Source organism: Contarinia nasturtii, unplaced genomic scaffold, assembly GCF_009176525.2.
Source record: "Contarinia nasturtii isolate CC-2019 unplaced genomic scaffold, AAFC_CNas_1.1 Cnas_scaffold_350, whole genome shotgun sequence".
Taxonomy (NCBI): domain Eukaryota; kingdom Metazoa; phylum Arthropoda; class Insecta; order Diptera; family Cecidomyiidae; genus Contarinia; species Contarinia nasturtii.
In genome coordinates, this window is record NW_022197705.1 from 2679136 (window position 1) to 2823314 (window position 144179).

Sequence of the window (144179 nt, forward strand, 5' to 3'; positions counted from 1 at the left end):
TATTTTTTGCATCAGATTGTAGATTTGTCGTTAAATTACATCACATATGATCCAAACTACAATTATGAAGCCGACGATACGGCCGTCAATAGTTTTATGGACACGGAAGACGATGAATACATTGACAGTGAGGAGTACAGTGATGATGATGACATGAGTTGGAAAGTGCGTCGATCGGCCGCCAAGTGTTTGGAAGCGGTCATTTCGTCTCGACCAGATTTGGTTGAAGATTTCTACAAAGTGTTGTCACCAGCACTCATTGCACGCTTCAAAGAACGTGAAGAAAATGTGAAATCGGACATTTTCCATGCATACATTGCACTGTTACGAATCACCAAACCAAATGATGATATCGCCACACCGGATGCCATGGAGCAAGTATCGGGCCCAATTCAAATGTTACAAGAACAAGTTCCGGAAATTGTTCGACATGTACAGCCGTTGATGCGAGAAAAATCCATTAAAACACGTCAAGATTGTTATTTATTGCTGCGCGAACTATTGAACGCATTGCCTGGCGCATTCACACACAACTTCGATCTGTTGATGCTGGGCATTCAACATTCGCTAAGCGATAAAAATTCGACATCAAACATGAAAATCGACGCACTGGGTTTCCTTACGTGCATGTTAACAACACATAGTCCGGCCGTTTTTCATCCACATATTTCAACATTGGTACCGTTGGTCGTTTCATCGGTATTTGATCCATTCTACAAAATTGCCACAGAAGCTCTTCTTGTTTTGCAATACTTGGTCAAAGTCATACGGCCGGTTGAACAAAGTAAGTTTCAATATTTTTCAACTGAATTAACGCTTCCATAAATGAGTGAATAAAAAACGTATTTAATTTTAATTTATTTCACTTTAGACTCTCAATTGGTTCCTGAATTCACGCCATTCGTTGGTCAAATTTACGATTGTACATTGCAAAAATTGAAATCGCAAGAGGTCGATCAAGAGGTGAAAGAACGAGCCATCATTTGTATGGGACAAATCATTTCGAATTTGGGCGATGTTTTGAATGCTGAATTGGCTGTGTGTCTGCCAATATTTTTGGAACGTTTACGCAACGAAGTAACACGTTTGAATGCTGTCAAAGCATTGATTATGATTGCCGGTTCACCGCTACGTGTTAATCTTATACCAATTTTGGTAAGTGCAATCATATTTTGATCAATTTTAATTTTGATTTGTTCATTTATTTCATTAATTTACTAAATTCTGTTTTAGCCTGACACAATTCAATTATTGGGTTCATTTTTGCGTAAAAATCAACGTGCATTGAAACTCAATTCGATTTGCTTGCTCGACACATTGGTGAATAACTACAATACGTACATCAATCCGGAATTGTTGAATGGTGCCATTGCCGAAATGGGAAGTACTGTAAAAAGCGGCGGAAATTCGCTACTTAGCGAAGCTGATTTGCATGTTGCACAACAGTCATTGGTGTTTATTACATCTACGGCTCGATTCCAAAGTCAAGCATTGACCAATACATATCGAACCATTTTACCCGAAATACTGAATCTGGTTCGATCACCACTTCTGCAAGGCACTGCATTGAATTGTATGTTGGATCTATTCCAAGCTTTGGTACGAACTCAATTGCCTGGCCTAGGCTATCGTCAACTGTTGGACATGCTTCGTTCGCTCGTTGTTAATCAACAGCCCAACCAACAATTGCATAAACACGTAAGTTTCAATGTTACTGTTCTTCCACATTTTCACGCATCTTTCTAAAAAAAAACATATCAAATAATCATTGATTTAATTCACCCGTAGGCTTTCCATACAATTGCAAAATGTGTTGCAGCTTTAACACTTCAAGTTCAAAATGAAGCGATCCCATTGGCAAATGAATTGCTCGATGATATTTCGAAGAAACGCAGCGATGCACACACCGTTTTCTGTTTGCTCACAATCGGCGAAATTGGTCGTCATTTGTAAGTATATTGATCGCTTTTTTTTGATGCTCCTGACGTTGTTCTCATTCAAAAATTATCTTTTCATTATTCGCAATAGCAATTTGTCTGTAATTGAACAACTGCCACAGTTGGTAATCAATTGTTTTGCATCGACATCGGAAGATATAAAATCGGCCGCATCACATGCACTTGGCGCTGTTGCTGTTGGCAACGTTAACTATTATCTACCATATATTTTGAACGAAATCGAAACGCAACCAAAACGTCAATATCTCTTATTGCATTCGCTCAAAGAGCTGATAAGTTCATTATCACAATCGCCAAACGGTTTGCAGCAACTGTTGCCATCAGTACCATCAATTTGGACACAACTGTTTAAGCATTGTGAGTGCCCCGAAGAAGGTGCCCGTAATGTGGTTGCGGAATGCTTAGGAAAATTGGTGTTGGTGAAACCGGAAGAATTGTTGCCATTTTTGCAACAAGCACTGGTTGCTGGCAGCCCACTTATGAAGACAGCTGTTGTATCAGCCATTAAATTTACAATCTCAGATCAACCACAACCGATTGACATTTTGTTACGACAATGCATTGGACAATTTTTGTGCACATTGACCGACCCGGAACCGTCGGTGCGTCGCGTTGCATTGGTTGCATTCAATTCGGCTGTGCATAATAAACCAAGTTTGGTGCGAGACTTACTACCAACATTGTTGCCACATTTGTACGAAGAGACAAAAGTGAAACCGGAACTCATTCGTGAAGTCGAAATGGGCCCATTCAAACACACTGTCGACGATGGTTTAGACATTCGAAAAGCTGCCTTTGAATGCATGTACACATTGTTAGAACAAGGACTCGAACGTGTTGATATCAACCAATTTTTGGAGCATGTACAAGCCGGTCTAAAGGATCATTATGACATCAAAATGTTATCATACTTGATGACAGCTCGTCTTTCGACACTCTGTCCAAATTCAGTTTTGCAAAGTAAGTGCGCGCCGCTGTTCTTTTGAATATGATATTTGATTTTTATTTTAATTAATTTTTTATCTCTTCAGAATTGGACCTATTCGTTGAACCACTTCGAATAACATGTACAATGAAGGTGAAAACAAATGCTGTTAAACAGGAATTCGAAAAACAAGAAGAACTCAAACGATCAGCACTTCGAGCATTATATGCACTTGCTGCTATTCCTAAAGCGGGTAAGGTTAAAACACAAGCGGATTCCACGTATCTCAACTTTACCTATGTCGGTATTAATTTATTCTTTGTTTTCTACAGATAAAAACGCTCAGATGGCCGATTTCTTGAAGTACATCCAAAGTACAAACGATTTACAGCAAGTTTATCAAGCTGTACAAAAAGATTCGGTGAATGCCTTGACTGGCTCTCTTTTCCCCAATACATTGAGTGTTAACGACCATTTGATGGATGAAAGCTAGAGACATCTCACACCAATCAGTGATAAATTTAATGTTAAATCATTCGAACAAAATCATGTCGAATTAAACGTAAACAATCAAACAAACGGATTTTCACTAAAAAGACGCGCTATTCATTCATAAATCTTGCGCAATTAAAAATTATTTTTACGAAAACATCAACAACAAGATCCAAACTAGTTGATCTTCTTTTTTAAAAATGTTCAAGAAAAAAAATGACTTCTTTCTTCTAAACTCATCTGAAAGTCGCATATTTATTCTTCAGTTTTTCTCTTAAAAAAAACAACCGAATGCGATCGTTTATCCGAAAAATTTGTATCGACGCATACTCTAGATTAAGACAAAAAAAAAACTAGATTATACCAACCTTTGCATGTTCAAAGCAATCGATTAAATAAAGATAATTTGAAGAAAAAAAATATTTGTTGTTATTTTTGTTTTTCTAAAGAAATATGCCTTTTTAGTTCATAACAGAAAAATTCTTCTATTTCTTGCTTATCCTTTGGTTTTTCCACTGCGAAATAACCAAATGTGTTCATAACCTGAAGGACCATCGCCATCCATGATCAGTAAAAAACAAAGAAGAAAAATTTGTTCATTTCAACATTTTATTTACGAATTGTTATTAAATGTACATTATTTGCAGAAAATGCAATTATTTTAAATTTTTTTTGTCATTGACTCAAGAGAGAGATAAAAGAAAAAACAATATTTTGCATAACAAGAAGCTTTCGTATAGTATCAATTTTGTTCGTTTTTTAGTGTGTATGTAGTTTTTTTTTTGTTTAAAGTTCAATCATTTAATAGAGAAACAAAAATTGTAAATTTCCGTTGTTAATTTTGCAACACATTTCTATGGTAAGAGAAATAGTTACAAATCAGTATATCCAGGTCCTGAAAGTATAAAAGAAATAGAAACACATTAATAAATTCTTCAAAAATGGAGAGTCAATGTGTGAAATAATCTACGGTGAAAAAAATCCCACAAAATATTAAATCTTAAAAACAAAGTGTAACTTTTAAAGCACCCGATTCCACAACTTTAGATGATAAAAAGCAAAAGTAAGAGAATTTCATAAATACAGTTGAGTTTTTTTTAGGTTAGAAATAGTTGATTTTTTATCCACTTTTGCTTTCGTATCGATCAAGTTATGAACTTATTTAAAATGGTTTTATTTATAATGGAGCAAACGACATGCATGAAATGTTTAGAAAATCTAAATATATTGGTATTGTGAGTGCATATCTTTTAAGACGAAAACTTCACCTTTTTATTCTCAATACGGTCAAAAAGCAAAATTTGTTAGAATTTTGAAATGTTCATGTTTCTATTTATTTACAAAAATATTTAATTGATACGCGATACTTGTGTTGAATGATTTTATGCATTCGATTTTTCTTGTTCAAATCCAATGTCAAAGGAATTTTATTTCTCGACAAACTCGTCCAAAGTACAAAGGTGGAGTTTACTCCAAAGATTTTTTTATGAGTGCGCAGAACAACTCGGTTTACAGCAGCTACAAACAAAAACGGCTTTTATCCACTACAAAAATGCAGATGTGTGTGTGTGTGTAAAATATTTTGGTATATTTTTGAATTTATCAAGTGCATGCTTACGATGCATTAAAATTATGACAAAATCGATGTATATGTATGACTATGATGATATTGTTAAACTACAAAATACTCCTAATGTATGCAGACAATGTTGTGCTAAAAAAAATAATTTTGCTTAAAATAAATATGAAATGATCTGTAAATTTTAGGCACAAATAAACGGAGGAATTGTTCCCCAGGAATTGATGTTCAATTTCCACGTGTATGGATGAGTTGGCCATGAATGAAAATTCAAAAAACGTATGTGGTTAGTGAAACAAGCAAATATTTGCCAGATGAAAGAACAGACTCTATATAGTATAATTGCGAAGCTAGCCACTTTTTTTTCGTCGAAAACACACAAAAACAACTTGTTTGAAATAAATTCGACGTAAATGAGACACTAACAAAAATCAAAAAATGCTATTGCATTAATGTATATTGTACGAGAAATGGTTTTTTTTTATCTACGACAATCAACACAGAATTTCAAAATAAATAAAAACAAAATGGTTCATAATATGTGTAAAAATCCACAAAAAATATAAATTGAAAAAAAAGAACTGATAAAACGAATGGAAACGAAAAAAAACTCAAAAATTTCAAAAAAAAAAAAAAAAAAAAAATTGTTGGCCAGTGTGAAAAACAACAACAATAAATAACGTCAAATACAAAATGTGTGTGCGATTTCGCCAAATTCAAATACCTTTTTATTTATTCGTTTCATATTTGTATGTGTGACTGTGTCTGTATGTGTGTGTGTGTTGGTGATTTGCTTACTAGTTTAATTGGTACATTTTTCAAATATAAATTTCAATATGAAGAAAACCAGCCGATCAATAAAAATATCTATATGGCCATTCTTTCGAACTCTATTCGTTTCGATGAGAAAATCTTCGGTTTCGCAAACCATACCATAGCTTATTCATGCGAATGAGGATGGTGTTTACGTATTTCTAGCGTTTTCTGAGCGCGTATTTTTTTTATTTGTGTTTATGAATTGTTTTATTTTTAGTGTTGAGAGTTGATTTGATGGGCATTGCGAATGATTGTATGCGTGGCCAACAACATAACAGTATTTGCATGCCTTTGAACACTGAACGAAATCGGTTTTGAATTTGAACTCAGTTTGTTTGGAAGGAGAAATGGGATGGGGATATGTTGGGATTGGAAAGGAGTAAAAAGAAAATAAAGAAATTTATTTATTATAAACATATTGTTGATCACGTTCGGGTGTTTGTGATTCTCTTGTTTCCGTGACACGACTCAGATCGCTGTTAACCGTCTTTGAGCTTAGTACACGCGGACAACGTGCTGCCCATAATTTATTCTTTCTCCCATACACCGATTGTTCTTGCAAATGTTTAAATGCTTTTGATGGAAAAATATCAATATTCCCATCGGCATCACTATCATAATAATCATCGTGAAATTCTTGCGGTGTTAATGCTGGCGTTGAATCAAACGACGAGCTATATGTATCACAGGAATCATTTTCTTCTTGTTGTTGAAGCCATGCCTTTCGTGCGGCAGATTGAATTTTTTCAATCGGAATATTGCGAAGATTTCGACGTTTTGTCTGTTTCAAAACGCTTTGGACCAATTCATCGATTAGCTTTTCATTGACCGATGGTGTTGGTGATAGGCATGACGGTGATGCCGATGATGATGGATTATCCGTATCTATACTTGAACAATTGTGATTCAAATGCAAACGTTCACGGCGTTCGGCCATTGTTTCAGCTTGTTTTGCCAGTTCTGGATTTTGTTTGCGCGTTATTGATACATTGTGGACGATTTTCTTTGGCCGATACAATGGCATCACTTCCTCTTCATCGGCTTTGGATTTTTCCACATCGCTCATGTCACTTTCGTACTCTTGCAGGATTTTGAATAGACGTGAATGCGTTTGTGCACGCTCATAGCGAGTTAATTTTCGCAATTCGGAATAACATTCAGACTCAGTATCAATATCTTCGGATATTTGACGATGAATATCAACACCGGAATCGGTCTCTTCGAGTTCGGATTCATCGAGAGTTGAACGTTGTTCAGAATGCATTTTTTTCAATTTTGCATTTCGATTTGATTGAGGCATTTCAAGTGAATGTAGCATTTGTGGCTCATATGATTTTTGTGTCTTACATTCAAATGATTTTTGTGTTTCAATTTTCTGAGTTTGGATTTCGTTTACTTTGGATAGGAATCTATTAACAATGCTATCTGGTTTATTAGTTGTTTCAGGAGCGGTGGGCATTTCACGAGCAGTGGATATCTCATGTTGACCATCTATCTTCGTTGGTGGGCATGCCGCTGGCTGTTCAAACACCGCAATCTTTTGTGACACCGACAAATTGGCTTTGTAATCCTTTTCCGTATCTTCTGATTCTTCAGAGTTATTTTCACTGCGCTCAAGGTTATGTGTATGTTCAGTTTGTCCCATGTATGTTTGTTGTGGATGTTCATGTTGTGATTCAATGAATTCAGGCTTGACAAACTGGCATGGTGATTGTAAACTTGTGTATTCATTCGAAACGTACGATTCATAGTTCGGTGTGACTGTTCGTGTATCGTATTCCGTGTAATTTGAATAGGTATTCATCGATTTTTGTGGTTCGCTTTGCGGTGAATTTCCATAAATTGGCTGATTAAATGCATAATCTTCTTTGTAAAAAATGTTTTCGTTATATTCATTAAATCCATTATAAGTATTATTTTCTTCGTATTTCTTGTCTTCTTCGCCTTTATTTTCTTCATGTTCTTTTTTATATAAACTATTATTATATTTAATATGCGTTTGCTCCAACGGTTCGTCAAAAGATGTGCAAGCGTTTTGTCGTTGAAATTCATCTTTTCTACTTATCGGTATTGTTTCAAATGCCGCAATTTTATCACGTACCGAACGATTTTCAGGCTCAATGTCATTTGAATCATCTTTCTTTGAATTATCTTCAGTTGTATGTGAAGCAGTCTCTTCGACATTTGCATTGTCCACTTTGTGATTTGAATTATACTCGGTGACATTTGAAATGTTCTGCTTGATATTGTGTTTGTCAATGAAATCGTTTCTCTTAGTCCAATTTTGTTCTTTTGATTTTGGAATATTTGTGATGCGATCCACGCTGACACCGCGATCCCAACGTTTATACTCAAATTCATCGCGATTGTGTGGAATTGGACTTAGTGTTTGTTGTCGTCTGAATGCTGGTCGATGTGTCAAAGGAACTGGACTAAGTGTTTGGTGTTTTATTGGCACTGAAAACGAAACGGAAACTTCTGAGTCGTCGTCATCGTTCTCATTATCGAAACTTATATTTTTCGATGTATAAACTGAAGATTGTTGACTGTAAGATGGTCGACTTTTTGGTCGTAAACTAATTGACACACTAACATCGGGTGACGAATCTTCTCTTGCTGTTTTGTATGACGGTACATTCTCTTCGATTTCTATCTCACTTTTACCAACCATAACTGTGGTAATCTCTTCATCGTTCGATGATCGGCTGAATGACAAACGCAACGGCAAACGAACAGTGACCGATGTACTTTGATCGTCTTCGTCATCACTATCCGATTCATTGTCTGTGTTATTTTCAGTGTCGCTTTCAACTGTACTGCTATCGTCATCCTCTTCTTCTGCATCACTATCGAAATGTTTACTGCCATTATCATCATTGGCCAATGTTGCTGATGAATTACTTGAGCATATACTATCTAATCGTATGCGATGGTTTTGTGTTTGTTCGTCATCTTCAAAAATCACACTCAAATGATCATTGAATTCGACTGTGTCACAATTTGACATTGCATCCCCACTGTTATCAATTATAAACTCGATAATGTCGGCACTTTCATCATCCGAATGGATTTCGGACTCTCGAATATCTTCAATTTCATACAAACTATCATTGCGTTTTCGTTCATAAATTTCACACATTTCTTTATCATTATTTTCTGTACGTGAATCGTTTTGTTCGGTTTGCGAATCACTTTCTGAGCTATCCAATTCTTGACTATGTTGAAGAATTTTACTACTTGTAAAGTTTGATTTATTTACGATCGACTGGTTATTGTTTGAATTCTGGGTTTCATCACCAAATGGCTTAAATTCAACATTTTTGCTTTCCACACCAGTACTGGCGATTTTTGCGTCAACTATTTCTGTTTTAACATCTTCTATTTCAACATTTTCATTCGAATAGATTTGATTGAGTTTTTTTGTTAGCTTTTCAAATGTTTCATTTTGTTTGGCCATTTTATCGGCTTGTTCATAGGTTGTCCAACTTGCACGACGTTTTTCATTGTCTTCTGGTGTTGGAGTGATTACAATGCGTGGTACAACGGTTGCCGAATCCGAGTATGTCGATATTGGTCGACTTTTTGGCGGATTTTTGTCATAATACGAATCATAAACACATGATTCATAAATATCATTGTTCCGCAGTGGGATTGCTTCGGCAATCGAATCATCACAAACACTTTGCAACGACGGTGTATCTGGTGGCATTGACACCGTATAAGGAATATCAGAAAAGGAATTGGTTAAATTGGGAAAAGAGTTCAAATGATTGTTCTGAACAGTGTTTAAGACTTGGACATCAGCTGTACAAAAAAATACACAAATGCGAGAGAGATAAATGTTATTATGATATGTTCAAATGTGCTCTAATGATAGATTTTTTTCTGTTTTTTTTTAGCTGTATCCAAAAGAGATTCTAAGTAAAATAAGACAATAAATGCCAACAATAGGTATTGAAAGTGTGAGGTATTTGAGGCTGCTGGATGAATGGATGTGAGTTTGTTGTCTGTTTATCCCTATTGATTCTGCGACGAAAATATATCGGTGAATTTTGCGTTATGGTCACATATGATTTTGTTGATTTTGTTTAAAATACTTTGAAAAGAGATGTCCAAGAGAAATTACTATGCACAAATTCTTCAACACAAGTTTTCCCAAAGCCGAAATATGTCATTCTTTTATAAAAGTCGGTTCCCTATGCACTAATTCATTTCGATGTTGCACCGAAATACCATTTCATTTTGCGCAACGACATTTTCGTATAAATTCTGATAAAATTTAGAACGAGAAGATTTTTGTACTGTGCATAAAATGTACAGAGTAAAAGAGATTTAGGTTAATCAAGTTTAAGTAGGAGACAATCTATAAATTAACTTAAAATTTAAGCAATTCAGTGTTTTTTTGGGTTTGAGCAAGGAACATTAAAATATGGCATTAAAGTGAATAATTTGCTTTTAATTTTGAGATTTTTTTTTTTTTGATATATACACATCCAATTCATTTGTTTTCAAAAATGGAAATTTAGTAGTTGCGTCTTGGCTTTGGAAATAATTTTTTCGATACTAACAGCTAAGTTTTTTTAAAATGTAAAATCTGTTTATGTACATGTGTGGAAAAGAGAAAAAAACTAGCGTTGACCTACCGTCATTGTCTGGTCTCATCACCGTTTGAAGAACACTGTATGGTTTACATGGCACCCAATCAGGGAATTGTTGTTTGAAACGAGCTAATTAAAAAATAATAATAATAAATATCAATATTTATTACGTTTTGTTTTGAAGAATGAAACTATTTCCATGGCAGTTGACAAGCCATTCTCACCTTCGTATGGTTGATTTTTCGGAGTATCTGTAAAATAAATGTGTTTTTTTAGATCAGAAATAAGTCAAGGATTACACTCTTATGCAGCTTATTTTTGTTTTAATTAAAGTCAGACATTGTACTAGGATATCTTCAGCGTACTCATTTATTTCATTTGGGCTGAGCTCTCATACAGCTGAAAATATCCTACAATGTCATTGTGATTGAAATGTTATAATTACCATCGTTCAATTTCATTTTGCGCAATTGATGTTCATTCATGTCATTTGGTCCGAGTGGACGTGAATAGTGTGGTTGATGTAATTCTGCCGGTTTGTTTAAAGCAGCCGATTCATTTGGATCCATTTTCATTGTGTCAGTGATTTGTTGCAATACTCTGAACGATTTCGATTGATTTGGTGCTGTCGATCGAATATCGCTGTTCCGTAATTCATTGCGAGCAAAAAATTGAATTGGATGAATGTTCAATAAATCATGCGCCGATTTATGGTTTTTTTGTGTGTGGCAGTAAAAATGAGAAAAGATATATTGTATGAAATAAACATGACTAAAAAATGAGCTGGTCTGTAAATCAATACGGTTAAATAAAAAAAAAATTGATATGTTGAATTAAGCACACATGATCAAACGATTGAATGAAATGATCTGCGTGAGTGCTGCGCTTTTTTATGAGTTGTATGAATCAGTGATTTTATAATTTCCATATGACTTATATGCTAAAATATGTACAGGGCTCGAGAAAATATTTATTCACGATAAATAAATATTTCGTGGTTTTCCAGTTTTTCACAAATATTTTTACACAATTTTGGAAATAATTCCAATTTTCTAGGGTTTTTGGCTGAAGAACTATTTAATTTTGCTGACGTTTTTTCGAGACAGAGTTTTCTGGCAAAAAAATTATTCAATTTTGCCAGAACGGAATTTATTTCGAATTTCCATGGATATTTGGTTAGATGTTTTGTATTTAGGTCGAAATATATTGATTTTTATGACTATTTATGACCTTTTAGCAGTGTGTCCATAACATATAGAAATAGCACTAAATAGTGTCGATATCTATACTATATCGGTGCACTATATATGGAAGATATTTCCGCAAGACACCGTAACTCACAATCGAAGTGAGTGCGGACGGCAAAAATGTTGACGCATACACACAGTTCTTTCTACTGCCGCACGGCAACTTGTGATTTTTCCCGTCTACACTCACTTCGATCGTGCGATACGGTGCCGTGCAGCAATATCTTCCATATATAGTGGACCGATATAGTATAGATATCGACACTATTTAGTGATATTTCTATATATTATAGACACACTGCCTTTTAGTTTCACCAAATCTTCCAAAGTACTAAATATCGTAGATATTAAATTAATTTTTTTGACATATTTTATCGTACATATTTTCTCGAGCCCTGATTGAAAAAAAAAACATTTATGAAATTATAAATTTTTTTATTTATATCAATAACGAACGCTCGAAATTCTTCGACATTATATGCAATGTTGATGAACCATGAATATTGTGCATGAATACAAGTTAGAATGGTTCACAATGATTGAATATAAATTCAAAAGAAAAAAGTTTTAAAAAAATATTGGTTCACATAAAATTTTCATTATTTTGATCATTGTGATTTGGGATTATGTAATACAGTCTTCCCCTGGATTTCATTGAAGAGAGAAAGAAAAACAAAACATTTATAAATAAATCTGCCATAGCGCGAATATTTTTGTTCAAAATCATTCACAGAAATCAAGTCTGAACGCCAATTTTCGTTTCATCTCCAATTCACAGTATGACTAGACCAATTTCATACGTTTTTATCGACAATTCCTGAATTTTGCAACTTGATTTCCACAAGTATTTGATTTTTTTTTTATTTATGATGTGTTTGTGTGTTGAATTTTTTTTGGTGAAATAATGACGGAAAATGCTTCATTCAAAGCTGAACAAAATCGGAATAACAACAATAATAACAGCAACAACTATAAAAATGGCGTTAATCACAGTTCAGAAATAAAAAAAGACGTTGTTTTACAGAGAAAAAAAAGTGAATTCGAAGTACCTGAGCCTATTTTTTACATATTGTAGTTCGGCTGCAAGAGGACAGTCATGTATTATAAATCGATAATTGCCGCTAACGAAACAACAATAAACAAAAAAATGTTTTTTTTGGGCGACATATTTGTGTGTGCGTTTTTGTTTTGTTCAAAAATCAAAAAAAGAAATGACAACAAAAATCTGAGAGATTCTTTCAAAAGTATGGAAAACAAATAATAAAGAATGTTCTATAAATAAATTCGTATGGATTTTGGTTTTATTGAGTGTTTTTGTTGTGTAAGTGGCGATAAGTTGCACACAATGCAGTGCATTTTGAATGTAACACTCAAAAATAAAATACTTCCTAAAATCAGACGTTTGAAATGATTCAAATTCGTCATCGCAATGAATTAGTGTGCGCAATAGAAAGTATCAAACGTGAGTGCGAGCGAGCGAGAATAAAATGAAATAAAATGAATTAAAGCTGATACCTTTGAATGACGTGTGGCGATTGTGACACTGGCCCATTTAAATATGGATGTCCGTCTTCTAATTTGATCGGAATAACGCGTGAGCCATCGCTTGCTTTTGGTGGTACATGTTGGTTGATGTCCCAATTCTGAACATTATTATAACCTTGGTCGACAAATTGGTGCGGATCTTTATAAGTTGATGCATAATTTGACGCTGGAATTGAACCGATGTTATTCTCCCTTTTTTTCTCGCTTAAATGAAAATCGAACTCGAAACTTACCGGTTGGAGCAAATGGTGGTGGTTGCACACGATTGTATTGTGGTGGTGTGTTTTGGTACGGTTGTGCTGTGAAACCAGGTGATGATGGTGTTTTCGTTGGCGTTTGCTCAAATTGAATCGGAACAACACGTTCCTAAACATTTTTTTAAAAATCAATTTAATTTCTAAATCTGAAATATTCAAATTTGAAATGGTACCTTTTGAGTGGGAGCGCTTGATCCATTGCTTCCGTACAGTGGAGTTGATCCATTTGTTGAGTAGTTCGAATTGTTATTTGAGAACGTGTTGGATGGTTGATTGTTTTGTGGTGGTGCAGTTGTTGGTCGACAGAAGTCATCGTTGTTACTTGCCCATTCTGGTAGCTCTTTGCTATTGGTTCGTCTCATCCATGGTGGCATTTGTTGTGAGTTGTTGGCTCGATTTGGTTGATAGTATTGTCGGCCTGGTTCGCTAACAAATGGTTGAGCTGTAGAAAGTGGTTGTTGTGGTGCCTGTTGTGCTTGCGGTGCAGGCGGTGCTTGTTGCTTTTGGAACGAGCGAACATAAATCGGATAATTTTCAGATTGTGAATCGTTTTGATTTGATTGATTAAATGTCGGCTGATTGAATTGTTTCACTGGTGAAGCACAAACATTGCTCGGTTGATTGTACGATGATTGATTTAATTGTTTCACTGGTGAAGCCGATACATTACGTGGTGATCGTGTGTAAATTGGTGTTTGTGTTTGTTCCAGAGATGGTTGTCTTTGGAAACTCGACACCGGCGACGATTGTGTTTGACCGTATTCTGGTTGTGGTGTTGGTGGTTTGGGTGAAGTAGCGCGCTGTGAAGATCGAACGTAAATTGGTACGTTTTCATCTTGATTCGTTTGATTGAGTTTAATTGGGCTCAATGGTTTTGGTAAATTTGGTTGTGGTGATGATGCAAATGGACTGTAAACTCTTTGCAGTGGCGATGATGATGATGGTGTATTTTGATTAAAATTGTTGCCATTGTTATTGTTCGAGAAATTGTTATTTTGATCTGTGTACGTGTTATCACTATCTTTTAGTGATGTTTGCCGTTGTATGAACGGTTGTTGCACTGTGTTAATTGGTGAATCAACTTTGTCAGGCGTTGGTTTGTTAAATTGATGCATCGAATCAGGTGACACCGTTTGTTGTGGCGTCGATGTGTCTGATGCGAATGCACCGGGCATTGGACTTTTTGACCGTTCTTTGCGAAATTCTTCGCTCCAATCAATTTCTTTAGGTTTTGGTGTTGCGACCTTGCGCAAATTACTCATTGGATTTGGCGGAATTTTAATTTCGGGTCGCAAGCCAAGCGGAGGAGGTTCAAATGATTGTGGCTGTGGTGATTTGCGTGACATTGATGGCGAACGATTTCCATTAGACGCATTTAATTGCGATTTATTTAGTGGCGGAGGTGGTGGTGGCCCACTTGGAAAAACTTGTACGGGCATTCCAAGCGTTGATGGTGGCGGGAGAGAAGGAGCAGCAGGCACAGGCGAATTTGTGTTTTGCTAATTTATTTTTAAAATTGAGGTTTTTTTTTTATTAGTTCATTTTTGTTACAAAGCTTTTTTTTTATTGCGATACAAACAACATCTATTTTTAATTAAAAAATTGAAAGAAAAAAAAAACAAACCTGTGCCAATGGTGAAGGTTTCGGTTGATTTGTGACCCCTTCCATTTGTGCATTTCGGCTTATCCGTTGTGCCATCCGTGGTGATTTGATTTGGCTCAAATCGATTCCACCAGGTGTGTAGGTAAACGGTTTTTTATCCTTTGTCATCATGGCATTTTGTACACATGATGGCATTTCATGCTGTGGTTGTGTTGTGATACGTCTTGTTGGTATCGATCCATTGAGCATTGGAGGTGGGGGTGGCGTCGAACTGAAAAAAAATTAATCACAAAAAATCTCATTCAATTTATTTCCACCATGAAAATACACGTCATTTGTTTTGACTTCAAAACAAATAATTCGATTTGAAATAGTATATGTACTGCATTTTAAAGCGCATTCCATTTTAAAATGTCACATAGTATGCCAACTTGTAAAAAAGCACAGTATGCAGTACACGATGCACACAAAAAAATACTAGCTCTATTTATAGTTCATTGAGTCACAGGTGAAATATGCCGTTAATTTTTTTTGCTAAATCTTTAAAACTTCTTGTTTTGCATGCTCTAAAAACTCGAGGTAAATATTTATTTGTTTATTTTGTAAATTTCAGTGTGCGTCGAGTGTGAGAAAACAAGATCACATTTTCGGTGCGAATCAATCAACTTGGCAAATTAATAAATTAGAATACACATTTTGTAAAAATTATCGCCGCGGTTAATCGTTAAGAAAACTAATTACTCGAATAATAATTAGCAACGAAAGAGTTCTGCGAACAAATTCATATTTTGATTGGCAAGTCAGCGCCGAGTACAAAGTCTCTTTCATTTTATGTGAAAGAATGTATTTTTCGCATAAGACGAGAATTTCTATCAATTCGACAGACAGTGTCACACAATGGAACGAGTGCGCAGATGCAACCAAAAACGAGATCGTTACGTGATTCAACCAAAGCATTTTTGCGGGACTTTTTTTCTCAACTGAATTTATTATTCTCGTCTAAATATAGCCGATTCGCAAAGTCTCATGTGGTCTTTTAATTTTTATTTAAAAAAAAAGAATGAAATTTTCTACGAAAATGTGAAATTTGCATTTTACTAAGGATACTCGGACAGAAATTGTCTTGATATCCCTGAAATACAATGCATTGGTTCATTGATCTCTAACAGAAACACAATCCAATTTCTGATTTTCTTTACTCGTTTCATTCGTACGCAAATTTTATGTCAGCACTTTGCTTGTTGTGAAAACCTATTGACATTTCCGCATTTTCATATTTTTCTCTCTAGCTTAGGTGGCTTAGAGTTAATTTTTTTCAATAAAAATCATCTAATATATTACGAAAACAACATCAAGGTTATGTGCTTAGTGGCTTGGAACTTAAAATAAATATAGTTTTGTATGAATTGAGTGAAATTTACGCGATTATTTGAGATTTTCATTGCTTTTGGTTTGCATAATTGCGATAATAACGATAATCATGAATATTGGCTAAAATTTATATCCGTGGTTCTGAGCTCCTGGGTAACGAGATCTTCTCGAATTGATCTGTACGTTTCCGGTTGAAACCACAATATCAAACAACTCACACTCAATTTTTGTTCAGAGATAGAATTTAAAATGTGTGCTATTTTCGTCATCAGGTGTCGAAAAGCTTCTTTGTTGCACAAGTAATTGATAAGAACTGACATTTGGATTTTCGCGAGTAAACAAGCGTTTGTAATATTTTTTTGCAAAAGAAAAATAAGTTGATAGAGAAATGTGCCCCGTTTGACAATAAATAAATGATTTCCGCAGACATGAGAGTAATTTTTCATGAAAAAGAAATGTTGATTTTTGACAAAAGTATTCTTGCAATTTCATGATAAAAATGTGGAAATTTTTCGAAAAAAAAAAAAAAACAACTGGATGATGCGTGTTTGGTCCATCAAATCACATGAAATTTATGATGTTTATCTTTGTCGGTGATTCGACAAAATATGGTGATGTGAAACCATGCACAAATTTTATTCACAATTCACGGCGCACCATACACATGTTACTGTTTTGGCTTTTGGTCAACCCACGATCATCATCTTATTTAATTTATACTTAATTCAAGACACTCTGTCGCTACTTGTCGCTCATTTTCCATTTCATCGCAAAATCTTCTTTCCATCCGATGTCATTCGATATTTTGATTTCAATGGCTTGTCGCATTAGTGCTAAGAGATTTATAATAATAAAGCAGTTGCTCGTGCTGCGATTTATGTGTGCAAAATACGTTCGACTTCATCTCTATCGAATCACTTGAATTTTAGCTGTCTGCTGAGAAAAAAACTATATCATCGTGTGTCGTTTGTAAAAAAAAAAGATATTTTTGGACACCGTGTGTTTTGTGTATGGATCAAACACGCCGCCAAAACACTTGGCATGCTCACAACGGCGGCTTATTTACGAATATATCGAAATGTGAATTTAAAATAAAGAAAATAATTCAGTTGCGATACGCTTGATTGCTTCACTAATAGTTTTTGAACTAGAACGATTCACAAGTACATTTTTGCAATAATTTTGACCTTGTTCCTTCGCAATATCAGTATATATTAATTAATGTGATCATCTGTAGTTCGATCTATCGATGTGTTTTCTTTCAATTTATTTTTTTTTCATTGAAAATTGTTAAAGCTCGTAGGAAGTGTTCAAATGATTGATAGCCCAGTTCTATTTCAATATTTATTTTTAAAAAAACATATTGAATTCCCTCTGTTTCTCAATCAAATTGCGATGACGTCAATTTAGATCAAAAATATCGAATATGGCATTGTCGCCAAATGTGTCGATTAAAATTTATAACATTAACTAATGGAATCGATGCACAAGTGATCAAATCAATTCAATTATCCATTTTTTCTCTTATTAAAACCATCGAGTTTTTCTGTTTCTCACGCGCCAACAACTTCTCTGGTGGTCATATTTACTTACGAAGTTTTCTTAATGCCGCCAATGCTGAAACGTCGATCCATTTGTTGTAAAATGGATTTTTTCGTGGGCAACGATTGAATGATTTCATTGGCTTTGTCATTGTATGAACCAAGCATTGCACGATATTTGGTATAAACAAAACGGTTTAATTTCATATTCAAATTTAAATTGATCGGTTTCGGTGGTTTTGATGATGGTGGCGGTTGTTTATCCGTCGATGATTTTGTCTTGACCGATGACATGTTTGCTTTTTTTCGCTCTTTTATACGTAATTTGACTTCTTTTAGGTGGATTATTTATCGATCATTCACCAGAAATTCAACACATCAATTGTGTCATTTGATTTATTATATGACATTTATTAAGTGCTTATTATGTCTTCACTACCACTCTTTTGGGCGCTTTTGAAAAAGTACAAAGTCTAGATAATTAAATATTTATTTGAAGTTTGTTCACCAAAACAACAACAATTTTTAATATATATATTTTTTCGCGATGTTTTTTCTATTTTATAGAATTGCGAGTTGAGAGAATTGAATTGCACTCGCGCCCAGTCAGTTGAAGACTGTTTGATAAAACCACAATACAAGCCAATATTATGTATATTGATAAAAAACCACAGCGTATGCAATTACACCTGAAATCAAATGGTAGCGGGAATTGATGTAAAGCACAGAGGAGACAAACAACATAAAGAAAAAAACTAAAACAGCCAGTCGCACGCAACATCGTATTTAGCGCGTTCAACGTATCTCACTCTCTTTTATAATGCTATGCGTTTTGTTAAGCACCTTTATGTTATATACTTGGGAAAAGTAACATAATAATGAGTCAAGTGTGCAGTCACAACTGGAAAACATCAAGGAAAACAAAAGCGAATTTGAATTCGAAATGCACCGCAGACACAAATCAATGTACAAGAATTTATATAAATTTATTGAAAGAAAATCGTTTCGATTCAGACTGAAGAGGTGCCATAAATTTCGAACTCATTAACGTGTGATTATAATTATTTGAGTGGTTTTCTTCTGTAATCGGAGCGTATCAAGTCATGCATAAATTTCAAAACAAAAATCCAAATATTTTATACAATTCAATTTCTAATCCAGATTACATCTTTCTTTTATTTATTTATTTCTTTCTTTCTTTTATTCAAACGAATTATCGAAAGTAGTCGAGGAGGAAAAAAAACACCATTATCGGTGCTTCTAATTCATAGTAAAAAAAACTTCAAACAAAAGGAATTTTGTTTGGCGATAATTTTTTTAAACAAAATCCGAAGAACAAAAAAATGTGGTGATTGGACTCGATTTTTTTCCATTACAGTGACACTAATAGATGTGAGGAGAGGAGTTTGAGCTTCAACCGACAATCCAATAATGGCCCATGATTTGATCATGCTTAAAATCCATATATGTATAGGAAATCCAGTTTTAAGGTTTAAGTAGAGTGTGAAATGCATCCGACGTTTACAATTCGTTAATTATAATCAATGTCAATCAACCGCAGACGGAGGATGAAGTATTCAAACTTGAGGGAGCGCCATCGCACCAATATAACCAATGCACAAAAAGTGCACACAACAATTTAGTAAATGTTTTAATCATTTCTCTCACCAGTCAATTACATTTCACCGATTTCATTTTCTTGCTATCGTGTATAGAAGACAAAATGAAAAAAAAAAAAACGATTCTAATTAGGCATTGAAACGAATGTGGAATCTCATGCAACGATTACAACAGATCGAAAATATTTCTGATTTTTTATTATTATGTATGCAGTAGTGGTTTTTTTCTTCTTTTTATACTTATGATTGATGCACTTTTGTTTTGTGGTTCGATTTTATTCCCATTTAAGCCAAGCGAATTGTAAGCATGAGTGGTGTTTGCACGCATTGATGAGTGAAAGCAAAACGCATCATTTATACGATGCTCTCATAGCAGAAGATAAAATATAAAAAAAAAAACGTTTTCAATTCCTTATTGCATGTTGATGAAGCTGTCGCGCATGACGTTTGGTTTCATCTTTCTGCACTACACCAACCAGAAATGCATTATAAATGAGAACGGGTGAAACAGTAAATTCAAGTTTTCCCGTTTTCAAGTTCAATGCACACTCTCCGAACATCATCATCATCTGCAGCAGCAGCAGTAGCATCATGCGAATGATTATGTACGAGTGATCTTTTAAATGATGTGACACACGCATTCGAAGAACACTCTCGATCTCTTTGCGCATGCTCATTCGATTTTTTTTTAAATATAAATTTTAAATGTAAATTATACGCTCTCTTCTTTCCCAATCGTTTCGAAATTATGATAAAATACTGAAATTATTTTCATTCGTCGTCGGGCTTTTTCACAGTTTCGTCTAAACGGTCTGTGTCCATGCATTTTCCTTGGTCGTTAAATTAAACCATTTTCCTGTTTCATTCGCTATTAAATCGCCAACACCAAATTCAATTGGTACGCAACTATGCGCTCACAACATATTTAGCTTGACGTTAAATTAGAAACGCGTCATTTGTTATTTATGTTTTTATTATGGGCTTGAATGTTGTTCAACCAAATCACGATGGAAATTGTCGTTGTCGTTTGCCACAATCAGTGAAAATTGTTATCTTATTTCTTTTGCGACAGAGAAATTGAAGCAAACACAACAGCGTCCAACGGAACCGGTTAATTAAATTTATTTATGGTTGGGTTCATTGAATCGCCAATTTCTTCTTGCGCCGCGGCGCGAAAAAGTAAAAGAGAGAGAACATTAGACCAACAAACCAGTGTGAATATAAATGGCATGTAATGTAAATCGTATTTGTAAACATCAACATTTAATTTGTCGTATGGCCGATGAACAGCTGGGATTTGTCAATAGTTTGTGTAAAATGATTTTTCATTATTTGCAAATGCATACAATAACGATGCATGATTGCGATAATAAATGTATGATAACTATTTAATCGTTTGCCGTTTTTCATTGAGATTTCACAAAACATTTTACATTTATCTGCCGTTCGTCCAAAGTCTCTTCACATCACATGCAAGTTTTAGTGTATGCTCTTGATGTGAATGATGGTCCTTTTGAAATCGAACTTAAAAACATAATTGCTTTCTTTTCGATAATCTCATTGGATTTGTTTTCGTTTTGCGATAGTTGATTTTCAATGACAATCTCAGTTTGAACTTTGTGCGGTTTTTTCAAAAACAAAGTTAACACAAAGAAGCAGAAAGATGAAGTTATCGATTGTTTTTAACACGTTTGCAAGTGAAAATGGGCAAGAGAAGCAATTGCAAAGGTCAATATTATTTCGGTATACATGCCAAAGGAAACCGAAGAGAACGAGAGTACTCTTATCATGTTGTCTACTCAAATGATACATTTCTATTGTCAAAATGTAGCAATGAGATAATAAATGCTGTGATGAATTGAAAAAACAACATTTTTGGCTATTTAAGTGGCTGGATTTTGGCTTAAAAATCGCAGTCACTCAAATTCATTCGAAGTGTTCGATACGAGAAAATTGCTTATATCGTTAAGTAGGCCATAGTAGGCACATTTATTATAGAATTGTGCCTTCGATGTCCCACTTTGCAATATTGAGCAAAATATCATCGGAAAATCGTATTTTTTTCACTCGAAATCTTGAAGAAAATTATCGACTTAAATCACATCAAGTGCCTTGAGGAATAGAACGCACAAATAAAAAAAAAACATTTCCTGGTGCTGTTAAGTAGATACTAGTAGGCGTTCGATTTATTAAACAAGACTCCTACTTTTGTCTACTTTGCAATAACAGAAAAACAAACAACTGTTTTCTACGCTGAGTTCAATCAAATAAACCGTAAATGTACGCCAATACAAATTATGAGAAATATTTTGAATTGAGAATGAAATAAATGTCGATGTACATCCGTTTTGTTTGAAGTTCGTTCGATTTATTGCTGAAAATAGATGAAAAGTTGTGCGCATTTTCCGTTCAGCTGTTTCCATTCCATTTCGATGTCTTAAAAGACCATTCAAAATACTTTTAACAGGCATTCAAATTAACTGCATTTTTTTTGCACAAATAGACATGATTTGAATGCGTGATGAATGAATTGAATGAAAAAATTCTTCTTTTGAAACGATGTATTTATTTCAGTCAATTTTGTCGCTTCAATCAATTCAAGGGAATGCATTTCGGCTGCATTTTATAAAGTGTGATACTAAATTTGAAAGGTAAAAAATGATCGTGCCTGTTTGATTGACTGCAAAGCGCAAAAACTTCATTTACAAAAGTCGCAATAAAAAGCCAAGTGAAATGCCATAAATTAATTTTTCATTTAGATTCTCAACGAGATTTTTTTTTCTCTGTCATATGTGGCGGTTGAAGTCCCCTTCACAAAAATCAAAACGGACCGAAAAGCAAAATCGTGTAGCGGATCACACATCATTGAACATGAATCACCCGCAAAAACGCACTGACCAAACGGATCACAAACGAAGGAAATACGAATTTTCCTCTCTATAAATATCGAATCTAATTTTAGCCAGAAGCTCTTTCGCTACACGGTGCGCGACTCAAAACGACGGCGACGGCAACAGCTACAGCCCAATGGCTCTACGACTTTTTGATACATAACAAAACGACGAGAAAAAAAAAGTAGGAAAAAGTGTTTTTTTTTTTGCAAACTATTCGATGATTTTCTTCAGCCTTCGTCCAACTCTGGGCGGCTCGTGTTTGTGTGTTTTTCTTGTTGATGCGCGAGAAAGAGAGCAAATGTTTCACAAGTCGTAATTCGAAATGAATGGCGCGGGTAACAACCAAATCCAAGGCAATTTAATAATAATTTTAAAAATATAGCTGATGAAATCGGCTTGCGAATCGCGTTTTCATTTAATCTTGAAAGAGTTTTCGCTCAATTTTTTTTTTCATTGCTTTCCATCAATTATTCATATCTTAATCGCAGTCGCTTAAAACCTTACCTTCCGTACATCTTTGCAGAATTTCGCTTTGAAAATTTCCACCAAATTCAATTAAATCTCAGCAAAAAAGAAATTATTGTCTTGGTCTAATTATTCGTATTCCGAAATCGACTTTTTTATTCGAGATCCAGAACCACACTAAATACTAAAATAGCACAATTATCATCACTTTTTTATGAAATCAATCACGATTCACAACATTCGAACTAAAAAGCAAGCAATAAAACTTAAAATTTAAAACTCTTTGGTTTGCGCGAGTTCGTTTATTTCGTTTCACTGTCACCCGTCAACTGCACCCTTGACTTCTTTCTTTTTCGAAGCAAATTTTTTTTTGTATTCGTCGTTAACAACTTCTTTTTTTTTAATTATTATTGTTAATTTCGGAAATTCAAGAATTTGTTTCGCTCTCGCGGAGAGTGATGTAACGCGTCTCACAAATCAACTCACACTGAATTTTTGCAAATCAAAAGACAACTCCCGAACTATTCACGAAAAATTGTGTGATGCTCATACGGCACGATTTTTTTGTGTGTGAATTTTTTGAATACAACATCGGTTACTTTCGGCATATGTATATTGTCTCTGAACGGTGTGTTTCAGCGCGCACGCGTCCATGATATTTCTCGATCGCAAACATATATATATACATACATGCGTTTACGTCAATTCAAACTTTTTGCATGTGAAAACAACTAATTATTGCAAATATTCATCGGTCACATATAAATAAAATGATTACCGTCGATGGCCGTCAACTGATTATATGCAACATGTAGCTAAAAACAGTTACGCTTATTCATCTGAGCACGCTTTTCGGGCTAATTTTTCGAATCCACATAAATATAGAATAAACATTTTTAAAATAAGAAAAATACAACCCACATAAGTTAATAATACTCCATAATTATTTTTAAATTTGATTACACATTGTCTATTGATCATTTAGAAATTTTTCAATCGAAATACACACAATCATTTTGAAACCATAACCACCTAGCAAACATTTTGCTGATGTAATGCTTTCACAAAGAGCATTGAAATAATTTGTATGGTTTCACTCAAAACACTTCACTGGCATTTTCACAGGTTTTACGATGAAACCTTACAAATTATTTTTTTTTTTTTTCGAAACATAGGAATGTGTGTGACTCAATTTTGAGCAAAGATATGAATGTACGACAAGAATAAATTAATTTATTTATTGCTAATTTTGGTTGGTCGAAAAAAAAATTGATGAGTTGACGTTCATTTCTATTCTATGTTAACTGTATTTCTTTTTTGTTCGATTTCTAAATGGAGGTGAATCTCGTTTGAAATTGGAACTATGACTTCTCGAAAGTGAATATTTGCTAAAATACAAAACTTCTCTATAAACACATTTTGATATCGAATATATTAAAGTGATATCAAGCGGAACCGATGCATCGATCCGCATGTCTTTACTGTCACCGATCATTTTTTTTTTTTCCGAATATTGATGACGCATATGTTTATTGCCAATTCAATGATTTTTGCTTATTGATGCTGTTTAATCGATGCTCACTTAAATTCAAGTTAAATTTGAATCGATGTTGATCGGTCCGTGAAAATGAAAAGATGTTTAAATATAATTGTAAATATTTAGTATATTTTTAATTTGCCTAATTAATACGAATATTGATAAGCAACAATAAGTGCAAAAAGGCAAAAGATTGAAATTGTTTACAATTGTTCATCTTTGTTGAATGATGAGCGTAGCTTCAGGCTTTAAGTTTACCAAATCAATTCAGGTATGCATATCAATTGAACGGCGTCAATAATCGATTGAGGTGATTCACCGTAAATTGATTCTTCACGTACATTTTCCGCAAAATAGATTCCACCGATCGATGTAAACATTTTCGAATAAATATTTTCTTTTATTTAAGTTTGCTGGTTTAGTCATAAATTATGACTCATAACTACGAATTGTGGCTGCAATATAATTTTTTTCTGTTCATCGAAGATATTAATATGAATTTATTGTCTGGCTTTTATTCAAAAATTCACACATTTAGTTGTAGTTTTTTTCAAATCCGGAATCAATTACAAACCACAGTGAGCACAATGAGCTGCTAACTTGATGCTATTGTTTCTAATTTCTATCGATAAGTCACATTATCTATCATTTCCTGGCTAGTTGTAATTGTTTTCAACCTTTATGCATAATGAGATACGAAATTGTTTGGTATTTATTGGGATTTATCGATTTGAATTCATTTGCATCTTCAAGATTTCATTACATAAGGTTAATAAAATTCAAATCGGTGCGAGTATTGTCATTGATGCGATATATAGAATGAGTTGAATTATGTACTGTATGTGGTGATCAAGACAAATCGACTTTCACTGGTGCGCGAATGACCATTGAACACTTGAGTGAATAAAACAATGGAAGCGTGAGATTGGTGTTTGTTGTGCCTGTTTTTGTTCCAAGCGTTGTATTTCAGTTACCGAATGCTTCTCGCATTGCATGGTATTGTTGTAGCATATATCTCCAATGTCCGCATCTGCTTCGTTTATGCTAGTTTCGTTTGATGAGTAATTATCTGAGTCATGATTAGATAACGCAATGTTGAACTATCAAAAAGAATTATGACATTTATTTCAAGAATACAAGTTGATGGACGGGTCTTTTTCAACTATGGTGTGATCCCATAATTTTTAATTGAATAACAATTATATTGGCTCATTGGTTATAACGAGCATATAAATCTTATTCCCATCATATGAACTAACGATTGCATGTAATTTTAGCCGTTGAAAGAAAAAGCACGAACCAAAATCGGACCCGTGATTTGTTTGACGTAAACAATTTTCGGTAAGTTCGTTCACGTTCCGGCTCATCGGAATGGCCTTTTTAAATTTCATCAATTACCATCGTGTAAGAAAGTAAATAGTCTCGTTACAAATAGTTCAAAAAGAAATAAAAAATCACGAAACTGCCAAGTGCTGCTAGCATTAATTTAAAAGAATCAATGAACGACGCAGTAATGAAGAAACAAAAGTGTTTGAATGAAAGAGAGGAAGAGAGAGAGAACAGAAAAAAGAGTCAACAAACGAATTTTAAAAATGCATCGGTTCGTTTGGTCAAATTGCTTCAAGTAAAATGCAATTTAAAAAAAACAAAGCGTGTTTTACCTTATTGAAACTGACAGTTGCCACACTCTTTTACCAATGTTCATGCCACTGCAGCATCGATTGTTGCAAGATCATGTTCACGTAGCATTTTCTCTGTATCCCTCTCTGTCTCTGTCTCTGTCCGTATTTTTGTCTACCTATTTCAGAATATTTAAAAATAATGAACCTTAACTAGAGGTGAAAAACAACAACAAATTGCTTCCTTTGTTTTAAAGCTGTTGTTTTGTTTTTACACAGTGTGTATTTTCGTCAACTGCAATTTTTTTTTTTCAAAGACGGAAGATAAAAGCGAAAATGTGAAGAAAAAGTGAAAAACTGAATGCAGAAAGAGATAGATAAGCGACAAAAATGCATTTGGTACTTTTTTTTCTCAATAAATTCGACTTGTTTAAATGCGTTTTACCATCGTATGATCTTTAAATGGATAAGTGCATATCATTGTGATCTTTTACACAGCACTTCTTCGTTTTGATTTTTCGTATTTGCCGAGAGAATACAATGGCCAAAATGTTAATCGCCCGATACCTGAATGCCTAAGTGCATAGCATCGAATCGTATTGTTGTGCATTTCATGTTGTCTCTCTGCTTACAAATGTGCAATCTCTCTAACAATGTACATTGTACGATGATGAATCTTTCGTCTATTGCAAGCAAGCAAACACGAGTCGAAGCACTGAGTGGAAATGAGCAGCGCATTGAGCTCTAAGCTAGCGCGCACATACGAACGAATGAACCAAAACGAACAAGATATAACAAGCATAAGAGACAAATTCGAGAGTAAAAATGGTAAAAAGGTAGAAGAGACGATTGGTGTACATGTAGCAGCAGCAGCACGACAGCGGCCGGAGCAACGAAGAAGAAATGGGTCAATAGGTATAAAGCAATATCGTCGAGAGTCGTCTTTTTATTATGGTCTTGTGCATCGTTCGCATCGGACGTGCGTAAACATTGTGTCAATAATAGAGTGGAAATTATCATTGTTTTTTTACTTTCCTGCACATTTTTGAATCACCGGACTGACTTGCAGTATGTGTATGTGTTTGTGTACACGTGAAGATTGAACAAAAACCTCTACGCACGGTTGATTATCGATTTGTTAGACGTAACCAAGTTGTAGTGACTCTAAAACAATAAAAAAAAGAATCCGTTTGCTTTCGTTTGGACAAATTTGCGAAACCTTTTCAATTAATCATCGCTTCTTCCAACGGAAATGATCAGCCAGTTTTTTTTAAGACAAAACATTTTCAAATTGTGAATAAGAAAAAAACCCCACACTGCCGACTGTCGGCACGAGCATATCAAATTACAAGCAGATCGTGTTAACCGAAACTAAGCTATTGCCAAAAAAAAAATTTGTTGGTGCGAATTGCTTATAGTTCATGTGACAGTTTTCAGAAAAGAGAGGAAAAAACAGCGAGGAAAATATTTCCTTGTGAAATCATCGCGTTTCATTGTTTTTATTCTGGAAAATTTGGATGTGAAGTATAGATTGAATATAATTGAATTTTTTTTTTTGGAAATTATTATCGAATTGCTACAATTCAAATTTATGTCAAAGGATGCAAAAACTGTTTTATTATGACAATTTCATTTTCCATAAAGCTCAAATTTAATTAGTTATATTTTTTATTCAGCTTCATTATTGTAAGAGAAGTGAATCTGATCGAGACGTAACAAGTGCTCTGCATTTCGAGTTGCAGGTGAATATTTTGTTCGATAATACGAAGAGACTCATTATTCAAAATCGATCAGTGATTTTGGTTCGTCATTTAGTTCAAGTCTATCTACCATCGATTCAGTCTGACTCTCATTGTTTAAGTGGCTTTTATCTCAGTGAATTATCGAATCTATAATATATGAATGAGATACGCGAGTGCAACTATGTAATTACCGAAGCTCATCGACCATTTTAAAAATTGTTTAACTAAGAGAACAAATACAACATCATCTCCGGATTTTGATTCGGCTTAACTAGTATTTTTTTTAACAACGGAAATCATGTTGGTAAGTGCTTATTTACAGGTTGCTCGTTTTATTTGATTCAATTAAAGTGCATCATTTTATTTTTTAATTTTTGTTACTTTTCAATTACGTTGCTGCTGCGGCTTTTTTAATTGCATCAATCTTCGTTGGTGTTCTGGGCGCCTGTCGCCCGTGTTATATGTGATCTTTGTATAATTTCTGCTTTCTAGCCAAGCCCACCGCATTTCGATTTAAAAAAATTTGTTTTCTTTTCTGATGAACACTTATTTTTGTATTGGATGCAACACAACCTGCTGCTTTGATTTTGGATGATTTATAAAAAACAACGAATCCAATAAATTGAAAAAGCACTAAATTGAAATTTTCTTAACGATCACATCGTATTTTTTATCGTCTATTCAAAACTTCGACTTCTACCGTTCCGACCACTTTCTTAAAATTCTCTCGCAATCGCAGAGGCTTAGAGAAAAATTGATTATGGCCTCACTGCAATGGATTAATAGACCCCCGCATCGAAATCCATTAAACGATTGTTTCGACTAGAGCACCTTGAGTTGCATGTTTAATTTGAAGCTCAAGCTGTTTTTCTTTCCTTGCTTCGATCCGAGATAATTATCGGTCGGACATCACTCAAATGGAATTCAAATATTGATTCTTTGTCTTCATTCATTTGTATTTGTCTATGAGGCAGAGGGTATAACATGATTTCAAGGTTCCATTTTTAAAACTTAATTGACTCATAAACGATAGAAATTATTAGTTGATGATGGTGAACCAAATTTATTGTTCCAAAAAATGTATTTTCTTCTCCGTTATTCATTTTATCTTTTTTGTTTTTCAATTGCTTCGCAATATTGTTTTGTATTGAAATCTTTCAAAATGAAGAGACAGAAAAATTTCGTGCAAGAAGGTCAATTTTCGGTGTAAAAAGTTTTCTCTTCTTTGAACAAGAGATAGAGAGAGTGCTAGAGAAAAAAAATAGAACTTTTAATCCATATTTGATCTACTTAAGAAGCAATAAATTCAAATTATATTTTAAATTCATTTTTCTCAATAAAATGCCGTATTAGAAAAAGTGGTATTGATGTAAGTGCGTCATATGTTTTCAATGTGTATGCCTTGGCAATGTTTAAAAAAAATTCACATCAAATTCACTCGTTTAAGAATGCATTATCGAGATTTGCAATATTGGACAACTACCGGCACGGGTGTGTATGTGCATATAAAAACGGTAATCATACCTCCATATGATGCAAATAACGAACGAACGAACGCAAAAAAAAAACACTTGATATCCATTTATCGAGCAATTTACACATTTCAAAGTCATGTGCACTCTCTTGCATTGTGTGTACAATGATGTAGCATACACTTTTCATATGCACATAATCCATAAATTGGAGAAAAGCGAAAAGAAATCACAAACCGCGTGCAATGGCAATAAAAGTGGCCGATACAAAAGCAACAACAACGACAAACAAACAAAAAAATAACCGTTAGTGTGCGGCCGTAAACAATATTTTGCAATGTTTGTTCACCGTCATAGGTGATTCTTGATGTAGCCAGCGTATAATTAATTTCCATTATTCACATCGTTGTTTATGCATCACCATCAGCAGTAGTAAGCAATATTAAGTGGCATTGGCGAGACATAAATAATATTTTTTTCTCGTTAATGTTTTTAAATACGATCTTCAATGTTTGCGTGTTTGATGTATTTTTCTTCTACAAAGAAATCGAAGTTTTGATTTTTCAGTTTGTATGCATTCATTGATGAAAATGATGTTGAAAAAGTCGCGTAGAAAATATCCGAAAAAACTATAACTAGTGCATCGACAACGAACGGTATGTTTCTTTTTCTCTGCGTTGCAAAAACTCTCCTTGAAACCACATAACCCATTCAAAACCGGCTTTGATACAAAATGTGAAAATCGCTCGGTCATTTGATTCATTCAATGAGATTGTGTGTATTAAATTATAATAAAATATTTTCACAATATTGGTATTTGCGGTGCAACAAGAATTCTTTGCCTTCGATGATTAAACAACGATATATGTTTTCGATTTCGATGGTAGCTTTGAATTCAAAGCCGATGGAAGTTAAACATTTAAATTCCAATGTTGTTAAATTATCCACTTGATGGACAGATAGTACCGTTTTTACATCGTGCCTTCAAAATCGGAATGTGAAATGTATTCCGTTGACTTTTGCAACGGATAATATATTTTTTTTGGTATTTAATTGTAGTTCGCTAAATGTGTTGTTAATCTTCGCTTCGCCGACCATCCATTGAAGTGTCATCTACCGTGCTTTTGTGCACGCGCATTGTGAAAATCGAAAATGCAAATGCATCAAACCAAAACAATGAAAGATGTCAAGCTTGGTTTAATTGTAAAAGAAGAGTATTTAAACAGCAACAAAAAACGGTGAATTTAAATACACGGAAATGAGTTCACAATCGCCAATTATAATTCGGAACTCAGCGCAATGTTGGACACTATATGTTATGGTTTCACTAAGTCGCCTCATTTTTATCGGTACTATTGCCAGCCACTTCATTTCACTTTTAATTGCAAACATCTCAACATTTTTTATTTACCCACGCTTCTCAAGTGTATTTACTTTGAAAATTAACGCAAAAACCATATACGAAAAATTGATTATACGACGATCAAGCAATGGATCTTCAGTCTATTGATCGCATCTCCATCATGACAGAATCAAAACAACTGCCAAACAATAACAAATAATAGGCGGAAAGAAAAGAAAGAAAATTAAATCGTTTTACAAGCTACTCGATGAGAGTACTCATCGAGACAGACGCCAGTTTTCTAAACGCATGTGCACAGACATCGATCTATGAGATCAAGAGAAACATTTCTTTATATCTTTATTTTCTTTTTCGTAGAATGAAATACTTAACCATTCAATATAAGGTTTGAGTTAAAAAGAAATATTTTGAGGTTTGTCGATCACTTCCTAGACGTCTATTGCTATTTTGTTGATTTGGCTTGAAAAATCAAAGCAAATTCACCGCAAAAGAAAAAAAAAGAAACGAAAAAGATGGCAAAAGTCATGATTTTCATTTTAAAAGCAGGTATTTTATGGTCGATTCGAATCGTCTACGATTCAAACTTGCGTGGTATGTGCGTGTTACGACGAGAGTTTTCATTCAAAATCCAAACAATTCCTATCTAATTGCCACACCATTTTTCGGTCATTTTCACCGACAGTAGTTTTCTCATTCAAACCAAACCGATTTTGTACCGACCACATTTTCGCACGTAATTTTCGAAATAGATACAAAACTGCGGTAAATTAAATAAGACTATATCATGCACCAGTGCCGATTATTACATCTTTTATCCGCTCGTTGATTTCGAAAATGAATTACCCCCGAATGCACAAGCAAGCATTTTTGATTCGATTACCTCATGTAATGGATCAACTATTTCTTGGATCTGCGTTTTCAATTTTATGTTTACATTTCATTTTGACACCATTGAAATTGGGTGATTATTTTAGGTCGCCCAAATTTCATTTTTCGCACATTTCTGTTTGTTTTTAATGCAATTATCGGTAACTTGAATGGCATTAATCAAACACTGACTGATTGATTGCATTTGGTGTTATATGTAAAATCTCTCCGAAACCGTTTTTAAATGAAAACAAAGTCCAATGAAGTTTTTGCATCAAGTAGAAAACTGAAGGCGCAAAAAAAATGTAAATTATTTTGAATAAAAATTAAATCAATCATAAAAGTCAAATAAAATCATATTTTAAGCAAACTGAAATGCCAAGCCCAACATTACAAACAACACAGAAAGAAGGTGATATGCGAACAATTAAAATACACCACGATAAAATCTCAATAAAAATATACGAAGATTTTAATGAGACTTTTACCATTTGAAACGTATAATTAAACGATATTAAGTTTTTAATTTGAAAAAAAAAACTGTCTATCGTTTGCTTCATTTTCGAAAGCATCATGTTCGTTGTTGTCGTAGACGTCATCGTCATCGTCTTCTTCATTTTTCATTCTCATCATTCGAAGGGTATTGGAATGTCGGTGTGAGTAGCGCGCGCTTTGTCCTTTTGTTTTTTTTTTCATTAGCAATTTTCCAATTCGGTTGAAAATGAAATTGGTGTTGAAGTTTATTCAACTACAACTCATCATTGAGCCCCGAAATGATGATGATGCTCTCTGTGTGCCGACAAAATTTTCATGTTTACATGTAAATTCGAATATAACAGACACATCAATTTGTAAATATCATCATTAAATGAAATGAAAACAAAAATTGTCTAACAACATATATGAACGTTTCTATTTTCGATTCCGATTGTAATCATTTGATTTGACATTTAAGAGAAGAAGCAACGCAAGAAAAAAAAAATCGAAATTTAATATAAACCTGCAAAAAAAATAAATAAATACATATTATAATATTCGGAATTGAAATATATTTCTTCGCTGTGATTTTGCTGTAGGCATATTTTAGGCGTTGCGTGAAATTCCACTGAAAAAAAAAACTAGAAATGTGTGTGTAATATTTACAATTTGGCACGATTTCAATTTCACTTATTTCGTGAGTGAGATTTACTATGGCACATCCGTTGTATTGCAGGGTTTGGCTTACACATTTACAAATATTGATCTTTGCTGATAAAAATCATCTCACCATACATTTAAACAAAAAAAAAACTGTGGCTAGAACAATTAGTGTCAAGACTTTTTTTTTTCGTAAAGGGTCAAGTGTTTTAAGCAGATATGTAAATAACGACGAGCTATCGATTTCTCTCCCGTTATTCTCTTTTTTCCCCGACCGAAATAGAAGATGAAACAAAAAATTGTTGTTCGCATTTCCATGTCGGATCAATTGAATAGACAAACGCATCTAAAGCGATACACTGTGCAAGTAGAGAAAAAAAAAGTGAAAAGGCAATCAGTCTTACAAACGGTGTGTGCAGCGGCAGCAAAGCTAAGAAATCTAATTTAATAATGTCAATAAGTGTAGCACTGGTATCACACAGAAAAGGAAAAGCTGAAGGTTGAATATTGCATGCGCAAGACCGGGTGATGAAAAAAAAACAACTGTAAATAAAGAGATAGATGAGAACGCGAGAGAAGAAAAATCAAATGCACAAATCTTGTTGTAGATGAGACGGCAAGCGCGGCATAGCTTGCTGAGTATGTGCATTAAGCTTATTGGCGTTTGTGTATTATTTTTTTTTCTTTCTGTTTAGATTCTTTCTTTCGTTCGTCGTATAGTTTGTCGTACAATTTAACAACTTTCATTCATAGACCTACTCTATAGATTGCAATGTAGCTGCTGCATCAACAGCAGTAAATGTTGCACTGCTGTGTACTCTGCATGTCTCTGATGAACTGCACTGAATGCATAATGAAGTGAGAAACAGAAAAAGCATATACACACATCCAACTTATTAATTTCATTTTATTAAATTTGTTTTGTTTTCTTTATGCTCTCATTGCATCTTCCCCCCACACAGACAAACACAAACACATCGAATCACAGCCACAATAATATCAACTTGAAAAATTTACTACATTTAATTTTCGTTCGTTTTTATATTTATTTTATCGGGAGAAACAATGAACGATTCCAAGAGAAAAACAAAAAACGCCACGCATTTCAACGAAAACGAAGAACTAAGCGGATAGAAACAATTAAAAAAAAATACTGAACCGCGCCGTATGCACAAGAAGAGAATAGCTCAAGAGTCTACAGTGTCTGAGAGAAAGAAAAGAAAAGGAACTGCATAACGGTAGCAAAAGCGTCAATATGCTCAACGTATACGCCGAACAAGAGCAACGCATAATTTGTAACAAAATCGCTTTATATATGGCAAAATTCACACGAGATTTTCACTTATTCGATATCATTTCTTTCTTTTTTTAAAACACTCTTTTCTCTCACTCTCGCTTGTTAGAGAGACAGAAAGAGAACGAGACTTTTCTTATTGCCACCAAAAAATATGATTATTTGCATTGTGTATTTTTTTCTCTTCTCTGCTGCAGCGGCGTTGATGATGAAGTGCATCGAATCTGAACCGTAGCGCGCAAAGTAATACCAAGCCAATCATCGTATATATCCAGAAATAGAAAACAATACGCAACGTTGAAAAACTGAGATCCATCCAATTTAAAATGAAGAACAACTCAAGACACATGTTAGGTGTGTGTGTGTTTTTAATGTTAGGTCGTTCCCATTCGTCTGAAATCACTCAACATCGAAGAAGCCACACACAAATCCACCCGAAAAACAAGCATCATATAATTATATGCTATTCGATTGTTGGCAACGATACAGTGAGAGTGATGAAAAGAAGAATTTAATTAATCAATTTTGGATTTACATCATTCGCATTTAATTATTGCCAACCACAATCATCACGTACATACGTATGTTTTCGTATGCCATTTGTGAATTTATTGTGTCTTCGATTAGAGCAACACCCTTCGTTATGTTTGAAAAATATCAAATTCGTACAAGACCGTGTGCATTCCGTGGTTATACGTTCAACCTCAATGACAAAGCGTCGCTTATGCAAAAATCCGAAAAAAAACACAACAAGCCAATTTTCTTCATCAATATTTCTTTTTCGTGCATGCACATCAATCAAAATCAAAAACAATGGCAACAATTAAAATTGTCTTAAATTAAAACAAAGTACACACACGAAAGTCAAGCGTTCAAATCGATTTTCGTTTGCATAATTTTATTGGTTTGGGTACGTCTGTTGGTGGATTGTAAGTGAAAAAAACGCAACATTTGTTGCGCATTTTCAATCCTGTTGCGAAATTCATGTTTTATTGTGATTCACAACTTGTTGACAGGAGAACATTTTTTTGGGTGTGTCATTTGATAACAATGCCACATTAAAAATAATAAATATCATCAAATGATATTTCGAATATTTTGCAAGATGATGATTTTTAGGTCATTTTTACAACCCGAATACCAAATGTGTTTTTCCTACAAATTTAACACGTTGTTATTATGATTACATAAATTTTTATGAGGATGTGCAATATCTTAAGTACACGGTTTGATCATCTTAAAATTTCGATCACGTTTTTGCTCATGATGATTTTTGATATGATCAACTCACCTGAATAACAAATGCCGATAATGAAAACGCCCAAAAGCACAGTGTGAGCCACTCGCGCCAAGTTGTTTTTTTTTCCTTCTCACTTCCCATTGTTTTTGTGAACTTTTCACGGCGGCGCATTTTCGCACACACCTTCTGCAAAAACAAAGAGAAAAACACCGCAATTCTTTCCGCACTCTCGCGCATGTGAAAGACACACAAACACACACATAATTTTCAAATGTGACTGTGAGTGAAATATACGCATCTCTTGGTACTAAAAAAACGACGATACTTTAAAATTACATGTTTTGAAGTTTTTTTCTCTTGCATATGTGTAGTTTGAATGATTTCATGAAAATTTGGCATTATTTTACGCGTTGAATTGACAAAATTGTACAGCAATTTCGCACTTGTACATTGAATAACACAGGCACACCTTCAAATCACAAAGGCACACGTCAATTTTTATTTATTCAATTTAAATGAAATGTTCGATTAATTGCTTCATATATCACCTTGATTGGATGGTGCGTTGCTTCAATGGAAAGTGATCGGTAGCATCGTGAATTCTTTTATTCAAACGAAAACGAAAAATCAAATGGATTGAAACCTGAGCTACCAATTAAATGTTTTTTTTCTCTTCGCAACAATCTGATTTATAGCATTTATCACTCTCAATCGCAATCACTTTCGCTGTCGAAATAATCTAACCGAAATTTCAAATAAATTTCCGACACAAATCCATGTACATATGGTGAAAAAAAGAGTCGTGTGTATAAAGACTTTCATAAAATTGATAAAATAAACGAATTTTGGAAAACGCCCACAGCTGCATATTGAGACGAAAGATGCCTAGCGCGAGATCACACAACCACAATTAATCGCTTAGAAAAGCGAAATAAACAAAAACAAAAAGAAAAACTTGTTCTCCTTTGTGTCGTGCGATACACGTCTACACTTAGCACTCTCCAAACTGTTTGGAAGCCTGTTAATCACACACTTCATACGTGGATTGCCTCTATCGCAATTGATTTAATTAATATGTAGAGCATTTTTGTTCGCAATATGTCGTGCGGCTTCTTTCACCACATCATATCAAACGATATTGTTGTTTCGATTGCAGCAAAACGGCATCAACAAGTACGGTGGCATTTATTATTTATGCATATCAATCATTGATTTGCCTCTGTCTTTTTTACTCTTAATGTTATAGTTCATGGCACTGCCGTAGAAAGTAAAATTGAAAATTTATTATATGAAAAATACGCAATCTGAATTCAGGTGAAATTTATTTAAAATAATCCAAACTGTGTTGTAATTTGTTTGCGCGTCAGTTTTTTTTAAACGGATAGAAAGATTTGGGCCCCGAAGAAAGAACATAATTTTCGTTCACATTTTCAAAATGCAAAAAAAGTGTATCAGCATCGAGGCATAGAAAAAACGACATGTAATCAATCATAGTTCCACCAGTTTTTCTCGGTGATTCGACTCGGTGTTTCACTACACACACGTTTTTCTTTGTTTTTTTTTTGCATCGTTTACATGAATGACTTCTTTTTATGCAAAAAAAGAGTTTGCTAATTGAATATTTAACCGTGATGCGACGACATTGAAACCATCAAAAACAAAACTTACGAGTTAAAGTAAGTGTGAGAGAAAGAATTGCCATTAAATTTATGTGCAACACGACAAATTCATTCTTGTCATTTTGTCATGTCATCAAATATAAGATGCGTGCGTCCAAAATCCCACAGCATCTTTTACGATTTGATTGTCATCACAGAGAAAGAAAACATATTCTTTCTTCGAATCCACTGAGAAATCGACGAATGTCAAAACTAGGCAAAGATACGAGCTCAAACACGTCTTCAAATGTCATCACTCGTTTTCTGCTTGAATTATTATGATTTTCTTTCTTTTCATTGTTTGGAAATTGAAATTTATCTATAACATATATCTAGACACTCCACACACAATGGAATGTTGTTACATTACATAGCCCAGAAAAAAAATGTGTGATAAACGTTTTTTTTTTTTCGTCGAGCATCAAGTCATTGGGTTCGAACGAGGATGACACAAATAAATTCAAAACGTACAATTCATCCTAAAATTATTTTATATACTTTTCTTTTTCAGTTGCTGCATAATTTAGTCAAAATAATGCGGTCGTTCGTTATTTTTTATGATTCGAGTTTAAATTGATCATATAAATCATGTCATTGGTCGTTGTTATGTAAATAGAACAAAAGCTGCGTTATGAGTAACACACATAGAATTGACGTAATTATTTATGTGACATGTTTATGAGCGTCAGTTGAATGAATTTCGTAATTCGGTGGTTTATTAAATGAGAAATATAAGAAGAATTAAATACCCCATTCTTGCTACTTTCATCATACATTTGTCGAAATATTCTCTAAAACAAGAAACGAAAGAGGAACAAGCATCATCACGTACTTGATTTCAAGTTTTTTGATAACAAATTTTGAGTCATACACAATTCGCGGTTACTTGGTTAATAGTTTCATTTTGAGATAAATGTGTCAGTGAGTGTGTGTGTGAGAGAGAAAGAGATTTTATTCGGCCAATTTTCAAGATGATTTCTTTCTCTACACCGATAAAATGAAGAAAAAGGAAAAAAAGTTCAAAAATGCAATAACATGCATGCAACATTTTCGAGATATAGATATATAGATACGTTTGTTTTGAAAGAGTTTTTGAAAAGCATCGAAACAACAAGCACTCTTGACTTGTGTAATAGCATTTCCGCCACGATCAAACATATTAAAAATAACATACTTCAAGCGTTTGTAAAACATACTCTTTCTCGTATGTACCAAAGATTTCTTTTTATTTATTTTTTTTTTTTTTTTAATTCAAAATCAATCATTTTGTTTTGAATTAAGCAGCAATCTATCCGACACTTGAACTTCTATGCGAAAAAAAAAAGAAATTTACATCAAAACAAATCAAAACATTTTGACTAATTTTTTTCTATTACAAAGATGATGAATAATAGCTCTCAATCGATCCAATCATGAAGATGCGCACACAATGGCCGATCACACAACATCGAAAAAGAAATGAAACAAAACACAGAAGACTATCCAAATTTGTGACGGCTGAATGAAATGCTAATTTATTACATGTATGAACGGTGAATGACCATGACCACGACACTCTTTGAATGAAAGAGAATCTTATTTCGTGCGAGAGTTTTTGTTTCCCTCTTGAATTGTATTGTAATCGAATTTATATTGTACTCAATTTGCACATTTACTCCCAAACGATAAAAGCTAAACGCGTAGTCGCATCGAATTTCGTGAAAAGAAAGACGACGATGACGACGACAAGAGCGAAGAGAGAATGAGAAAAAAATGCGAAAAAGAAATCCGCGTAAATGCATGAAAAAGAGTGAAATAGTCGGGAAAAAAAGTGCGAATCAAAGGAGAAAATAACACTTACTTAAATGTAGTTTACAATATATACAATGGTAATTGGACAGGTGGATACGGTGTGTGTATGCAACATGAACAGAAGCAGCAATGCGACAACGATAGTTTCGTTTACATTTTGCCATGGTTCTTGATTTGTGTATGTGTGTGTGTGAGCGCGCGCGAGCAGTGTGAAGCGAACAGATCAAAACGATCATCTCATTATTATTAGTGCCCGTAAATGAGTATAATATTTGATTCCATATAACACTCCTAATGCTATTATTATACTATGGCGTGAGAATTTTTGTTCCCATCGTGCGCTTGTACATCTTTCGTTTCAATTGAAAAAGAAACTTCTTCTTGTTCAACAGCATCGTCTCATCGTCATCATCATCATCATCCATGCCATTTCATATTCTTTTTGCAATTTAGCTTCGGTCGAGTCTCTGTGAGTTATATTTGAGCATGCCAACATGTAGGCAAACATATCGAATTGCTATTGCGCTTGTGATCTATTGTGTCGCTATTTCAAGAGTGAAGTTTTAGTTTTTTTTCTTTTTGCTCTTTGGTATTTGTCGACTTCAACTACTCTCACTATGATAAATTAAGGCGCACTTGCGTGCAATGTCGGGAGCATAGAATTTTTGACATTGAATTTAAATTCGGGATTGTAGCTCATGTTTTTTTTTTTCTCTTTATGTTTATTTCATCGTTACTGTCACCAATCTAAGATCGACACACTTTTATTTACCGGAATAAAATTTATATTCTCAATGAAATTACGTCGATCTTATCAGAATAAATGAGTATTTACTCATAAAATGTCGTTATCTACAGATTGTCGCCATAAAATTGTAATGCCGTACTTCAATGAACGTCGTTGAGGAAGCAAACACAAAAATTCCCGTCTAATTTAATTAAAAATGTAACTGGATCAGTGAAACTTCTGTTTGTTTTTTTTTCTTGCAATTTTTTTTCTGTGCTTGTTTTTCAATGTGTGTGTTTCATAAAAAAGACGGAGAAAGAAACACACACATTTATTCACACATTTCGCACCAACGAGATTGAAAATCATCATCGTCATCATCAACGAAGAAAGAAAAAAAGTCACACTATTTTCCATTTCTTTGGCAGCGAAAACGAAAAAAGCGCAACAAACGAAATAAAAACGTCTATTCAAACAGTAGAAATATGCTCGATAAGCTTGCTCAATTTGATTAACTTGTCGCTTTTGATCGCACTGACAATATTTCGTTGCCTTTCATCGTCGTCATTTTACAAATTCTCACACGTACATTTTCGCACCTAAAACATTACCAAAAGTGTAACATATACTCCAATAACAAAAAATTGGATAGGCAATTATACACGGAAATTGTGAGATGATTGCTGGCCATTTAAATTCAAATTTCATTGACGCTTCAATCTCAAGCGATTATTATCTCTATTTACGTTGCTCTCTCACACTTGTGAACAAAACAAAATCAAACATTGCCATTTTAATAACCGACACACTCGACTCGATCGCCACGAAGAAAAAAGATCTTTTCCCTTAGGCAAGAAAAATATTTGATTATTGAATGTAATGAATCATGATGTTACCATTTTCACTTTTTATTCGTTATTCCGAAAAAGATCGTTTTTTTGGCACCATCTGCTTGAAAATTAAGAGCAACATTTTAAAATGAAAAACGCATAATAGTGTCGGTGTTTGGTAAAGAAAAAGAATGATGCGTTTGATAGGGAGAAAGAGATTGTGTGCGCAATTGATGTGTTGCTGGAGTCATCAAAATACAGAGGAGAAAAAGAAAAGAAAAAGAAAGAATTGCCGTTGCTTTTCATATGTTTTTCCATCATCAATCGATAAAAATTCGACACGCAGAGCGCGCGGTGAAACTGATTTCACAAAAATTATTGTTTCATATGGAAAGTAAAGCGAAAAAAAAGAATAAAAAAATCTGGAAAAATTTACGTGGAAATGCAATTATGAACCGAACCATTTAGACAATGTGTTTCGAGTCTGCAAAAGCAATGCAGTCAGCATTATATATCGACCTAGTCTCCTACATTGAAGATGTGAAAAACGATGTTTCCGTCTCGGTTTCGTTTTTTTTTTCGTGTATGTTTCACTTCTTTTTAAATTATAAATTTATTTATTGTTTAGTTCATAATTGAAATTAATAATAATAAAGCGAAGAAAAAAAATCCTAAGATTCCATGCATATTCTTGCTGTTTTTTCTTTCACATCAAGTTCACATCGGTGTGTCGTGTTTTCGATGAAAACCTGAACAACGATACACACTTACTCTGTTTTATTCTCATAATAAATAATCTTCTATGTTTCATGTTGATATGTGCGCACGCGCACACACGCAATGTTTATGTTTTGAAATTCAATTGTTGCTTCAACCAGCATATTATATCCGATTCTAATAATGATTCACGTCGACAATCCGTCTGATATGTACAAATTTAAATCGATGCATAAAGAGTCAGCAGTAGATGACGACGTCGAATGATGAAAATTGCTTGCGCCAGGCGAAAATTCAAACGGGTTTTCTTTCAATGTGCACGCGATGACGTGCTTTTCTGGTTTTTTATTTTTACTTTTTTTTCTCGCAATACTTTGTGTGAAGTGCACACACACACACAAGAATCAAGGTTGAAAATCGGACGTGGTTTTCTTAGGCACAGCTTTTCAAAGTAAGGCGAAGCAAAGTGGGAGAAAATGAGAGTGATCAATGCAATATTCAACAACGATTGACAACATTTCAAATGTTCATTACATCTTATTTCAATTGACAAACATCCGCGCTACTGCTTTTAAGCACAAGAATGTCGAGTTTTTTCTATCTCTCTCTCTCTCTTTTTCTATTCGTTCAGATAAAAGAAAGTCTATATTTTGGAATGGTGTTTGCGTTTTTCTTGGCACAAACAATCATAGAAACTATTTTATAGAACGATCGAAATGTAGCAAAATGATAAAGAGATAAAACTGATTTCAAATCATATAATTACCTCTAAAGACACTTACAGAGCTAGATTTAATCTATTTTTGTGTCTTTATTTAGTTTTCTCCATTCGAGAGACAGATTGAGACACGCACAAAGCAAAGAAAACATACCGATAATTGGACACGTTTCCATATTTTATTTTTTGTTTTTTTTTCCTTCTATTTCAGATACGGAAAAACACCATTCTACTGTTGTTATTTGCATTGCATGCTAGTGCCGATGTATTTAAAACAAATGAAATTCCAGATGTACCCGCTGAAGATCTAGTACCACCACCGGAAGATCAAGAATCAATTGTTGTTCGATATCAAGGCGATGGACAACCGTCAAAATCATTATTTCAACGAGTCATTACGTGGTTTGGTTTCAATGGTGATCCACAATCACAATCGACAAATAAGAAACAAAATGCCAAAATACAAACCCAAAAAACACAACAACAAAAGCAAAACGGATACGTTTATGAAAATCCGGCCAAACCATTTTCACCGTCACCACAAAAATTTTCACAATCACCCGTCTACACATACGATGATCCCAGCAAGATTATTCTAACGAATGGGTTTCGATACGAACCAGCCGGAAAATTGCAACCACAATCACAGCAAGGATATACCTATGAGCCACCTCCGCATAAACTAGAATTACAACCAGAATCAGGATATACGTACGATCCTCCGCGACCGCCGGTGAAATTACAACAACAACCGACACCACAGCAAAATATTGGTTATACATACATTCCACCACCGGTGAAATTGCAACAACCATCATCAACCGGATATACTTACAGTCAACCTCCAGTTAAACTTCAAGAACCACCAAAACCACAACCAACTGGTTATACCTATCCAAACCCGGTAAAATTTCAACAGAAGCCCGGCTCTCTGAATGATCTGGTATCGTCGGCCGCTTCACCGACTGCCGTTTATTCGTTTAATGGATATCCGTTTAGTCAACGGCAACAGCAACAACAACAACAACCGCAACCAAGTGACTCATTTCCATGCAATAAAATTCCATGGTTACCGATTTTCCCAGATGCAAACGAATTGAATTTATTGCGTGCAAGACTTCAAGCTAAAAATCCAAATTTCTTGCAAAGTGTGCCGGGCTATGCAAACATTCAACCAATCGCAAGACCAACACCGGAGAAATTTCTCAATGCACACACATATTTGCCGCCGAGACAACGACCACTTAGGCATCCTTCACAAGTTGCCACACCAAATCAAATCAATTCAATAAATACGATAAATTCATTGCCGCTTCCAAGTACAGCACAACCGTTTAGAGCTCCTCCGCCGACCATGAGCTCAACATATTTACAATATGCACAGAACAATGTACAGCCAATTCAAACAACGCCACAGAGCTTCTATTCGAGCTCAGTGCCCAATTATAGCGTCACACAAGCTCCACCATTGTATGAACCAAAACCATTTACGATTAACGATGCTCAAGGTTTGTTAAGACTTTTTTCCCTTTCAAAATTAAACTGTTCACCCTTTAAACAAATTTTATCTTTTCTTTTCATCCTTCTCATCTGCAAATAGCTAATGGAATTTACGTCAATGGTCGATTAGTAACGCCAACCGGCCTCTCTACAACGAGCGTTCAATCGTTGCAAGTCATAAATCAAAATCATCCGGTCACTCAATCGCAGAAAATTGTTCAACCCACAAACAGCTACGGCACTCCGGCCTCAGTTTATGGGCCACCTGTAACTTATGGTCCGCCGACAAATACGTACGGAACACCACCGATTAAATTGACCGCCGAAGTAACAGAGAGTAGTGTATATAGTCAATTTTCGGCATCGCAACCGTTTACAGCACGGCCAACATTATCATCAGCCGATAAATTCCGCTATAATTCGAATTTGGAACAAAATTCAAATCTAATCGAAAAACCAATAATCATTTCGGATAGTGCGGCTGATGCAAGTGAATCGACTCGTTCGCCTCAAGGTGCCAATGCGATATCTGAGGAAAATCAACCGATTTTACAAGTTTTACATGAATTAAATGTGTCAACGGCATCACCACAAGGTTTTCAATATCCGCCCACCAGTACGGAGCCAAGTTTATCGATTTCAGCCGCCAATCAATTACGGAACAAGGAAAAGGCCAAAGTGAATTCAAATCGTGAAACACCTCTTGATCTATTAGATACACCAATTCAACATTATCGCAAAACTTCAATCGGTCCATCGACAACGCCGGATCCAAATGCTTTGCCCGAATTTAAATTTATGCGAAACACATGGAAACCATTGCCACCGAATCCATTCTCGAATCCATTGAATGTGGTAACAACGGCCAGTCCACAACGATCATCACCAGTTACACCGTCCGCCGCTTCGGCTGCATTCCAATCGCATACTCAAGCTCACGATGTGAATGCAATTGAAAATCAAGACAATGAAGGAAAGAAAACGAAGAAAATTCAAATTATCATTCCATACACAAATAAAGCGCGACCCAGTCCATTTAAAAATAATCAAGATCTGCAAAGTTTTGAAAGTTCGGCCGGTTGGTCGAATAGTCAACATAATGATGATCATAATTCAGAGGAATCGCAAGTAATATCGGCAGCCACACCGTCGCCCAAACCAGGGCATCATCATCCGAAACGAACAAATTCACAATATTTAACAAAGATTTTGGCAAAGAATATTCGTGAACTATTGAAACGTGAACATTTGAAAAATATTTCAACCATTGATTTGGCCAAATTGCAAAAGAACATTGATGGATGGACGGAACAAGAATTTTCAATGGGTGGACCGAATCGTGCGAGTACGATTTCATTGCTTGCACAACCAAAACTCATTCCATATGAATATTTGACAACAACACAATCACTACAAGATTTATTGACCACTGAAAGTATGCAACCAACGACCGAGTACCCAAGCACATTGTATGAAGTGAGCGATAGCACAGAAAGTGATGATGATAGTCAAAGTGAAGGTGAAATTGTGGACGATGAAAGTGAAGATGAAAATGAAATTCATGGACAAGATAACGGTGATAATATTGCACCTGATGAACAAGAAGCCATTCAACAGGCTGAAGATATTGAAGATGAAGATTTTAAACGACTGGATTACTTGAAATCACAACATATATTTTATGCAACAAATCCACCGCCATCAACAACGCCACAGCCAAGAGTAACAACACCAATGCCACCATGCTCAACAACACCAGCAAGTGATGCGGTTCGCACAACAGTTCTACCAAGCGCAGATGAGCTATGGAATCGATTGAAATCATTGCTTGCTCCAGCAACTGATAAGAACAATGAAAAAGTCTATATCGTGACACCTCAACCCTATCCGTACTTTGAGTCGGAAAAAATTGTCAACGATGATGACAATGAAGTGGTCGGCCACTTTAAATCACCACGTTTTCTAGTTCGACCAACACCTGGCGCAGCAACCGGACGAGCAGCTAATTCATTTGCACGACTCACTTTCAAACCACGAAGTAAGTGTCTATTTTATTGCTGAAATGGCAATATTATTTTTTGTGGGTCGATTTGTAATTGTATTTAAATTAATTGATTTGTTTATGGTACTTCTCTCTCTCTCTATCTCTCTCTCTATCTCCCTCTATCTCTCTCGTTTAGTGGGTCGTTTACAAACAACAACAGTGAAAACCACATGGAATGAGCCGGCTATCGATCCGGTCACCGAAACTTATCGCTCTTCAACACATAGTCATTCAGTCGTAAATGGACACGCACATGCTCAGGTAATAAAAAGAAAAAGAATCTCACTTTAGATAAAAAAAGTAAATAGGAAAGCAAAAAAAAAAGAAACAATCAATTACCAATTGAAAATAATGACTTTTTTTAATTGTTCTTTGTTTTTCGCAGGCTTTTTCATATGTAACACCGCAATCAATCAATAATGACGATGGTCAAGATATTCATGTGGCCGATGAAGAAAACGAAGATGAATTCGTCGATACGCAATCACACAGGCGATCGCTGCACGAATATAAACACTAGACTCTCTTTAGTAGATATAAATTTAGGAAACAGTTTTTGTCGGTATCAAAACTAGCTGAGAAAAAAAAAATCAATTAAGTCAATTCGTGTAAATAATGTTTTCAACCTCAGTTTTTTTAATATTTGTTTTAATTTGTGCGAGAGATTATGATGACAAAGCGCTGATAAGTTAACAAAGAAAATCGAAGTAAATAAATATGTGTTAGTTCTGCCATAATTAAAGAGTGAAAAGAGACAAGATAATAACCTAGAGCAGAGAATCATTTCAACAAATTCTCGAGAATATCGCATTTTTTGGCCACAAAATTTTCAATTTTATTCTTTTTTTTTAATTTTCGGAGAAATTTCTCATTTTTTTTGTATAAGCTGTAAGTTTTCGACGCGAGATTGAGTGAATGAACTGCAATTAGATCAAACTTAATGCTACTATTTAGAAGCATTTTTTGGATACATTTTTCGTGTCCATAATAGCATGAGATATCCGAAATATTAGCTATTATGAGATTTGTAACTGTACATTAGATTCTAAGTAAATTCCAATAAAACTCGATAAATGTATTTAAAGAACAGTTTTTCACCTCATTTGAGTCAATTGTATCCCATTAAATGGAGATTGCCATGCCCACAACAGAAAGTTAACAACAGAAAGGTAAAGTGTCAAATTTATTTTAAGCCATATTTGAGTTCAACATACCTTCATCTATTGATAGTACCTAAAAAAAAGCTTACCTTTCATCGAATTGTGAGTAATGGGCTAAATTTAGCCACCCATTGCCAACGGCGTCTAATGTGAAGATGAAATTAACTTTGATAAAAGGTCACCGCTTATTTTCCTTTTCTGATTTATCTTTATTGATTTTTTTCGCGATTTTTTTTTTCAGGTTTTTACTTATTGACAAGCAACAATACTGACTATTCTCATTGGGAACATAATAGTGGTTTCCAAACGTACATTCATTACATTGTGTGTATTTTTTTATTTATTCTTTTACATAAATTTTTTTTGTTCATTTTTCGTTTTAATTTGTTGTTGGTTATTCACATTTTGTAAGATATATTTTTATAAAAAAATTTGGTTTTTCTCCATTTTTTTGTTCATTCAGTATGTGTATAAAGATTCGGTTTAAAAAAATAAATGTGTTTACACGTACTTTCGATTTATTTTTTTTTAATCCCATTTTTTCAATTGGTTAGATTGCGATTGAGTTTGTGTGTGTTTGGTTGTGGTTGTGGTTGTGGTTGTAATGTAAGTGAGTGTGTGGGCATAGTTGATTTTTTGTATTGAATGTCCTTTGCGATCTTTATTTATAATAATATATAATTTGCGTTTTATTAATTCTTCATTTCTGTTGATGTCTATTCTAGATGTGTATGCAATAGAATAATAATAAAAAAAAATAATTCTTAATTTTATTCATAGTACGAGGAGTTTATTAAGTGCAAATCGAAAAATAATAATAGTAATAATCATAAAAAATAATTAATTTGCTAAGAGCAATATATGCATGTGTGGGCAATGGATTGCGTTGAGTTTTATTCCAAGGGAATTTCGAAGAAAACAAAATTACATAAATTAAAATTGAGAATTAAGGTAGAAAATAATTTCGTTTATTGGTTTTCATTTCTTTTAATCGCAACTATTTCAATTTGTTTTAATTTTTAGTTCTTCCCCAAAAGCGAAGAATAAAAATGATAACAGACACTCTCCAGTGTATGTTCGTGATGCGGCAAAGAGAAGTAAAACTGGCACCTAAAATCTATTTCTGTATTTTTCATTTTTATATCTTTCTCTTTGCTATTGGTGCAATTGATGTCTCTGTCAATCTTTATAAATGTATTAATTTGTTTTAATGTAGAAATTTTTGTTGTTGGCTGAGCACTTCAGGTATTGTATTTTATGTAAAAAAGTAAATTCCGATTTGTTTTTCATTATTTCTGTTTATCTCTTTTACTTTCTCTCACAAAAATAATTCGTTCTTTGCCATTTTACATCCTTTGCTCGCTACTGATTTTCTTTCTATCTCTATTTCTATTTTTTTTATTTATTTAATTAATCATTGTTGATGTTACTGATGTTGAAAACCACACTTTCCGTTCTTTCAATTGAGAGAGTTCCCGCTTGAAATGTGATGGCATCTTTACGACATTTAATTCATTTACACGAATCATGTGTGTGTGTGCATTTTTTTTCTTATTGCATTTATTGCGGATATAATAGAATAATTGTCGCAATAAAATTATAAAGCTCAGATTGCATAATTTTTTTTTTCTTCTATCGTTTTGTCGATCGAATTATTATTTTGTTTACGATAATTTTTGTTTAAATTAAATTAGAATAGTTAAAAGTGTATTTATCCATTATATTTTATGAACAAAACAATTTGATTATATTTTCATTTTATTTGTTTAAATTAAAGAATATCTTTTGATCTTATTGATCGGTTTCATTTCCATTTGAATAGACTTATCGAATTAAGAAGACAGAAAAAACATAAACGAATTAGAAATTGAAATTGAATTGATTTTTTTTTAAATTAATAGGATGCAGTTATAGTGCAAATAGTTTTGGCTCGATACATATGTATTTATTTTCTTGTGTTTTTTTTTTCTAATTTAATTTCTTAGATTTTTTCTTCTTTGCCATTAAATTTTTACTCAAAATCATTTTTCATTCTCATTTTAATGAATTCTCTTTCATCCAAGATTTTTTATGTTTTAAATATTTTTTATCATTTTTGAATTACAGTAAAAATATGTATAATTTTCCATTACTACGTTTGTATATAAAAATTGCTTCGAAATTCGTCAAATTTCATATATAATAAAATCAATGTGGAGTAAAATCACGGCGAAAATCAATAAAACGATTTCTTTTTTTTTTTGTATGTCTTGCACTTTTTATCATCTCTCTCATCAACATTTAGAAAAAAAAAAACATTTGTCGCAAATACGCAAATCAAATCATTTGCTGGGTTTTTTTCTTTCTTTTTTTTTTTTGGCCAACAACTAAAATACAGTTGTACCGAATTTCAATTTTTTGATTGACACAGTGATTTCTACAAAAAACATATTCATCCAAATGTAATTTTATCATTGCTTCAAGTCTTTTGCATGTTTATTTTATTATTGAAAAGACACAAGACCTTCGTTTCAAATTTGCAAAAGATTAACAAAATGTGAAAAATGTCTGTTGCACATCGATAAGATTTGGAAATGAGTGATTTTATTCTTTATGTCATTTGGTTTTAGTTTTTTATAAGTCTGCATTATAGTCCAAAGTGAAAAATAATTATTATTTTTCGTTTTTATTATGATTATCGGAGCATTTGATAAAAAACCCGTTGTTTTGGGGTGGAACATATGATACATTTTGTCGGAAATTCGTCGAATGGTTGGTGTTGACGTTTTGGTGTGTATATGATATTTTAGACAGATTTTGAATGAGAAAACAAACACTTTGAAACATTTTTTTTTGTCGTTCGTTCGTTAAACATATATAATTATTAAGATTTTGAAGACAATTACATTACATTGTATTTTTTTTTTGTTTTAATTTTTTTTTAAATAATATTAACATGTATATGGATATCAAAGATATATATTAGCCTTTCAAGTAATACATTCGAACTGAACGTTAATTTTTTTTAATTAAATTATTTTTGTCTGTTTAAATTTGGAGTTGAGACAAGCATTCGCAATGCTAGTTTTTATGTGTATGTAAGAGTGATTTCGTGAGGTCACTCTATTACCATTTTCATCATTCATTTTTTCTTCTTCTTTGTTTTGTGTTGGATCGCAATTTAATAATAAAATTTGTTCGAGTGGTAGCTAATAAAAGTCATCAATCATGATAGAAATCGGCACAATTTTTTCAAAATCAGTCGTGTGATTGTGTCAAATGAACTGTCTTCAAGCTTATCGAAAATATTTCGTGAGAAGAATTGTATCGATTCCCATTTTGATATTTTTATTTGAATTTGATAAATAACACGGTCTTTTATGGACTCTTACAAATTACGACTAATGCAACTGCAATGCCTGTGCTCGCGTACACCAATGACGGTATATAAATACATCAGCATTGCAGCAAGACAGCGTTGCGGCAAGTGTGACATTTGAAAATTTTGTGTGAAATTGTTAGTCGTATCTTTGTATTAAATATACTTTTATTTTCTTAATTGGATGTTATTTTTCTCGTGTGTCATATTTTGTGTGTGTGTGTGTGTGTGTATATTATTCGGCGGAAAAAAATGAAAACGGATTTAGAGTCGGTTTGCGATTGAAATGTGACGTTTTTTTTAAATATACGTTTTTTATATATGTATATACGAACTTTAATACAAATTGATTAATTGTAATGCTTTTATGTGAATGTGTCCGAAATGAAAAAAATGGTCGTAAATGAATCCGTTAATATTGAATTGAAATTTGATCAATGTTTTTATTTGACATTCATGCTTGTTTTAATATGTGTCAATGTTACGTGTGAATATTAAGTTTCCTGGGTTTGGTTCAATTTTACTTGATTCAAAAATAAACTAACCAAAACAGATAAAAAACCCTACAAAACAAAAACAAAAATAACTAAACGCACGATTTGTTATAATCAGTTAATAAAATGTGTTCCGACATCAATGTAAAAATCGTAATTGCTATCAAATTAGACATTTATTTACAGACATTTAAAAATTTTTGATGAAATGATATTCCAATCGCTACGAATGTTCTTCATCTGTCGTTGAATTCCGTGAATTTTCGTGTTGTTTTTGTTGTTGATTCGATTGTTGTTGCTGTTGCTGCTGATGCTGTTGCGGCGATTGTGGCAGTTGCTGTTGTTGTGTGGCAGGCTTCAAGTGATTGTTGGAATTACATAAAACGCTGTACACCGAATCGACTTTGCTAAGTTTTTCAAACAATGGTATCAAATCGAGTAGCTCGGAATCGGTGACATCGTCAAACCATGATTTCACTGGAACGGCATTGTCTGGATGAAATATATAACTGGCCGGTGAATTATCGACGATAACAATTTTCTGTAAATCACGTCCCAATTTATTTAAATCTTTAACATAATTGCCACGATGATAAACGCACGATTCACGAAATAAACGCGCTCGAAATACACCAGATTTATCAAGTAAATCGGCTACAGGATCGGCATACGTTGCCAATGATGCGGTGAATAATACACATTCATACAGTTCGCCCATTTTCTGAAGAAACGTATCGACATGGGGCCGTTTTAGTACATACACCTGATGAACGGTGCCATCGATTTCAACAGGCACAATAAAATCGGCATTTGCAATTGGTTTGAAGCTACTATGTACTAATGTTTCATCTAAATCAATGACCATGCACTTCTTATTTGTGTCTGAATGTCGTACTTGGGGCAGTAAATGTTTCTGTGGTCGCTGTAGTGGTGGCGGTGTTGTTGTGCCATCGATTGGCGTTCCACTTTGGCTTGACTTTGATACATTTCGGCGCCAACAACAGAATATCGATCGGAGAATACCACGATCCGGCCGTTTCAATATATCTATTTCGATGAAATCCTCTTTGTCAGTTGAATTTGCATTCAATTGCTCATCTTCACGGGATACCTGCGTTATGATAGACGTTGCGTCCATTGAAATAAGCTCAGTGTTTATTTTGCGGCAACTGTGGATGAGATTTGGTGATTTTGTTGTTGTTTGCTTTTTTAAAAAAAATTATTGTAGTTATTAATCGTAGCTGTTGTTCGTTTTCCTTATTCACAACTGATGATGATGATGGAACCTTGTAAATTGGGCTTTGTTTTGATTTTTTATTGTCGACTTCGTCGCTTTACTGATTTCTATTCAGTATTAGATTAAATACGTATTTGTCTGCGTATATGTCGTAGTCGCGTTTTTTATTTTAACACTATTTCGTTCGAAATAAAATAAAATCTCTCTCTCTGTTTATTCGTTTGCGTGTGCAATATTCGTCGTCTTTTTTTCGCCAGTGGAATCTTGAGCACCTGATGCTTTTACTTCTCTGTGTGTATTTTAACTGTATGTTTGTTTACTCTACATCGATATATCGTGTACTTTTTGTTTATTTTTTCTTCCTTGTCGATGCAAACACTTTAGAATATTACTTGAATTCCGCTTACGAATGGTGGTCACGAAACGAAAAATTATGACTTTTGGTTTTAGTTGTTGTTGTTGTTGTTTTTATATGTGTGTTCGCGTGTGTGCGATTTAATTGAATAGCAATTGTAACGAAACGAAATAAAATTAAAGACACAAACGAAATGCACAAAAATAATTAGAATTTATGATATTGAAAATGACCTTTAACACTACCGAAACTCGACCATTCACATTGTACGTCTCTTATTGGCGTTCGGTTCTTTATGTCGTTCTCAATGCTTCACTTTTTTCGTTTTTTTTTTTTTTCTCTTCAACTGAGCGTATTCAATTGAAAATATGTGTTTCCTTTGGACTGTGTTATGATCGTATGTTGCCAATTTTGTATGTATTTTATCGTAATAGAAATGTGTGTATGGCTTTTGAGTAGTTTCACATTAATAATCAGCGGACTGCAAATTGTCCAAACGTTTTTGCTTCATTATTTGATTTCGTTTCAAGTCTCTCTCACTTTAAAGTTTCACATTAAACCGAGAAAAAAATAAATAATAAACTTGTCTCTTTGCTTTTTTCTTTATCGTTGTTGCTATCGTTTACTGTTTTCTTTATTTTATCTTGACTTTTCCATGAAACATTCAATGAAAAACAATCAGATGATGACATAAACCATTTTCGATAATGAATTCCAATTCGTACACACAACGCTCAGTAATAATTTCACTTTACTTTATACGAACGAGCAGTGTTGTGTTGTTAAGTAGGAGCATATAGGCGCGCGTATTATTGTTTCTTATTTAGTTTTTTTTTCTCTGTCTCTCTCTATCTTTGTTTCTCACTTCACTGAGCTCATTCAATCAATTGTTTCTGTATGTTTAATGCTGTATGATTTGTTCTAATTCCAGTGCTTGCTTCGCCAAAATCAACCCATTCACATTTATTAACTCGCATATTTTTTTCCTCTTCTCTCGTTGTCTTATGTCCAAATGTATGTTTGAAATGCTGTATAAATTTTATAAACTTTTTTTTTTCGCTTCTTTCAATTTGATTTTTTTCTTGTTGCTTTCAATATATTTTGTTTTTTATTTTTCTTTCCGTACGTTCGTCTGTTGACACACACACGTTTGCATACATCTATACACGTGAAATGGCTATTTATATGCATACACAACCACACGTTGACTGTGTGGCTAATTTTATGATTGAGTTAAAATCGTGTATCTAATTTAAAATCTGCACCGTAGTAATATATGTATATAGTTTTCGGGAACAACAACTTTTTAGTTCGGTTGATTTGTCTTATTTCATGCAGCCATCAGCCAGTATTTACTATTTTATTGCATTTTATTGACGACTTGTACAGACACCAGACCGAATAAAAAACGACTTTGTCAAAAAATATATATTTCACAATAAAAAAAAAGAAAGAATTGAATTTTTGTTCCTTCTCTTCTTTCTTTCTCTCTCTCACTCTCTTTCTCTCACAGACTGTTTCGACACATTTCGTCTTTTTGATATGAACATGTATATAAAACTTATATTGTGTACCGAATTTTCACTTTCAACGATACTATTTTGGCTTTCAAGTGGCTTCTCAACATTTGAACTCAAAAATGAACGAGAGACGAGCGACGAAAAATAAAAAGCAAATGAAAAAAATGGCTTATAAAATATTTTTGTTATATATTCGACTGTGCTGTCAACTTGCCAATAAATATATGTTCGTTGTTGCTGTCAACTTGCGTAGTTTGTACCCTATTGGTAAAAAATTGTACAATAAATACGATGAATAATCTGGGCGCGGCGCTGATACTTTGGCGCTCGACATTCTTTGTTCAGTTATTTAAGACTTTTTCGCATTTTATTTTTCCATTTCATGGGCAACAATATCGTTGAAAAAATGAAATTAAGTCGAATTATTTTTAAATGTTTATTGTTTAAAATTTCTTGGAAATATAATTCTACGTGATTTATTCCATTATAAGAGAATGTGCATATCACGCTACACTCTTATACGGAATATAACAAAATACTCAATAGGGTAAAAGTTCAATGTTATGACGAGTGATGGCGTTGCGACATGCAATTGGAACATTTTGAATTGTCAACAAGCATTTTTTTTCTTTCGTTGCATGCACAATTATTATTGAAGTACAAAATCCGCAATCGATTGTGTGTAAAATGAATGTATTTTTCGACTGAGCTCAGCGCCAATTTTCCGGGATGAGCTTATTGGTCCGATTGCTGATCTGCGAATTGGTATATCGGCCAAAAGCAATGGGCCATTTGCATTATTGGATTCATAGGCCTGCAACGATATTTTTTCTCTTAAAAACATGTTGACATTCTCTTAGACACTTGTTTTACCTCAATCAATTTGGAAGCAGTTGGATATTTTTGAATTATTGCTTCAGCCGTATCCAGTGTGACCGTTGGAAATTTACACAAATGATTTTTCCACAAATTCGTCAAGCCGATATTATCCTTAACTCGTACACAGTCTTTGTTGTCATTTGCCAAATAAAAATTTTGTCCCGACATTTTCTCTTCGCGCTCTTTTCTACAATTAGAAACAACAAATTTAACAAAACCTCTGATTAATCGTGACATTATAGTTACTTGTATGGTTTTTCGGCGATGCTTTTGCTAAACTGTAAGAATACTTGGGCAACATCTTCAGCAGTATCCAACAGTCGATGGCTGATGTTATGTAGTAATTGTAGTTCAGTCAGCGCTGTTTCAAAAGCGGTTCGACCAATATTTGCACGATTATTACGACAATACTCCTTCAGACCGAATATCATTAACGACAATTTTTTTCCCGGATAAATATCAGCAATTGTTTTGATATGATCGACCAGATTATGACTGATGCTGTATGAATTGAGCTCAGAAGCTGTCATTATGTGTAACAAAATATCTTCATCTTGGTATTTCTCGTCCAAGCACATCTGGGTTCAACAGGTTTTTTTCGTCATAAAATTAGTAAATAGGTTTGGTCACAGAAAAAATAAAATTACCTCATTGTTTGTCCCCTTCAATGTTTGCTGAACAGAACGTTGCCAAAAAATTGTTCTGGGAATGGGAGCATTAACCAGTTTATAACCTATATTTGCTGAGGCCAGAATTTTTGATCCAATCATCTCATTCGTTAGATCTTCATCGATGATCGCTTGAACGTACTGCAAGACAATTTAAACCATACTATTAAGTCAGACAATTGTTAATATTTCTATTTACCTTCAAACATTCGCCCGGCTTATTTCGTTTTTCCGCCTCAAGTATGGCTTTTTTTTCTAAACGATGTAAATTTTTGTCGATTTTTTTATCCATTGCTTGCGATGTTCCAGCACAAGAAAAGAATAGGGAAACAAATGTGCGATTTGTTTATATGTTTTGATTACAATGTTTGACAGCTACATAATGGTTTGAATGTGCGATCCTAACTCAATCTGTGTGCAATGAACAATAACCATTACTGGAATTCAGTCAAATAAAAGAAATATTTTCAAAGTACAAAAAACAAAACGTTTAAATCAATTTTATTCTTAGAATTATTTCAACAACAGGTAATTAAGGCTATTTTTCACAGCTCCATAAAAAATATTTTTTTCTTTGCATATTTAGTTAACAATTTTAAGTTTTGACAATCACAGGTCAGTGTATGAAATGAAATGTATGTTTGGATATCAACAGTTCCATTGCTTCTATTATTGTAGGGGTGTCATCAACATTTTGTTGGTATTACCTAAAATGCTGTACACCGAATCGACTTTGCTAAGTTCTTCAAACAATGGTATCAAATCGAGTAGCTCCGAATCGGTGTCATCGTCAAACCATGATGTAATCGGAACGGCGTTGTATGGATGAAACGTATAGCTGGCCGGTGAATTATCAGCGATGATAACCTTTTGTAAATCACGTCCCAATTTATCCAAGTCTTTAACATAATTTCCACGATGATAATCGCACGATTCACGAAACAAACGCTCTCGAAATACTCCACATTTGTCAATTAAATCGATTATTGGATCGGCATACATGGCCAATGATGCGGTGAATAGTACACATTCATACAGTTCACCCATTTTCTGAAGAAATGTATCAACATGGGGTCGTTTTAGTACGTACACCAAGTGAACCATGCCATCGATTGGAACCGGTACAACAAAATCAGGATTCGAAATTGGTTGGAAACTGCTATGTATTAATGTTTCATCTAAATCAATGACCATGCACTTCTTATTCGAGTCTGAATGTTGTACTTGCGACAATAAATGCTTTTGTCGCCGTTTCAGTTGTGATTGTTTGGTTGCGCAATAGATTGGCGACTCTTTGTGGCCTGACTTTGGTGCATTTTGGCTCAAACAACTGAAAAACGATGGACGACTATGACGGTTTGATGGTTGATTCAATATGAAATGCAATGGCTCATTCGTTTGTATTGATTCACTGGCCTAAAATAAGCAACAATATTCACATTTTACCATCAAGTATATTGTTTTACCTTAAGTTTTTACCGTTTTGCTGGTTTTATTTCGTTTTCTCGCACCAAGTTTTATTTTTTTCTTTAAACGATACCAATGCTTATTGGATTTTTTGTCCATTTGAGGTGTCAGTTCAAACAATTCTTGTGGGAGAAACAATGTTTTGCTGAATAAAAATGCTTTTTTCGGGGACGCGGCGGAATGCTTCTTTTTTTACCGTAGATCGAAGTGTACAACTTGTTTTGATTCAAATATTTTGACAGCTTGCGATTTGTTCAAATTGAATGTTTGGAGGGGCGTTCATAGCACCATCTGTGTGCATTAAATTAAAACTTTACTTTGTATTCAGTGAAATAAAAGAGACGTACAATTTAAAGTAGCAAAAATAGAAAAACGATTAAATTAATTTTATTATTTAAATTATTTCAATAACATTTTATGGAGGTATAACAGATCAGTATAAATATATATTTTTAAAAAATTTCATCGAATGGACATCAATTTCTATTCCTCCATTTCGACATCTTCATCTTCGCTCTGACATTCATTCCATTGCTTAACAAATGACGATGCTGGCTTTTTCATAATCTATAAAAATCAAAATTATTTTACATCTTTCTACATAGCAGCGATTGAATTTATTTACCTTTGCCACCCATTCCAAGCAATCCTTCTTATTGAATTCTAAATCGGCACGAGGACCCCAGCTGTACTCGAATCTTCAAAGAAAAATTCATAATTTTTGAAATAAGTTCAACAAAAAGAATTGAATCAAAACTAACTTATCATCCATGTTGGTATTTTCCATTTCAATCTTTTCCTTTTTTAAGTACATTTGCTTGACAAATGGTTCGGTGATGAGCGTTCTGAAGTTGCCAAAATATTCGTGTGGTTCTTCTTCAATGTCTAGCTTTTTTAAAAAACCAAATAAAACCGCTTCCATGACTTTACCGCCTTTCATAAAAATGTACGACAATACGATGAACAATAAACGCAACTCTTCACGTTGGTTTACCGTAAGATTGGCTGCTGATTGACCTGTTAGCTCCGTTGTAACCAAATAGCATTTGCCGGTTTTTTCTTTGATTTCATTTAATTGATAACCATACACCTGAAACAATAGTGACAATAATCAATATAAAAAGAAATTTTCGTAAATGTTTGATCAATTAAGTGAAATTGGTTGACTTACATCGCTTAAAATGTCTTGCACCTCGGGCAATAGCCGTACAAACATTTTTTGTTCACCTTGTAAACACTTTCGCACAATGTCGGCACTCTTGATTGGTGTTTTCTTTGATGACATATTCAAGATATAGCGAATCATTGAGTTTTTCATCGATTTCAGCTCACCTTGCTGTGTTTGGGCTTGCCCACGTGGTGCCATTTTTCCGATTATTTTATTAATTCGATATCGATTGGAAATTCGTTTGGTGCAATATTAACCGTACTATGGCGCGAAATAAAGTGACTTGCTGCACAAAACAAAACAAAATAACACACATAGCTGTCATCATGCTGTGTGTTTTGAATCGTGCAGGGCTGGCCAAATCAAATGAACTTGAAGATAAAAACGAGTACCTTGAAATAGTAATTGATGACAAATCAAAATGAACCAGGAATCAATGAGAGTAGGATTTGGAATCAAAGATGATTTTAAAAAAAAAAATCTCAATTTTCAAATATTCTAGATTAAATTGAAAAGAGAACAAATTAGCAATCACAAATAAAATACATTGAAAGAGCAATGGGTAACCCTGACGAAAAAAAGGTTGCCATAGGTGATGTTTATGAAATGTCTGATGCAGTGAAAATTCTACACCTAAGCATAGCACAACACACTTCAACAAATACAATAAATTACTGTACAAGAGATCATCGTATACATCAATGAGTTGAACCAAAATTAAAACATTCTTCATTATTGTTTTGCCTTTTCCCATTCGATTCGTCAAAGTTTTGCTGTGGCTGTAAGTCGAAAGTAGTGGATTTTGTTTTATTTGCTCGTTTTATTTCGATGTATGTTTTATATTTTTTTTCTCTTGTTTTATGCAAAATATCTAATTAGTTATTTGCTATTGTGTGTTGTTGCAATTTTTTCTTCTTCGGTTTGCATCTAATTTTAATGCAGTGTAATTGGAAATGATATTTATTTCTCTTTTTTTTCAATGTCTGTAAATTTCTTTTCTGAATAGACAGAGAGTTTCGTTATGTTCATTGTGTCATCGTTTGTACGTGAGCTTTAAGTGAGTGAATTGCTTAATTTCTTTTCTTTCATTATTGAAATTCCTATGCATTTTCAATGTTATATTTCTTGGTCGGTGATGTGACATGATCATTCTTTATCAATTACTGATTTTCAAGTTCAACATTTTTTTTTTTTAATTTTTTGCAGGAGTGTGAGTTCAAATCACAGCAACGACATCAGTGTAGATTTGTTACGTGTTTTGTGATAATAATAATAATAATCGTGCATGTGAATCATCGTCCGTTTGTTTGCGTTTACAAATACAGTCGACGTAAATGTCTAATTGCAAAGTGTCATTTTAGTAAATAGTGTCCATATCAATCGCAAATACAACGACGGAATAAAACACTTATCGCAAACATACACATACAAACCGGACATAATTGATTTTGTTTTTTTTTCGCTCGCTCGGCTTGTTTTGAATTACGTGCAAATTGATCGAATCTATTGAAAATGTGGAGTCCAACACACATTCAAGTTACAGGTATTAGAATAGAAACGTTTTTTTTATTCATTAAATTCTTCGATTAGAATCGGTGATTGAATTGTATGATGAATTGTCGTCGTGTCAACTAGAATCAAATAAGATTGATCAAATCCGTGTGCATCGCGTCACATTTCACAAAGAAACGAAGAAAGATATAGAGAGAATGAGAATTTCAATAAGCGTTTCATCGACCTATTTTTTTATTCGTTTGCCGCGCTATTCATTTTAATGTGTACCTATAAAAAGAGATCATGCGCTACAGCAAGCACCATTCATTCTCGTGATGATCGTATTCTTTTGTTCTACTTAAATTCGTTAAAGTGTTGCTAAAATCCGTTACGTTTCGTATTTATGTTTTATTTTATAAAAATGTGCAAAACAATTCCCAAAACAAACACACACACAAGCAAACACATTTACAAATTTGGCTGTGACCAAAATTTCATTGGCAATGCGTGCGATCTGTCCATACCAATTACTCATTGTATTCACTCGGCCTTTTTTTGAAAGTAAAAAGAATTTTTTCCATTGAGATTCAGCGATAAACAACTGAAAAACAACAACAATAACACTAACCACAACAAGACGAACGAATGATGACGGAAAAGAAAGAGAAAAAAATGTACACCAAGCATGTTCTATGTGTACATAATAAAATATGCAAATAATGTTACGCGAAACTGTTTTTTTTTTTTTCGTTTGACTTTGGAGTGCGCTGAAGTTCACCGAATTCACTATTTAATTGAATCAGTGGATAATTTCAAGTGAACATCATCTGAATGATTGAATAAAAGTAGCAAATAATTTCAAATGTTTAATATTTTTTTATGTTTTCTCATTTATTTCTCTTTTTTAGTTTTAAGTGCAAAAGGTTTGCTGACAAAAGGTAAAAATGGCACAAACAACTGTTTCGTCACGATTGCATTGGGAAAGGAAAAGTACCAAACATCGATCAAAGAAAAAGCCATACAAAATGTTGAATGGCGTGAAGAATGTGAATTGTATGTAAATCTACCTCTTAATATAATTAATTACGATATTCATTGAACTTCATTAAAAGAAAATACATCGTTTGAACTGTAATAATAATTTTTCAGAACAATTCCGGAGCGTGGTAATCGTGCTGAATTGGTGTTAACATGTTTGCACCGTAACAATTTGGGTATGGATGAATTCTTGGGTCAAGTAACACTTCCGCTAAATGAGATGGATGCCTACGAACGGCCAAGATCCCGTTTGTATAAATTACAAAGTAAACCGGGCAAAGATAAAAAGGATAAAGAGCGTGGAGATTTGGAGGTTCGTGTTGCGTTCACCGTTAAGGCTGGTTCATTGACCGATTTGAGTAAAAAAGAGAAGAACAAATCATCCACGCTGGGCTTAGGTGGCAGCCTATTAAGTTTGAATACGCTGGAGAAGCGAAAGAGTTTAAAGAAATTCGCCAAATCGATTGGTTCGAAAATGCACATCAGTAGCAAGAAGAAGGATAAAGACACTGATTCGATTTCAAGTAGTGTATCTAGTTTGAGTATGACCGGTAGTAATCGTTTTGATGATAGACGATTTGAAGGTACTCAAGCACGTGGCGATGCTGATCCGGGTGTGATTAGTGAAGACGACGATGAATTTGCTTTTGACAATTTATCGAATAAAAGTTCGGCCAGTTCAATAAATTTGAAGTCGAAAACATTACAAAATACACCACAAGCACCATCGCCACTTGCTCGTCAATCGTATTCATCATCATTTGCCAATGTAAATATGGTCGTTGATGATGAACCACCACGAATTACCGCACCAAAACCAGAAGTGGCAAAACGACAATCACTCCAAGTCGATGAATGGGAAACAAAATTGTACGGTAAAAATGTAGATGCAATGACCGATTCACTTAAAAGGCGATCATGGGAACCACAAAAACGAGTTGAACAATCGAATCCATTTGATGAAGAAAACGAAACCAAACAATCAACATTGAACAATTCAAATCCATTTGACGACGATATCAATACAAATCCATTTGATGAGACTACACAAAATGATATTATCGATAGTGTACCGCAAAAAACCTATGAATTGTCATCGACATTGCCACGCGATACATCGCATAAGGAAAAGAAAGAAAAATCTGAAAAACGTTTTACAAATAAATTAAAGTACTTCCGAAAAGACAAACACAACGATGCTTCGGACGAAGTACATTCAAACAAAAATACACCAAATCAACAACGTCAATTTGGCGAACGCATTATTGTCGGACATGAGAATGATATTCTCGGTCATAAGACGGTTGAAGTACCGCCGGCATTGTTGAAAAAATATGAAGGGAAATCGAGAGAAGTAAGTTGACATAAAAAAATTAACCTTTTTTATTAAATATAAATCAAATATTTATATTTATTATACGATTTCGTGATTCGTTTTTTCTTGCAGGAAATGATTCTATTAGCAAATTCTTTGGAGAATGAAGTCAAATCACAGAAGAACAAAATGAAAGAGATGGAAGACTATTTAGACAATTTGCTATTGCGTGTGATGGAAACACATCCGAAAATCTTACAAAATCCATATCGAATGCAATCATCAGTTAAAAGGTATTTTTTATTCATTTTTCATTTTTGTAAAAATTGATTGATTTTCAACTTTTTCAACATTTTCGGGAAATCTTCCAGCATTCGTTTTTTATTAATTAATTTTTGTTTTGTATTCAACAGTGGTTGAAGCGTCGTCATCATTGGACACGTTATAGAATAAAGAGCCTTTTGTCCGTTCCAAGTTTACACATACTCGCACGTAAAAATGCCGACATGAACAATAAACAACAAAGCATGAATTAATCGAATTAATTTTTATACACAAATACCTACACTGTTTTTATCCGAGTGGCCTTTTTACTAAAATTAATCAAAATAATTGTTGAATTTTGCTATTTTATAAAAAAAAATTATTAGCAAACTAGATGTAAAATAATTACTAATCGAATATTTTGTCTTTAAAACTCGAACAAATTGATTGAATCCAAGAATGCGCGCAGTTTATTTATGAAATCGCCTTATCAAAATCAAGTGTGATCAAAAACAACCTATATTGAACAAAAACCGAAATCGGGAATCTAAAGTATATATTTTTACACGAATCTTCACTAATTAGAAAATGCAACTGATTTTTTTTAGTCCAATTCTTATATTTGTAGATAATGTCTAATTTATTTAAACAAAATGGAAATTCATATGCGCGTTGAATTCTGGTTTTCTAACGATAGAAAAAAAAAATCAAGCATATATTGAACATATCTAATCATTATTTTTATTTTCTATCTCTCTTCGTATGTATATTTTTTTAAGAAATTCTAATAAGCGGTAAATTGTAATCTACTACACAACACATCCATTCCTTTTTCAAATAGATTGTTGAATTATTTGAAAATTATTTTATGAGAGAATAATTTGAAATAAAGGAAAATTTTCCACAAAGATTGCTTCTTTTATTCAAGCGATTTGTTACATAAAATTACAAATGTCACGTACGGATCTTTTATTTTTATCAACTCTCTGAAGATGTGAAGAGTAAGACTCATAATGCACGAATTCTAATGAAGTCAATTTCATCTTAATAATAATGTGCGGGATATGCAACGTCGAAAATTCGAACATAAAAGTCCACAAATAAAAAAATTTATAACCCTCTGGGATGCATTAATGTAATAGGAATGACATATGCATGGTAAGTTATACCAGCGACTAAAATGAACACAGAACTGTAGCTTGAGATTGCATAATGAATGAAGCATTTTTTAAATGCGAACAAGGTGGGTATTTATGAATGAATTTATATCAAAAATAAACTTTTGAAAAAAATATTAACAAAACTGTCTTAGAAAAAAGCGTCCGACGGATTGACAATTAATCTAAGTCATTTGGACGTGTATCTTTGGGCTTTATTAAAAAAAAACACGAAAAAACTCACCAATAAGATTCAAAATAGAATTGCCTATTCTTTTTTTTATCAAAATTCATTTTGTAATCTTTTATAACTCAACATTTTACCAATAAAACTTCATCTACATTTATTCATTTTTTTAAAGGAAGATATACTTTAAAAGGTTGTCTTTTCATTTAACACATTCGTATCAGTGTCGTAAGTATTTCTAATTTAGTCCCTGCGTGGAGATCATAAAAGGAACCTAGTAATTTTGTGTGCGGTTGCAGAAAGAGTCGTTTGATCTTCACATTTGACTATAATCATTTTTGTTATCATGAAAATCCGCTCTCAATAAAACAAAGCTAACGGAATAAACACAAAGATGATGACGAGTGAAAGAGAGAAAAAAATGGCGAGCAAAGAACGAAGTGAATCAAATGAGCAAATATTTACTATGAAATTTTCCAAAGTTTATAGCCCATACCGAACGTGCATTCGATAAATGTGTTATTAGTTTATATTGTGCTTATCAACGGCATGTTTTGGCACAGTTATCGCTGTTAGACAAAAGCGATTATATTTCCCGCCCGCGTTCACGACTTAGAATATCTCAATAAAATGCGAAACACGACAAACCACTTGAATAAATGAAACATATAAAATTTCTAAACGAAAAGCGGAGCAAAAAGAATTGTATTTTTTTATCGCTTCAGACCACGCCAGAGAGAGGACATGACATTGCAAAAGCAGCCATTTTATGACACTGAATATGTCGAATAAGACAAAAATCTATTTATTGGAAAAATTGTATCTTGCGGCACCGTTTGATAATAAAAGAGAAAAAAAAAATAAATACGAACTACGTACCGGCTGTTTGGAATGATGAGATTACATCAAAAGTCTGTCACAAAAATGGGATTTTTTTCTCTCCCTTTTTCTGTGCATTTGCCATTGTTATCCGATATGAAAGCGTATAATAATAATGCAAGAGGTTGCTTATGGTTCCATCCCCCATGTTTTGCAAAGATGGCGTATATACAATTTAATTTACTAAATCAACAATAAAATCGAACTCAGATCAATAAACTTCAATGGCTGACTCTCGCTCTATCTCTCTCTCTCTTCCGCTCTCCTTTTCTCTGTTTGCCGAATTGAACACATCACATTTTAATGATGTTGATTCGCTTTGACAAAGTTTTATTTCGTTGAATTCGTTCGTACAACCAATTGTACGTTTTTATTTCATCAAATGGACGATGATTCATCGTTCCCGGGGTGATGAACCTAAATTGGCAAGTCTCTTGAATATTTAATTGGAACCATAAATTCGATGAAAATAAATTCAAACGAAATTTATTCGCATCTTCAATTGATTTACAACTTGACCGAAGAAGCTAATTTTCTGTCCAACAAAAAAAAAACTCTCGTTTGAGAATGAACGGAATGATGATATGTATATGCGTGCAAAACAGTCTGAAATTGTTGCTTCTGTTTCATGGTAACTGTCTATCGCTTCATGGTTGCATAAGTTGAAATTGGAAAACAAAAATATTTATTGCATCAAAAAAATGTTGCTTCGAAGAAATACTGGGCAATAAAAACGTTGCATCGAGGCAAACAAAGAAACTGGAACAACAGCCGATGCGAACCAAATCTTCGATCCGATGTTACGCTCCACGGGTGAAAAAAACAAAACAAAAACTGAAGATCAGAAATCAACGTAAGTAAGCCGCTTTTGACCACATAAAAATATTTGTATTTTCAGTTTTGATGCAGTTTTTTTAGAAAAGAAAATCGAAACAGATTTCTATAGATTTTATGACTGGATCATAAAACCACAGTTGCTTTTAGTTTAAATATATGTTCACTTTCGGTTTTGTTCTCTATTCATTCGTCATGTGTGATTTATTTCGTTCGTTTCAATGTCAAGAATGCATGACAAGCAAATGCCACGAATGTGTTCGATATCAAAGAGACGAAAAAGAAGAAGAAAAAAGTGTTAAATTTCGGAAGAAGCTCTTGGCTTGATTTTTATGCTTTGTTTGTTGGTGCATACATGCGGCACGCATTTTCTTGAACCCGGTCAATGTTTGCATATTTGTTGACGATTCTCGGTGAAACGGAAATATTAACCAAATCTTCTGATGTATTCAAGATGATAACACGTTCTTTTTTTGGAATCAGTCTCAGTGTCACTTTCAATATTGTTTCTACAATTCAACCATATCACTGTTTAATCAAAAAAAAAAACTAGGTTTAGAATTTTCAAATCGGATGTGATGTAAACTGTTTACCGAAATTTTGTCAATCGATGCCGCCGTCGCTCCACGACAACGCGAAAAAAAAATACAAAAATCTTCAATGGAACAATGGAAATGAATACCGCGCTTTTTTTTCATTCAATTATGGTGACAAAGACAAAGAGTTTACAATTTTTTTATTTGTGATAAATAAATATTGTGTTATCCAGTCAAAGGTGTGAATTAATAGATAAATACAATGTTAACTCTTTGTTTGACTCAACGACGCGCGATTTATTTCTATTCATATGGAATTCTGTCTAGTGCCGTCGCTGTTTTTTTTCTGAAGAAGATGATAAAATTGAACCCATTAACATTCAAAACAATAAATAACAACATTGTTCTCAATCGAAAAATGAAACCATGAAGATTTATTTCATGATGAAACATCTGACGTCTTTTCTTTTCATTCGAAGACGAAATATTTGTGCGGTCAAGAAATTTCTTTTGGTTAGTTTGGCTCAGTGACGGAATGTTTTGAGTCAGAAATGTTGTCGAGCGAAAATCAGATATTGAATATCAATTGAATTTGTGCATTCAAAGAATGAAAAAAATCTCGTGCAGAAAATTACAAAGTATAAATATTGAGAAACCTAAAGTTCTTTGCAGTGATTCAATAAAACTGAACGAAAAGTAACAACTTCTTAGAGCCATATATGGTATTTTATAGTAGGAAAATTGTTTCCACGAATTCCACGTAATTCATTTTCAAATTGATTGCATTTCATTAAAAGATTTTGTTACATTGTGTCTGGCGGAAAATGTAACGGTAATAGATGTGAGCTTTTCCAATATAAATTTAATATCAGGCAATTGACATTATTTTGTGATCACAATGTAGCAAACTTCCGTTATGCTGAAACTCACGTATCGGTTTTTAATGTCACAGAGATAAAAGATTATAGTCGTGGATCCATAAACTTGTTCCAATCAAGAATTCGATGGTTTGAATGAAAAACGAAAGTATGATTAAATGTGAAATACTTGAAACAGAAACCACATGTGAATGTACAAACCACAATCAAAGAGCACTTTGATCTAATTTAGAATCATTTTGGGCCACCTTACGAAATGCGTTTCAGAAATGTAACAAACAAGTGGCCAAACGCACATTTTCCAATTTACCATCATTTTGTGTGGAGAAAAAGAAAAATTAAACCGAAGAAAAAGGGATATATATATAAAAAAAATGATTTTATCTTTATGTTCTGCTCATTTCGCATCACATCACAAGCATTAAATGCCATCGCAAGTGATGAGTGTGTGTATGTTTGATAATTTGTGTAGTTTAATGGTCAATAAATAAAATTTCAAATGCTTCCGTTTTGCCTTGTATTCAGTTTTAGTAGTAAAACTTAAACCAAAATGTGTTAAAAATTGTCCACACTGTTGAAAATCATCGAAATGGTCGCCGGCACCGCCGTCATTGCTGTTGCTGTTGTTGTTGAACGGAAAACCATCTACAGTTATTTATTTATTTTAAAGTCGTCATTAAGACTGATCCATTCCACCGACCAATTCCAAGTGCCATAAAATTTTATTTGAGTCTGAGTGCGTTGTGAGCACTTTAAGCCTTTCGCTCTTCTTTATAATTGTGTATTTTGAATGAATTCAACAGTGTAATCTACGTTTAAATGGTATAGCATAGGCTGTTGCTTTCGTCATCTGTTCTCATGATCATTAAATTATTCACACATTTTGCTCGTCTTTTTTTTGATCGATTTTTATCCAGTTTTTTTTTGACGTATTATCAAATGGAACTGTTCAACATATTTTATCATATGGTCTGTTTTTTGAATGTCTTCCAAACAGGCATGATTTCGTTGAGATGCCGTCGCAAATTCAAATATTATCATTAAAATTGTGGTTATTTAAGATTCTCAGGATGATAGTAATTTATCGAAAAATCTCATTTAAATTAAACTCCGAAGAAAAGAGAGACAATCTTCAAGATGGTGTCTGTAAATCAATTTCATTTGTTGGTCATCGAAGGGCGTCTCCGATGATTCAAAAGATAGATAAAAATGTTTCGATTTGTGTAAATGTGTGAGAAAATTGTTTTTGATTCAATAGAAAAAATCGTCTTTTGAAAAACGTTTTCGATTGTTCGTGTTGTGTTCGATTCCATTCAGATTTCCTGTGTGCATTGAACAAATGCTCGATTGGGATGAGCAAAACAGACAAAAATAGACAATTTTACGATTGAACGACGATTCTTTACTCCAGTTTCTTGTTCGCCGAATGATTTATATCCATTCAAAAATTGTTGGCATTCGTTTTGTATTGAGATTGTTGTTTGTCGTTTCATTTATACATTCTATAGCGCTTATATACATCGAACAGTTTCGTTACAATAAATGTAGGTAATTTTTATTTGTATACAATCATTGTGTAAATATAAGCGTTGACAAAGCATATAGACGAGGTTTTTTTCTTCTTCTTCAGCTGCTCGTATGTGCGCACACTCGAAAGCAAGGCACATTTTTATATTCCATTTTTTTTTTCGGCGGCGTGTCGCATGATTTTTCCTTATCTATCATCAATTCTCGGATCGGACTCATTCTAGCCGTGCTTTTCTTTTCTTTTGGCTTGAATCGTGTATTCAATTCCGTCACTCGACCGAAGAAGAAGACGTTTTCTCAGTCACAAATATATCGAACAGTTAAGTGTAACCATTTGTGGGAAAAAGTCGACACGGAATTTATCAAACAACCAGTGGAGGTTTTGAAATAAAATCCACATCGCTACTTTGAATTTGTAAGAAAATTACTCACACATCATTTGATTTATAATTTCTCAATCATTTTTGCAACGTTATGTGAAATAATAATAATAATTCTGCAAATGAACTAATTAAATCATTTTAATATCAATATAAACGAAATTAAGAGCATTAAACTACCGTGTTTGACGGGTGAAATGATGTGCGACAAAATGAAAAATTTACAAAAGTGTTTTTTAATCCCTGCATAAAAACCGTGAGCCATATAAAATGAGTATTTAATTATTATTGAGGCTTTCATATCGCGTTGTTTGAATTACTTAATTAAAATTAATCCATTTTGAATCCGAAAGCAATCAAATCTGACCAATAAAACATACTAAACAAACAATTTATGCCAACCCGTACACGTAATAAGTCTATTTTAATTATTCCGTTTTTTTTAACGATCAATCAAAAGTGATTATTATCATCAGCAGTCTTTTTTTTCGTGTATATTCCGGTGTTTTTCTCTTTGAGCTTGTGTGTTTGACTCCTTTTCACGCGCTCGTCCACCCGTTTATGTTCATGTTTATTTACACACACAAAAAATGTTATTTTATTTTAGAAATGGCTCGGACAAATAACTACATCAAATGACGAAAAAACTACAAACAAAATAAAGCCAATAAAACTTCAAAGAGGCAATAAAAGTTATCGCACATCATAACAATAATATTTATAATCACATTTATATAGATTTTTTTTTGTTTTTATCGTTATGCTTTAAAATTGTTGTCTAATTGATTGTGGTCAAAATTCATTCAGATTGAACAATTACTTGGGGCGCCGGTATTTACAGAAATGACCGGTGTTTCGATTTAATATTTTAATGTTCAACTTTTGTTTACATTTTACGTGTGAAGTTTGTTCTATCTTTCACACATACGCGCAGTTCATAAAACAACATTATTTACATATAACCATAAAAAATTATTATTTCCTTCCATTAAATTCATATGAATTGAATTGATCGATTTAAATTGCAATTAACTGATTTTTATTGGATTTGCTTCATATTCATAGTGTCTCGTCGGATTTCGAATGAAACAGTGAAATCACAACAACTGAAATACTCAACACATCACGCGTGCCGATTCAACAGTACATCACTTTTTATTGAGTTCTTAAGCGTTGAATCAGGTAAGCCAAAATATTTTTTATTCTTTTTTTTTTTTGAACATACGAGTATCGTTAAAACAGTACTTCTTAGATAGCTGAACATATAAACAGTCATTAAAAGTATCAAGAACAAAACAAAAAAAGTTATTTGCTTTGTCTTCTGAACATTTTTAAGTATAAACATATTGTTCTTTACTTGTTTATATTTTTCGAAATTCAAATTTCATGCCATTGCCGTAAAAGAGGCTAAGAAATTAACCTGTAAAAATATAGAAACGGCTATCCGCCTGTGATTTTATCAAAGTAAATACCTTATTTCATCATCAAAAACACATTTTGCGAGAAATCAGAAATAGATCTATATATTTCAACTGATTCAATCAAGCATTTCATAACTGAAAGTAAAAGTTTATTCTCAATTCCGATGAATGTAAATAAACGTATAAATCGTTGATTATGAATTTTTGAATTTTGACATGAATCAAACATAAAATAGTCGATACAGAAATCAAATCATGATAAGTAGTGAATAAAATAAATAAAGTTCATGATCAATATAAAATATATCTGGAATAAAAGTTTACTTTATTTTTAATATTGTACTATGTGTTTGTACTACATTTTTAAAGACTTTGTTTTCATAACATTGAATAGAAGTTTTGTTCTTTCAATTTCATTTTACCAAAAAGTTTCAAAATTCTTTTCTACAAAGTGATTTCCGCCCTTTTTTAATTTTTTTCATTTTTAAAAAATATTCTCAAGGATTTATATTTTCAAGATTTGCCATTATCAAAAAATAAAAATAAAAGTAAAAATTATCAAAAAATTTCATAAATTTCGGCCATATTAAATGGTAATCATTGTCCAATCTCGTCCATTCAATATATTTCCTCTCCATAACATTTGTGCGTGTACTTCCATACGCAGTCTCCGTCAAAAATCCATTTCATCCATAATGAAATCGATGACAAAACATTCTCCAATAATAAGAAGCCTTCGGCAATAACTCTACCAAATGGCTGTCCAGTGTCAACAAAATGGAAAACGAAAACCCATTAATTTCGAATAAAGTGCCATTTGCTTTCACTGATCAATAAATTACGCATGTGCCCAACGAGTGTATGATACTCGTTAATGCAGCGAGCAGATGTTAAGCAACGCCCCTTTTCGAATGGCCGCTGTACGTCATGCGTATACAGAACGAATCAATTTCAACATGTGTCCTCGCAAAAACGTTCAACTTCAAAACAAGCTGTGCATAGAAAACTGATAAAAGAAAACGCAAAAAATGGGCGGAGCTATAGTTTCGGTACTTTATTTCAATCGAGAGTGAATTTTCATTTGCTTTGCAAGCAAAGTGTACAATCTCCTTTGCGAAGTGTTTAATTTCGGTTTTTCTATAATCGTAAAAATTTATGATTTCAACATTTATTTCGCTTGAATAACATGCAAATAATGGAAAATTTATTCATTTTGATCAATTAATTTCCCTTGTGGCACTATGTCTTCAAAGCGATTTTATTTGCCATACAAAAGAAATAAATATATCAGCCGTTCATTAACCTTGAGCAGTAAATCCAATTTTCGATTTATTGCTGGAACGAGTAATTAAGAGAATTTCGACAAATATTTTATGTGGATGATTGCTTTTAAATAAAGACAAGAACCAATAAATACGCATTATTGTTAATTTATGTGCTTATAACTTTTGTGCCAAGTTATTATTAGTTTGCCACATTTTCAATAGATGGCCAAACTTTGTGAGAAGCTTTCATTCGGCCGCTGCACTTTTTTGCATTTTTTTCTTCACCTTTTGCTTCGTCTCATTTTCAATTTTATCAATTGCCATCTCGCACATTGCACTAATCATATTAAATTCATTTCAATTTTTATGCACACACGCTACTTCATGAATTCATTTTGTTTGCTTTCTTATTATATATGGATAATAAATAGAATAATGAATTTTATTTTAATTGGCTATTTAAATTAAAAAGTTGTAAAATCCATAATTGCTAGGCTTGTTGAGGTGAAATTAAGCATGGGAGCTTGCAATTAAAATTCAAATAAAACGACAACCGAAAAAAACAACAACAGCACACTAATACAAAATAAAATAAAAGAGCCTAAATGTGTAAAGAGCAAAGTGAAAAAATAACATGCATTTCGCTAATAAAATTATTTTATTTGAAATTAACTAGTTTTACAGCCGCTTACTTTTTTGCCACCGTTTTTTTTGCAACGCATCCATTCTGTCTGCCGTTTTAAAATGTGTATTAATTTATATTAGTTTGTGGCAGAAAAAGTAGTAGAGCCTGAAATTATTATTGCATTTTCTAGTGTGAATAAGAAAAGTGTACATTTAAATGGATTTGAACAAGAAATGGTTTTGCATTCTGACTTAGTTTTCGTTAAAAAAAATTCTTTTTCGTTCCGTTAACCTCTCTCTCTCTCTCCCTCTTCCTCTCAAGATACCCATACAATTAATAGAAATTGTATTTTTTTAGCAATATAAGCTATTTCAGCTGGACGAAACTAATGTTAAAAGAACTTTTCTCTCCGAAATAAATTTTCATTCAAAATGTCTCTCTCTTTTATTTGACAATGGCGATTCTCAATTTGAAAATCCCCCAATTGCTTGGAACAATTCTTGAATCATATCGAATTAGATTGATTGCAAAGTTAAATTACTCGAGTGATTCATTTGTGATTCATTTAGACTTTAATTACAGTCGGCAATCGGGCAATCATGCTTAAAAGTGTAATGATGTTCATTTTTCCCATTTTTTCCACCCCTATTCTCTGAAACTTATGTTAATTTCACTCTGCAATCCAATCATAAAACAGCATTACTTTTCTATCAGTTCAATGTAATCGGCGCTAGTCTACATAGCCGTCACAAATAAATGAATGAAAAGCAAACACATAAAAACTTAATATAGAGATAACATTTTATTCGTCAACATGTTTGCCGAAAGTGTAATTTAGATTTTGAAAAAGGGCTCTCGCACGCAAAACACTCATATTTTGTGTACGTTGATATCTAGAAAATCTGCCTGACAATGTCATTTTCTCTAATCGATTTTTCGTTCACTGCACCAATGCTACTACTACTATTAGTTTGAAAGTTGTTCGCTCTAAGGAAAAATGAGGGGAATTTTGGTGTCCCTTCTATTTCAAAACTCCCCTGCACTAAAAAAAAACTGTTCTTATTTATGATCGCCTCCTTTTGTTTGGTTATAATCTCAGAGCTTTGTATTGAAGCTCAACTACAACGGCGTTCTATTCACATCTGCTTCCATGCACACTGACTACGTAAACGAAGAAGAAGAAGAGAGACAAAAAACCGGTCGAAAGCATTCACTCCAATGGTAAACGTGGTTAACGATGGGCGTGTTCGTAAAATGATGGCTGCCATAAACAAACACATGCGCAATCGCTGTTTATATTACGCTCTGTGTAATGATTTTATGGTGGGGATTATTCAGTGTTTTTGTTATGCAATGCCAAAGAAATTGGTTTCTACTCCTTAAGTCTCAGCACAAGCAAACCGAGAAAAAAACAGTGCCCTTTGTTAAGTAGAATTGCTGTTTTCAAAACTAATTATTAGTTTGCTGACGTTATCTAAAATCAGAAAACTTCACCCGAAAAATTGAACTTAAAAATGGAAAGTTGAAAGTACCCATTATCATTGAAGCCGCCATCATTCTTTTTTTGTTCGTTTAATTTGATTCGGTGATTATCATATAAAAACCAACCATGTTGTATTTTTAGGTAAAACAACATGGAATTTAAAGAAATTCATAATTTTTGTTGATTTTCGAGCCGCATTTGATGAAACAAATTTGTTAATTTGAAGAGAAATACGAAAAAAGAAGTTTATTATCGTTTTGTTTTATATTTATTTTGATATCAAATGTCTTTTGAACTTATCGCTTCATTTGAGAGACGGTTAGAACTTGGGAAACGATGATATTGATTGAATCAATTGACTTCTGCCGTCGGCGTTTTCATTATATATCCACAATAACAGAGCCGCGCCATCGCTTATTATTTTATGGAAATTGTTGAAGGAGCATATTTTCTTTGCTATAACAGTCATCCATTAATTTCCAAAACTGTTTTGTAACAAATATACGCAATTCCGTCAGAAAATAAATGACAATGATTTAGTGGCAATTGCTAATATTTTTTGCTTCCTATGTATACAAATAGATGCCACAAAACGTTCCCTATTCGTATTGTCTATTTGTAAACATGTCATTTTTTTGAATAAACAACACATTTAGAAAATTGTTTGCTCATGCCAATATAAACGAAACGATATTTGTTGTTCATACATTTATTCATTCGCTAAATGTTTTAGTCTATCCGATTGCATTTTTCGTGTTTGAAACGAGGGGGAAGATGAGATCCGATATTACATGTCATTTGAAATTGCTTTTGTGTCAGATGAGCAATTCGATTTTCATATATCAAAAATATACAAACACAAACACACACACACACACATTCACAAAAGTAACGCAATGGAAACAAGTATATTTTTACGATCTACAGGATTGCTTCGATAAATCAATCTCTTTCAATTATCATAAAAAGTAACAAACATCGAAAGGCTCAATGGCGCCGGCAAAACAACACACAGCCTTGAATCCCATCACATGCTGAACAAGATAATGATGATGATGCAAGAAAATTAAGCAAAACAACAAGGCGAAAAACACTCTCGGCTACCAGAAAAGCGGCCACTCAAATTGGCATTGGTTATTTTGTTTTCCTCGTTCAGAAATTTTCTTGGGTCATTTTAAAACCGAAAAAAAAGAGAGAATTAAATGAATCTGAAAACAAAATCTCATTCAATTTTCAGGTTATGATTTCAAGTCACAAATGAATAATTAAAACGAAATAAAGCCAAGCGCATGAAATTCGCTGGAAAAAAAAATGATCGTCGCATTTATCTGATTTTTAAAATCATGTAATCAGAGATAAAATGAAACGAAACGAAGAAACAAGCCTGTAAAATGTGCCCATTGAGTAAATGTGTGTAAGATGAAAAAAAAGAATCAACGAATAGTGAGATATAAAATTTAATCAGTGCTGCTACACCTACTTTTAAGTGTAGAGAATATATCGCTTTTTTCATTTCGTTTGTTTCGTTGCTACATTAATAAGAATTGGATTTAAATAGACACTGTCAGAGGAGATATTACAGCCCACACATATAATGGTCGCGCTAGCGAATGACCATAAAATTATTCATCCATTTATGGGTTTGCATCATAAGCGCGCGACCATTCTGCCACACAATCTCCATCAGCCAGTTGAGAATGAAGAAAAAGCAACAACAATTACGATGGAAATATATTTTCAAGCTAACCATGGTCATCATCGATGTAAGAGAGTATGAACCTGGTTGTGAAAATTTTTATAAACTGTCTCATGATGTTGATTCGGGTGTATTCAAGTATCGACTTGCCGAAGCAACAATCCAATGGAAATAGTTAAAATGTCACATAATTTGTGGATTTTATATTCTGGTTAAAAGAGTGGCTCAGAAATGAATGCCATGAATATGAATGTGTATATGTGCAGCCGCACAATTTACATAAATTAAATTCCATTCGAGGTTCAATCACAGCAAAACGAACTTCAACGAACAAAAAAAAAACCAGAACTCTTTTCTTTTTCAATGTGATTTTTTTTCTTGTTTGTAATCATTAAGCCAGAGAATATCGTTTTGCATATTTCACTTGAAAGAGAGAGAGAGAGAGAGAGAGAGGAGATTGAGCGAGAGCGACGAAACGCACAAAGTAAAATAATAAATAAGTATAAATTATTTCAATAATAATCGATAAAGTGTGGTACAAGTTTCGTCCCTATTTGAAGTTATAAATGTAAGGCGTTCGCTGTTGACCAATGCGATCGAGAGAGGACAGCAGAGAATAAGAAGAAGAAAGAAAAAAAAACAGCCTTGGATAATTTACATAATTTATTAGATTTTTATCACTTTCGACGAGCGAAGAAAACAAGAATTTCAAAACGAGAAAAAAAAGAGTAAAAACAAGGTTTGTTTCTTGAGCACAAGAAAATGAGCTTCACACTCGTCGTCGTTTCGAGCACGAAAAATCCGAAAATATATAGGCTTCATTAATATATTTTGATTATCTATTTGTCGTTCGTTTCTTGCGTGTGTGTTTTTTTTCTCTTGCACACTCTGTGGGCTCCCTCCAGAAAACTGGCCTACGTATCTCTTTCTCGTTCTGAACACTCACTCTCTTTCCATCACTCGTGTCGTGCATGCACATAAAACTCGTTTATTAGCTTCAACAATGTTCAAGAAAAGCACCATTAAAAAGTTTCTTTTGTGATAGTTAATCGTACAAAAATGTCTATAATTTATCGCGGTTGCTGGTTATATATATATTTTTTCCTTTCTCGAATGAGACTCGAGACTCTTTTTTCCTCTCCGCATACTCTTTTTTTTTTTAAAAAAAGTTAAGCCGTTGCAAGTATCTAATGACGGTGCACGAGCGAAATCTTATACCTTCAAAAGAATTTTTGTTTTGTTTAATTCGATACCATTTATTCGTTTCAATGTTTCACATTTTATTCGATTCCATTCCCCCAGAGTGAGTCTTAAATTGTGATGTCATTTTGTTGATAGAGAGATGAAAAAAACCGAGCCGACGAAACAAAAATAAATCTAATCCAATCAGAATAAAAAAAGCGACACTCTTTAGCAATTTTTTTGAATTTTAATCGAATGTGTACTCTATTTTGTCTGGGGAGTGAATGGTATTTATGACCATCGTCATGTCTCTTTCATTTTGTTTGACAAAGAACGTGCGCACCACGAATGTTTATGTTTCCCTCAAAATGAACGAAATTTTATGAACGAATTTCCGTTCAAATGCGATTTTTGAATGCGTTGCCGTATAATGTGTGTACGCAGTAAATCTGCATATCAAAAGTTTGCATTTTGATAAGAAATTGTTATTTCGTGTTTCGTACATCTTTATTCGGGTAGCAATCAACAACTTAATCATATATATTTTGCCATAAAATCATTTAATCGTGTGGTTTATCTATATTTATACCGCCAAGCTAAGCATAATAGCAAACCATGTGCAGCATTCGTTCATTTTTTTTCTTCATGTTTTTAGTAGATTATTTTCGCCCCTCATTTTCGGTGTGTTCGTGTTTTTTTGGTTCGCATTCTGTATTTGGCCAACCGAAAATTTTCCCGTGCAATCATAAAAATTTATGAATTTTGTTTTTGTCGGTCGTACGGAAAGAGCGAAATTTTCAACCGTGAAGAAAGCAAATGATATTTGAAAAATTCAACATTAGTCTCAAAAGCGGGCCAAAGAGTTTTTGATAACCATATTTTTTTTATGCGAGTTTGCTGTCTCTACGTAATCATATTTGAAGTGAACAATATTCCAGGCACGATGCGCATTAAATTGGTTTTTTCCAACCAAACAAAAAAATATGATCCACACTGAACAAATGTTATTTTAAAGCCAAAAATTACAAAGTTCGGGCTATGTATTTGATGATCGCGCTATACATTTTCCTTTAGAGGTAATAAAAACAAAATATACGCATCTATTGTAAGAACGAGATACGGTTCGGTACGCGTGCTGAAAATGAAAACAGCAACCCTATGCGGACACGCCAAAAGGATGTTACAATTTCATTTCAAAAAAACAGATAGCAACCGTGCCATTGGATTTTAGCTCTCTCTCTCTCTCTGCATCTATTTGTGTATGTGCGTTTTTCTCTGCACGAATTCCATTTGCAAGCCAAAGACTGAACGAAAAAAATATATATCTATATATACATTCCAAATTTGAACCTGTTTTAAGCTGAATACAATTTTTTATGTTCAAATATGGTGACTCATAAAATGCATAATAAACGCAATATATTTTCGCCTTTAAAATTGCACACGCAAAAGGCGTGCGCGCAAGCTGAAAGAAGCTAGCGTCTCTGAAAAGCGAAAGGAAATAAAAACCAAGTAGTAAAAAAATCTAATCAAACACTTGACAAAACAGCAACAGAATTTGCATAAAATGACTGTTTTTTTTTGCTCTGTCATTTTCTTAAGGAAGCTACGACAGCAGCAGCAGCAGCAATATCATTGACGCTTTTTTGTGTGCAGATACAATGTTGCCTTGTTGAATTTTGAGTGGGTTGGTTTTTGGCGTCACTTTTTGATTGCAACGAGCAATAATGATATGATAAATCCAATGAAATGCACAAAAACGACCAGATTTTCTGGTTTGCAATTAACGCGACAAAATTGAACAGAGCAATCCGATTCAATGACATACCACCATCGCACTTTAGGCCACTCACAAAGTCCTTATCGAATCCAGCCAATAAATTGAAGATGATTCTGTTTCCAATTACATCAAATAAAAGTCAACGTCATGTTTGCATTTCCTTCAATAATAGCTAGTTGTAATGTGCGACGTTCATTACGCTGAAAATAATGGGCGATTTGGTGTTCATAACGATTGCATGATTTGCGAATGATTTATCTTTGCATTTTCATTAATATTATCGCGAATTGGTCGGAAAAGTGGCAGTTTTATTTAATAATATATATAAATAATTTTTTTTGTGTGTTCCTTAATCTCTGCGTCTCGTCTGTCTGTAATGAAACGAGAAATAATACGGGCTACAGTAGGAATACACATATGCGGTGAAATACGATTCTCGATTTTATTAAATTATGTGGTAAAAAATGGCATTCGCGTGTATTGTTGTTGTAATATATTTTTTTTATAGTTGTTAAGTGTTCATAAACATTGTATTCAAGTTCAATGTCGTTGCATACGCTTTTTAAAACAATATTTATTTGTTGTGTTGCCGGTTGGTCGTCGTCGTTGCAGTTTTTTTTTTTTGTAACTCTCGTAATGAAGTGTGGTTAGAAAAAAAAATGTATTTTCAATGCATTTAGTCGAGCACAGGGCTATTGAGCATGTAAATTATGAACTCGGATTAGGTTTTTTTAGCTTCAACAAAAGAATCTAGTGGCACCGGGATAAAAAATAATTTACACACAACGAGAAACAGAGTTTTATGATGCTCAAATGTTTATTGAGTTCGTTAAATTTCGAATCATCATCACTTCGATCGCAGACATTTCTAATTAGAATCGAGATCATCATCGGAAATCAATTCGAAATGTGTTTAGAATCGAATGAATTCGAAATGGAAATGGCGTTGCTTGTCGGTTTTTGGAATCAACATTAAACAACAACAAGAAAAAAATTCTACATAGTGACTCTGTGAATCATTAAATTAAAATGTTTTTTTTTTGTTCGTCTCTCTTTTCGTATTCCCTTTTTTTTTGAAAAACGAGAACTCTTGATGCTCTTTCGTATTTTTCTCATGAAAGCGGGAATGCGGTGTATATCACAACACAAATACATTTCATTTTATCTATACAATCCCTATGTATAGCGCATTTCGACCAAAAGATCCGTACATAATGTGTTGGCTTTAGCTATGTGTACACGGGCCATCTCGAATCGTAACGAATGCGACGAGAGAAGTGTAGAAGAATAAGTAGAGATGAAAAAAACTCAACTCACATCGAATCAACACGAGAATTCTCTCTCTCTCACTCTCTCTCTCTCTCGTTTCGCCATTTTCTCCCTGTATGTTTTACGCGTGATCCGATGAAATTGAGCTGCCGAAAGAGCACTGGCAATCACGCCGCGCACATTTACAACCCAACGCTGATGCCTAGCCTCATAATATCTCTCTCGCCTGTGTGACCGAAACATATAAATGTATGTATGTCTGTATGTACTGTACGGTAACAACGTTTTTGATTCGGTTGCATGAAGAATTTTTTTATATTTTTCCAGTTGTTGTTTCTTGTGCACAGCGCAAACACTTACATTTATTTCAATAAGAAAGACGTCGACGGTTCAACATTTTTGATTCTCCCTTGTGGTGTGTTGTTGTTTGTGCGCTTTTTTTCGCCTCTCTCGTTCCATCGAAGAATACATTTCGTCGCTGCTACTTACTTTTTTTTTTTGTTCAGTTTTCGTTGTCATTATATCGGCGTTCTAATAAAACAAATCGTTGCCATCAGTATCTTTAAACATGTTGTTTGAGTAGTACACATTCTCATGAGTTCAATTAAAATCGTCGAATAATTTTTTGTTCGCTTTTCTCATCGAGTGATTTGCAGTCAATTTTTATTCAAATTATTAACAAGTAAATCAACGTACTTTTTTGATAAAGCTTTCTATTCCATTTCATTTTCACGTTATACATGTAATTTTTTCTTCATTTTTCTCAATTTGAAATCAAAATCATGTAGTTTGTGTAAAACGGTGCAAAGTGATCAAAGCTTTGAAATCGTGCATTTCTTTTTTAGTAGTGTGATTTAATTTTCATTTGAATAACATTATCATTTTGATGCGTGAAGAGGAACGTTTGAATTTATAAACCATCTGTTGATGAAAAAATAATTAGTTTTTGATATTTTGCGACATTTTCGAACGTTAGATTCAAATTTCGATCATTCATTGAATTGGAAAAACAAAGAAAATCTCATCCGATTTTCAACCGATGACTTCTGTTCGATTATTTCCAATAAAGTCAAAGTTATGAGTACTTAAATGTGCATCAATGATCGTTTGTCGTCTCAATGCATAAAATTATCTTCAGATGTTAACGTATAAATTGATATGTTCCTCTATATTTCCACACACTATTTTTTTATCATATTGTTTTGTTCGTTGTTTTTAAGATTTGGAAAAGGAGATTTGCTATATCGCGTAAAAATTGAGCGAACGAAACCACTTCGGCAAAAGTGCAATTTATTGATAAGGACAAAAAACGTCAGAGTTGAAATTTAGAAAAAAAAAAAATTCAATCAAATCCCAAAAAATTCAGTGTGTAAAATTATGACATGCCGACTTTAACTATCAAACAAGGTAAGTCGAATATTAAAAGTTTGGAATTTTTGCGAGTAAAATAATACCAATAATTATGTACATATATTTAGTTTAACGTTCATGTTTTTGACCATTCTTTCGATAGTGAATAGTATGGTAATTAAAATTCAATTTGCGACCATATCAAATTACATTGGTCTCGAATGCGCCCATTAAATAAACGACGAACTACGGAAAGTTTTAGCCAAACAATATATCATCACTGTCTCACACAGTGTGCAAGTACGAGTGTGTGTTGCATGTCAATGGGGCTGGCATTTCCATTAATATAATCAAAAAAGGAAATGGAAAAAGGCGATGAGAAATCGACGACGGCTGGTTTCTTTGTTCAATTCCTTTGGAAGTGAAATTTCAAATGCCCTTTAAATTCATATTTCTTTCAAGTCATTGTATGGTTCACAAATCCAATAAATAGAAATCAGCAGCAGCAGCATTGCTGTGAATTTGTGCTTGCGTTTGCAAACAAAATGCTCACATCAGTGTATGTGTGTGTGTGTATAGAATGCAATAAAAAACATTTGTTGGATTATTTTGTGTGAAAATCAAAAGCTGCAATTTTATTGGTTTGCCGAACATAAAATTGCTTTTTCTCTTAGCCGTTTTTAACGCGTGTTTTTCGTGTTACCCCTCAATGTGATGTCAACAATGGAAAATCCAACGTACACTATGTGATCGCCTGTCGAAGAATGTAACGCAAACACACACACAAACACAAATACACCCGGGCAAAAATGGACGAAAAGAAATTGAAACAACGAGACCGGGCGAAATGTAAAGAAGAAATATTATTGCTGCACATGCGAGCATATTTCTTTCTCTTACGAATTTTTGGTGTCGACAATTTCCATTCATTTCGATTAAAGCACAGCAGCCACTGGCACAGCCATCGTTGCCCGTCGATATGCGCCATTTAATACATACATGCTTTGCTATGGATATTATGTATCTAACCGAAAGTAAAAATTCTTCAACGTAAATGTAATTTTACGATTAGATCCAATCGCATTTCGTCCGAAATCCCATTTCATCTTAACTTATTTCTTCGTGTTATTTTTTTCTTGCTTCCTTTTCGTCCATTCAAAATAGTTTAGCCAAGCTATTCAAATTGCCGCATATATATTTCTGTTTTCCGTTTTTGGTTCGGTTCGTGCATTCGTTATCGTCTCATTGCCACGGAACGAATTCAGTTTTCCGTTCGAAAAGGTTCTTTTTTACATCGGACCAAGAGTAAAAACCATTGACACGAAAAGACGCCAAACGATACCGAAAAGAATGAGAACGGGGCGAATGAGTGAATGAGTAAGCAAACCGAAACACCATCGTATTGGTTTGGGGTGTCTTTTATAACAAAATGGGATGATAAAAACACAAAGTGCATTACATCGCGTGTACTTTTGTGTGCGATGGTGTTTTCGTGTGTAGTGAAAACGATTTTTATGACCATAGATGCTACTCTTTCTCTTTCACTGCGTAACGAAAGTTTGTCTTAGATTTATATTCAAATGGGGCGGCAGCGCAAAAGCATAAACATGTAGCATATTTTATTAGATTTTTTGTGCACACACACACAAATATTCGCTCACTCAAATCAACACGAAATGGATGCCAGGACGAGAAAATACACCACCTCGTCTCTTAACCTTTTCTGACATTTTCGTATCGTTTTTATAGTTGTTATTTTTTTTTTCGTTCATTCGTTCGTTCGTTCATTTTTCTCATTTCGGTTGATGTGTTTTCTTTTTCCTTCGTCAAAATCCCATTTGAGTAAATTCCTTTCGGGAATTTAACTCTGTTGGCTTTCTTTTAACCACCTCGACGTGCAAGGCGTTATTATTTCGAAAATTCAATTTCGGAACGAAATGAAACAATAAAAATGCAGAGCATTACTGCTGTTGCTGGTGCTGCAAATACAATGAATTTTCGAACTTTAATTCAAAATTCCCTTTTTCAAATTTCATTTCAACAACAATAGAAAATCTCATTTAAAACCGAGCAATGCCAAACAGTTTTATTTCGGTAGTGTGTTGATACTCCGTCTCTCGAAGGTCATACAAAAAAATTCAAGAAAAAATTGTTCTCTGAAAATGCTCGATTCCATTCTTTAAAAAAACCCAATTTTTTCTTCGTGCTGCTTCGAAATTCTCTGTTTTTATTATCTGTTACACAAATGTCGGAAACAAAGAGCAAATCATTTATTTATGTATTTACTAGTTATAACTGATTCAGTTTTATGGAATTTTACTGTTTTCTTGTATACAGAAGAGGTGAAAGAAACGAATGCAATTCGAGCACATTCATTTCCATACACACTTTCATTCTATTTACTAGTGCTATTAATGGCCCAAGGTTTTTTCCTCCATTTGGTGCATGTCTGACCGAATCGAACGAACAAAAAAGATCATTATTGCACAAGCAATGCCGACGAGCACACGAATTAGATAACAGCAATGGAAAGAAAAACGAGAAAAAAATATAGCCCAACCAATTGAAAAAAAAATTGGAGCAATTTTGTGAGTGAATTCACTCAAGCCAATATTCTAAATGGTTTTATGACTGTTTTGTATCTATTGTTATTCACTTTTTGAAAGTTTTGTGATCCTCTCTCTCTCTCCCTGTCTGTCTGTCTATTCCTCTTTCTTAAACACATGTAAAGTAAGTGTTTTTTTCACGTATTTTCCGTTCGTTATTTGAAATTGAAAAAAAAGCAGCAAAGTCATTTTGCGGGTAACTGTTTAGTGAAAGGATTTCGAACATGTAGAAAACAAAGATTAATGTGAATTGGAAATCGACATGCAAAAGGCAAACTAATGATTATTTTTATGGTTTCGAATGTATGCAATTCTCCATTGCATGTTATGAAGGATTTTCGTTTTATTCGAATTTTGTATTTGCTTCGTACGACTTTGAGTCTTTCAATATTGAAGGTGTGTCTTTGTAAAACAGTTAAAACGGAAACCGTCACTAGTGTACAACCAAAAACTTGAATTCATTTGCAAAGTGTTTGTTGAACAACATTCATCAAATGACACGGAAAAAATCAAAGTTGGGAAAAAAGTCAATATCGAAAAATATTGAATTTTCCAAAAATTAATTAAATACTTGATTAAACTATCAAAAAAAATTGTTCAATATAATCAGAAGAATGCGAAAGTTTAATCGCATTCATGATCTAGTGCAGATCCACTCAAAAATAATGCGATATCTAATAAAAAAAAGTTCAAGGTTGAATACACATAATATCCTGAATCATTATTCAAATGACACGTATTCAATCAAATGACTGGCGTGCGCGCGAAAAAAAGAAGTTCATCCACAAGCCATCAACAACAAAATGAGACGTCATCATTTAAAAATCAATTCAAATAATTTTGATTGTTATTGCTGTTTTTTATTTGAATTTTATTTAATAATGAGTATGAAGTTCCGTATAAAAGTGTGTGAATGTGCGTGTTTCGTTTCTGATTTTTTTCCGACTTGTTATGCTTTATGACGGTTGTATAAAATGGTGGACCATTTCGATTTAAGAGAGAGATATGTGCAATGTATTGCCTTATAAAACAATTTAGTAGTTATATAATAATAAATGATTTAAAACCATTTTCCCGGTCTCGCAAGCTCGAGTGAGTGTTTGTGTGCTTGTTGTTGTTTTGTTGTTGAATGGAAATAGTGCAATCAGGTGCTCATTTTAACAAACATCAATAAAATTATATGCACATTTCATTTAGTGTCTTCGACACACGTTTAACGATTTTCCAAACGGCGTTAAATATTGCCAAAGCTCTCTTTAGATCATCTTACAAAATGCTTAGCGAAAATGCTAAACTCTTGAACGAAACGAAATTACAACACTGCTGTAAGATCTAGAACTATTGATTTGTGAGAAACTTTTCACACTTTTACCTTTGATATATTGATGGATGCTAAAAATCCTGTAAGATGTATTTGCCCAACGACCATCAAATTGTAATGAATTTATTGAAGCTATAACAATAAAATGCTGTATTTTATTGAGTGTTTATAAATTTATTACCGGTGCATTTACTACAAAATATATATATATCTCTCTCTTGTTTCTTCTACAAATACGCCATTGGCGACCGACGCTTTATTGACGCATACAAATAAATCGTTTTTGCTACTCCCACAGTTCAAATATTTGATATTTAGATAGATTCGCGGCACAAATCGACATGTGTCTAGCACAAGAGCTTTGTTCAAATTTATTGAGAAAGAGAGACACAAAAATCGGTTCGCGCAAATATATTAATGGATGCTGATTATATTGTTTGATCATTTTGCAAATAAAACTTGAATCAGATAAATAAAATGATGTGGAAAGTGTTGGTGCCGTTTCGAAGTGAGTACAATTTGAGAGAAATCTATGAGAAGAAAAAGAAAAAAATGGTCGTCGTTCCCGTCGCAACATACCCAAAGCCGTTTATCTTTCTTTGCAGGGTGTTGTTTGAGTATTTTAACATGAATTTCATTTTATGATAAACGTTAAAATAAATGTTCAATTCCGTTCTTCTTTTTTGATAATGGAAAAAACGTGTTCGGCTTACAGAATGACACTTTTTGTACTCTCTGTAATTTCAAAGGTTTTTAGTTCATTTTCGATTGAAAATTCTAGAGAAAAACCTTTTAAAATTCTTTGTAAAACTCATTTCGATGTTTGATGCAGACATTTTGTTCTGGGCCGACGGAAAAACAATTCACTTTAATTTGATTTCGTTTCCACCATTTTATTCGTTCGAAGAATTTTCGTTGTGTCAAAATTATATTGGATCCTTACACAGTGCATAAGTGAGCGTCGGTTGTTTGGCACGGTTTTGTTCAATGCATGCAAATCGAATGCGAAATCTTTTAATTATTTAATAATAATTGAGTTTAAAAGCATAGTGAAAATTGCATGCAGAAAGCGTGGAAAATAATTTAGTTACAAAATTTTTATTGGCAATATAATGCAAGCAAGTAGCTATTAAAGACCGAAAAAAAAACGAAACGATGAATTAACCGACAAAATTGTTGTAACTCTTTTGGATCGAAGAGCACCAGCACGTATATATCACATATGTGATGTATTCGGGGAGGAAGGAAATCAGTTCACTTAATGATTTGACTTATGGCATAATTGAAATAAAATGTAAAGACGACAGCAAATAAAGTGTGTGTCTTTGCGTACATAAAAGCTTCAATCTGTATTCAAACAACACTGAAACATTGCGATAAAAATGGTGCGCGCACAGACGACATTCCGCGGAAAGAGAGAGAGAGAGTGTGTGTGTGGACTAAAAGTTCGAGTTAAAATGTGAATGCACTTAAATTACCATTTACAATCACACATAAACCCCCATCTATTACCCATTAAATTTACCTAAAAACCAATTGAATTATAACAATAAGGAATTATGCTGTACAGTTTTTCGTTTGGCTGCACCGTATATGTTGTCTTTGGCTCTATAATTCGCAGCAGCTAAAATCCATTTCTGCCATAATATCGCGTACAACACTCGACTACCGAACCAAATGATTTATTTATTGAGCAAACGTCAAAGAGAAATGAACGATCTCGCGAGAGAAAGAGAGCGAGCGTGTGTGTGTGTGTGCAAAAGAGCACAAAAAAGGCAAACAACTATAATTGACACTAAATTTTATTTTTGTTTTATTTATTTTATCAATAAATAAAATGTTTTATTGCTACGTATTTCCAATAAAGAAACTGTTTATGATCTATGTGTTATTTTAACGCGTTTGGCTACGCACATCATGAACATTCACGCTCGAGATTTCAAAACAAGTTCTGTGAGAGGAAAATGTTTTTTTTTTTCTTTGAAAAATAAGTAGGAGTTTAAAATCCAATTCGCCTGCGAATTTGTTGCTGTTTTGTAAATTAAAATGCAATAATATAAAAATAAATTTAAGTGTTATTACAATGTCTGCGTTTGATAAATTCCAAACGATTTCGTCCTTAACGGTTTTTGTTTTCTTTTTCGTTCAATGGACTCGTGTACTTTTACTTAACAATCACTTTGGAATTTACATTGTTAAAGTATCGACGATGAAACTTGTTTGACAATTTTTGTGTTTCGGTTCGTTTTGACTTTCTTCGGCGACTTTGAAAGTTGTACACTTTGTCTAAACGAAGCTTTCACATCGGACCGTGTGACGCTTTTGCGTCACCACTTTCCATTTACGTTCTATAGATGGCATTCACACCGACCGTTTGAGTTTAACAACAACAATCGAATCTATCCAATTCGAATGACGAAAGTATTTTTTTCTTCTTCTCTTTTTGATCTTTTGAAGTGATACATTTTCTTTACATCTCTCTCTCTCTCACTCTCTCTCACTCTCTCTCTCTCTCTCTCTCTCTCGTTTTATACATGCTTGCGACAAAAATCTTATGAATGTTAATTTTTGAACGAAAAAGTCCCATACTATGTAATCAAGCTATTTTAATCGCATATTTCAAGAGTTCGGTGGGAAAAAATGAAGCAAATAGAATATTGTTTGAATTTATAATGAGTGCGCATGTATTTAGTAATGTGTGGAATCATAAGTTTTGAAAGATCAAAAATGCGTCAATGAAATACATAAAACTCATGTATTTTGTTTTAAATTAAAATTCCAATGGATCGCAATCACCGATTCTTTATTCCAAGAACGAAAATAACTCACAGTTAATGTAAGAAGATAACACAACGATGAACAGCAACAAAAAAATGCCGAATAGAGAAGCAAATTAGAAAAGGGTGTGCATTTTTCGATCATTCCATTATGACTCTATTTCACGATAAACGTTTCCACCTACAGTCATGTATGTTATTGTTGTTCAGTGTGTTTTTGTTCTCTCCTTTTGTTATTTCCTTTACGTTTTTTTTCTTTTGTAGTTTTTGTTTTTCGATATATGTATGTATGGTGTAGAGTAAAATCGATCGCATGAGAATTGAAAACAGGAGGCAAATATATATATATATATAAATGAAATCGATGCCATCGAGTCATTTCGAAATGTATTTCGTGTACGGTGCTGAGTATGTGAATCGTTTAAAGAATATGAAATTCTATACGGATGTCAATAGTATCATTTTATGGCAGTCAACATCAGAATACACTTAAAAAATTAAAGCGAGCAAAAGCAAGAAGCAGCCGTCATTGCTGCTGCTGCTGCGGGCATTTGGATTTGCCGATAGGCAACTGGATGGTAATTTTACGTGAAACATTTCAAACGGAATAATCGTTCGTATCCTAGAATGCTTCAATTTTCATTAAATACGAAAAGTGTATCGTAAAACCTAATCGATAAATTATATTCCCTATTCCAGATTATATGTTAAGGCTTTGAAAATGTAGACTTCGTTTTCGCTGATAAGGCTTAATTGCAATGGTTCACCATTGCAGAGAATGAGACACAAAAGAAACGAAACAAGAAAATCGAATTAGGCTCGTGTTGAGCTATTTTCATCGCCTCGTTCGCCTCAATTGACATTCATTTCGTTTTCGCTTCTGCTAAAATTCAGCGCTCGAAATGGTTGATTTGGTTGATTTGGTTGCCTGTTTTAAATGCAAATTGTATTCTTGTTTCGTTTGCATCTTTAAAGATGATACAGAATATCAGCAGCAGCAAGATCTTTTTGCAAAATATCGCTATTCAGGATATTTAAACGTTGTTTTGTATACGCACACAGCGAGCCGCACGAATTTATATCATTCCTATTTATCTAACTTTCTCCATTTTGTAAGTCGCTGTTGACTCCTTGGCACTCTCTCGGTTAGTTTTTATTAATCCATTTCAATCTCAATTAAACGTTCGTTCCCATTTGATAAGTTGCAAACAACAGTAAAAACGAAAGATATAAGAATTTTTTATTATGATTTTTTGTTTGTGTCGTTGCTGGAGAAGCAAAGAACATGCTCGTTACGAATTTTCATCGTTTTCTTCGTGTTTGTTTTGCTGTTGTTGCTGTTGTCTTTCGTTTGTTTTACCAAAGCAGGAGTCTTCTTCTTCTACGAAGTAGAAACTATCGTTCCTTATAAGCGATTATTCACAACGTGAAGCCCCCTTTGGGTCGAACGGTGTTTGTGCAATTTTTATAATTAAAAAGTTATTATGATTAAAATTGTTTTCCTGGATACATTTTTTTCTTCGCTCTCGCTGCATTTCATTTGATGAGACTCATCAAATCGTGTGTGTGCCACACAGCTGCAGACAATGTTGCAAATGAAATCGTGTTTTCATTAGATTCCTTCGTTTTTTTTTTCCACTTCTTTCTTTCTTTCTTTTCGAATTGATCGTGTGTCGATTATAATGTTATCATGTATACAATTTGTGGTGCCACTTCATTTGTGCTCATCACTACATCAACTCAATAACAACAATAATAACAATAATGAATGAAAATAATAAAAAAAAATTGCTTGAGTATTCTCATAACTTATTATTTGATTGCAAGTCTGACTCGATTGCCTTGCAATTCTCTCTCTCAATCTTGCTTCAATTTTTGTGTGCAAGTGTGTGTGTGTGGCGCAGCCTTCACTCTTAATTAATTAAATTTACACGCTTTCACATGAATGTGTCGCACACACACACACATTGTCGATTGTGGAATGTTTTTAATGCACATTGAACTGCATTAAAAAAGTTGAACATTTCACGCGTCATTCGATAACTGCAATGAAATTCAAACTTCGTCGAAAAATACTCGACTATTAAATGTTGTTGTTTTTTTTTTTGTTCCTGGGTTTCAGTTTCTTTTCTCTTGTCAATTCACATTGCAATAAAATCCGGAGCGTGAAACCGAAAAACGAAGAAATATTTTTTTTTTGCGTTTGTCCAATCGATAGAGTTTGTTGGTTTAAGCTGGTTGAATGCACTGAAAAAAAAATAAGTCCGAACGAGAAAAAAAAAAACACATAATTTGCGAAGCAAAACAACAGTGCTCTCTCAAAATGAACCAATTTTCCATCCAGCTCCGCCCGTACAAATTGCAATTAAGCAAATATTTGTTATATGCACACACCGATTCACCAATTCCATTGCAAACTTCAATAAATTAGACCTTTATTAGTCAAGTCAGATTATTCTGGTTGGTAATTCCGTTTTTGTTTCTTTCTCTTTCTCTCTCTCTCTCTATCTTTTTCCATACCGTAATATTCCTTGTCAAATAAATTTTTTTATTTATACCCTTGTCTTTTCCGACGGATAAAATAAGAAAAGAAACACACACACACACACAAAACAATTTCTGACGACAGACGCAACGCATTTTATAAATAGAATACTTAAAAGCTGTGGATGGTTGCGTGTTCGTTGGCATTACATATATATTTTTTTTGTTCGCCGTTCTTACTAAGTAAATTGGTTCCATCAATGCAACGTCATTATGTATATCAAAGAATGTTGGAAAAATGTAATGAGCGCGACCAAAAAGAGAAAGAGCGACAGCAAACGCGCGCGAGTCGGACTATACATAGAGTGTGGTTGCATGGGTGTGAGTGTGTGTGTGTGTGGAGAAAATCAGCATGGCTCTCAGAGATTTTAATAAAGAATTAATGTAACGAGGATTACATTTTTGCTTCGTTGCACATATTTACATACAAAAATTACGAGCGCCGATTGTTGCTTTGTAACACCACATGAACCGAACGTTTTTTTTCTCTTACACTAATAAAATGTAAGGAAAAAAAAATTAAACGCTTTGATACGCAAACAGACAATGTTTGAAACGATACAAGATATAGAGATATGATTAACAAGTGAGGAGATAGAGAGAGAGAAGAGAAAAAAAAGCAGAAGAAATATTCTAAATTCTATTTAGTCTTCATTTTTTTTCATCATTTTGTTTACAATGTTATACAGTCAAACATGTTTATAAACGAGTCAATGACATAAAAACACCCGACACGAACTCATTTTCGGAATCACACAATCGAACCGCGTGCGCGCTTCATCGATTCATTCACCGGCACATAATCTATATGAATAATGCAGAATCGATATGTATATAATGTATAAAATGGATTTGGTCATTAAGACGCACACTGAGGCCAACCGAATCGACAGCAATCACAGCGCATCAAATTGGAAATGAAGCAATGAATGTCATTGGTCACAACAAGTGAATAAATTTTGATTTCGTTTTTTTTTGTTATGGGGCAGATCTGATATGAACCGACGACCAGCACAACAATATTTTTTTGTGTTCGTTTGTTCGTTCGTCTTTTTGATCTTAAATCGACCCGCAATTATGAAACCGGATTATGCTCAACATGAACCGCACATATATTTATTTTGAATACCTCTGTGCTATTGAGAGCGCTTACTGCGCGCGTAAGGATTGAGAAAATGTTCGATATAATTTCATTACATTTTATGATCAACCAACGGCCAACTTAATTGCTCCGGCAGATTTGAATATTTAAACGACTTAAAAGTGATAATTTTAAATTAAATGACATGAATATTCGAAATGATTGTATAGAACTCATTTTTTTTCATTTCGTTTACGCTTCTGACAACGAATCTGAACAAAGCAAAGAGTCTAAAACTGGCAACCAATATGAACTCCGTATTATAATGATAAAATTATGTTGTTCGAAAACATTTTTTTTTTCTTTTAAAAAAACGAATCGTTTCTTTTAAGCTGAAAAAAGGTCCAGTTTTTATTTTATAATATTGAAAAGTTCCCCCCTTTTCGAAATTTTCCTTTGCAATTTTCACGCTCTTCAAGAACTCATTTGAAAAAAGTTTTCATCTCAAAAGCCGTTTACGAGCGTAATTGAAAGGCTTAAAATTGCCTTTAATTACAAATTCTCATTGAAATAAAGTCGAAACTTTGTTTCGATGAATCCATTTTCTAAATGAGATGCATAAATGGTTTTTGTCTTCTCGAAAATTGACAAATGTATAATTAATTCCATTTTAAACACGAGCAGGTCGTGTTCGTTCTTCTTTACGCATTTATATTAGAGTGTGCAGTTATCGTTTTATTATTGTATAGTATTTTGCTTTGTGATACGGTTTTATTGTGCGCGTAAAGCGTCGTGGTCCAGCGTCGGTTCGAATAAATTGCAAATTGTAACGAATCTACATCGTTTACGGGTATCCAAAGAGCCCTTTATGATTGTTGAATGGCTTTATTAGCCCGTGGCTTTTGTTGTACGCTTGTGTTTTGTCGAATGGTTTGTTTCGCGCCTATTCTTAGAATTTCAATGATCACCAGCCACACATAAATTATAATTGAATTTTCATTGAATATATGCAAAGTTTGAAAGCAGCCAACCGAACAAAACCATTTCATTTTATTCATGGAATTACATACGTAAAATACCACTTGAAATGAAATGAAATGAGACACGACCACAGTTTCGATTCATTTAAAGTATAATTTTCAAGTCAAGTGCTTTGAGTCACATGCATACACTTGGATCCATTTGTGTCATCACACTGTCGATGGCCACATAATGCACCACAAGCAACTTTTCGAAATCGAAAAATGGATGTTTCTTATTTTAAATTGGACATATCGATTGGATAGACACGCATTTTAAATGAATCCAATCGATGGCACCAAAAAACCACTTCAACAAGAGTCTGCATTTAATACACACATTTTTTTTGAAACATTTTATTTATGACTCAATACTTGAATGGGTCTCTCAACATCCAATAGTTCAGATTGTTTAATTACGTATTTTTTTCTGTTTCTCTGGTTGTATTGCTTCCCACGTCTGCAAGAAATACAATATATTATCTGTGTAAGCACAAAAGAGAGACACGGATAGTCCAAAATGAAGAGATTTTTTTTTATGATCAGATAACATAAATAAAAACAAAATGATGAACATAACCAAAATATAAAATGTTTCTTTTTCTTCTCTTGTTCAAAGATAGAAACAAAGAGAATACATTTCCTGATGTAAATATACGTGGGGACGATGTATACACACCACACACAAATTATAATTACGCACTGTGTGAAGATATTTTTCTGATTAAATGAGCAAATGTGTGCGCTTAGCGCAAGCACAGCCACCCGAGCAGATTAAATTGACTCAATTTAAACATATATATACTTTTTTCGGAATTCAATTTGGATTTGTGCAAATTAACCCACAGTTTCTTTTCTTCCCTTCTTCAATCGCACACCAATCACCGAAATGGACACAAAGAACCTTTAAACCGAAAAAATGGTCACCGAAATTTTGTTGATATCACCGTTGAAAATCAAAAAAAAAAATGTCGTATTTAAACAAGTTCAAATAAATTATCAACTTTCGAAGGTTTTATTCTCTAGAAAACATACGAAAAAAGCACCTGTATAATAAATTGCTTCTGATGATGCTTCTCAATTTCGTTAAAAAAAAGAACAACCTGGAAAAAAAGTAATCAATTCTGTCTTCGCCTGGGTTCTGTTTTCCAACTTTCTATTGTATGTCATGTAGTTTCATCCTCCAAATAAAGAAAATTCAATAAACACGAATAAAAGGTAACGAAATGTGTTTAACAATAACTTGTCGTTATTTTTTTCAATCTAAAGAAAAAAACATCTCTTTCATCGTCTTCTGTTTTCTGTTCATCATCCACGGTTATTTTTTTGTGTGTGGGTTATATGTATATGCATTTGGTGCACTAAATCAAGTAGCTCCTTTTCTTAAGCAAAACACGGCAGCTCTGACAGTATTTTTTCTCTCTCTTGTGTTCATTTCACCGACGTTGTTTTTACATTCCTTTTGTTGAAACTTAAAAACCTGTGCTTTTCAATAAGTTCGCTTCGTTTCGTTTTTGTTGTTGCTTCGAATGAACGGGATGCATACGGAGAATTTCGCTCATAAATTCGACTTTCATTCAAGCATCAACAGCGAGTGCAATAGCAGTATCAGTACGATTTTAAATCCAATAATACGAAGTAATTTATGCGAACACCTTTCAAACAAAAAAAAAAAAAAAATAAGATTGAACATAAATAATTCAGCTCTTGCCTCTCAAAACCAAAACGTATTGAATATAATTTGAAATTTGTGAATCTGCATGGGGGCAGAACCGAAAAAAAATGAGAGAAAAAAATTCGATTTTTTTATTTTGTTCTTTTTAAAAACTCTCTCATTTTAAGTTTGGATGTTTCAACAGCGTTGAATCGACGCAAGAATAAAAAATGACGTTTTGTAAGTCAAATCAAAGAGAAAGAAAATTGAACGCATGTTTATTTAAGTCCGGGGTAATAATCGGATAAAATATTCGATATATATGAAATCCCAAGCGAACATGATAAGAATACGAAATTTATTTTCGACATTTTTCCTTGTGTTGGCTTACGCCAACCAAAGCCAAATGGTGAACATATAAATGGGAAAAATGTGCTGTGAAAAAATGATGGCGTTCTATTTGAGTTTGATACAAATGCAATAGTTGAAAATTAACGTGATTGAATGGTGCGCAAAAGGAGAAAATGAGGCGGAGGAAAAAAAGCGAGCAAGATGTAACGATTGGCATTTGGCAAAAATAGCAAGTGGTTTACAAGGCAATTCACGTATTTGGTTAAATAGATGAATGCAACCGGAATAAATTATGTAGATTGTGTGTATGTGCCGTGGATCATATTTTATTTTATGGTTTCATGGACCGGCCCCATTCCAACGAGCCAAAGTCATTTCGCTTCGGTTGACCAGACACCATTCAAACGAATCCAATAGACAAGAGCATAAGGGAAAAATGAACAGCCTGCATTCTCTAATGAGGAAAATTATTGAAGAAATATATATATATATAAGCAGCAATCCAATTAATAATTTTATCATCTCACATTTTGCAATGGCAAGAAAGAGACCATAATAAGCTCAGCGGCAATATTTATTGGAATTAACTTAATTCTCTTCTCGACACCAATCAATTTCGATATGTAAAATAATAACAGCAACAACAACAAAAACTGCTTACACAAACAGAAGCGCAGTAGCCAATTTCTGTCGTCATTCCCATTGTCATAATATTATAATTGCGTTGGTTGCTACAATTGCACGAGGCAAACTATAGAAATTCCGCTGCGAAAATTTTATGGTTGTACGCTCTCGTTGTTCAATGCTGATGTTTGCTTTTCTACTTTCGTTGCCAATTCTATATGGATATGTATGTGTGTGTGTGCCTTAACGCTTCGCTTCACAATCATAATGTTGACAATTATATTGACGTTTGCTCTCATTTCTCCAGCGCCGGTACGATTTTCCTATTCTCTCGATGCTCATCAACCAACATAAATGAGTGGTAAACAACAAAAAAAAAAAAAACACCATTCAGTTGCCTCTAGCACAAAAATATGAATAAAGAGCGCCTTATATTCATTTACATATTTTCAATTTGCTTCCATGCAAAAAATGCCCACTGAATATGTATATATATTTTTTGTTCGACAACGAAAAGTGCAAATGAAGAGGAAAAAAATCCAATCAAACAAATGCTTGTTATCTGCGTGGATTGAAGAATGAAAAGAGAGAGAAAAACGACGAATAATTTATTATTCAATTGTAAGTCATATTCAATTTGCGACAATGTAAAAAATGCGAATGCATTCGAAATGAGAAGCAAAACGAAAGAACGCAAAACAACACGAACGAAAAAAAACACATCATGGTTTCATCTGCGATAGCACAGCGACTGCGCACTGAAGCCCCTCCATTATATCACTATATTGTATAGAACAAGATACACAAAGCAGACACAATCATCCTATGTACATACATATCTCGAATCCATGTTTCTTTTTTTCTACTTCTCTTCTCTCGGTCTCTCTTTTGCACTTGTTTCGTTTATTTCCATTTCACTGCGTTCGCAAAGAGTGTGTGCTATTGGAATGGGTCCATAGCAATATCATAGCAGCATATAATAGACAGCGATGGCATGCGCACACATACACATTTATACATATGACGACAATGATGATATAAAACTCTATAGCTGTGCATCGATGTAATGGTGGGATAAGTGTCATCGTTCATCACTTTACATTTGAAGCCATGATGTGCATTGAATATTTCAATGGACGAACACGCACTATATTCATGGTGTCGCCGGATGATACCAACCAACGTCAATATATATTATTTGAAATACACATTTTCAGCATACTGAGTACGTCGTTTAGTTTTTGCGCTGTCGAAATATTTTGTCTTTTAAGCCAAACGGGCTTTTCTTCAAAATGTAACGAAATGAGCAATTCTTAAAAGTTTATCCACTAAAATTACATCGTTTGGAATGCAAAAACCCAGAGCAAATATTTAATTAGGACAAAATTTCGTTGGTGCTTTCTTTAAGAAAAAAAAAATCTCCCCCTCAGCATCTTCTCTATTCAAATTGTTTCAGTTTTATTAAAAAAAGAAAAGAGCGAGCGAAACCCATTTTTGTCATCATATATACCTTTTGGTGTGCGGTTCGAATGCGAATGTTACCCTCTACCACACACTACTAGCACAAGAGCGGAGAGCAATATAAAATGGAATCTATTTTCATAGATAGGATTTTGGCGCCATTGTCTCAACGTTTTACGATATTTTCCCATTTATCCATGTAATGTTCGTTTACAACACCCAAAAAAGAAAACGAGTTTATTCTGCTTCATTTAATTGACAAAGGAACGAATAAGATGAGAGAAAAAAAACGCTTACTCTATAAGTGAATCATAGCAACAGCAACAAACTTAAACTGTACGCTGAACGGGGCAAAAAAGGGAAAGTAAACATCGAATTTTCAAATAAAAATACTGTAATCAGAAGAGAAGTTGCAACAAGAGAGCGAGAGGGAGCGAGATGCAGAGAGAGAAAGGGAGCATGAGACAAGGCATTTTTAGATAAAAGCATTTATACCGACTGCGAACTGATGCCAAACAAACAACGATTCTCTACCAACTTATATATATCAAGCAATTCAACCAGAGCGAGAAGAGATAAACGACACAATTACATTTTTCTGATTTCGGAGCGGCATCGTCGACAAATTTTCTTCGCTGCCAAAAGAAAAGATACATTTTTCGCCTTGGCAGCTGCACACTGCACACGATACGAAGAATCGTGGCCAAAAAGAAAAAGAAAACTTGGAAAAATTCGAACGATAAACGATTTACTTGAAAAACGAGCAAAAGTAAATGTAGTGTGAGAGAGTGTTGTCAGGCATTATAATGGAAATGTGGATCATTTCGTCCAATTTTTTTTCTCTTCTTCTCGTCTTCTTTTATTTTTTTCGGTTTGGCGTTTCTTGATGTTATTTATTTTTCTTGCATACGGTCGAATTGAAATTATATGCCTTATGTATATTACATGACTTCATGTGCTCTTAGATCAATGCCGAACACGAGTTTTTTCTTCTTCTCTTTATTCGCTTGGCTTATGGATAGAAAGCGAAAAAGGGTTTTTTCTTCTAACCATCATGTACCAATGTTGTCGACTCTATTTTCCATTCCATACATCATTTCTCAGTTTGATATTGCTTTCTTCGCTTCGTGTGTACGATATACTTTTTTTTTATATATGTATATATTTGTTGTGCTTCGTTGCTGTGTCGGGCAAAACTTTATCTATTTATATTCATCTGGAGTAAAGTTATTCTATGGTTATGTACACAATTCATAGGAAAAGACCATTAAAAATGGTAGCAAGAACAGAGTCGAACAAAAGCAATTTTTTTTCTACTTCTTCGGTCGTGTTCCATCTCAAATGAAATACACAATAGAAATTGTTTGGATGCACAACAACGGCGTTGGAATCACCAAATAGCCGAAACGAAGAAGCGAAGAGAGGAGCGGCGAACTGAATAGCAGAGAAAAAAAATCAGAGCAAAACATCATAGTCGACATATTTATGACGCTTCATTTTCTTTTCAATTCGATGTGTCACACATTCACTGTGTGTATATATACTGTTTGTTTGCTTTACAATTAAACATTGTTCTCCACACTAAAAAAAAAATTATCAACAAAGAGAAAAAGAGAACGAACAGAAAAAAATGGTAGTTCAAAACAAACGTTGTCACATATTTATTGAAAGAAAGGTTTGTTTGGGCCCATTTCAAATCTCTTTTCCACACACAAACTCTCTCAGTCACTCGCTCGCTTTTGTTATGCTCATTTCTCTGGAAATGGTTGTTGCACAGAAGATATCGCATAAAAAAAATTAAGATTTCTATATATCTTGATTCGTTCTCATAAAAATTGACATCGAAATTCTACCCTTCTCTTGTTGGATGCGATGCACGTTAGCTCGGGGCCCGGCTTTCAAACCAGTTTCAGGCTCATTTCCATAATTGTTGTTTGAGCAGCAACCAAGAAAATCGCACATGATTAAAGCAAGTTAATGACTTCTAATTGCAGATAATAAAATGCTTCAATTTCGATGGGGCTGCTGCTTACGGCTAAAATTGCCGTGCTGCCGTTGCCTCTGCTGCTTGTGTGATTCTTCGCCATTTTTCATGCCATTGCAATCAATTGCTGTTGCCCGTTTGTTAGTTACGTAAAACTCTTGTATATTGTTGGTATTCTCTGCCAACGCACAGTTAATGGACTGTGATGAGAAGACACGCGACGTGTCTGCCTCGCACTGTTGTATGTTTTTAAAACAGAGAAAGAAAATGAAAACAAAACGCATTTCCAATTAAAATGATTTTTTTTTTCATCCTAAACTACCCAACAACTTTTCGTTAGGCGTTCTTTTTCCATTCGTTGTTGTTTGTAATTGTTGTTGATGTGCTTGCTGGTGTTGCTGGCTGGCTGACTGTTGTTGGTGGTAATAAGGCAAAGATTACATTTTCAAGCCAAAACGTGCATACCATCTCTCTTTTTGGTGCGGCATCAACGCACTTGAAAAAGACTCTTTGTTGATTTTTCGTTTGATTTGTATTTTTTAGTAGTGTGGTCGTGCATCTCGCGCGCGTGTTCATTCTCTGTCTACTTTTCTATTTCTAATAATAAAGCGAGCGCTTAGAGTGTGTGTCTCTTATTTCTCTTGAAAAGCTTGCCTTTTCGGAATGTGACAACGAGTTAGAGAGTTTCATTTGCATACTTCGTATGCTCGTCAACGACGACGACAAAAAATTGTAGGTTTTTTTTGTCTCTTCATCTGTACACAGGCCCGTTGCTTGCGTTTTAAATTTAATTTTCGTCAGGTTTTCTCGGCTTCATTTTCGGCGCAGATCGTTATTGTTTATTGTGGCGTCTCATAGACAACAAATCATTAATATAACGCGGCCCATTTGTTTGGCTGCATTGGAACACTCTGTTCAGTTTTTCAATTTTCGATTCGTGTGTCACAGTGAGAGAGTTCATGGTGAAAATTTTCGGTTTGATTTTTTTTTGTCGACGACAATTCAATCATAATTTTTTTTTTGTCACTCTTCACAAACACAAATGCACGCGCCGGTTGAAAACGTGTTGATTGCATGAAAGGTTTAAGTGGCGCTTTCAACGAGATTCAACTTGCAAAGTCATAAAAAAAAATTATTGAAACGGTTGACTTCGTCAGTTGCAATAGTCAATAGAAACAGATTGGTTGAATGACTGTCATCGAGATTCAGTCGAGTTCATATATAGTTTCGAGTGCAATTTTTATTGGTGTATATATATTGTTGGATAAACAGAGTTTTTCATTAATAAATTCCAAATGTTTAACGGATTTTCATCGGAAACTAACGCCTTAAACGTAAGTGAAATCATAAATCGTTCAACAAAATAAAAAGCGAAAATGTGCCGCAAACAAAATTGATTTATTACAATTTCAAACCACAAAATTTCAATTCAATCTCTTACAAAACGAAACGGATACAAACCAAATTGAATACAAAAAAAGAGAGTCGTGTTATTTTGGGTCAATATTTTCAGTGTCCTGCCGAGTTCTTCTTTGTCTGTTCAATCTCTATGTGGAACTCTTTGGACGTGTTTGTTTGTGCGCAACTCAAACGGAGACATTTTTTTTTTTAATTTTTCAACCAAGAAATGGTAAAAAAAGACGAGAAAAAAATGTCTCAAAAGTTTTCATGTTCACGGCGCATTATTTAGTCTACGAATGGTTAAAGACATGCAGCAGTGGCAGTCAAAAATTAAAATGTCACACGAATGCATACACAATTTTATACGATGTATACGTGACTGGAATGTTTCGACCGGGGACGACTACTGCATTTAGACATTCATGTGACGAATATTGTATCCAATAGAATTCAATTGGAGAAAATATCGTCTTAAGACATTTAGAAAACGAATAATATTCGTGGAATTAAAATGCCTGGATTACTTTCGTCCCAATAGTACCGAAGAGTGTTTTTACATTTCAAAAAAATACACGTTCGAGATGAAAATCAAAACCAAAAACAAGATGCCATTGCAAGATGTTTAATCTTCATATGCATATCGTTTGCCACACATATTTTCTCATCCTCCGGCAATTAAGCCGGATTTTTTGTTGTCTCTCATTTCAAATGAACATCATTTCAAAGAAACATCCGAGCAATCTGGGTTATTTTTGGTAAGAATTTCAAGAGCAGCTCATCCCTTTTCTGCTCTCAAGTTGACAGTTTCATGCAATGTTTCATCCGAAGTAGAAAAAATGCTTTTTTTTTTTGGAGTAAATGCATGTTTCGCCATGTGTTCTGTGTACGCCATATAGAGGAAACGAAAATAGAAAGTTGAAACATTTATCGTGTTAACGAAACGCCGAAGATCCTTTCGACACGAATCATATTTAAATGCCATCCCAACAAAATCCAAACAAACATGGAGTCTGAAATATGATTCTGTTAATATGTTCTTCATTTTTTTCTTTTCAAATCCCAAATCTCCGTTTATGTTCTTTCTTTCGTATTTTGTTTCTTTCCCCATAACATGTCGTGCCATTTGGTTGAACATCGTTCATTTCATTAGAATGTCAATTCAGTGTGGTCAAAACGTTATCTTTATCACCTTGTCTGTGTCTCTCTTCAAAACTATCATCTTATGCGTTAGATAATAAATTATACAATTTTTTTTTATTGTGAAAATCATTAAGAGATAATGAAACGATTCTGAATTACATTTTTCATTAAGTGCTACCTGTTTTATTTCGATCATAAAAAAAAGTTTGAGTTCATCTCTCGGTGGTAAAAACGCCATGTATATGAGTCACACATATGCGCGCGAGCGTGTTTTGAGTGTCATACTGAACGCAATTAAATTTCTTTTTGCTAATTGAACTGTAATTATATACCCATTTATGCATTGACAAACACGAGAAGAAGAGGAAAAAAAAAAACGCGAAACAAGTGACAATTTTTCAAAATAAATAAGAAACAAATACGATTTGAAATACTCCACCAAATCACTACCACAGTGAGTGAAAGAGTGCGAAAGAGATAAACCAAATGTCTCTTAAACGCCATTCAAGTAAGATTGTTTATTTTGCCGGGTATTTAAGTAAGAATTTAGTACTCATTTTTATGTTCATATTTGATTGCTCATTACAATGCATTAACATTAATTTTTATTGGCAATTTTATTATATTTTAATGTACATTACAACAAAATGTGTGAGCAACTCTTTGCTTTGTTTTTGGTTGGACTTTTTTTTTTGTTTTCGTGCGTTTTCAATTGAGATTGAAATGCATTTTCAATGAGTTTTTCTTTTCGGAGCACAAGAGAATGTATGACGTCGAATCTAAAAAATAATTCGATTTTAATTTTAATATGTTGCGTCTAACATGACGACAGCATTTCTATCATAAGACCACATGACTTTGATTTTTATTTTATAATTTGTACATTTATTTTTCTCTTAATTTCATGTTTTGTTTTTCGTTTTTCGTTTTAGAAAGTGCTAACGACGGTTGCTTCAGCCCTGCTTATAAGTTCCCAAGTTCAGTAATTATTCCAAAAGTAAGTAAATGTTTTTTATTCTCTGTTTCTGAACACACTATGTCATTTCATACACCGTAAGAAATGAAGAAAACGGGTAAATTTTCCAGCAAGCTCTCTTATTCATTCTTTTCAAATCGAATTTTTTCACAAGACAAATTTGTCATTCTCATTGAAAATCAAATTGAATCGTTCTCTCCAATCAATCATGCACAAAATCCAACCCATTGCATCCTTTTTCCGAAACTAATATTCCATCGTTGATTTATGCGTATTTTGTACATATATAAAAAAAGAAACATTTGCTCATGAAATTTGTAAATAAAATGAATGTCGTGTTTCCGATCCGTGAAGAGATTCGTTCGAAGCCCTTTCTTATTCTAAAGCGTGCTCATTTTTTGTTCCTTTTAAAAAATGCGATTCACATAATATACATTATTCACAGTACATTTGATTGTGTTCCGCTGCATTTCTATGTGCGAGGATTACAAAACAAAACCAAAGAATGTTTTTCAATTTTTTTTTTATTCGACGGCAAATGGGAGTACGACAAAATGATTCGCATATTTCAAGTTGTTTTATATCTGCGAAATTTTTTCGATGTTTGTTTGGCTCATCTGTTTCGCGACTTATATGTGGACTTTTTTTCCACCCTAGGCCTTTTGAGGATAACATTACATTAGCACACAAATTGTATTGTGCTTTTTTCTCTTCTCATCATAGTTTCGCACACTCGTGTTTTTTGTCTCCTCACTCTTCGGTTTCTATGTTTCTCCCTTCTTAACGCGCTTCGTTGATGTAGCCGTCGTCGTCGTTGTCGATTGCACTTAGCGTATACAATTTTCCATTGTCATAAAATATTACAAAAGCATGAATGTGTGTCAAGAATAAATAATTTACAAAAAAAAAAAAAAAAACCATAAAAAAAACTCCATTACCGGCTACTGAACAAAAATTTACATTTTATTTTCTAGTTTCAATGATGAAAACAGTCCGATACATTCAACGAATATATGTATATATTCTCTGGAATAAATTGTTATTTTATGATTTTTCGCCGCCATTTTTTTTCGCTTCTCTCCTTCGTTTGTTTGATTTCGGTCGTGCAATGTCGATATGTCCGGGAGCAATTGCAACGATTGAGATTCTGAGTGCGCACAACGATAAGAACAAAAACAAACATACAACACAATTTTTGCCAATCAAAAATTATTATTAGTTTTGAACATACATACGATCATTGCCGTCATTGTTTGATTTCCAAAGTGTTTTTGTCGAAAAATGGTTGGGATTGTGCGTGCTCAAAAGTCCAACTAATTGGATTAAATGGTGGATAAAAAAAAATTGAACAAAGTGCCATGAAAGTGAGTATTTGCCATGAACAAAATCGCAAACTCAAACACAATCGACATGATTAAAGCATGGTCGATGTGAGTGTGTACGCCTGTTTTTCCAAAACGAAATAGATTGATAGAGCAATTCTGCAAATCGATTTCGTAATATTTGCTGTCTGATTGGACTTTATGTTTTTTTATGGGCACATTGGTCAACACTTCTGTTGAATTAAGCTAATTGAAGCGAACTGCAACGAATTGAACAAAATGAAATGATGATCGATGAAACAAACACTTGATTTTCTGAGAAACAATCATCAATCATGATAAAAAAAAAACATTGAACGTTGGCGTTCAATTCAACATTCGACGATTATACTAAATAGCACGATTCACATATATTCTCTTAAATTGAACATACTCTCTACTTATACAGAAACGTTTCGAAAATAAGAGGCTTTTTGTTTCTAGCGCATAAAATATTCTCCTTTATTAAAGATAATTCAAATAATTTCTATACATTTATCTTGATTTCAGCTCTACAGAGGATACGGAAATTTTAGCGGATCGTCGTACGGTAAGTATATGCATTCATTTTGGTTTCATTTAGAATATATTCCCGCTCTTTGAAAAAAAAAAAAACATTTTTCGTCTTCAACAAATAAAAAAAACCACAGTTAAAATTTAAAACAAAAAATATAATAATATTCAAGCATAAACCCAATGTAAGAACTAATTAACTTTTAATTCGCCTGCATACACTTTTTCGAGAGAAAAAAAATGACTCAAAGTTTCATTATAAAAAGAAATATCGCTCGTTCTCTCTCGCTCTCTCTCGAAATGAATTTCGTTTTTCCATTTTTCTTCGTCATCGTTTTCGTGTCGTGTGTTTTTCTTAATGGCGGGAATTCTCTCGCTGGGAAATTTAATGCGATAGCTACGTTTCGCGTAGCACATTTCTTTTATTATTATTTCCCTTGGCTGCTCTTGCAAATCATGTTGTGCCAATGGAAAATAATAATAACACGAACAAACGAAGAATTGGCTCGTTGACGATTCATGAAACAAACACTCTGTCGAAGTGAAAAAAAAAACTGCACAATATCTTGTGATTTTTTTTCACTCGTTTACGTCTACCATTGCATTTGTGGCTTGGTATGGCGTCAACACCCTCTTTTTTCCAATTTACCATCGACACATACACGATCCAAAAAATAACGAATTCTCAAAAGACGCTCGGCACACTCACAGAGAAAAAAAATGAATTTCAGGAAACGAATGCGTGGTGGCTTACACACGAAATTTAAAAAAAATGTGATCAGCTTGGGAATAGAAAAGCAATTTTCAGCAGAATAAAAAACGACGAAGGAAATGAAATTACTGTCGATGTAAGAAAAAAGCAAGAGATTATGGTACAATAAATAAGTGGAGATGAAGCGTCACATGTGCTGCACTAGATACGAACAATTGTTTTCTTTTTCGGGGGGATTCTATCCAAAATTTTGTCTATAAGGCAGTTTCTCTTTTCTCAAACCCAATATGAACTGGTTTTTTTTTCGAGTCACTTCGTGCCATTCTACTCTCGAAAATATTCATTGATATAAACTAAGAATAGCTCAAAGCCAATCATTTTTAAAAGAAAAAAAAATATTGGGATGTTTCGTGACTTCTTTCCAATTTCACCAATCAATCACTGCACATAGAAAAACAACGTTTTTGTATTAAAATGACACGCCATGAATTTGATTTATTAGCTTTTATAGCATTTAAAAGACAATTAAAAGTGAAAACGCGTGTCCTGATGTAACAATTTCTTTCCTTCGGCATCCAGAGGGATAGAGCGACAGATGAATGAAAAGAGGCTTGTTTTTCACGGTCAATAAGCGCTTTGCATTGAAAGACTTACGAATTAATCGCATCGAATAATAGTTTGTGAGTGAACACCAAAAAAGGCCAACAAGTTGAGAAATATGTTTTTTTTTTCACGTCGAAAAACGTTTGCTGGAATTTTATGGCATTTGTAGTTTGTTCCTATTCATTGAAGTTCGCATTTCGTGTGCTATATTGCCAGCAATATTCAGAAAAACGAGAGCAACAACAGCAGCAGCCGCAGTTGTAGTAACTCCCGGAGAAACGAAAGAAAGAGAGAAAAAAAATCGGTTAAGCATGTTGTCAATCGAATTTTTATGGGCAATGAAAGGAAAAATTAGTGTTTTTACTACGTTTATGATTGCAAAGTATTTCTACGTGCGCGCATTTCTCTCTTGCCTTCTCCCTCTCTTTTTCTCTTTCGCTCACAAACACCCAATCCCGTCGCACAATTTTTTTTTTCGTTTGCTTCTTTTTGCTCTCTCTTGCCATTTTTAATGGCTAGTGCACGATTTATTGTTTCAATCTGTTTTGAGTGAGTGTTTTTCCTTTTTATTACATTCAATACCGCAATTGAAATGTTGAAAATGGGCAAAGGTCCGTTTTATTTTATGGATCTTTGATACACTCTCTCTCTCGCATTCTCTCTTAATCGCAATTGTAACGCGTGTATGTATGTGATTCTCTTTCATATTTCGGGGCGTACGGCAAATATGGCTACTGTATACATAATATTTTGACTGCATTTCAATAAGGGCTCAAAACTATTTGGACTGTATACATTATTTGGAAAGATAAAGTGTGAAAATGCGAAAAATGCCATTTGAAAATGTTTCCTTTTGTCAACAAAAATCAAGACGAATGCGAGACGACGGTGTGCGTTTCCATTAATAATAATAATGCTATCGGCCATACTATTTATCGGTTTATGTTTGATTGTATCGCACAGTCAAATGCGTGAGCATTTTAGGAAAATTATGATGAAAGTGTTCTTATCACACGCATTCATCAATTTTCTGGGCGTTTCGTACCGCTTCAATCTGGAAATGTTCAGAACATTTGCGTATTTCGTATTTTCAACCGTCATAAATTTAATGGAAATTTCTTAATTATAACTCATGACACAGACCCTCTTTCAAAAGAACAGACACAGTCAAATATACACGTAACAAAAAACCGAAGAGAAACCGACCAGTTCTAGCGTGTATAATTCGATGGAAACTGATGGACAAAAAAGTAAATGGTTACCGCATTCATCTGTTTTTATTCTCTCTTTCTGAGAGACTTGTCTTAATTTATTCTTTTTTTTGTTCTTTTTTTGTCGATATGTATCGATGAGCCATTTTGATCGCACAGACTAGATTAATGGTGTATACGCCGATTTGTTGTTTTTGTTGTTGTTACCGCTCATCATTCGAACAAAACGTATAATTTGAAACACTATTTTCCATTTCAATCGGCTTTTTCAAAGCTTTTTTATCCAGCGTTGAAGTTTTTTTTCCTTTTCATCGTCTTTGCTGTGGTCGTGATCATTTGTTCTCTGTGGCAGGTATATAAGAAAAAAAACGAAAAAAATTCTTGTTTTTTTTTTTCACAAAACATCAAAATGACTGTCTTAATTATTTAAAAAGCAACTAGAAGCCAAAGATAACGAAACCAAGACAAAATTTATTGTCATGAAGAGCAGACATGTTATTTTGCTCTTCTTCGCTTTTTTCTCTGTTCGGTTACATTGTGACAAGAATCCTTCATTCGTTCCCAAGCGAAACGAAACGAAGAAACAAAAAGAAGAAATAATGTGAAAATGCACATTATCGAGCAGATAATATGTTCGATGCAACGATGTTTCAAAATGAAAGAGAAAAAATAAATACATTAATTTGATAAAATTTATGGACAAACGTGTAGAATAGTTAACCCAAGCCTGTCCAGAGAGAGAAAGAGAGGCTCAATCCATGTACGCATACGCTTGTTTAATGCAAACACAAGCGACGGAGCATATTTCGTTCGAAATACCAAAAATGGTAGTAATAATCGACTGAGATGGATGGATACAAGAAGGCCGAAAAAAGGGAATATATCTGGTTGTCATTTGTTTCATTTTGTTTTTAATCGAGTCATTAATTCTTTCACTTCATTTGATATCTATTTCATCTGAGAGGTTTTTGTTACCCCGGTGCCCATCCATCTCGTTTCATTCTCTCTCTATCTTTCTCTGCCTGTGTCTCACTCGCTCGTTTCACCAATGGCATTCAAGCATTTTAATCGAAAAACTTTTCCCATCTTTAAGGTATGTGTGTGCATTTATCTTTGACGAAAATTCTTCTGCTCACTCTCTGTGTATGTATAATAGCAATGACAATGTCGAATGATGATGATTGTTAACTTATTTTCTTGATGTCACAAAATTTTGCGCATCACTGAACCAGCTTTCAATTTTATTCAAATGTTTTCACTTCGATTTTCTCTGCATTCTTTTTTCGTTCGGTTTCTTGTTTGTTCGCTCAAATCTTGAATCTGGTTCGATCTGGGCCGCTTGTGTCAACCGTGGTGGAAATAGACATGTTTCACATCAATCGTGCTTTATGCATTGTTGTTTTTTTGCTGGTGCCTCTCTCTCGTGTACCTTTTCAAATCATTTTATTGCCTTGTAATAATAGGCAATAAAAACTCTGAACCAAGACTGCCTTGTCGAACGAACCTGAACATCGTCGTTGTTGTTTTTTTCAACTCTCAATCCCTTTTATATGTCACTTTCCCTTATATTCGCTCGATCTCTCTCTATTTCTATTCTTATTATTTTTAGAGATTGTTAAACTGTTCTTCTTCGGGTGTAAGTGCATGTATTTTGCGATTAATCTCTGCTTGAAAATTTATAACGTTGAACCAGAAAACAAGCGCAACAAGATAGCGTAAGAGACAACAACAACGAAAAAAGAAATCGAAAAACCAACAATAGTCTATGATAGAACTCTCATGTATACACATAGCCATTTTCACGGTGAAAATGGCAACTCCGCGGGGAAAATAAAATAACATAGAAAAAGAAACGAAAATGAACAATGGAATGTCTGATGCTGAGCATCAACAATAGCAATCGATAATAAGTGAAATGTGACACAGGAGACATACCACAGTAGCTTGTGATACCAAACAAACATAGATATAAGACGAAGCAATAAAAAGAGCGAAAACAATGAGAAAAGAGAGAAAAAAAGCGATAAAAAACTGCTGAAAAAAATAATAAATTATTTTGTTGTCACACACACACACAGGCATGATCACACAACCATTTGAAATTGACCTTTCGATTCATAGTATTTCGATCGCTTTGATTGCACTTCGGCGTGCAAAAGAAATGAAAAATGTTGAAAACCCTTATTTCCGCGAAAACTGAATTCTAAGCATTTTGATTGTATCATTACGCGGTATGGGTTTGTTACATTGGATTTTAGTTAAAAAACTCGACACGAGATGGACTGGTCTTTAGCGATGCGAGACTGTGAAAAACTTTGATGCATGAAATAAACAACAAAAAAATTCCGTGGATGTGAATAATATACGATACGGAGAAGAGAGGTAGGAAGGAGAAATCACAATAAAAAGCACACACAGCATTCGTAGAACACTGTACAAATGCACAAATACACACGCATTAATCAGATCTTAGTTTTTTTTTATTTCTATGCTCTTACACACGCACACACATACTTTCACTCAAATACGAATCGACGATAATGCGCAATCGCTGTGGTACTAGCCATACGATTCGAGTGTATCAAACAGCCATACAGCTGTGACGATGTCAATGTGTATGTGTGCGTATGTGTGTATATTTGAATGCAACTCTGTGTACACGTAATAAGTACGATTCGAATTTCTTTCGATTGTATTTCAAACATTTGTTCCTATTCTCCGCTTCTAGAGCATGTCTTCCTATTCGATTATTATCGCATGGTTATGTTGTTGTGTGTGCATTTTGAAAATGTGTAGCAACGTATGTAACGGCCAACGCAAAAACGTTCGACAGAGAGGAGAGAAATGAACCGATGAAAAATAACAAACGCCGTTTTCACCGAATGGTAAACATGTGAATGAAAAAAGATAACAACTCAATAAAAAGCGCTTTTTCTGCTTAGAGAGAGAAATACACACGCGCGCACACAAACACACAATCATACACCAAACATGAGAACTGTCTTTCTCTCACTCTCTGTGCGTGTACATCGCAGTGTATAGTTTATTATATTTTTTTTTTTTGTTCGGTTTGATTCTGTTCCATTCTGTATTCTCGTGATTCGAGTGTGTCGTACGAAGACAGCGAGCAAAAGACTTTGAGCGCACATGCACGCAGAACTCTTCGATTTCGTAGTAGTAACAGCAGCAGCAGCAGCAGCAGCAGAATATACTACGAGTGAGGCAAACACACAAAATAGCGCTATGCGCTTTAATCGCTGGTTTCGCTAGTCCAAGAAAAATCAGTGTAGTATAATACTTCGCGAGATTCAGACGTTTCAAAAAGCATTTCCCTCGGCTGTTTCTCGTCGTTTACTTTGCACATCGCGCACTTACGTATTTTTTTCCTCGGTCGAACCGTTCTACAAGTTCGTGGAAATTCAAAAGAAAATATTTTTTTCGATAACAACTTTATTTTTTCGCTGTTTTTATTTAAAATTATATCTGAATTGGTGCAATTTATTTTTTTACTTTTTTTGTGAATGTTCAATTTGAAGTCATCGCCAAGTGAATCAAATGAAATCATTTTTTTTTTTGTTTTACTTTAAATCTCTGTTTTCGTTTTTAACTTTGTAAAAAAATTCAAAGTTGATTTTTTGTTTGTTAATTTGATGAAACCGTTTGTTGATTTGAATTTTGTAAAAATACATGTGTCTTCGACAAAAAGCACCGAGAATTGCGATTAAAATTTCAACGATTTTCAAGTGTTGAATTTTTCAACGAAGTATTTCCAATATGATATTACGAAGGAAGGAAAAGTGACTTAGTAGCTCGAGGAAAATCGAGTGAGATTTTTTCGTGTTCGCTCATCACATCATTGCAACATTTCAACATTACAACACTTTTCAACAACGACTATCAACTAAAGCCATTCAACGTTTAAACCATATTTTGTTATCAATTTAATTTTTTCGCTATTTCTGTGGGAAAAGAATTTATGTGTGAAACAGAAAGTTAAACGGACAAATATGAACATAGTAATTTTTTTCAATTGATTTTGTGACAATATAACAACCAGGAAGTTTTCTGGCAAACAATAGTCAATTCATGCATAAATTACGAAGAAATTTTTTTTTGTTGTGAATTTTAAATTTACAAGAACAAAAAAAAATTCCAACGAACACTTGAACATTGTACATATTGAAGTAAAAAGAAAAAATATATAATTTCCAATTGAATTGCCGTCATTGTGATTTCTTGAACTGTTTTGCTGGATAATCCGCTTGTACATTAAATACCGTGCATTATTTTATCGGGAACAAAAACATTGTGCTATACACTTGTTGTGCTTTGATTTTTTGCCTGATTAATTATATGAACTTGTTTTCAACCGAGAGCTAGATTTTTGTTTCTGTTCTTCGCGTTCGTTTCGTCAAGTATATCCTGCAATTTGATTCACATTGAACGGAACCAATAAAAACATAAATCAAAACACAATAACCAAGTCACATTTCCAATTTGAAGTTTGAATTAAAAGGAAAAAAATAATAATAATACGAAATACATTGCAGTCCCATATCAAAGCGGATTAAATAGAGAGAATTCTACGTGAAATGATACACATATACCGTAAACTGTGAACTAAAGTCAAAATAAGCCAACATTCGATTTAATACGTACGCACGCATACATATACGGCGCCTTCGTATCGACAACGACAGAAATTCCTTACACTCTATATATACACGAGACAACGCGCACACAACGTTGAACCCAAGAACAAACAGAAAGACATACAGAAGAAGAGTGAATATTTGTACCCGTACCACAGTACACACATCAGCGCGCACAGTGTGTTCGGTATCTATGTGTGGAAACCGATCCATGTCGAAATGAATGTTGCGGTGCGACAATAAAAAAAAATTTCAACCTAAAATAACACGACAACATTATTTTATCGTGTGCAGATGAACGTGTGCGCTTTTGTATTCGAATGTCTCTACGCGCGCCACACTCACTCTCTTTTTGACTCCGTATAACAATCGTTATAATAAAAAGCCCATTAAAATCTAAATTGATCTAGTGCTCAAAATAATGAACAATTTGTTGTCATTCTAATGAATGGTGGTGTTATTTGTTTGTTGTTTTTTTTTTCACTCTCTCTTCATATGCGTGATTCCATATGTGGAACATAGTATAGACGATACGATTTTAAAGAAATTACACGGCAATTGACACTTTTTTGCATTTCATTCACACACAACGAGCTAATGATTAAATTAGTAACTTGTGAATTTCTTAAATAATAACCGAAGAGTGTGTTAACTTTTTTTAAAACCATAATTAATTGACATAATAAATTTAAATTGATTTAAATGTTTTTCAAAAAACCAAAGTTAAAAATTATAATAACATAAATCTTTTTAATAAAAACACGGTTTTAATTTAAATAAAAAATAATAATAAATTAAGTAAAGAGATTTGTAAAAAAAAATTGTGAGAACAATTTGTTTCTAACTAAAAATAAAAACACAAGACACACACACTTTTAAACGCCGTGTGCCAAACAAATAAACATCACGATATCACCTCATCCGTATTCCACCATTTCGCTGGCGTGCGCGATTTACGACCCACACAATGTCTCGGCAGCGTCTTCGCACGTTTCTGCCGAGACTTGGTGGGAAAATCACAATTTACATTCACATTCCGTTGGTGGTGCTACCACAGGTGATTTTCTATTTTTTTCTTCTATTTCACAGAATATTTTTTTAAACAACTTTTCAATTTCTGAAAATCTCAAAAAAAATTGAAAAAAATTCGAACAATTCTTAGATATTTAGTAGCAGCATTAAAAACTAATGAATTATTTAAACCATATTTTAATCAAGAGCTTTAAAAATAATAAAAAAGAAGACGAAAAATACTTTAAGTAGAAGTTTGGGAATTTTATGAAATAGAAGCGATTCGATGTGAAAAAAAATCATTAGATTGATTGAATGTGTAATTCAAAACTGAAAAATGCGTTCAATCGATTTTTGTTGAATTTTTTTCGTATTGTGAATATTCAGTGAAAAAAATTGTGTATTTTGTTGCTGATTTGCACACTTTTTTTCAATGTTCATTATAGTGTATGACGATATCCATACAGGATCTGGAACACCACTACGATCACATAGTCCGCCTTTGTTACATCATCATCAACAAATCAATCAGCTCGTTTCACAGCAGCAGCAACAACAACAGCAACAGCAACAACAGCAATTACCTGAATCACAATCACAGTTGCATTCACAATCGCAACAATCAACACCCCCTCACCAAACAGCAAATAATTCATCTTTATCGCAATCCCAATCCAACACAGTGGCATCCAGTCAAACACAAATCGTGGCGTCGTCGACGGCGAGCGAATCACCTGCTAGTGTTAGCTCGCAACCGACAGGTAAACTTTTGCACTCTATTGCATTATTAATTCGTGTGTGTGTAAGTGTTTGTATTTCTGACTCTCTCGTCTTCACGTCGTCTTCCATTGTCGTGCTTTGAACATTTTCGCCTTGATTGTTTTGAAGCCAAATTAAAATTCACTTGAAAACATATAACAAAACAAAAAACATCAATAGCTGTAGCACCTTTCATTCAGCACACGTTAAAACTTAATTACACTAATTGCTTTTACTTGCCATAAATGACTTTGCACACTTGCATTTCACTTGAATTCACCTCACCTGCTCTGAATTTATGCAATGCTCGATGCCAATTTTCGAACAACAATCGTTCGATACACGTTAAGCTACTTCAACAACAAATATACAATTAAATTCAGCCAATTTTCTTCATAAAGCTTTTATTAACGCATCAAACAAACAAACCAATTGTAAACGAACGAATTTTGAAAGAAAGAATGAGAAAAAAAAAACATATAAACAGTTAAGCTTTGAAGTGCTTGCCTTTTGAGTTATAGTTCGTTTCTTTTTGATTGAATCAACAGGCCCACTGCACATACCAGCAAAACGTCCAGGATTCGATGCTGACCCATCAGTTATTCGACATCCTCATCCATGGAGTTCTTATGAATCAGCTGCTGGATATGATACTCAATACCATTCACAGTACATTTTAGACCGAGATCGCAAACCACTTTACTATGGTTATCCAGATCCGCAATTTTCACAGGTAAATCTTTTATTTTTAATGTTCGAGGCAAATTAATTTATTAAATTTATAACTCTTTTGTATTAAATATGCTCGAAAATATAAATTTTTGAGCCAAAAAGTAGTAGAATAAAAAACCTTTAAAAATATTTGGCAAAATAATTATTCGGAATAATTTCCGTGAAAATTTGCGGAAACAGCTTTTTTTCATTAAAAAAAAAAAAACAATTTTATTGTTTTCATTTAAAAAAAATGTCGTTTTTCTATTCTTTTTACATCCAAAAGCCATATTGGAACTATCGCGACCAGTCATCGTATTTAACGACTGATGAGCGACACTCAGCTCGTCAATCGGTTGAAGGTGGTACTCAAGGATCGTTCGATTCTCCAAGCTACGCAGCGTCATCGTTACGTTCATACGACTCGTACTCAACCAGTGGTAAGTAGTTTTCAGAAAATAATCACATTTTCCTTCGTTAAAAACCGCAACGAATATATGTCGAGTATTTTTTTTTTCTTCTGTTGATAACATAATAGCTCAAGTGTTCAGTTTAAATAGCACACTTCTAGGTCAATACAGTCAAATATATCACTTTACTTACGAGCTTACGTCTCATTGAGAGATATGTTTTATGTTTATGTACTTTTGAAAAGTAATCTAATCATTCTGTGTGAGCATTGTCCATTTAAAAAAAATTAAGTTAAAAGTCGCTATCAAAAAATTGATTTTTTTCCCATCATCATCATCATATCATTACAATTTTCGATAATCTTTCCCATGAAAATAAATGGTCATTTGTGCATATACTTGACTATTGTGTGACGGTGTGTGACGAGCGAATGGGCGCGCGTTCATCGTTCAAATTCGGCATAACGGGGAAGATGTGCTCGTTAGTTCAACGATCCTTGTATTAGAGAGCACATATAAAGCATATTTTATTGCATCGTGTGTAAACGATGACCGGGACTGTGTATGTTTTGAGGTGTTGTGAGAAATGTAAACAAATATACACGGTAAAAATTTTATGGCCGTATTATTGCTCAATGAAACACTCGTTAAATTTCCATTGCTCTCAGATGGCAACGAAAGAGAGGAATAGCTTCTTTTTGATTTTTCGTTTTCGAAATTGGCTAGTGTGCGCTCTTCGCTTTTTTTCGCTCTCTCTTTCTCTCTCTTTCTCTCTATCTCTCACTTTTTCAGTTTTTATTATCATCGCGAATCGCAGACAATACATTTTGTCTACACATTTCAATATCAACATTTCTTTTCGGAATCGACCCAGACACAACACACTCGCACTCAGAGAATAATACGTCATGTCTTGCACAAAACATAAAAAAAAAGAATTTAAATACTACCGAATTTAAGCTGTGTTCGAATAGTGAAGATTTTTCCAGTGGTTATATGGTTAACGTGCCGATTTTATGGCATTGTTTTCATTTTCAAATGAGTTTATGACCTTTTTGTTGTTATGGTCTCGTCGCTTTAACTTTAACTAGACACATGCACACACACAAGTAACCTCAACACACACACGCTCACATCTAGAATGACTAAGTGCGAAAGATATGTCTACAGCGCTCTTTTTTTATAGTAAACAAACTATGAAGAGTGAAAAAAAAACACAACGAGAATTGAGCAATAAAAATCAGCTGACTTTTTGAATTCGTGATGTATGACACAAATTTTTCTATATCGTTGTGGATTCTCACTGAAATAATTGTTTACATAATCTGTTTTTGTTTCTCCTTCTGAGTTCAAAGTCACTTAAATTAATGTTACTGCAATATATTGTTTTTACGCTCTCTCACTCTCGTTTTTCTTCTTTCTTTTCCATTGTTTTTTTTTTTTTTTTGTTGTTCGCTTGGTTTCGACGGTGTGACACAGGTCTGCCGTCAGCAGTTGGTGGCGTTGGTTCAGTTGGTTCGTGTACACCTTCCAATGCACTTGAATGGACTGGACAAGTGACTGTTCGCAAGAAGCGTAAGCCATATTCCAAATTCCAAACGCTCGAATTGGAAAAGGAATTCCTTTTCAATGCATACGTTTCGAAGCAGAAGCGTTGGGAACTCGCCAGAAATTTGAATTTAACCGAAAGACAGGTAAGCAAAATCATATTTTTTTTTAATTCTTCGCATCCTTCGAATCTGTGATCATAAATCTAAAAAAGTTAATTCTTAACGGAACCAAGAGTGGTTCTCCAAACTTACATAAAAAAAGATCGCCGTTTAAAAAAAAAAAACCATTTTGAAAATTCATTATTCGTTAGGTTAAAATTTGGTTCCAAAATCGTCGCATGAAGAATAAAAAGAATTCGCAACGTCAGCAGGCGCAACAGAATAACAATAATAATAACAGTAGCCATAGTCATGGGCCGCCACAGCAATCGCATCACAATCCACATCATTTAAATCTTGGCATCGGTATGCATCATGGCCCAAAGATGCATCCGTGACCTTCAGACAATAGTATTGGCACAGCAGCGGTTATGGGGTATCCAAACTTTTGAAACTGAACGGCCACTGAAGTAGAAATAAATGAAAGAAAAAAAGAAGAAAACAATGAAGAAAAAAAAGAACCACATTTAACGCGCGCGACACACGGATATTATTTTAGATTGAAATTTGCATGATAGAGATAAAGTCTAATTTGATTAGTGCAACACAGCAGTAAGTCCCCCATAGCCAATTTTAAACAAAATAAAAAGGAACGATCTCGTGCTGATACTATATGCAATTTCAAAAAGAACACCAGAATCACACACACTTCTCTTTATTTAAGCAAGGAAGAAAGAAACGAATTTAAGACCAGTGAGAGAATGTTCGTATTGAATATTTAAAAAAAAAAACAATGAACAAATAAGCAAATCCAAACACAGTTTAAAAAGAAAAAGGAAAAATAGCCGTTGTCAATGTTACGCAAATCATCCATTTTATGTATTTCATTTTTGTATGCCCATTTGAGAAATAGGCACTTGTACTTATATACTTTCGATTTATTCACACCATTTTTATTATCAATTTTTGTTTTTACTATTCTTGTGCAATTGTGTTCCCCCGTTTCAATTTCTCTTTCGATCGAACCATTTAGTTTTTAATTACTTTTTATTATGCAAAGAAAATCCTCCGAAGTTAGAAAAAAATATATATTTGTTTCATGATTTTTATCGGCTGAAGCAATTTCATTCATAATTCATTTACGTTTGAATTCTATTTATTTTATTAAATTCAAAACGCATGTTTTTCATGCAGATTCTTCAACAATTTCATGAATAACCAATAACAGTTTAAATCAATATTATAAACAATAATAAAAGAGCGCATGTGTAACTTTTCTTTTCAATAGAAAAAAAAATCCATTCTATCGCCAATTCTTTAGTTTTCTAAAATGAGAAACGGCATAAAAATAAACAAACACAACACAAACATTTAAAGAAAATAATATGTAATAATTGCAGATTCGCATAACTACGAATAATAATAATAATCTATTATTAATTGTATATGGTAATGAAAACTGAAAGCAAAAATTAAAAAAAAAAAATCTTTCATTAGGGGCTAAGTCTTTGTGTCACTCACTCTTATCATGGAATTGCATATATGATGAATATAAAGATATGCTCATATTCCGATGCACGAACTAGAAAACACGACTAGCAAAATGAAATATTCCTCTCGACTTTAAGAAATATTTAAAAAAAAGGCAGGCGTTGTGCCAGTTGGAAATATCTTGCATAAAGATGACGACGTTCACAACGACTACACATTTACGTAGTTTCAATATAAACTTAGAATCAAATGGGTTTTAGTGCATCGCAATGAAGTAGAAGAAGAAGAAAAAAATGAACGTAACATCTATTTGCAGAGACAAAACTTGCGACACGCGTTTTCTGATATACAGCGAATGCTTTTTTCCACATACACACACACTCACACATACCTACACTCATAATTCAAATTGAGAACGATGATGAACGAAGTAACTAACTTGTAATTTCATTCATACTCATGCAAACAATGTATTTGTAAGTGGGTTTCGGCTAAACTGTCCAAAGTCTCTTGCAAAATGGCCGAACTCTGTCCAATGTATTCAATGCAAAAAGAAGACGAAAAAAAAAACACAACAACAACGAAATGTCGAAAGATTGAAAGGAAACAACGATATATAGAATGTATGTTTCACTTTGGAATGACTTCATGAATATAATCGATGGGTTTCTTACGTCATTTCAAAAGTCGATGTGTTTTTCGATTTAGATTTTACCATCGCGATCTTTTCCGAAAGTCAATTTTGAGCCGGGTCACAACACTTCTTCGCTTCTTACAAATTTTTTTCAGGTCATATTACTTTTTCTGTATGTTTTTTTTTTAAATCTTCAGTTACGAAGGCATTTAATTTAAGTTTGTTTCTGCCATGCACACACATTGTGTCGTATGGCATTGTTAGAAAAATATATATTCTTTTTTGGCGATTTTATCGCATACATCGTGTCTCCACCTAAATTTTTACGTTTGTTATTTGATTTTAAGCAAGGTGGCCACAATTATGTTTTTCGATCCAATTTTCAATGCAAATTGATGGATGTCAGAACCTTATTTCCATGTAACCGATTAATTAGTCGATATTTTTTCGTTGATATATTTAATTACATGTCGAAATCGACCTCGAACTCAATTGTTATCCTATTTAGCTCAATCTAACCGATACAATTTGTACATCATGAACGCATTTGAAGAAAAAAGATAGCAACATACATATAAATATACAGAGATCAAAAGAAACATAACCTCTCATTGAACGAATTTAAAACGCTGTACATAAATGAACACAATAATATTTGTCAGTAATATCAAGATAAATGTAACCATACAAAAAAAAACACATAATTACAAATCATATTTATTGAGATAACCCATCGAAATCGCATGTATGCGGTTGAATTTTATCCATCATCGAAACCGTTTACAAGAAAAAGAGAATACTCGGGTCGTTTGGTATTGAGTCATTTTGATCAACACACAATATAATAAAATCACTCCCTGGGAACAAAAATTAATTCCTCCTTCTATTTTTTTGTTCGTGTTTCTTTTATGTTCTTACTTTGTTTTCCGTTTTTTTCTACATTCGTCAATCAAAAAAGAGGTTTTACAATCAAATTTTCGGCGCCACCAATTGGTGGCAATACAATGAGTTGAATTCATTAAAAAAAGAGAAACATCGTTTGGAATTCGGTTTGAATTAGAGACAAAAAAGCATGTGGTTTAAATTCGCTAGTTTGTGTGAGAAATGAATATTAAAAGTAACTTTATTTCAAAAGTTCATCAGGTGATCGAACGCATACTTGGTGAACACACAGTAAAAAAAAAAACAATCGGGGTTCTTTGTATCGAAGAGAAGAGAAATTGTTTTCAAATTCAATTACATAAAATAAAAATTTTCATTGAAAAAAACAAACACAAAAAAACATCAAACCTAAAGGGACATATTTAGATTAACCAAAATATATATGTAATAAACACAATGAAAAAAATACACACATACAAGTACAATTACAATTATACATATATAATTATTAATGGTAAATGGAAATGAATGAAAAAAAATAAACTACAATGAATTGATTTTAGTCGGTAATTGTGTAAGTGTTGTAATTCGATGTAACGTGCATTTTAGATTTATAGCCGTAAAATAGAAGATATTTCATGCTCCAATGCAACAAAACCTTAAGCAAAAATTTCAATAACAAAAAAAAAAATACTTTAGAGATCCCCATCATGGATGTAGATGTGAAATGTAAGACGATAAGTGAATTTCTCACTGTTTCTTCGTACAAAATTCACATGCAATCCAAAATATTCTACCTACCATTCTACATACACAAAAAAAAAAAACATCCAGACAAACAAACAACTATTGCGCGTATATTATTAATATTAAATTAGTGTCAAACATGGATTTTACATTTCAGCAAGTAAATTTTTAATCTCTTATACAATATTACATAATATTAATAATAAATAATAATTATACATAATGGTAATTTAATTGAAACAAAAAATACTACATTATTAAAATTAAATCAAATTACGATTTTAATGGAATACTTGATTAATTAATAATGCATACATTACAACAACAAAAAAAAAATCACAAACACACACACAAGTCATGGAATTTTATGCGTGAAAAATATAAGACGTGAACAATTTTCAAAAACAAATAAAACAAATGTATTGAATGCTTGCGATGATTGGTCGTTTTATTTTGTTAATTTAATTCCTCTTTTTTCTCAATCAATTGAGTCTTTTGCTTTGATTTGCTCTCTGGATGCTTGAATAAAATAAACATGATTCTTTAGTTGGCACATGCATCGATGGACATGCATGTCAATTTGTAGTTTTATTTCATTGGAGATGTTCATTGGGAACAAAAAAGTTCAATGTGGGTAAGGAAGCACTCCGATGGAGGATGAGAATTAGAAAAAAAAGCAATAAAAAATGGTAAGTACTAAGTAGTACCGAAAAAAAACTAGAAATAAATTAACTTGCTACAATCTGAAATAAAGGCAAATACACTTACGTCACGTGACTTAATGAAATGCATTGATTGACTGTAATCATTGGAAAACGCAACACTAATCTGTCATTATAACGAATGGCGAATGTCACAACATTGTTGTTTTGCCATTATTATTTGGTTGCTTTCCGTTCAATACTTTCAATGTAATGACCTCACTTTCAATACGATGATAAAATGTCGATGAAAAGACCCCATTTGAATTCACAAAGTCACTCTCTTTGACTCCCTCTTGCATGTTTCCAACTGTAACACGCACAAGAGAAAAAAAGACCTTCCAAAATGTGCGGTCAATCAAAGTTAAGTATGTCGGCCGTAAAAAAAGGGACACATGAAACTTCCAAAAGCGTCAATGGTAAGAGAAAGCGAAAGAATACGCGGCAAGCTGTAGCATTAAAATGATCGAAAACCAAAAAATCATCTTAACTCACCCTCAAGCATTGCGATATCCTTAATAGAGACATCTTTTGCTAGAATGCCGCAACTTAAGCGACCATACAAGGGGAATTTTGTACGATAAAAAGGTCATCGTGACTATGATGTGATCGATCGACGAAAACTTTGCACAGTTTTTGAAACCGAACAAACATGGTCGCAAACATGCTTGTTCAATTGCAGTCAACAATTGTACACTTGGTGTTTACAAAACAAATATTAATTCACATTCATTCTCCTTCCCACCCTTCTATGTTCCCTTTTGGCCATAATTCGCTTAATACATCGACGAATTCGTCCAAATTGGCTTGATTAACATTTCCCGAATGTTCAAGTGTAATTATATTTGTGTTCAAAGAAAAACACCGGCGCGGGGGTATGGTATTTGGAATGCGAAAATAATTGGCAAGTTGAATTAATTGGTTTGGCATATTGCTGGTGTTTGTTGTACTTTAATTCATTCGACAATGAACCATTTTCAGCTCGAATCAAGATGTGTATGTATATGAATATCACACTTGAGCTCATCGCATCTCTCTCTCTCTCCCACCCTCGCCTCGAGTTGGCTTAAACTTTTCTTATTTGAATACATTTTATGTACATACATAGCATTATCCCTTCCTCGTCGAGGCACTGGCGTACACACAGGATCAAAGTTTATTTTATGACATAATTTCCAATGTGAAAGCGTATTCTCGCATTTGATTGCAATTCGGACGAGTGAGAGCGAAAGAAGTAAATAAAGAGGGATTTTTCTATGTCGGTCTTTCGGTTTTGATATCATATACAAACAACGATGGTACATAAAGTAATATCGGATTGCACACATGCTCAATAAGCGCACAATTCCCAAATCATATCTTCTGATGTTTCCGTATTCTATGAATATATTCAACCGAAAAAAAATCTCTCCCTCTCTCCTGTTTCTATGTTTGTGCGACTTTTGATAATATTTTTCTTTTGGTTGCATTTTTTTCTCTTTCATTTTCTACGACATGAAATTAGAAAATATTCGTGGTTGGAATATGTCGATTTTTATCAGAAAATGACTTGGCAACATCTTGATGCTGAAGAAAATAATATTCAAGAAGCTGATTTGTGGTTCCACTTTGAACGTGCATCAAACACACTTAGATTACCTTAATAACACCGGCGGCGATGGCGACAATGACGGCTGACGTGACGACGAGAGAGAATTTCAATTAGCGTCAAGTAATCTCCAAGAGTAAATAAATAATATCAAACGATGTTAGTTTTCCCATAAGTGCTCCGTAATGACTTTCCATGTACTTTTACCATCTTTGCTGCTGATGTTGCTGCTTTTTTCACTTCTTCTTCTTCTTTTTCTTCTTTACAAATGTAGCAAGGGAAACAAAAATAACGAAATATTCCGTTTATAAACCGAATACATAGACAGATATAGATTTATTTTGGTAACGCCTCTGCATGTTTTACGGTACATATTTTCATGTTATTTTTTTCTTCTTTTTTTTCTTCGGCTCTCTTCACGTCGATTTAATGCCATGTCTTATATTGAATGCACCGTAGATGCTTAAGAATATACTTTGAAAGTGGATAAGATGGGAGAAATACTCGATTCACTTACTTATCAAAACTTACATCGAAACCCCTTGAAAGTAACAGAAAAAAAACAACTCGCCATATCAAATGTATGCTTAGACTCACTGTCTCATCTCAGCAATTTTTTATTCGAATTACATTCCATTCGCTAGATAAGTCTCCCTTTTAAAATGCCTGATTATAAATGCTGCCGATAGCTTCTTTACAGTTCGTGACTATTTTCCACTAATGCGATAGATAAAAATAGAGGTTTTTGAACTTGAATATAATTTTAATGCTTGCTTGTTTGTTTTTTTATTCTCAAATTCAAATTCAAAAGTTTTCAAACATATATATAAATAGACGGCCTAAGAAGAAAACAATAACATACAGAATATTCTGCAAAAAGACGAATACAAATTTATGTGAGCAAAAACCAAATATACAAACAGACAGCGCAAAGGTAAAACAGCCTACTTACATAAGAAACACATGTAAGTAGGCTGTTTTACTTTTGTGCTGTCTGTTTGTATATTTGGTTTTTGCTCACATAAATTTGTATTCGACTTTTTGCAGAATATTCTGTATGTTATTGTTTTCTTCTTAGGCCGTCAATAGATACCAGTTGTTTTCCCTAAAACTGTTTTGCATAGATACCCAAAGGCAGGAAAAGAAATAGAATCATTTTTGAGTGCATAAAGTGATTCATAATATCCTTTTTGCATACATATTAGATATATACATATCTTCAAAATTGCGAATGCCAATCTATGAGTTGCATATTTTTTTCGATTTCGTTGTATTCATGGTTGCAATCATACTAATGGTAATAGAAATAAAAAAAAAGAAATTGTATTCGAACGAGCTCGGGCTCGATAGAAGCGAAATAAGACGGCTACACTGTATCTAGAATGCACAGAAGGAAGAAGAATAAAAAGGAGAGATTGAACATAGTCATAAAAAATGTGTATATAATATTGCTAGAGCGAGAGAGGAGAACCCGTCAACAACAACGATAACAAACTGGCTTGTTTTTTTTTTTCTCGTGATGTTATTGTTGGTGTAAAACAAACAACAGTATTGCACACGGTATGAAGAATATGTCTCAGGATATAGAGATTGGACCATGTATCATATATTGACTGTGCAGCAGCAATGAGTGACAGAGTACGGCAAATCATACGTATAACACACAGTAAAGAGAATGAGTACATAGACAGAGAGTGAGAGAGTGAGCGGGCAAGCATTGAAAGAAAAATAGGATGTATTTTCCCAAGATGTGTATGGTGGCTTGGCAAGCAATCGCGTGCGCATCTATGCGAAATACACATAATACTTTTTTTTATGTACAGAGGGCACACACGATTTTTATGTTTATATATACCAACCGAAAGACGACGTACGTACATTTGCTCTCTTTATGATCTATGCTTTTATTTAATTTGACACATAGACATTTCACAAACATTCATACATTGCACACATACATCCATAGAACACGGTACGATATATGCTCTCTTACACACCTCGGCAGCGCGTGGTTCGATCTCATCGAAACTTCACCAGCTCTCTAACGGCATATGCCCGAAAACATACACACAACAAACGGGAAATACGCATACATTTGCGTGAAAAACTTCATTCATGCCATTGCCAGCCAGCGAAGCGAGTGAATGAGCGAGCGAGAGCAAGATCAAGAGAAAAAAAAGAAAGAGCGAGAGCCAACCAAGAGAAGTGAAGTGAATTTTGAGCATATATTCGGGAAAAATATGTACATTACATGGTTCGTGTCGTGTAGTTTGTACCCACTTTGATGGCCGAAATGGCAAAAACGTAAAAAAGGAATATAAAATATAAAAAAAAGAGAGCGAACGAAAGCACCCGATATAGAGAATGAGGAGAAAAAGAAGAAGAAGAAAATAGGAAAAACGACAACGACGACGACAACGGACCAACAACAACAAACAGCCGCACAGCACACACAACACACCAACAAAAACTCAAATAAATATCCAAGAGAGATTCAGAGTGCAGTAGTACAATAAACAATTTTTCGACAGTTTTCTATCAGAAGTCTTTTCGCTCTGATAGCATCTCAATTTTTTTCCTGCAATTGCACATTTTGATCTCACTGTGTGTACTATATGTGTGTGTGTGTTTTGTTTCATCATCCCGAAATCATATAATTCGGCACTTTTCTCGCGCGCTAAGCAGTCAAAGCCACCAAATGCTTGTTTATTCTCTGCCATCGACCGAACCGACCGATAACAAAATATATTTGTTGTGCTCGTGTCTTCGTCGTTGTTAGTTTTTTTTTTTTTTTCAAGGCGCACCTAATTAATTTGTTCGTGCATTTAATTTAAATATTTAATCAAATGGCTTAAAACTGACATGCAAAGTGTGATAAATCAAAAGTGATAAACAGTTGTGTTGTAAATCTAAATAGAAAAATGTTGAGTTTTTTTTCAGTTTAAATTTGTGCAGTGTATCATCCGTTGACATTTCATTGTTAAAGGTCTTATACTATTTTCCTATTTGAAAAAATATAGACACACACAAACGTAATTATATTCAAACACACAATTTTGTGACACTGTTGAACATTGTGAAATCGAACACTGACTCATTGTGAATACTGAACAAAGGTAATTTTCATAGATTTTTTTTTCTTTTACTATTTTTACGTTGATGTGCATTGAATTTATTCATATTTTTTTTTTTTCGAAGTGTGATATTTTTGATTTTTATTTTTGATTCGTGACCATTTTATTCAATCACAGTCAGCTCTTTAAATAAGCAGCTTTTTTTCTTCGATTGTTCTCGCTTTTTCATTTCGATTCGAATGAAAACTATGATAGAATCCATGAATTTTCTAGTTCATTTGAGTGGCATTTTATAAAAACGGCCATAAGCCAGTTTGGACTTTACCACGCCCACAACATTCTTGAACGAATTCTTAATTCGGTTCATTTTCCTTTAATTGTTATCTTAATTTTGAGGTTGAAACAAAAGTGAGTTGATATGACATGTAAGTTCTTGAAATTCTGTGAATGAGATAAATGCGGAAATCATCAATGACAAATCGAACGATTAATGAATCGAATTGTGTGTACTGGGATGATGTGTGTACTGAATGGGCGCCATTCAATGCATTTTTATAATTTTGTATATCTAACATTGGTTGTCAATTCCGGCTTTGATTTGAAGGTCTTAGATCAAGAGAATGTCATTTAAGTAACACAAAACACTTAGTTAACCTGTTCGGCGGCGACAAATTTTGTTTATCTTTAACGCATATATTTTGTTCAATATTTAAAGAAATGCGAGAGGCATCGTATGATTTGACCGAATAAGAGGGGATATACGATTTCCGATTAAAATAATATCGTTTGATTCATCGCATTTTTAGAGCATTGGCTACGTCCATTGACATTTTTTTCGGTTTTAACTTAAAATGCGCATTTCAATCTATAAATTTGGTGCTTATCTCCATGTGATTCGGCTTCAAATGCTATTCAACAAAAATGTAAATTAAACTAAAGCAAAAATGACAAAAGACCATTCCATTTCAATCTTAAGTCAGCCATTGCTGAGTTCATTGTAACGTTAAAAGCCGTCGAAAAAGAAAGAAAATATATAAATTGTGTTCTAAGCTCGAATAAATATCAGAGTTATTTATATAATGAGAGAGAGAAAAAATTAAATCGAAGGAAGAAGTGCGTTTTCCAACTGGATAGAATTTACAGCGCCAACCAAAAGTGATGGAACCTTGTCGGCGCGCGCTCGCCCGCCCGTATGTGTGTGTATGTGAATACATTAGCGCAACATTGTAACAATTTATTGAAAAATGATTATTAATATGCCTATTAATTTATTATTTATACGAGAGTGCCGTCGAATTAATTCTTTCATGTATATGTATAAATACATGTATGTGCCATAATAATAGCGAATCGACTGAAAAAACCCGAATGAATTCTTGCCAACCGAAGAACAAAGTGGGAGTCACAAAATGTAAAACTCTTTAATAATCACACTATATTTCGCCTATGTTCCTTCCTCTCTATCTCTCTTCTGTATTTCACACACAACAAAGTGTGTGCTGTGTTGTGTCATTTTTCATTTGCCATTTCGTTTGATCTTATGCTCTCTGTTGTTTTTTCTTAATGCTTTTTTTTTTGTGTGGAATCGCGAATTTCGCTCTATACACACACTTAGCGAGATCACATCCATTCGAAATCGTCTGTTATTACTTTTTTATTAACTTAATCAGACACGCAGACATTTTTGATTCTCTTTCATCAGAAAGAGAATGCTTTTTTTTTCCTTCTCTGCTTGAATGGTTCAAAAAATAATATTCAACATTTAGTTGATCTTCGCAGTAGCTCAAGAAATTTTCAAATCGAAATACGCGCGTGCTCTCTCAAAGCGATAGCTGCTGCTGTTGCTTAAACGAAACGAAAAGAACAAAAAAAAATCCTTGGCATTTGTGTGTGCGTGCCTGTGTGTACTCTGTCAATTCTTGCATCGCAAACTGGTTAACGTGTAATTAACAGTTAGTGCTAAATATTATGTTCAACGCACTGGTTTTTCATTTAACTGCCAAACAATTACCCCGCGATCAACATCAATTGATATTCTCTCATTGAATATTCAAGAATTGATTACATTTTATTTCTTTTGATGTGGTGTCGATATGAAATGAGAAGAGAAAAAAAAATATATATATATAAGGAAGAGGCAAGACGAACAAACACGACACGAGAAATATCCGATTAAATTTATTATTCAATGTCTGCATCGATATTTACAATTGAAGAAAGAAAATAAAAATGTGAGTACAATCTACCCTTTTTTTTAGTCAGACGATTTTATCGTGGTTAAATTTGAATGGATATTCATTCAAAATAACCAACATTAACTTCCATTTGCATTATCGTTTAACCAACATTTATTTCACATTTTTGGTTTAGTATTTTTTTTTCTACTCTGTTAATTCGTATGCCGGCTTCAATTGATGCGGTACGGGCTTGTTTGAAAATATGTAATCGATTTGTAATATATCGATTTTTAAAGCTTTTTTATAAGTGAATTTGAATAGAACGATCATGTAGAAATTGAATGAAGAACAAGTCGGAACACGATCTTTTAGATGAGTTCAAAAAGAAATGCATGCGACTTAAATTAGATCGAGAAAATTAACTAACATAAACATAGTTTTTAAGTCAATAGAAAAAAAGGATGGATGTGTCTCATGTGGATGTTACTCCGTTGAAGTATAAACATAAATAATAGAACAATGCCAATATCGTTCTTTCAAAGCACAGTTTGTTTCTGCGAATGACAGAACAACAATGTACAGTTATAAATTATGCAAGGACAAGCATCAAAGCAATTTTCATGCAATGCGTGTCTGTTATTTTCGGAATGCCAAAGCACTTCGCCCGAAATCGTCCAATTTGTAAACCAAAATATTTACATAGGAATATCGTTCTGAATAGAATTTACAGCTACAATAAATTCTTGAATGCATTGTTCAGTGTGCAGTGTGCACACATTGAACTCATCCAAACAAAAACACAGATAGAAGAGAACGAATAGACGTACATCAACAATCAGACACAAAACTCATTCGTAAAAATGGTTTGAACACTTCCTTTGTTGCCGATATAAGTCAGTGTAAAAAAAAATTGTGAACAGAAAATGCAAAAAATGCTTTTTAAATGCACCACATATTCGATGTTAATAAGAAGAAGAAATATTTGCTTTTCCTTTATTTATTGCTTGTCGGGCAATATTATGCTTTGTTACGCCAGGCAAAGAGAGGACAGTATTTTCTGCAGAAAATACCGCAATAAAATCATAAAAAGAAGAAGAAAGAGAAGAAACCCTTTTTTTTCGTTACACATTCTTTTGTAAAACGAGAGCATATCGAATGCGATGTGCACACCAGCACACCAAAGCATGAATAGTTTTCGAAAAACTTGTTTCGGTTACGTCGTTCGCATCTCTCTGTGTTTTTTTTTATCAGTGGTTTTTGGTCCGAGCAAATATGCCATAAAATCCGTTTTCAACCAATTTCATTAAACAAATATTGTTGCACAGCAGTTGATTTCAAGCATGATAGGTTTTTCTTCTTCTCATAAGTACACAATATGTATATGTCGATATCTGAACAGTTTCTTTTCTTTTGAAAGAAAAAGAAGAAAACAATACGGAAAACGGGAGCCAAAAACCGTTTTTTTTCCTCTTTGTATGCCCCTCTCTCTGTGTGTCTGTGTGCAGAGAAATTATTCTCGGTTCGAAAGCCGTCGTCGGTGTGTTGCTATTTACTTTAATCAACAACTAACTTTCAGTGTTTAAGAGAAATTCTTAACAAACTCTGTTACGAGTAAAACCGATTAAAATCAAAGCACGCTATAAATCATGCGAAAACAAGTCTCATGTTTATTGAAGTGAGAATTATAAATACATTGTAATTCCTTATCTCATTTCCAGTCGTTGTGCGACAATTTGTGCGATGACAGCAATTTGCCTTATGACTTTTCGTCATTCGAATTATTATCATGTACGTGTATGTATATATTCGTGGCCGTCACCACATCCAGATGTTGTTACATATGTAAATTAGAAGCTTGTTTGGCAGTCAGTTTGCGTAGTTTTGGTTCGGGTGCGGAAGGAAATGTGTGACATTTTTCCCAGAATTAATAATCATAATATTTTATTTCGAAAATGTTACCCAATAAAATCATATTTTCATGTCAACTTTTCCAATTCAAAATGCATCAGCTTGCTTTGGTGACAATCCAAAATTATATGCATATATAGATGTATATAGTCGGTGACTTTTTAAACTAATACCAAAATAATATTACACCGACGTTAATTTAACCGGATTTTCGAACAAAAACCGAAATATTTTCCTGTTTACATATTTAAACATTTTTCATTCGCAATCCGTACTCGATATTAAATTGACTGCAGTGCACAGCGCCACTCTGCGCGTCACCGCTTTACATACCACATACATATATAGCCGCAGTACATACAGAATGTCAAAGTGAAACGCTTCCATTACAAAATGGGTGTGGCAAACGACATTTGTACAGACTGATTCTCTACATGGTTGAACACACTGTACATAGGGATATGGAATGTAAACCGTCAGATAACTACTGCATGCAATGATGGCAAACACCACAGTATGGTGTGTGTCTATTTACTTCGAGTTTTGTGTATTCCGTCCGTTCGTTTCTTTAACAATTTTGTTTAACACAACTCCGTCGCTCTCGGCGTACATTTTATATTGTTCGATTTATTTTTGAAATTAATATTTTCTTCGTTGAAGATTTTTTTCTTTTGATTAAAATTACACTTTTTTTTTTGTTCAGCATTATGTTTTTTGAATGCAAATGACATTTTGGTTTTAAAGTGAGACTTTGGTTTGGAAAAACATTTTTGATTTGAATATCAATCTCGGACGAATTTCAAGGAAATGGATAAACGTGATTGTCATTTTTTTCTCTTTCTCTCACTTCAGTTCGTTTTGCTGTTGAAAATTTCCACTGGAAATGATTTATAGCATAAAATATTTCTTTCAAACAATAATACGTACATGGAATAAAACTTACATCATTTCTGAATACAATGTTATTTGTTTGGCACCGAAAAGTCTACTCGAACTCATACGTTGTTTTTTTTTGCCGAATGACCATGCCAACTTGGCAACTACAATTGAAAGATGGAAATCTTTTACATTTGTAATAAGGCCGTGTGATTTTATCCAACTCAAGCAATAGAATTGTTTTGTATAGTAAGATTTTATTACTCTATTTTCAACTTTGTTATGCCAGAAAATATCAAAAGAGCATTTCGCGAAGATTCAAAGAAATGGATTGATCTAAAGGATTTTATGCAGAAATTGCACTGTTATTAAATTATTTCGATTTCTTCAAAATGATACAGTTACTTGGAAAGAAGACATAAAACTTTTTCGTTTGAAAGAAATCAATGTTGGAAATGTTTTTGGCACAGATTTTTTTAATAAATTATTTATTTCATCGTTTCTGACTTTAATTGCCGTTTAAAAAATAAAATTTGTACGCCAAATCAATTGCGTTGCATATTTGGGACGAATGTTGCAAAATCTATTTTGATAACTTGAATTGAATCTTTTATCTATGGCCCATAGTATGGATGTGGGTCTTGAAGAAAACTATACGTGTAATTTATAATAAATACGCAAAAAAATATGGTTTTCTTCACGATTGATTCAGCAACTACAACAGTCAGATTTAGATGTTTAAAAAAATATCACAAATTAGATGAAAGCTTGGCAGCTATCCTATAATTTGAGTTTTTTTATCCAACCGCAATTTTTTTTAACGTTTCTCAAAAATCAATTTATCATTTGCTAAATTTTATAGTGATTATTTGGCTCATTTAAAAAAAATTCGCCGTTTCAATATTTGAGATCATTTTTGACCACTCCTATCAGCGTAAATCGAATTATTCAACCATTTTTCCACTCTTTGTAGAATTAACATCTTCTTCGTTTATTACAAAATCCGAAAATTCCAAAATAAAAATGCGTTGTTTGATTTTATTTATTATTTCGAAATGGACGGCAAAGATTATCCGGAAAAAGTAAACAAACTTATTGTGCATTTTGTTGAAATCTAATGCCTGCAATGTTTGCATACAGGTTATTATTAAAATGATAAGAATCTATCGAAGACTAAACAAAAATTAATCGGATCAATATATTGTAAGAATAACTGATTGACGCCTTAAAGCTCAAACAATACATGGTTGTAAGGAGAAATTTTTTTATTGATATTAAATCTCAATAAAAAGAAATTGTATTTTTTTCAGACATACATAATTCGAATTTCAGAATTTTTTAAAATCATATTCGTGTTTTGATCGCATCTCCAAATTACTTTTTCTCGCCATTGAGATCATCCTCGTTTCGAATCGAGCGGCTAAAAAAAATGCAATCAATAAGTATCAAACTTGTTTTCCCAATATCTTTTCGGTCTCGATAATTGTGTACCTTCACCTGCTGCGTTCGATGCATCTGGATTTCATGGTCTCTTTCAACAATATATTCAACAAATAATTGTAAGAAAACAAGTTGAATTTTCACTCGTTGAATTCATGTTCAAACCAGAAACGAAGCGGTTTTCAATGCAACGATCTTCATTTTAAACTTAAAAACGGTTATTTTCCAAGCATTTTCTACTTTCTAACAAAATAAGATTGAAATATTCTTGACAACCACAATGTTACAATGATCGGTATTTCATTCTTTTTCGGTTTGCTATTTGAAGCTGGTGAGCGAGTTCCTTTTTGGAAAATAGTGCCATCTATTGGTCATGAGTATGAAGCGTTGTTCACCCGGCTCTGCTAACATTTAAGCTTTCTGTATGGCACGGATCGTTGTTAGTCAGTCTTTTGCTCGCATACAGCCAAACGACTTTGAAACGCACACTTCTCCTCTTTACCATCACATTGGAATCTAGTTACAGAGGATGCTTTCGTTTCAATGTATATGTGCCGATCGACTACCACAAAAACAAAATTCAGTCGGTTATCAACATTTAAAGCTCACTGACAAATTCATCTACATCGAAACAGCTAAATTGTATCAACGATTTTCGAGCTCCCGGGAATATATATGCGATGAACGATGAAGATATGAAAGATTGTTTGCAATGCCAAACTTTGTAAATAATGTTCGTTCGGTGTGTGTCTCTTCTTCTTCTCTCTCTCACTCGTCTTCTTTGACGCGAGATTTGTTTGATTGAGGTACTTTGTTTTTGCATTTTACATGCTTTTGTCGATATTTTCTGATTGGAAATGCGAATGCAAAATGAAAAACTCTTCGACGATAAAAATGAGAAAAATTCCAATCTTTTTGCCCGAAAACTTTGTGCTGTAAAAATGGTCGTTTTTCCCTTTTTCCATTCATTTGCATTTAAATTTTCTCTACTTTGGAATTTGTTCATTCTTTTCTTTTCCATTCTTTCTTTCTTTCTTTGTCTGCATTGATTTGTTGTGCAGCTCAACTGATAATCCCTTTAGATGGCATTGCCGTTCAAATGCGCACAATATCCTATAAGAAAAGTTTCATTTTGTCAATTTGACTTTGTGTTTAATACGTTCCACTTGTATTTATTCTAAAATGAAGTCATTTTAAAGTGATAATCTTTTGTTTTGTCACAGTGTGCGGTTCTTCATACATTTTATATTTCGAAATTCAAAATTTGTAGATGTATAAACGAACTATGCGGCATACGTTCACACAAGTTTTCTCTTCGATTAGTGTAATGATATTCAAATCGAATTTGTTTCGTTTTGATTAGAATAACAAATCAAAGTGAACGAAACAATACTCCCCTGGCGATTTTGTATTCATGCTTTTAACTGGTTATTTTTTTCTGGTTTCGATTAAGACTAAATGCATCAACTTTTGAATAAAAAAACAACAACAATACCGTTGATAAATATCCAAAATGTGACTCATATTGACTAGAAATGTGGTGACCGGAATTCATTTAACGATCAAATTTTGTTCCCGGTCAAATGCTTACGCATATAAATCGGCCTTGGAAGAAAAACCGTTGCTAGAAAAATGTGCTCTTCATCTTTTTCGTTCTGCTTTTCTAATCAATAAAATGTGCAATTGGTCACGTCTTTGGACTTAAGTGTTCGAAGAAAAATCGGTTTGAAATTGTCGTTAAGGTTAATACGGCGATCAACCAGAAATCCATTTTGACACATACACACACAAAAAAAAAAACACTCATAAGACTGAAGAACAACAGCAAATATGATTTGCTCGCATTTATTATCATCACAAAAATGAACTTGATTTTTTTTGCTCGAGTTTTGCTCCTACTGGGCTTTATTTTAAAGATCGTTTCACAGAAGAGTTGAGCACAATTCATTTGTGCAACGGAATACAAAAGAGAAAAGCCATAAACATTGGAAACAAACAAAGACACGGAGAGATAGAGAGAGAGAGAAAGAAAAAGAGCAAAAAAGGGCTTCAGCAATTAGTGAAGGAAGGGAATTTAGGTGAACTGTAAAAAAAAGTAACAGCCATCATAAACCCATACACAATTGGCAATTTCAAAATAACGGAATGTTTCATTACAATCAATTCGCTTCTTATGCAATATATCGTTCGCTTGCATTAACGCGAATGCTAAAAGATTAGCAATGCAGAAAAAAACGATCAGCATTCAGCTGATATATCTCCTGCTTTACAGATGAATCTCTTCCCCGCTCTCGTGTTGGTCTATGTATTGAAAATTTATTGTAAACATTTTTGCACCAAACCAAAACAGAACAAACAATAGGTCAAAATGCTCTAGAGAAATACTTACACACTTTGAATGTTGGCAAAAAAAAAAAAATACGCCAACAACAGAAGAAGAAAAAAAAACGAGCAGAGAAAAACTTGTTTTATTTTTGGCCGTTTTCTTTTGGGCTACGTATACATACATCATAAATTCATTGTATGTGCATACATAACATTATTTATGGCAGTATAATTATTTTATGGTAACTGCGTAAGCTGTAAAATGTTGTGTGTGTTCGGTTCTCCATTTGGATTTATCCTTGAAAAATTATCATCAAACTGGGCAAACAAAACGAAATGAAGATCAACAACACAAAACGAACGAAAAAGACAGAGAGAGAAAAGAACAGCAACATATGAATGGCATTTTGTGGTGCATTCATTTGATGCAATTATGTCGTTCGTGTGATGTAAGAGTTGAGCCCAAACGAACATTGAAGAAACACAACGATAAAGACGATTTGAGAAAATGGGCAGAAAAACGGCAATGGAACAAAAAAAAAGGTTTAAAACATTTTTCATTTATTGAACTTGATGGATGATGGTTTTGGCATCAGTGTTGGCCATTTCAAACATTCGTGATTTACTGAGTCGAAATCATTCCGATCATCGATACAGAACTCTTTCTCACCAAAAAACCACAGTGAAAATAACCAGTGTTATATTCGTAACCATTCATTTTCTCAATGCGCTAAATATTTTTTTTTTCTTTTGTTCGTTAAATGACATCTAATTCGACCGTCTGGTTGAATCGCCATCTATTTTTCTTATTTCGGTCATAAATCAATTTGCTTGATGTTGATTCACTATAATTGTGTCATTCACCGTCGGTATTTATAGTTTATACTTTTCTTCGGTGCATGTGAGTGTGTGTGTGTGTGTGTTTTTGGTTTCCGACAAACAGCATAATAATTCATCAGGAGAGATAGAGTCTTGTGTTTTATTTCAATAAGAATATAATCGATTTGTTTCTCTGCATTCTAGTCTATCACACTTGGTTTAAATAAACAAATCATTTTGTGTAAATTGTTACGTGTACGTCTGCCAAATGTTTTCTCTTTGCGATTCGAAATTATGATGATTTTTGGATTCAACCATACGATACGTGATTTAAATTTAATCATTGGTTATCTAATAATAGACAAAAAAATCATGTGTGTCTGTGTCTGTGGCGAAATAACGAAAGGCAGTGCCGAATCTATCAAGAAATCGAGGGTGTAGTAATACCAAGCATAGTTAATCATCATAAAATAAATGTATGAAATGCAATGCTCTCTCAATGTATATATATGATCTCTTTCTCCCGGTTGGTTTTTATTAAGACATAATCAATACGAATACAAATTGAAATGACGAGAGAGCGCGAGCGCACATATTGATGCTTGCAATGTGTGCATGTTTACATATATCAAAATAGAACACAAAAATAAAGAATAGAGATGAAATAAATAATAAAGAGTATTAGGGACTACAATGTCAACCATTTTACATTCAAGTGAATTATGCGCGTGTTTGTGTGCGGTGGCAATCGAGAAAATTGGCAAAAATCATATCATGATCATAGAGTTTTGTGCTCATGCCGTAGAACAAGAACAAATCCATTTTGCCTTTGGCTAAACTGTAAACAAAGACAAACGAGAATAGAAAACATACACACATACATCAAGAGAGAGAGAGAGAGAGAGAGAGAGAGAGAGAAAGAGAGAGAAAGAGAGAGAGAGAAATGATGATGATGATGAAAGTAAGTGGATTATGAGAGAATGTATCGCAATGAAATAATAAAATATTGAATTCGATACAATGTCTTCAGAATGTTGGCAAACGACAACGACAACAACAGCAATGGCAAAACAACAATTTCATATCTCGTTTTACACCGTATGCGCATACACATTTTTTCCGCTTTTTCTTTTATTTGCCATTTTATTTCCATCTTATTATCGACAATATTTTGCCAGTCGAAAAGGCTAGCTCCCGCGCTATCATAGCGACAATGCCAATCATCTCAGCAAAAACCTAGCTTAATTTACTAAAATGAACATAATCATAAAGTATGGATTCGTATTGACACACACACAATATATATATATATAAATATATATAATATATGTGGTATACGTTCGCATAATATAAAATAGGGTGCATCGACAATTCACACACTTTGAATTTAATTATATACATTTATTTGTGATCGAAGCAAACGGTCCATAGATAGCAGTGTTTGAGTTTCGATGATATTAATGGCAGAAAAATTAATGACTTCATTTTGACACGGTCCAACCAATGTGCGCGCCTCACGCACTCTTATAAAGCTCGAACAAATTGTACACTTGTAACACTGTCTTCAACATATTGTACAAATAACGATAACATTTATTATTGTTTATTTAATTTCATTCGTAAAATTATTAGGGAAAAATATACGGCGTTAAATATCACGGCGAAAACGCAATTGGTTGGCCGAGCGAAAAATATTTGCTTTTGATTTGAATTTGTCCACGGAGAGTTATTTTCTATTGTACAAATTGCAATTGCAACTTGCATATTTAAATCTTACTGATTGAATTGATTCGTCGAATAGCAAATCTACATTGAACACAATGATATTGTGAGTCAGTTTGTATATGGTTAGAACTTAGACAGATCTCAAAGCACTTATTTTCGCCCCATTTGAATTTCACGCGCAAATTGCGCTTCATGATTTGTTTCGGTCAGTTAAACTTGTATTAGTGCATTATATTTATTATTTGATTTTGTTCTATATCGTTTTTTTCTCTCCTCCCCCTCCTTTTCGGTTGCTCTAAACATCAATTTCAGGCGCCAATCTTTCGCTTTTAAAACAACAGACAGAGATTGATTTCAGTTTCGGATTGTATATGGCTGACGGCAAATAACTGAGAAAAGAAAATATCGAAAAAATTAATTTAAAGTTGGAAATTTGTCCAATTTTTCATTCTGCTGTCGGTTTTTATTTCACAGACCAGCATGTAATTTAAGTTCTTTTTTTTCTCGACCAAATTTATTGAGTCATGCCGAATTTGGAATTCAATCGATATGCCAGCGCGCCCATTTGTTCGCTTCAACGCCATTTTCGAACGATGAACGTAATGAAAAAAAAAAGCCAATGGACTCTCGTTAGTTTCTGTTCGGTTTTTTTTTCTTCGATTCGTTCACCATCTCACTTAAATGGGTTGAACGACAAGAGTATTCGTTGAAAATCAGCAGAAAAAATGACGCCATATAGTTAAAGAGAGAGAGAAAAACATACGATAAGACGATTGAAACGAAATCTAATTTAGTTTACACAGACCATTTAATATGTATCGGTAGTCTCTGGCACGCATTTCAAATTTGATGCTCTAAACTCACGGTTCAACAGCAAATGCGAACATCAATCGCACTAAGATGAAACGTGCGGACGACAGTGGAACAAAAAAAAATAGAGCAGAGCATTGCGTGGTAATTTACAACGGATGATGATGATGATGATGGTGGTGATGGAAAGCGAATAGAGTAAAAAAAAATCTAGAACCAATCCATTTGTAATGTTAAATTTTTATTGGTATACCGTTAGGACGGATCTCTTCAAAGCAATGGAACGTTTAAATATTCACACAACGTTCATAGTCATCATCAGCATCGTTGTGTATGTCATTTGCTTTGAGTAAATGCATCATCCACTGTCAGAATGAATTAAATGAGAAAGAATTAAGTGGATCGACAACAAATTGTGACACGATCGGCATTTGTGCTTTGTAATTTCCATGAAAATGTCTCGAAATGACAGACTCCCTCTCTATCTCTCGGCGTCGCATCTGATTCATACTCGATAAGTAGACGAATGTTACATAATCATTCTCTATTTGATTCTCATTTACACGATATTGGATATTCTCTGTCGGGTACATTTCAGTATCCAATAAAAGGTACTCCAAAATAATGCGTAATCATTGAGTTGGATCAACGAGAGAGTATTTTCCACAGGAAATTCGATACATTGTACCACATTGTTGAGATCAACATCAAAAATAAAACCATATGGATAGAGATTACTTTCGAATGAGTATATATTAAGCAATAGCAACCAAACAAAAAATTTCCACCTATGAATAGATAAAATTTAAAGGAAGCAAAAAAAAGAGAAACGAAACACATACGAGAGCCAACCGACCAAATCATACAAAGTTTCCTTTTTGGCCGTTTAGTTTAAGAGCTAAACGGGCTTCGTATTCGTTCCATGGTTTGTTTGTTCTATTTTTTGCTTACGTGTGTGACTTTGATAGTATCAGTCGTAGTGGCGTTCGTATTCTTGGTGTTGGTTTTTGTTTTCCCATAAATTTTATATGAACATAAGAGGAAAGCAAACATTTGCACATGCCATGATCTATCATTTATGTAATTTTGGGGCGATACCATATTCGGTGAATGAAGACGTGCATGAGAAACGAAAATGAATGCGCGCCATTGCTCTGAATGAAAATGAGCGCACACCGTACACACACACACACTCGAAACGAGAACCATTTCTATTTGGAATATCTCGTTCAATCAAAAGGTCGCTCGTTTGCTCATTTTCCATATATTGTAGTTACTGTGAAAACCAATCCGTCTTATCTCGACGAAATTTTCTCATTTCCTATACGATTTATAAATAAAACGGAATAAATCCAAAAACATGCTCGGAATAAGTAAATTTCCTGTACTTTTTTTTTGCTCTTTCTCTCGCTCTGTCCCTCTGTCTCTCTCCATGTATAAAAGATTGTTAAATGCTTCACAACCGCGTGTGCTACATTCTTGCTTTCATCTCTTTAAATTATATGGTTCGACAAATCATTCTTCATTTTCTTGTGTCTAATAAATTTTTAACTAATATGAAATTGGAATTTCAGTGCCAACGGCACGTTTTTCCGACATTGTTATAATAAAAAAAAGTTTAACTTTTTCCGTCCACACTGTTCCCCGTTTCCTTTGCTATCGCAACCGCCACCAATGAAACTTTATCTACTTGTATCTCATCACAGTGAAAATAGAGTATTGCTTTTCATTATGCAAATGCCATGAAATCCGGCTTAATATTTATCTATATATATATTTTTTCTTCTGAAAGCCGGCGGATAAAGAAATTCACGCATCTTTTCGTTCGAATGATTGCAGCCATTTCGTTGGTTTGTTTTTTTTTTTCTCTTTCGAAAAGGATGCGGATCCAAATTTAATTAATCATATCTAGTGATGTCAACTGCAAACATTTTTTTTTTGCGTTTCATCTTGACACACGCTGAATTTCCGAGAAATTCAGGTATCAACGACGTCCGCGAAGTCATTCAACGCCACACAGTGTGTGATTGTCATAATGGATATGGTGGAAAGAATAAAAACAGATAAAATCATATAGCAAAAGTTGAAATGCATTGCATTGTTGTGAAGAGCAATAAGGCAAAAAGCCAACACGAATAATCATGTCACGAAAAGCATGTAAAATATAAATGATGCATACAAGATGCCATTGGAAGTCCTTTGTGTTTCGGTTTTTCAGCCATTTCTATTCAAACAGCGAGTGAACAAACGTTCGCAAAAATGGTTCGCGGAAATCGTATCAGCGCGCGACAAACAATTTTTTTTTTATTTCACTTTCAAGATCTTCTCAACTTACGACTAGGGCGAGCGAGCACACTCATGAATCGCAAAGTAGAAAGATGAAGAGAAGAAAAAAAAACGATGGCATTCGCGTACAAAAGAAATACCTTTGCCACAAAAACAAGAGCAGAGTGACGATGTGACGGGACGGAAAAAATGGAGATAAAATAAGTTGGACTGCAAAATGACAAAGCAAATACACTTCACGTCCATTGTGTTCCATTTTTGCAAATAAAAGCAATGTCATTTTTCGTACTCGGTTTTTGTCAAAACATATAACAGATATATATCCAGCCAACCCTCTTACCTCTGGCCCGCAACCGTCTATTTCAATTGTATATTTGTTTTGTTTTCATTTCGACTCTCTTTTAGCTACATTATTTTATTTGATATGTATTTATTATACACATAACTGAAAATATGGCTCAAGTCATTTTTATCTTCAATTTACTGAAGCGAAAATATCACCAAAAATTTCATTTCCAAGCAGGTTCGACATCGTCGTTTCGACGAATGCATGTTGAACATGTCTGACTCTCATGTCGACATATCATAATGGTCTTGTTCATGTTAATAAGAAAAAGAAAAAGAAAATAGACGAATCCATATATCAAACGAAAATGTGTTCCAAGCTCATCCAATTTTGCGCTTAGCAAATTGTATGCATCAATGGATGAATTCTCATCTCGAATTCTCTCTCTTGCTTCTTCTCGGCAACATTTTTTCTCGTCTCTTTTGCAATGACAAGAAGAGACATGAAGCTTAAAAGATAAACGAAGGATGCGTCTAAAATTGAACGTGATATGATCCCCAGAGAATAAAATGTCAAGCATTGAGGAATTTAAAATGTTCGTTTATTTCGCTTACCATTGCAAAAGGATACCGGATAATATTTTTTCATGAATAAAACCCATGAATGCTCACCTAGCGGAATTTTACTCGTTTTTATCTCTATTTATGTGGAACTATGCGAAACAGTGAGCAAAAAAGGAAATAAATGTTAGTTTGTTTTTTCTTCTTCTCTTTTTTTTTGCATCAGAAAAAACCCTAACAAACACAATTTATGGGACGACGACAAATCATACGGCAAGAACCGTACGGCTTACGTGACGTAAAGTCATGCCATGAAAACGGAACATTAAAGCATTTCTAAATGCTGTGAATTACTTTAGCTAATTTGAACACACTTTTAGCTACCAGTTCCAGGCGCGTTCGCAAGTGATCTAAACAAACAATGGCCGAAGAAAGGAAGCGCAAGACACGAAAAAAAAGTTTTACACCAATGAACGGTTTTTAATGAAGTTATTTTGTTTCATCTAAGTTTTATTTCTTTCGTCATGCAAATGTCATTGGTCAATCAGCATTGGCTCGTGCAAATGTACACCACAAATAATAATTTACTGACAATTTTTTCCGCTTTGTCTGATTATCGAAGAAGAAACAAGCAATTTGGTGAAAGGATGTGTGTGTTTGTTTTTTCGCTTTGCAATTCATTTGTCTTTTACGTATTCAAGCCATTAAATGGCTTTGCTGATTACGATGCGTCTCTGTGTAACTGTGTGTGCGTTCTTCTTTCACTAATTTTACCAAGTTCGTTTGTTGAATTGGTTTTTATGTTTGCATTTGGCAGCAAGCGAACGAAAATAAAAATGGTTGTCAAATTTTTAGTTGTTGGCGCGCCATAATTTAATGCAATCTTCGTGCAATGATGATTTGCAACCAACCAAAAATGCTCTTGGAAAAAACAAAATTCCATTCTGATTTGCATAAACAAGTACTTGTGTATTTTCTCCATTGAAAATAATAAATTGACTGGCGTCATTGCGTTTGCATTTGTTTACACTCGATTCTTGTGCGCATAGAATTTGCATTAGGAATGCATAAATTTTTCCAAGCACAACTTTACACTTACTTTAAAAGCGATCAGTTCGTTAGTTGTTTGTTTTTTTTTTTTTGTCTCTCCCCAGTTCGGGGTAAATTACTTCCACGTAATTTCTTGTTATCATTGATTTCACTACTGCAGCTTTTTTTCGTGCATAATAATCATTTGAAATGTATGATTCTTTCGTCTCTCGACTGCCAGTTCAGTCATTGTTGCCGTTTTTTTCTTTTCTTTTTCCAAGAATCTATTTAACATACGTATCGTACCATACAACATCGGTTTGTTGAACAGTGTTTTCGCGTCGTTGCATTATGCTTGACATTTAATTGCAGTTGTTTGTTGATTTCAGTATTTACTTTAATATTTATTTGCATAATCCATGCATTTTTTAAATATAATGTATTCATTTCATTTCGAATGAACCGAGCAATTCATTTTAAAAACCAAACACGACAAAATGGTCAAATTGCAACACGGGCCATTGTATGTCTCAATGGCATTTTGTAAATGGATGTCGACAAGAACAACGAGAACAAATCTCCCTCCGATTTGCATCTCATCAAATCGCTTAAAATTTGGTGCGAAGTGTACAATAAAAAAAATGGTGAATTGTTTCATGTTTCATTTACCGGCATCACATCGATGTATGTATGCACAAAACTACGACGAGAAAACGGTTACATTTAATTTACAAATTATGCAAATGCCAAACAGAAATGAAATGAACCGGAGCGAACACCAGCACACCAACACACACACACATACATCGGATTCCATTAAGTATTTTGCTCGAAAAATGGTTTCTCAGTGCAATGATAAAATGCAGATAAAGCGACTCAAAAATTCATACCGATTTCATCCCAAAATGTATTCAACATGATGAACACCTCTCTTCCCTCGTCTCTGGGTCCCTTTTTTGGCAAGCACAAGCATTTTCACAATGCACATAAATTTGTTTGTTTTATGGAAATGACGAAGTTCTAAATTTGCTTACAATGTGTACGGTGTATGTTACACGCTTGCGTCGTCTGCATATCTGCGATGCACCTTTCGGTAACAAAATCGAAGTGTTTTTTTTTTTTCGTAAAAAAACTTTTTCATTTTTGCTCATTTTTAAGTACCCAAAGAGTTTCTCTCTAATTATGCTTTGATCAAAAGATTATGCAAAAAGCTGCAAACCATCTTGTTTCTTATTGTTGTTTTCATTCGTTCGATACATTCTCGGTACGATAGTCATTTGAGTGTACACGAGCTGAAGAAGAGAAGAGAGACAAAGAGAGAGAAAAACCAGCATGCCACACGCATTGTGTTCTTTAGATAAAGTAATACAATTTATTTTTTTAAGCATCAAGTTTTAACACACATCGGGCAACTGTGCCACAATCTTTTTTCGACTTTGCACTTGTTTCATATTTTTTTTCTTCCTCTCTTGAGATCGTCAATTAGCGATAAAAAAAATATTATAATTAAGATGATCCAGCAGAACAGCACCAACCAATGAGACTTGACTTGAGTTTGGGGACTATCATATAAATGCGAGTATCATGAAGCATAGCAGTAATTTAGGGAGGATTTCCGTATTTGATTTTTTTTTTCGCATCGTTCAAATATGCCTCGAAGAAGAAAGTAGTTAGATAATGTGATACAAGGAAAAATATTCAACGCCGCATTTTTCCGGAAGAGTGCACAAAATCCCCCCGAGTATAATTAGACCAAATATAATAAAGTGTGTGTCAATAGCACATTTGACCATTTTCATTTATGCGAAAAGAGAGCGACAGAAAGTGTGTGCAGAGCGCCTTTTTGGACATGGCAGATTACTCGCATATAAAGTGATCTATTACACGCTTATGGTGTTCCCCCCATCGTATCATTAGTGATAAAATTGAGTGTTCCAATGGAGATTTTAAGAAACTTTTTACTCTGTTACGTGTAATTTTCGAGAAGAAAAAAACAACATATCTTGACTCGCTCTATTTTTCGATATAAGCCAAATGCTTACATTATCAAAACAAACACCATTTCCCATACATAACCAGTTACACACCGGGGAAAAAGGATCTCATAATTCAAGAAAGCCAAAAATCCAGTCAAGATGGAATCGATTTTGAATATAAAATAAATTCAGCCTTTTTTCACACATCATAATTTAAGTGCGACCGAAGAAAAACATGGATCATAAATTTAGTTGAGAGAAATCTTAAAATGAAGTGGATTAATTTATTTTTTCCCAATCGTTTACTTATTTCGCTGGCTTAACAGAGAAATAAAGCAGCATTTCAAATAAATTATTTTGGTTGGTTTTTACCGAAAAAAATTCAAGTGGCAACCAACCATGAAATTGAAAAAAAAACACTCAAACCAACACCGTATTGGATATGATGAAGCACGACTAATTGACATTTTCTATGAGAAATACTAAATATTTCATTTAAAGACGAATACCGAATCGACATTCTTGATTTAATCTTTAAATGCATATTTTTAGGCCGTAACTTCATTGCATCAGCGTCAATGTTCGTATGACCCCATTGATTGAATTTATTAAGGCAAGAATATTCAATACATTGTTGTATTAATTAAATGTTTCCGTCGTTGTTGTTGCTTTACTTGACATTTGGCATTTTTTTTTTGCGACATTGCCATGGTGCCATTGCCGTTTCAATTCTCCACATTCATTGCAGCGTTTTGTTGATGCGCGCAATCGCTCATTTGCTTCGTTCGCTCGTTGCTCGCAATTTTCATCAAACGCCTTGCATTTGCACTGTCATCAATCCATTCATCATCCATGACATTTTGAAACATTGTTGTGTGGTCCCGTATAATGCATACAGTGTATGTTATACGAGAAGCAATGCTGTTCCGACGACACACACACAATCCAACGAATATTTGATGATATCCAACTTGATTTGACTTGCTTACTGCACTTTTGTGTCATCGATGTCGCTGTTTTTATAACATTCTATGTCTCTTTCTCTGTCGTTTTCTCGTTCAAAGTTTTGCTTCAGCAATTCCATTACACATATCTCTCCAGCACTTCTTTTTATTGTCATACTAAAAAAAGTGAATAGAGAATGAAATGAGAACAACAACAGGGCCAGGCAACACAAGCACAAGGATGATGAGCTAGAAGACACACATACACATGCCAAAAAATGAACAAAACTGATGCGTCTGCACTATTTTTTTTTATAAAAAAAGAAATCTTAATATTCACGAAAAAAACATTGGAGCAGCAAAAACAACAACAACTATATCAACGATAAACGAAATGAAAGAAGAGCGAGAGAGGTAGAGAGAGAGAGAGAAATCGTTGTACATGTGCATGGTACATTAGCTTTAAAGACGACGACAACGACGACGACAACGAAAACTAATACTGAAAATAACATCCAGTAAAAATAGCAATGTACACCATATGAAATATATATATGTTGAATGTATGATATCGTGAGCGCGGCATGCTACGATTTTTGTCGCTGAAATCTCTTAAAAGAATTGAAAACATTTTTTTTTTTGTTTTTTTTTTTTTTCTCTCTCAATGTAAAGCAATTTTGAAACGCTCCCGAATCTCGTTTTGTTGTTGTCGTTGTCGTCATTGCTGTTTTCGTTGTTGTTGTTGTAATCGTCTCAATGTTTCAATATTTGGTACATTGAAAATACGTGGCTCTATCTCATATTATATGCCAAAAGTTTTACGTTGTCGTTTTCTGTGCTCACATTTCAATTCGCCAAAAAAGGGAGAACTAAAGTGGAAAAAAAAAATCTTTAAAACATTTTCCGTATACTTATAAAGCTCGTATCTATGTAGTAATTCATAGACTTTAGTGCTTATCGTAGCACAGGAGTGAAAAAAAACATGAGATTCTTTTTTTTTGCTCTTCTTGTTCTGTATATTTTTTTTTGGTTGTGATACGTATCGCGCATGACATTCGTAGGTTGATATGGGATTACAACTGAATTCGTTCATATGGTCATGTCGATGTACTATACACACAGTGCTGAATCTATGGCTGCCTCTTATTTCGGCAACTTACACACACACATGCATACACACAGCAAGAGAGATACGAATTCTGCTTTAAAATTATATTCGTTCGTTTTCCATCGTCGTTCGCAAGCCGAACGAGAGAGTTGCCATTCAAGCAACATTGAACGAAAACGTGTGTTATACGCATAACATGAAATGTAGAATAGAAGAAGAATGGCAAAATA

General features: G+C 33.7%; 9 protein-coding genes across 16 annotated transcripts in view; 4 read left to right on the forward strand and 5 right to left on the reverse strand.

The window, feature by feature from the left end:
- The window catches only part of LOC116338066 (cullin-associated NEDD8-dissociated protein 1), a 5147-nt gene extending 1366 nt beyond the window's left edge, over positions 1-3781 (forward strand). The window contains exons 4-10 of the mRNA XM_031763120.1: positions 16-784; positions 872-1155; positions 1234-1698; positions 1789-1949; positions 2029-2918; positions 2990-3136; positions 3216-3781. Of these exons, the coding sequence (XP_031618980.1) occupies positions 16-784; positions 872-1155; positions 1234-1698; positions 1789-1949; positions 2029-2918; positions 2990-3136; positions 3216-3376 (2877 nt within the window). The 3' untranslated portion in view covers positions 3377-3781. The remainder of the gene's footprint in view (positions 1-15; positions 785-871; positions 1156-1233; positions 1699-1788; positions 1950-2028; positions 2919-2989; positions 3137-3215) is intronic.
- A 1825-nt stretch (positions 3782-5606) lies between these two features.
- LOC116338259 lies at positions 5607-18527 on the reverse strand. Its single transcript, XM_031763389.1, has 10 exons — positions 17985-18527; positions 15042-15291; positions 13591-14916; positions 13394-13526; positions 13131-13326; positions 12665-12736; positions 10814-11010; positions 10593-10619; positions 10414-10497; positions 5607-9601 (listed from the first exon to the last, which is right to left on the reverse strand). Exons 1-10 carry the CDS (start codon positions 18224-18226, stop codon positions 6171-6173), a joined length of 5958 nt encoding a protein of 1985 aa, XP_031619249.1. The 5' UTR covers positions 18227-18527; the 3' UTR covers positions 5607-6170.
- Positions 18528-27015: 8488 nt separating this feature from the next.
- Positions 27016-46203, forward strand: LOC116338172. Of its 2 annotated transcripts, XM_031763276.1 has the most exons (6): positions 27016-27585; positions 27743-28112; positions 41834-43130; positions 43223-45160; positions 45303-45427; positions 45552-46203. In XM_031763276.1, exons 2-6 carry the CDS (start codon positions 28107-28109, stop codon positions 45684-45686), a joined length of 3501 nt encoding a protein of 1166 aa, XP_031619136.1. In that variant the 5' UTR covers positions 27016-27585; positions 27743-28106; the 3' UTR covers positions 45687-46203. The 2 variants fall into 2 exon arrangements, with proteins under 2 accessions (XP_031619136.1, XP_031619135.1); XM_031763275.1 differs by having other exon boundaries at positions 27016-28112.
- Positions 46204-50107: 3904 nt separating this feature from the next.
- Positions 50108-53484, reverse strand: LOC116337932 (carboxy-terminal domain RNA polymerase II polypeptide A small phosphatase 1). The gene has a single exon (XM_031762907.1). It carries the CDS (start codon positions 51314-51316, stop codon positions 50402-50404), a length of 915 nt encoding a protein of 304 aa, XP_031618767.1. The 5' UTR covers positions 51317-53484; the 3' UTR covers positions 50108-50401.
- Positions 53485-53745: 261 nt separating this feature from the next.
- On the reverse strand, positions 53746-55247 carry LOC116337931 (crossover junction endonuclease EME1). Its single transcript, XM_031762906.1, has 5 exons — positions 55037-55247; positions 54817-54978; positions 54416-54747; positions 54164-54356; positions 53746-54104 (listed from the first exon to the last, which is right to left on the reverse strand). The coding sequence occupies exons 1-5, from the start codon at positions 55127-55129 to the stop codon at positions 53940-53942; spliced, it is 945 nt and encodes a 314-aa protein (XP_031618766.1). The 5' UTR covers positions 55130-55247; the 3' UTR covers positions 53746-53939.
- A 54-nt stretch (positions 55248-55301) lies between these two features.
- Positions 55302-56526, reverse strand: LOC116337934 (carboxy-terminal domain RNA polymerase II polypeptide A small phosphatase 1-like). The gene is made up of 2 exons (XM_031762908.1): positions 56317-56526; positions 55302-56253 (listed from the first exon to the last, which is right to left on the reverse strand). Exons 1-2 carry the CDS (start codon positions 56401-56403, stop codon positions 55507-55509), a joined length of 834 nt encoding a protein of 277 aa, XP_031618768.1. The 5' UTR covers positions 56404-56526; the 3' UTR covers positions 55302-55506.
- A 149-nt stretch (positions 56527-56675) lies between these two features.
- Positions 56676-57772, reverse strand: LOC116338159 (non-structural maintenance of chromosomes element 3 homolog). The gene is made up of 4 exons (XM_031763247.1): positions 57476-57772; positions 57066-57394; positions 56930-57002; positions 56676-56871 (listed from the first exon to the last, which is right to left on the reverse strand). Exons 1-4 carry the CDS (start codon positions 57668-57670, stop codon positions 56788-56790), a joined length of 681 nt encoding a protein of 226 aa, XP_031619107.1. The 5' UTR covers positions 57671-57772; the 3' UTR covers positions 56676-56787.
- Positions 57773-58129: 357 nt separating this feature from the next.
- Positions 58130-62310, forward strand: LOC116338184 (rab11 family-interacting protein 2). 4 transcript variants are annotated; one of them, XM_031763288.1, is made up of 7 exons: positions 58130-58253; positions 58479-58529; positions 58679-59015; positions 59875-60019; positions 60116-61358; positions 61452-61612; positions 61733-62310. In XM_031763288.1, the coding sequence occupies exons 3-7, from the start codon at positions 58985-58987 to the stop codon at positions 61737-61739; spliced, it is 1587 nt and encodes a 528-aa protein (XP_031619148.1). In that variant the 5' UTR covers positions 58130-58253; positions 58479-58529; positions 58679-58984; the 3' UTR covers positions 61740-62310. The 4 variants fall into 4 exon arrangements, with proteins under 4 accessions (XP_031619148.1, XP_031619147.1, XP_031619149.1 ...); XM_031763287.1 differs by having other exon boundaries at positions 58159-58302; XM_031763289.1 differs by having other exon boundaries at positions 58159-58302; positions 58483-58529.
- A 5539-nt stretch (positions 62311-67849) lies between these two features.
- LOC116338028 (homeobox protein abdominal-B) lies at positions 67850-118401 on the forward strand. Of its 4 annotated transcripts, none has more exons than XM_031763060.1 (10): positions 67850-67996; positions 69027-69143; positions 79903-80089; positions 100928-100992; positions 102843-102882; positions 111502-111795; positions 112342-112526; positions 112791-112944; positions 114394-114608; positions 114776-118401. In XM_031763060.1, exons 3-10 carry the CDS (start codon positions 80065-80067, stop codon positions 114959-114961), a joined length of 1164 nt encoding a protein of 387 aa, XP_031618920.1. In that variant the 5' UTR covers positions 67850-67996; positions 69027-69143; positions 79903-80064; the 3' UTR covers positions 114962-118401. The 4 variants fall into 4 exon arrangements, with proteins under 4 accessions (XP_031618920.1, XP_031618917.1, XP_031618918.1 ...); XM_031763057.1 differs by having other exon boundaries at positions 67851-67996; positions 111481-111795; XM_031763058.1 differs by lacking the exons at positions 67850-67996; positions 69027-69143 and adding an exon at positions 79104-79364 and having other exon boundaries at positions 111481-111795.
- Positions 118402-144179: the final 25778 nt, after the last annotated feature.

Bases quoted from the DNA above. Each gene is read 5' to 3' on its own strand.
- LOC116338259 (XM_031763389.1), bottom strand. From the start codon at position 18,226: ATGTCATCGGTCAAGACAAAATCATCGACGGATAAACAACCGCCACCA. The intron at 13,327-13,393 runs GTAAGTTTCGAG...GTTCAATTCCAG, and splicing joins ACCACCATTTGCTCCAACCG to CGTCAAATTATGCATCAACT. The intron at 10,620-10,813 runs GTAATTATAACA...TTTATTTTACAG, and splicing joins CAAAATGAAATTGAACGATG to ATACTCCGAAAAATCAACCA.
- LOC116338172 (XM_031763275.1), top strand. The intron at 43,131-43,222 runs GTTTGTTAAGAC...ATCTGCAAATAG, and splicing joins TACGATTAACGATGCTCAAG to CTAATGGAATTTACGTCAAT. The intron at 45,161-45,302 runs GTAAGTGTCTAT...TCTCTCGTTTAG, and splicing joins ACTCACTTTCAAACCACGAA to TGGGTCGTTTACAAACAACA.
- LOC116337932 (XM_031762907.1), bottom strand. From the start codon at position 51,316: ATGGACGCAACGTCTATCATAACGCAGGTATCCCGTGAAGATGAGCAA.
- LOC116337931 (XM_031762906.1), bottom strand. From the start codon at position 55,129: ATGGATAAAAAAATCGACAAAAATTTACATCGTTTAGAAAAAAAAGCC. The intron at 54,979-55,036 runs GTAAATAGAAAT...ATTGTCTTGCAG, and splicing joins AGCCGGGCGAATGTTTGAAG to TACGTTCAAGCGATCATCGA. The intron at 54,748-54,816 runs GTAATTTTATTT...TGTTGAACCCAG, and splicing joins TGAAGGGGACAAACAATGAG to ATGTGCTTGGACGAGAAATA.
- LOC116337934 (XM_031762908.1), bottom strand. From the start codon at position 56,403: ATGGACAAAAAATCCAATAAGCATTGGTATCGTTTAAAGAAAAAAATA. The intron at 56,254-56,316 runs GTAAAAACTTAA...TGCTTATTTTAG, and splicing joins GAAATAAAACCAGCAAAACG to GCCAGTGAATCAATACAAAC.
- LOC116338159 (XM_031763247.1), bottom strand. From the start codon at position 57,670: ATGGCACCACGTGGGCAAGCCCAAACACAGCAAGGTGAGCTGAAATCG. The intron at 57,395-57,475 runs GTAAGTCAACCA...CTATTGTTTCAG, and splicing joins TGCAAGACATTTTAAGCGAT to GTGTATGGTTATCAATTAAA. The intron at 56,872-56,929 runs GTAAATAAATTC...TGATTTTTATAG, and splicing joins GCTTGGAATGGGTGGCAAAG to ATTATGAAAAAGCCAGCATC.
- LOC116338184 (XM_031763288.1), top strand. From the start codon at position 58,985: ATGTGGAGTCCAACACACATTCAAGTTACAG. The intron at 59,016-59,874 runs GTATTAGAATAG...TCTCTTTTTTAG, and splicing joins AACACACATTCAAGTTACAG to TTTTAAGTGCAAAAGGTTTG. The intron at 60,020-60,115 runs GTATGTAAATCT...ATAATTTTTCAG, and splicing joins TGGCGTGAAGAATGTGAATT to AACAATTCCGGAGCGTGGTA.
- LOC116338028 (XM_031763057.1), top strand. From the start codon at position 80,065: ATGCCGACTTTAACTATCAAACAAG. The intron at 102,883-111,480 runs GTAAGTATATGC...TGTTCATTATAG, and splicing joins TTTTAGCGGATCGTCGTACG to TGTATGACGATATCCATACA. The intron at 112,945-114,393 runs GTAAGTAGTTTT...GGTGTGACACAG, and splicing joins CGACTCGTACTCAACCAGTG to GTCTGCCGTCAGCAGTTGGT.